Source organism: Lygodium microphyllum, chromosome 30, assembly GCF_053477565.2.
Source record: "Lygodium microphyllum isolate KBCC chromosome 30, Lygodium_microphyllum_v1.1.10, whole genome shotgun sequence".
Taxonomy (NCBI): domain Eukaryota; kingdom Viridiplantae; phylum Streptophyta; class Polypodiopsida; order Schizaeales; family Lygodiaceae; genus Lygodium; species Lygodium microphyllum.
Genome location: NC_141164.1, coordinates 28953962 through 29098140, shown reverse-complemented (window position 1 = coordinate 29098140; position 144179 = coordinate 28953962). Strand labels below are relative to the sequence as shown.

General features: G+C 38.8%; 1 protein-coding gene across 2 annotated transcripts; it reads right to left on the bottom strand.

Moving 5' to 3' along the window:
- Positions 1-31945: 31945 nt before the first annotated feature.
- LOC148009660 (RNA-binding (RRM/RBD/RNP motifs) family protein) lies at positions 31946-83910 on the bottom strand. Of its 2 annotated transcripts, none has more exons than XM_087672591.1 (19): positions 83684-83910; positions 69926-69986; positions 69666-69702; positions 69421-69551; positions 63765-63962; positions 63402-63483; positions 63179-63312; positions 62808-62947; positions 62649-62699; positions 62461-62543; positions 37141-37192; positions 36947-37052; positions 36328-36790; positions 35015-35243; positions 34303-34370; positions 34019-34187; positions 33829-33940; positions 33177-33733; positions 31946-33094 (listed from the first exon to the last, which is right to left on the bottom strand). In XM_087672591.1, the coding sequence occupies exons 1-19, from the start codon at positions 83828-83830 to the stop codon at positions 32876-32878; spliced, it is 3039 nt and encodes a 1012-aa protein (XP_087528717.1). In that variant the 5' UTR covers positions 83831-83910; the 3' UTR covers positions 31946-32875. The 2 variants fall into 2 exon arrangements, with proteins under 2 accessions (XP_087528717.1, XP_087528718.1); XM_087672592.1 differs by having other exon boundaries at positions 31946-33088.
- Between the last annotated feature and the right edge of the window lie 60269 nt (positions 83911-144179).

The following is a 144179-nucleotide window of genomic DNA, read 5'->3' as shown; positions in this document are numbered from 1 at the left end:
CATCACTATTATAATATATATAGTAGTATGATCAAGTCTATGTGGAAAAATAATCAGCAAATAATAAGCTCTCATAGCCATGAGTATTGGATTAAGAATTAGGATATGTAAAATCAACTAGTAGTGAATAGGCATACAATCGATACTAAAGTTTGTCATAAACTCAAGGGAGTCAGTAACTAATACATCCTATAGGCATAGATATCATGTATGTGGGAGATCTCAAGATCAAGTTCAAAGATCCATCAAACACACAATTGATTGAGCAAAGAGTAATGATGCTCAATACATAACCAAGATGCATATATACATCATTGAATCCTATTGACAAAGGTAAGTGTCGATGTTTAAAGCATGAAATCAAATCAGCCCACTAGGAGGTGTAACTGCATCTAGGAGTATCCAAGCGAGCATGTACATAAACCAAGAGTCCCACTGTCTCAATAAATCAAGCTCAACTACAGAAAAGGCCCAAATCTCTAATGTAATGTATCCAAATAAATGAAAATATCTCAAAGGCACATCCACTAAAGCACATCTAGAGTGTAAAAGAGCAATACAAGGCTCAATACATCAAGTATAGAACATGCGGGTGCCCAAAGGCAATGGTACTGCAATAATCAACTTCATATTTTTATCCACTATCTTGTACTTTGGCTTTAGCCCTATTTTTCCCACATGACTCTTTGGTTTAAAAAAACTATCAATTTAGCCTTAGTAGTGGTACACTCATTTTCAACAAGAAACTCACTCTCCTCTAACATCCATCTATCTTCATCCCCAAAGCATACCCTTGATAACATGTCTATAACTAGATTATCCCTTCTTGCAATGTGTTGTAATTTAGGGTTTAGTGATTTAATGTAAGTGATGGTTTAGGGTTAAGCAGTGTGGGATATCAAGCCAAAGATTAGATTTTAACTGCCATATGAGTCCCCATAATCAACTAGGTCCCATCTCATCATCAAGAGATATATCAAAGCCATGACCACATTTGAAAAAAGGGTCTTTTCATAAGCATAATTTGCTAATGAATCGACAAACTGGTTTCATTGTCATGGAACCAACCGAAGAGACACTCTTTCAAACTCGGTGATTAGATCTATAGTAGTGTGATAATATATACAAAGAATGGGATTGTGTATTGTATACATTCCATTTAGTTCATTCAATATCAATTAGGAATCCGCCTTTACTAATGATTGCTGAATACCACCTCTCTTAGCAATGTTCAATCCCATTCTCAAGGCTTTATATTCTACCATATTATTAGTAAATCCTACCCCAAGGCAGGTAGCTAATTTCATCATGACCATACACCGAGATACATAGGTGTCCAATCAAAGCTCAACATATTCAGAGGGTGAACCAAATGCTCCATCCCATCTTCTTCATTGAAACCTACAAGGATAATTGTCATGATACTTGAGCGGTGATGGCAGAAGACCTTAAATTTCCAAATAGAAGGGACCCATCTTCTTACTCAATCACCTCATACCCTTTTCTCCACCAGATAATCCTTCCCTGATCATATATTTGTTCGAGGCATGGATGCTCCAAATAGGGGATTAGCTGTCCTAGTTTGACTTCTCTTTAAATCAACACGACATAAACCTGTAAGGGCATTGGTCTCATTAGTATACTTATAAATAATAAGGCTTAATCTTGTTAAGATTAACCTTATTCTTAAATTCTACCCCTTGTAAATTTGGAAATAATGCGGTGGATTTATTTTTACCCATTCTAACTATTTTGTAGGGACCATCCCACTTAGGTTCTAATTTTCCAAGAAAAAGCTCCCTATGTGCATCATAGTGCAAGACTAGTTGTCCTTTTTTAAAGATATACTTCTTCACTTTCACATCACAAAGCTATTTCATATGACACTTGGCCACCTCTTGATGTAATAAACTCTGTATTTTAATCTTATTAAGATGTGCTAAGGTTGTAAAGCATTCAAAAAGTGCATGCCTTCATCCCCTGAAGAATGGTTGATCACGAATCTTATTGTAGGTAACTCGATCTTAAGGGGATAATACACACTCCTCTCCATAAATTAATATAAACAGGGTGTGGCTAGTAGCTCGTTTAAAGGTCATGTTATACATCATACAGCCACATATAATTAACAATATTTGATAGGATTTCCACAAGCTGCTTATTTGTGCTTTTAACTTGCCCATTCGTCTATGGATAGTAAGGTGTCATTTTATTATGCTTAATCTACCATGCCTCGATCAAGATTTTGATTACCTTATTTAGGAAATGAGTTCCACAATCTGCCAACACCAACTCTTTTGGTGGACCAAACCAAAAAATTATTTATTCAAGAACTAAACTAGTAGTCTCCTTTGCATCATCTTTCATTGTCGCTTGTGCAATGATATACCTCTCCTGTGTAGAGGATGATGGTTAATTGGGCCTACAATGTCAATGCCATACTTCTTGAATGGTAATAAAGACATAATAGGAGTCAGTGGACACTTCTAGTTCTCTTTACTATCATGTGTCTAGCATATATCGTATCTCTTTACATATGCAAATGCATCTTAGAGAATGGACAACCACCAATATCTGGCTCTTAAGGCTTTCTGTATAGTCAACCATCCAACAAAGTGTCAAAATCACGGATCTAGAGGATGGCAACTAGGGAGGTTAGAGGATGAAGACTAGATTCATAGTGACATGGACAATGAAGAGACCAACTGTTACACAAGTGAATTAGGTTCCAAGATGGAAGCTTGGATGCATAAACACAATCTTGTGTAAGAGACTAACTATGACAATGACACTAACTGAAAGTACAAAGCATCATGATATTGCATTTCTCATTATTGAAAGTGATAGTCAAGTACAATGCTTTATAGTAGTTGGATAGTAGTATTCTAACTCACTGTGCATATGGGATTTAGGACATCTCTTCCTGGAGTATACATCATTTGTAATATGTTTCAACACCCCCCCTCAAATGATGAGTTCCTACACTTGTTGGCTTTTTTCCCCCTACAAATGACACGGCCTGAGAGACTAGCTCATAGTCAGCCTAATCAATTGAAACTTTAAATCTTTGGCAAGGGTTTGTTTACGAAGCAATTCCACTAAGGGAAACAAAATCTACTATGGGAAAACACAATATCAACTATGGGAAAATATAAGATCCACTATGGGAGAATATAAGATCCACTATGGGAAAGATAATTTCTTCAAAACAATCTGTCAAAGTTGTTGATTTGCAGAAGCATCCTCTTCATTCATGAACTGATTTTAATGGTTACCATTTTGCAACTGTTGTGCTCTCTTCCTATGGAAACATTCACTAGCCATGTGCCCAGTCTTACCACAATAATGACATGTGACCCAATCCTTGTTGTTGATGTTGAATCCTTGTCCACATCCTTTTGCTCCACAAGTTCCCTTGGTGTACAAGATATTTTCCTTTGAGATGATTTCTTTTGCATCCTTGTTTTTAAGTTTACATTCTCCATCAAGTAGAGAATGCTCAATGTCTTTTGAGTGAGAGATTAGGAACATTACTTAGGGTAGACACAAGGTTCCCATTTGATTCTTGATTTACACTTGCTAGTAGCACTGCTATGGCTTCATCCTCATCTATGTTCTTCTTTAAAGTTGCAACTTGAGTTTTTAGGCTCTTAAACTTGTTAATGTGCATGGTCATAGAAGAACTATCCTTTACAACTAGCTTATAGAACTACATGAGTAATTTTACTTTTGAGTTTTTAGCTTGAGTTCCAAGGATCTTGTCAAGCTCATCCCATGCCTTTTTTGCATCTTTGATGCTAGAGATATGGTACAATACATCATCAAATAGTCCCTAGGAAATGATGCCTAGAGTTTTGTTGTTCACCTTTTTCCACTCTTTTGTCTTGGGCTGGACTTCTTCAACAAACCCGTCTTCATCATCTTCCTTCTTGCCATCTGCATCTCATGTACCATCCTCAAATGGATCCCAAAGGTCTTTCCTCATGAGATGGTACATTGTCTTTTCTTTCCAAGCGTGAAAGCCTTCACCATTGAATTTGGCTATTTGCTCAAGTTCAGACATTTTGAAGGAGGACTTACCACGAGTATACTTGGGAAGCGTCTATCCTTTTACAATGAGATTGATGCTTACAAAGGATTTAAAAGATTCGGCATTCCACATTAAAAATCTTCATGTTTTTCATTACAAGAACTAAAGTAAACCAGCAAATGAATTGTTCTTGGATGTGTCAAGAATGACAAGTGTCGAGAAGCACCAAATAAGTATCAAGAGATATTATCTTGATGTCATGCTTGATGATGCTTGATCTTCAAGTAGGTTGCTTAATCTTCAAGCATGTCTTTTTTATATTTAGATGGACTACTCCAAATCTTCTTCTTGAGAGTTAACTTTTTGGAAACTTCAGATCTAAGTGACAGAACCTTTAGTGTGCTGGAACCAGTGAGAAAATGAAGTGGGAAAGAGCTTTGAAGAGTACTTTGCTATGGAGTCTCTATTAGGGTTTGTAGGATAGAGTGGTTTTTTTTTGTTTTTATGCAATAGCTACAGTCGATCATTTACCACAATATTTATATGGGAGGTATCTTATGTATAGACCTTCAAAAGCCCTATATGCATAGGGTGAGTCGCAGCATGCAAGAGGAGAATTGATGGTACGAACAGCGACATGCTTGCGCAGACAGGACAGCGACAACAAATTTCAGCAATGTCAGGCTGTAGAGTAGCTAATGTTTTACTATGATGTGACAAGGAGTAGCGAAGGGAGTCAAGGGAGGGAACTCCAAAAGTATGATTAGAGAGATAAGGCTTGTAGAGAGATAAAAGAGCTCAAAGTGTTGCAAGTCTAGTCTCTGGCTATGGCTGCCAAACAGTGAGTGTGAATTTCAAGTGAGAAATTGAAGTCATGAGCTAACAATGAATTGACGAGAGGTAAGGAAGTGGAGGAGAAGAGTAGAGCTAAGCCATGCTTGGTTGAGCTCTGATACCATGTCAAAAACATGAATCTACAGCATGACAACTATGGAGGCTGGAAGATGAAGACTAAATTCATAGTGACATAAACCAACTGTTACACAAGTGAATTAGGTTCCAAGATGGAAGCTTGGACTCATAAACATAACTTTGTTTAAGAGATTACAATGATGATGACACTAGCTGAAAGTACAAAGCATCATGATATTGCATTACTCATCATTGAAAGTGATAATTAAGTACAATGCTTTATAGTAGTTGGATAGTAGTATTCTGCCTCACTGTGCATATGGGATTCAAGACATCTCTTCCTGGAGTATACATCATTTTTCATATCTTTAACCACAAAGTGCCCTCCACAAGCGGAGTCATGACACTTTTCCAAGATGAATGGAACATCATCAAGAATAATGCATTGACGATAAGCATAATCTACCCTTTGTCGATATAGAGTTCCCACAATCAAGATAAACTTTAAGACTTGCTATTTAATTTTCATTTTCTTAGCCTTAGACAAAGAGGCTCCAGTTTCTCGTGTGGATAGATAATGCATTATTATAGCATATATCAGGATGGAATGGAGGCTGTGTCTATTTTAACTAGACCCTCAATGTCACTAACTTCAACCAATACTTTTTTCAACTCCTCAAAGTCTACAAGACATTCTATGATGCCTTGCAATCTCGATAGCTTATTCTTAATCTCGTAATCAAATTCTTACAAAGTGATTAACAACTTTGCTAGGCGATCAAGTGGTTGCACCTTACTCAATAATAACCTCAACCCTTTCTGCCTTTGTATAAATATTAACTTCTTATACATAATATAGGCCTAAATTTCTTCATGGTAAAGAACAACTCGAGGCACAATTTTTCCATATATGTATACTTGATTTTGGACACACCCAATTTGCAACTAGAAAATGCAATCGAGTGATACCATTTTTTGTCCCATATCTTACATCATGGCTATCCAAAACACATAGAATGTCTCATCTCTTTTGGGTGCTTTCAAGACTGGCATTTTAGCCAATTTTCGCTTCACATCCTTGAAGAATATTTTGTATATATCACTCTAAACAAATGAATAGTTGAAGGATAATAAATTTGTCAATGGCAATGTCCTCTCAGCAAGTGCATTAATAAATTGTTGGTAATATCCAACTAACGATAGGAAACTATGCACTTCCTTTGGGTTTTGATGGACTCATAGTGACAATTACTTTAATATTTTTTGGATCGATCGCAATTGCAACAAATCTAAATACATGGACCAACAGTTTTGTGTAGGGCACTCCAAAGGCACATTTCCTTAGATCTAGAGCAATGCATATTTTCCTACATTGCTCAAAATATTTTTCTCAAAAGTATAGCTTGTCTATCCCTAGTGGTAGTTGTCCGCAAATCATCAATTTAAACTTTTAGCTCTTTGGGGAAATGTCATCGAAGGTTTTGTCGGCCGTGTGTTCCCAAGAACTCGATGCATAACATAATCTGAAGGCCATGATATGATACACAAAGGTTCCAAACACGGGTAGGAATGTTGTCTTTAACTTGTTTTTCTCTACAATGGCCATTTGCTTATAGCCAGCAAAACAATCTAGTTGATCTAAGATTTGATCCATAAATGGCAATGGATAATAATCCTTAACTATTTGTTTATTGAGCTCTCTAAAATCAATGCAAAGCTAGATTTCATTCTTCTTCTTCTTCTTGATAGCCACCAACGAATATCAATTCATGTGTTGTACGAGAAATATCAAACCAGCCTTACATAATTTTTGTAACTCTTCGAATAGCCCATCCCTTAACTCAAAAGGTATGTGCCTCGCTTTTTGTCTTACAAATTAACTTTCCTCTTTGAGGGGAATAGTATGCATGGATAAACTAGGGGGAATACCCCTGAATTCATCATAACTCCAAGCGAATATATTGTGGAATTCCTAGATTAAGGACATAGTTCTTCCTTTCTTTCAAGCTGAGTATAAACCCTAATTTAATCCATCACAAATCATTCAATGAACCAAGGTCTATCTCTATCACATCCACATATTTGATTCTATCTTGAGCTTCTATAGACTTGTTTAGAGTTACATTATAAACATCTTCCATAGTAGACTCCTCTCTTGATTCATCACTTGATGAAGTCTCACCACCAGAAGGCCCCTCCAACTCAACAAATTCCATTGAGAATATGGGTGTTCTCTCACTTTGAGGTGATTCTAGGTGAGTATCAATTATAATTATTCTAGCATCTCTACCAATGATCAAATGACCAATTGATATGTCGACTTGGCAATCAGATTGTAAGATCCATGGCCTTTCTAATAGCACTTGGTAGCTCGGCTACCCTGAAAACCTAACGACCCTAGAATCCAGGATATATTTGCCATTAGCAATGGTTACATAGACTTTAGAAATACAATCTTCCAATTGTCTCAAACTATAATCATCCATCCTTAAAATTGTTGAGACATCTCTTTGGATATCTAATCCCAACCTCTCCATCAATTTTAAGTTCATACTGTTAACAGAGAATCCTATATCAATAATGGCATGGTCCACTAATATACCATCAACATAAGTTGACACCCTTGGGCAATGTTTTCCAACAAGCTGACACACTTGGGCAATGTTTTCCAGTATGCTAAAACCAGTCATCACCAATATGGGCTATACCCAAGGGTTTGACAATATATCTAGTGCAAAGGATCTTATTAAACTCCTTGTGCACTCCTAGGGATAGTTTAATTAGCTACAAGAGGTTAATATCAGGCTTGACCTCATATCGAGAACTTGCTAGATGAAATTCCCGAAAGTTAGCACTAGCTCTCTTATCCCACCAAACCATTCACTCTCTTGGTCACTTTATAGGCTTAGGCACCTCGCTCTTAGCCATCACTTTCTTCTTCATCGGCTCCTTATTTAGGTCTACTTTGCCATCAACAACCTTTAAACGACCACCTTGTACACCAAGGCTAAGGATTTGCTTGCCCTTATCATCCTGTTTAGGGGTTGCTTTGGAAAGTTTTGCATTATATTTATCCCCCGCTTTGACCTTCTAACCTCTCATAATTGCATGTATATTAGAAGCATCAATGGCATTAACACACATTACTTCAATCAAACTTATGCCACTACCACTAGGCAGCTCTTCCACAATAGCTTTTTCTCTCTACAAAATTTGCTTCGATCCCTCATTTTGTTGAAGATTGTTTCCTTGTCCTCGCTAATTAATAGGACTTGGCTATCTATTTCCTTACTGAAGGGAACTAATCTTACTCCAACAAAAGGGTTGACTAAGTGGACAAACTTCTCGCATATGTCACATTTAACATTGGGACAGTTTTGAGGGAAATGTTGACCACCACACCATTTATAGCTAAAGCTTGATAGACCCACATCATGAGCTTCCTAGTGCCCATCACATTTTGTTGACGCTTTAGGAAATTGACATCCATAGCAACTTGTGGGATATTGTTCAGTAATCATGTCCTTAACTTCCTCAACAATATTTGATGCAAAGAATTCATAACCAATGGCATCTGGAGCCACCCCCACATTTGGCTTTACGATTTGTAAAGCTTTTGGTGACTGCAGAGACCATTGGTTGATGGTGGGACCTTGCCCATTGCTCATAGACATCATGGATCTTAGTTGGTGGGCAACATTCAACCCTAATATAGGTGCAAGTAATCAAGGAAACCATTGATTTGAAGTCCCTTGACTTTGACCCATGATATTATTGGGTGGTGTAGGTATTGAGTTATACCCTATTAGCACCACATTTGGCACCATCCCAGTCATTGAGAGGGCTTGCACTTTTGCCATATAGGTAGCTTGAACTCTTGACTTGACTCCCTCTACTGTTGTTACTTAAGTGCAATTGGATCATGAAATCTAACCCTCTTAGAATTGCAACTGAGCGACAAGGGGTGATTGAATAATATTACCCAAACACCAAAATACTTTGCATAGCTTTTGAGCATATGCTTTTACACTCTCATTGAATTCTTGGTGAGTCTCATTTAGAATACGCAACCAATATTAGCTCCCCTTTTTAAAGGAGAACTCTCTATGAAATTCACTGTAGAATGCTTGCATAGTGGCAATCAAATTTGTTGCAAGTCTGTAGTAGTACTAGTGGCTGCGTGTCCCTTCAAATTCATTCTGAAGAATATCAAATGATTTGTGTTCTTGTTGACTTAACCATTAAACATAAGTTTTGGGAAGTCTTTGATATGTAATTAGACATCTTCATTTAGACTTCCACTAAAGATAAGCAATAGATACCCTAAAATGAGTAGAATCATCATGGCCGTTGGATTTTGTATTGCATGAGGAAGTATAAGGGTGATTACGCCATCCCTACATATATAGAAATAGGCTTAGGAGAGATAACTACAGTCCTAAAAATGGCACCACTAGATGGTGGTCTTGATCCATCATTTTGATTGGTTTGAGAAAGAGTTGACCGCCCAACTTTAGGTGTTAAAGGTAGGCTTCCACTCATGCATGCGTTGGGACTACTCTTACAATGAGGAGCTATAAACCCCTAACTTTAAGGGATACTAGACTAGTACAATCGAAGGAGTATTTGCACAAAATTTCTACACATTTTCGTAGTCATTCTTCATGTTGATCTCATTGAATTTGAGATCTCTCTAGCCTACACTCATGTTCTTGCCTTAATAGCTCTTTCTCTGCTTCTAAGTGAAGAGTCATACACTCAAGAACTGAGTCTTGAACCCTTATAAGAATCCTACAGGTTCCTAGTAACCCACTATTTGTCAAGACGTAAAATGAGCTTGACATTGACTCTAACGGCTCTAGCTTAAACAAACCAAACAATCCCAGATGGTCTCACGGCCAAAAGCATTTGGGTGCTATAAATGATTCTTCTAATTGATGCGTTTGTAGATATAATTTTGGATTGTAGTCCAACTAATTATCCCCCCTCCCCCCAACTCCAAGCAAAGGAGTTTCCCACACATAGATCACTATCTCATCTCAAATAATATACATAAAAAGGGCACCCATTAGCCAATTGATATAGCCCCTACAGCTCTCCTACACCCCAGGAATTGGCCCCTATGGATGCACCATCTAAAAAATATGAAATATTGTAACATACTCCTCTCTTGATATTTATCATTCTAGGAGACTTTTGATAACCTCACATAATATTTTTCCCAATAATAAGCACACTAAACCACGACTAAGGATCCTCTTTCACTCCCCGTGGATCTATGGGTTTTTCATGCAATTGCTATGCATCTAGGAGGTTTATTCCGATACCATGCTTTTATGCTCTTCCCATTCAAGGTGGAATGCTTTAAAGTGCACAAACAAAAGAAAAACAGCATCATGTTTCATATGCACAATCGTTTCTTTTCATGCTTTTCATCATACGTATTACAGTAATGTAGAAGATAGCATTAAGAAAACCCATGTTATTATCTTCATTATACTTAAAAAATCATTATCCATCTATCATTCAATTCTCCTCAATTCTCCTCAACCTATATGCATATGAAATGAGAAAAACCACATAGGAATGCACCTTAACACATAATATAAGGCCACACTGAAGCAATCTTCATATCGAGGAACCCATGCAGACATTGCACAAATATATATTTATTATTCCACAACATCAAGATCCATCTATCATTCAATTCTCCTCAAAATCTTATTTTTCGTCTTTTTTTCTCAAATTTAGTCATATGAATGCCTTTTAAAAACCAATTATTATTATTATAAAAACAAACATTTATAAAATGTTTTTTTTATTTTTCCTTAGAAAAAACACTTTACATGCACATATGCCTTCCTTTTTTTGCATTTACAAATAAAACTAGACTTGCTATAAGATATTCCATAAAATTGTTTTATTTTTTATTATTTTAGAATCACTTTGGTGGCCCACTGATGCTCCACAATAGCCACTAACAACCACGTTCATGCTCCTTTACTCCATTGCTTGCATCATATCATGCTCCGATACCCCTTTCTCCTCTCACTCTCAACCCATATGAACACCCACTATGGCAAAAGAGAAAGGATGGAGAGAAATACTAAAATTTGATCTTTTCATAGAATGCATTATTTTGTATGCTTTCTATAACAATGTGAGGTGAAGAAAATCAGGAGATCATGGCCAAGAATGCTTCTTGTAGATCTAGTAGTTCCAAAATCCAAATTTCATGAGAAATGAGGGGGCCTTGAAAAAAATGGGTCCTTCCCCCCTCCCATCGTGATGAATTTTGAGCTTTAAGCTCTCTTAATCACTTCAGTCAACAATTATCCAATCCATCCCTTGCACATTCACACTATATCGACAAGTGGTTTCTTTAAAATCAGAGGGGCAAACAAGCTCAGATTCGAGATCAAAAGATACAACTGCAATCCTGGTGTCGTTTTCTAGTAGCTTGGTCTCCTAGACGCTATTTTGGACCTCTAGATCAAGTAGCTACTTTATAAATCTAAAGTTATGCCTCTTTAAACGGGATGTCTAACAAACTCCCATTGATGAACAGATGCTTTCAACGTGTGGCCATCTGCTTTTGCTTAGAAAACTTTAGTGCCTCTTTATTTTTAGTTCAAATGCTTCATTTTTTACTTCAATTTTGGCACCTAGTCACACCTCTCACATGCAAGTACACTTTCTCATCCTCATCAGTCTCATGAGCTCTGACTCTAGATTAGTGGAGGGTCCAACTGTCCATGTCTAGTCTAATGGAGTCTACCATGAGACATCATCAATTTTCAATCCTCTCATTGAAGTACCTTGCTTGTGCTCTACTATGAAGAGAGTGATAACCATATGGAAGATATTCTTCTTGAGACTTTTGATTCTTGAAGCTCTCAACCAATCACTAAAGGGGGACAAGCTTTAAAACATGTTGCAAATAAATCTACATTAAAAATATATCTTATTATCTATATGTAAATGTAATATAATGAAAATTTTCAGTAACATCATAATCAAGCACAATTAGATACATGTAGAAAATCAAATTTAGTAAGTCATAAATAGCCCATACTAGAACTCCATGGGACATATGTACCTCATTTATCTCGTCTCATATCTCTTTGAGATAGTCTATTAATGGTGACACCTCAACATCTTTGACTTTACATTTTCTTGAAATCAAGAGAATTAGTAGTAAATTATCTTTTTTTATATAAAGGAAAGGAGGAAAATTATATTTAATAAACAATATTGATCAAGTAGATTGTTTGGTAAGGCACATGGAAAATGGGTTAACACTATGCAAACTAACACCCATCTTGACGTGACATGGCTCTTTTTCAAATTCTGGTCATTTGGAGTTAATATGTTTAAAGGTAGGTTAGTCAATAGGAATATGCATGACTCCATCCTTGTTTGCATTCTTGGAGCCCCAATACATGAGTTTTGCTAACTATGGGCTCTTAAAAACATGTTGTATGCACTAATCCAAGGGAAAATGACAAAGAACCTTGTTAAGAATTTTGGACATATCATAGGACTCTCATATCAATCTCAATGCAATCAAGGTACAATCATTTAGACATGCATGTATGATTTTGTAGTTGAGCCCAATGTGCCCCATCATCTTTTTCACCTTGTCATTAGATGTGGGAAGGATGTTGTCTATGGGTAGAAACTTTTGAGAGAGTAGCCTACAATATATGGAGGCCAGGATAAGATAAAAGATACTATTTAATGGTAAGTAGTACATTCACATTGCAATTTAGTTCCTTCAATAGTGCTCAAACATATCAATTTCTCCAAGCGTAATGATTCTTGAGATTTAGGAGAAGCAAACTTGCACTTAATTGTGTTGCCTTATAGCTAGCATAAATCAATTTAACAACTTCAAGTCAAAGAAACCTCTCATGACTATCATCATTAATGCTTCTATCATCTATGGCTTGTTGAAGATCTCTCTCTCTCTCTCTCTCTCTCTCTCTCTCTCTCTCTCTCTCTCTCTCTCTCTCTCTCTCTCTCTCATGGTGCCCAAAAAAGTCTCATCCCAATGAATATATATAAATGGATAGTTGGATAAAATAGGAACATAAAATCCATGGCACATTGGCTATATCATGGGTGCTAAGAAGTGTCAACAATTTGAAGGACATAAACATAAACATGACATTAGCATAACATGAATACATGCTCCAAAGTGCCTTCACCCTTGAATATGAGAAGGTTCAATGCATGCTCTTTCTTCTCCCAACATTTTTTCTCAAGATGGTCAACCAATGCTCTTATATGAGGTACACTCCAACTTGACCTTGTACTTACATTGAGAAATAATATACCATTTTTCCTTGCAATGGCTACATTCTGAGAACCTAGATATGTCTTTGGTTATAGAGCCTCTTTTCTTGGAATTGGGTAAGATTTTAAACCTTCTTTGATATTTTTTTCCTGATCAAATCAAGAGTTGATGGCTCCTTAAAGAGTGAAACTTGGAAGGTTGCTCAACTTACTCTTGGAAGGTTCCTCAAAGTAGTACTTATGAGAATATGGGATTAGGTGTGCTTTTCATCAAGCCGAAATTATAACCATCTAAGCCCTCTAGAGAGGAAATTTATTTTGAATTGCTTTATGATAGACATGGAAAAGGTCTAGCATATTGATTAGTATTAGTCAATCTAAGCTGTCTAGTTTTGAAAATTATGTACCCTTGGGGTCGAAGATCATTTGCATAAAGCATGATCAACTCGCACTTGGTTCACAGAGAGTGGCAACTACTTCCGTGGTCATTAGGACTAGTACTCTAACACCCCATTCACTAAAAAAAAATTGATCCAAAGTTATACTAACATCCTAATCTAACAAGAAATGTATTAGACTTTGGAAATGTTAGAACTAATTAGGTCCCCAATCAGAAGGGTACATCCATTGCGAGCAATGTTATTAGACTCTACATGCATTGCGAGTGCACCCACCCATTTCCACCCAATGTTTCCCTATTTGACACATAACACAAGGTAAATTTGCATGTCCTTTAAGCAAATAATAGAAAAAAAAGTCAAACTGTCCTCTTGAAATGATTGTATTACTATTGCGTAAGTTTTTGTACATTACTCTCTCTTAAAATTGGATAATCCTTGACTAAGTTATTTTGGCCTTACACTGAGCTCATACACTTGTCTAAATTTTAAGTCTATTGACACTTGAGGTCTTAGGTTACAAAAGTTCCCATCTCCATCGTAGGTGAATGGACAGAATTATAAATAGAACCCCACTAGTCTCCGTGCTCTTATGGGAGGGATTAGTCCTGCTATGGTGGCCTTGGTATCACTTGGTTTTCAACCAATGTCCCAAGTAGCTTTTATGTATTTCACTAAGTTTGGTAGCATAGTAAAGGACCTTTGTAGGATGGGGATCCAATGTCATAATCTCAATCAGACCTGTGGTGGGTGGAATACATGGGCCTAAGGTAGGGTCCCTTCTTTATGTTAAAAATCCATATTCAATTTTTCATTCTTAGTAAAACAAACCTATCCAAACAATGATTATTGATCAATATTGGCTTTGTTAAACCACAAAGTCAATGAAAATAAGTACTAAATTACTTCTTCCCACCTTCTCCAATACACATCAAGTTCATTATATAATCATGATTCCATATATTGATAACTTCAAGATTTAAAAAGGAGGACCTTGAATTCCCTAATCAAGGTGAGGAAAATCATGTATTTTCTAAGCCTTAGATCTTGAAGCTGGAAGAGGTCCCTTGAACTTGAATGGGTTGTCACTATTAGATACTTATATATTTAAGCATATTACCTACAACATGCTCTATATAAGTCTTATGGTCTTTGGTCATTGATTTGACTCTTCTTTTTGGTTCATAGTTTAATTACCTGAACCTTTTTTCAATAGATTCTTTTGAAGTCCTAATTTTGTTGGCTCATATCATCTTGATAGTTGGTCCTAAAGTTTACAATGTAAATTTTGAAAAACTCCAACTTGGCTTTCCTTAACTAGTGAGCTTCATTTTGATTAAATCAACCTATCTCACTATGATTAGTTATTTTATGTAAATTAATCCACAATTTAAGATCATATCCTTTTTCAACTTAAGACTAAATATTTCATAATATTCTTACTAGGATTTAGTGCTCTTATCATCTTTATTAAATTTTGTAAGGCCTACCATTCTAGATCAGGAGTATCTATAGATGTATGATGACCCTTATGGTCCTAATGTTTGGTTCACATTTGAGCTAAGCTTAAGTACCTAAGTTAGTGGTCATGAGTAAGAGTCTAGGTTTTTGGTTTGATCTACATCTAGGTATGATTGAATAATCTACTTTTCAAGATCTCATATTCATTATTTGTTAGGATTTAGGTTTTTTATTATTACCTTTAGGAATTCACTCTATTAAATCCCTTGGCAATCCTTAAGGGTGATATAGTAGTATTCATCTTATGTCATTTAATGTTGATTTATCATTAAAAGAGACTTTTCCCAAGGTTTAGACTATGTTACTTGGCTTTATGATGAATTCTACATTATCTTATATGTGACTCCTAGTGAACTCAATTCTTTGTTTCTCTTTTATTCTACATATATCTAGAGTCAACATAGTGATGTTCACTTTCTAGTAGAGAAAGGGAGAGAATGAAGGGCAAAACCAACTTGGCTCTCTCTAGAAGATTTATCACCCCAAGCAATTGCATAAAGGTCATTCATGCATGATAACTTAGACATCTATCCACACATGTCACACCTCCCCATTTAGGAGAAAAAAGGGATGGATACATTTTTTCTTATGGACTTGGATCAATAATTGGACACCTCTCTTGGACACTTCCAATGCCTCATGTAAGAGAAGACCATTACATCATAGGGGCTGAAATGACTCAATTTTAGGACTAAAATGGCTTGCCATGATGGGGCAAAGCTAACAACATGATGCACACAAATGCATGGAAAAATGGGGTCACTAATTCCCACTTGTGTGCATTGCTTGTAGGCATAGCAAACATCTCAAGATTGGAAATGCACTAGGGCGTTATCCCAATGCACTCTTTCACTCAAGGTACAAAAAAATGGGCAGTGGAATGGGAGTTGTTTCTTATTCAATAATTGACATTGTGTTGTCCATGGCAGTGTGTGGTCATGCATCTCATTGCCATCAACTTTGTGATCTTCCAAAAGCATAACAAAATCATCATAAAACATATACTACTACATGTGAATTTCTCTCAATTTTTTACCTTAGAACATAACAAATAATTATTGGCATCATCACCATTATAACCATATTTGGCTACTCTAAAGTTGTCAATGAAAGTAAATAAATCTAACATGGAGAATCGTTGATACCACACTATTCTAAAGTTGTCAATGAAAGTAAATAAATCTACCATGGAGAATCGTTGATACCACACAAAATCCCTTTTTTGCATCATCTAAACCCCATATAGTCTCATCAAAGTCATTAATGACCAGCATGGAGTACCACCTATGATTTAAAGTGTGGCCAAACACCAGAATATCATCCAAACAAACATGAGTGGAAGGAACCAAGTGAGGACAGGCTCATACAACATAAGGTGGATCGATTTTATCACAAAGATTTTTCCTTGATAAGTTTGAATGATTAGTTGTTACTTGTGAGTGAAATTATCATCATAAATGAAACTTAAGAGTTTACTTTCTATGAATGAACTACTTTCAAATGCATGTGAAAGAAAGCCCTTAAAATTACCATTGAAAACTAACACCAACATTTGATCCGATGTGAGTAGCTTCAAGAAAGCTACTAAAGGATGTTTATCACATCATCTAATTATGTCCATAGAATCATCAATGAGTGCCTTTTGGTCATGCATAAGGACATCCATCTAGAGGAATAAATGAGAAAAGGGATGCATGAAAATATAGAATCATGGCTAAACAATTTGTACTAAGAGATAGTAATTGAGAGCCCTTCTTCAAATCAAAAGCATCATCAAAGTTTATATTCATGGTGTAATGATGTGGCTTAAAATTTTTGTGAGGTCCATCAAATAGTCTACAATATTAATGGCTATAGATAGTGCAACTATCATCATGTCTTCTACATCTTTCACTATCTCCCCCAACAAATTATGAGCTCAACTTGAAGCTCTGATTTCATGATAAAACTCTACTCGATTGTTGAATTGTGTGCCAAAGGACCCCACCATACATCATGAGCACATTATCAAGGGGATGAGCACCATTATTGTAACCTTGTTGGTGAGAAATCTAGAAGCTTGCCCGTTCCCTATTTAAATGCCAAAATATAAAAGCTTTAGGACAAACTCAAATTTATGGATCAGTGTATGAGCCTTAATACTACTTTGAATGCATGCCCTCTCTATAAGTCTAGTCTAATCAGATACGAGCTTTAATGGATATGTTTAGCAAGAGAAAAAAGGCTTTGTGTATTAGGAGTAACTTTATGAGAAGTGGGAGAGAAAGGCCTCTAACATGTATCTAATTGCAAAACCCAAAATGGTTGGAAGAATAAGAAAAAGGATATGCTAAACCCAATAAAGAGCTTTTAACTACCCCTACCCACCATCTCCACCGACGTGAGGAGTAGTTGCTATAGAGAAAGGGAGAGAGAATGAAACCCAAGAAAAACTTGCCTCCCTCTACAATACATTCTCTATTTATTACCCCAAGAAATTACATAAATGTCATATAGACATGATCATATAGGCATATCCACACATATGCCACAATGTAGTGGAATATTTATTTCACATATCATCACCATGAATAACGTTCAACTTGGATTTTTTCAATTCAAGTAAGGAACCTAGACATGGTTATTTTTGGATGGGGCAAGCAAGATGGTTCACGGTTGACAAAGGTTATACACGTTCCCTTACAACCATTTCTTTTGCATCAAATGTCACAAATTTGTCGAAGTTACTGAGTAGTTATTGACTATTTTATACGAATGTGGCAATGATGGTAGCACCTCCCAATGATATCACCTGATGTGGTAAGAGAGGGGCACTTGCAACAATAACAATAGTGTCTTTTGGATACCTAGCCACTAGAGGATAACCCTCACTAGCTAGAGGTTGTACACCAACAAGTTCTCTCTCTCTCTCTCTCTCTCTCTCTCTCTCTCTCTCTCTCTCTCTCTCTCTCTCTCTCTCTCTCTCTCTCTCTCTCTCTCTCTCTCTCTCTCTCTCTCTCTCTCTCTCTCTCTCTCTCTCTCTCTCTATATATATATATATATATATATATATATATATATATATATATATATATATATATATATATATATATATATATATATATATATATATATCTCTGTGTGTGTGTGTGTGTGTGTGTGTGTGTGTGTGTGTGTGTGTGTGTGTGTGTGTGTGTGTGTGTGTGTGTGTGTGTGTGTGTGTGTGTGTGTGTGTGTGTGTGTGTGTGTGTGTGTGTGTGTGTGTGTGTGTGTGTGTGTGTGTGTGTGTGTGTGTGTGTGTGTGTGTGTGTGTGTGTGTGTCTCAAAGTATGAATAAAAGTTAGATTTTTACCAAGAAGCCTAATCCACAACATGGTTTCTATCAGCTATTATTAATTGCTTCATTACATCAAAAGATTATCTTGCTAGTTGCTTCATTGTACCAAAAGATTATTTGGCTATGGCTATCTCCGAGAGTCTGTAGAAGGCAAGTTTCTTTGAAGAGGGCACCAAACATTGCTTCTTGTCATTCCATCTTTTGCCTTTCAATTTCAAGTTTGTAGAATTTCCTGAATTTTATGCTATCTTTATCATCTTCAACTTTCTTCTTCTTCTTCTTCTTTCATCCACTTCCAATGATTGTGCCCAATTTTGGTATTGTCGAGTGCAATGTGCACAACAACATCCATTTTGAAACTATATAAATGATTAACCATTTCTTTGTCGAAAATGGCTTTGTTCCTACCTATCCAAATATTCTAGAGGTAGACACAATCAATTCCAAACAACATGGGAAATTTTAATTCCAAACAATAGGGGGTACTCCATAAATTTTCATGCTCTCTGTGTGTGTGTGTGTGTGTGTGTGTGTGTGTGTGTGTGTGTGTGTGTGTGTGTGTGTGTGTGTGTGTGTGTGTGTGTGTGTGTGTGTGTGTGTGTGTGTGTGTGTGTGTGTGTGTGTGTGTGTGTGTGTGTGTGTGTGTGTGTGTGTGTGTGTGTGTGTGTGTGTGTGTGTGTGTGTGTGTGTGTGTGTGTGTGTGTGTGTGTGTGTGTGTGTGTGTGAATATATTTCTTCTCTTGGAATACAACATATAGTTTTCTCAAAATCCCATAAGATTCTATGTCATCATAGAGTGTTCATATGTGGACACTCTTATGTCTCTTTTTTTAAAGACATATTTAAATTTTCAAAATAAATTATTCCTCCATAACTTTAGAGCCAAATTAATAGAATCACAAATTTTTGAGCTAGTTTAAAGAGAGTTTAGGGAGTCTAATGCATTACACCAATGACATCATTTTCATCAACATTTACTTTAATACCCATTGGTTATGTCGTGATAATCCTTATTTTGGTTACATGGTAGATAAATGAGTCTTGCATGTTCTTTTTGAGATAATGAAATTTGACTTTGAGATCAATTCCTAAATTCATTGAACATACCCCAAATAACTTATCTAGGTCTTTGAGCTTATGCAATCAAGTAAATTATCATATCCAAGTGAAGAAAAAATGATTGAGAGGGCTTTTCTATCATTTTCAAGTCACCCTTTGGATCCTCTATCCTTTTCTTCCCTGCTTATTACCTTTTGAATGTTTTTATTTATGAGCATATACATTGCTTTTGTTTGCTAACTATGAAACCATTCCCTTGCAAATTCAACGATTGTGAACTCTTTAACGTTCATCATTTGGAGGGTATTATCACAAGTGTATGATTATGCTTGGCTAGTGCCTTACTCCTTACATGGATTTGGGGACACATCCTTTCCTTAAAATGAATCTTTATAACAATTAGTTTGCAATGACACAATTGATCTCCAAAGACTTCAAAAAGAAGCCATTATTTACAAAAGAGGCTTGCTTTTGAAACAAATAGCTAGTTCAATTTTTAATTCTCAACTCTCCCTTACACTCTTAGTATGAAGCTCATGCTCAATATGAAGGCTAATCTCATAAAAGAATAAGATAGCTAATAAATGAATAAGATAAGAATCAAACTCAAGAAGGTGCATTACTCACAATGGTAAAAATATTCCATAATGAAACTACACATTTGTATGTCAAATATGTTGTTGTTCATATCCTTTCTTGCAAACTAGTGTGGAAAGGTCCTAAGTGATTGAAAATGTTTCCCTTATTACTAAGTAGGGAGGAGTCTTATTCCTTCCCAAGGAATCACATGACCCATTTTGCAATTAAAATCAATAATTCCCTTCACTTTCTCTTATTTATATTACATGCAAGTTGGGTTTATTCTCCTTTCTCATCCTTTACTTTGGGGAGGTGTCTAGGGTAGGTGCTTCATGTGGGGAAGATTTTTCCTTTTTGTACCATCTATAATCAAGGTCATAACAACCATGAAGAAAATAGAAGTAGGGCTTTTGTCTACATATCCATGTGCCTTCTTTACAACAAATAATGGGTAGACTTAAGGAGGACTTGCAAGTACATGAATCCACTACATGCATCATACTTGATAATCAAGGTCATAACAACCATGAAGAAAATAGAAGTAGGGCTTTTGTCTACATATCCATGTGCCTTCTTTACAACAAATAATGGGTAGACTTAAGGAGGACTTGCAAGTACATGAATCCACTACATGCATCATACTTGAGGCAATTGTCTTGATCTTTAAATAGCACATGGATGACTTTATGTTGTCCACATGTTCTCAATTTTTTATTTCTCTCTCCTCTTACAGTCTAATTGTTAATCCTTTCATACTCCCATAGATGGATCTATAATTCATCTTAAAGGGTGTTATGAAGGAGTGTTAGTAGTGTGATGAGGTTAGTAAAAGAATGTGTGAAAGGCATATACAAGGGAGTAGGGGAGCTAAGGGTGGAGGAAGTGTATGGAGAAGTAGGGTAGGTGGGCTTTAGCTCAACAAAGAGGACAAGGTACCAAGACATTCAATTTTGGTTTTTGATTCTTTGTCTTTAAGTGCTTTCATATTCTTTACCTTATTATATAACTGAGCTTGACTAAGAGGACAACATATCAAGAGATACCAAATTCCTATTTGTGGCTCTTTGCATTGAAGTGTGTTTACATTCTTTTACCTCATGTATGGGGATATGAGTCAACAGGCAACAAAGTTAGTGTTGATCTCTTGAGTGATTTGTTCATCCTTAAGATCTAGTTCTTGTGAATGGAATCTTCTTGATGAAGATAGATGGTCCTTGAGGAGCTACTAATCATAGTCCTTTTTCCTTATTTACTTGAAAAATTTTCACTCTTGTGTAAATGTCCCAAAGGGTAGATTGTGCACGTAGAATTTGGAGATGGGTCTAATGGTAGTGTAAGCTCAAGCTTCCAAGGTATACGCTCACTTAGGGACCTAATCCATGAAGTTGATAGATGCAAGTTTTAATTCGATCATGTTTGTACATTATATATCTTTCATACTGGTACGTGCTTGTCTTCTCCTTATTTTTTATTCCTAATTTATTTGTTCTACATTGGTATTTTAGAGTCATTGATTAATTATCATAGTAGTAATACTTGATGGTGGGGTATGAAGTGCCTATGTAAAAAGAAGGGAGATAATTATAGGGATGTGAGGGAGATACATCTTAGACTGGGCTACCAAACCTCCTGTGTATGTCCTACCCTTACCATGCAATGCAATATGGGGGAGGGGAACTAGGGGAATGAGAGTAGTCCAAGGTGGGAAAAACCTACTTGGTGCACTTGAGGACACTTAGGTGTGGTACAATAAAATAGGAAACATAAGCCATGGGATTAACAAAGGTGAAGCAAGGTGACACTACTTGCTTCTTCTTCTTCTTCTTTCTTTTTAGTTTTTTTTTTTGTTATTTCTTCCTCTCTCTCTCTCTCTCTCTCTCTCTCTCTCTCTCTCTCTCTCTCTCTCTCTCTCTCTCTCTCTCTCTCTCTCTCTCTCTCTCTCTCTCTCTCTCTCTCTCTCTCTCTCTCTCTCTCTCTCTCTCTCTCTCTCTCTCTCTCTCAAGAATCCTAGAAGGATACACTTGATGTGACTAGCAAGAGGAAGAGAGGTTCAAATGGATAAGATAGTTCTTGGAAGGGTAGTTTGATTTGTCAAATGTTGAAGAAGTGATGAACATTGCTTTCCACTAAGAGTTGATGCTTTCCACCATTGAGAGTTGAACAAAATGGTGAGTAATCAATTTCTTGATTTCTAAAAGAATGTTTGATGCCCTATAGAGTCTAAGTGTAATTAATCCAAGAAATCATTTGATACTTTGATCATGAGGACTTTTAAGTACTGAAAATGTTGGGGATAGAGGCGCATATGCCTAGTTGCCCATGTATTAATTACATTGACAATACATGCATATCTACACACCTGCACATTGCACGTGGCAAGGCGCCTATCACTATCACTTCATTCTTTATCCTTTCAGTGACATTTGAATAAAGGGAAGCCTGGTCACACATTATGACTGTTGGAGTTCCCACATTTTGTGTGTCTCTCTCTGTTGCTCTTGCTCCTTCCACCATAGCTCTTGCTTTTGCTCCGTGCTTTTACTTGAGGGCTCACTCCCTTCAATTGGTATCAGAGCCATCGCACTAGCATTGAGGAGCCCAACTCGACATTGCTTCAATTTGTGGAGAAAACCTTTAGTTTCATAGTTTTAATGGTAGCCATGGCTCATCTAGGAGAGGTATGATTTGGTGCTCTTCTTCTTCACGGTGATAGGAGACTTATTGAGGCTTGCTCCAAGCCTTTCCCTGGCCCTAGCAATCATTGCATTGGGCTCCATTGAGGATAGTAGTAACTACAGCAAGAGGGGTTTTAGTTAGTGTGTTTGCACCAATTGTCCATGCCCCTCTTCATGCCTCCATCTATTACTTCTCATGCCTCCCGTTTGGTCACTACTACTTGGCAAACTCTTGTGCATTTGCCCTTTGGTACCCCAGCATTGGTCTTTTTTACTTGAGCACTCCATTGGAGTATTATCCTTTGGCTATTGATTGTGCAATAAGTTTACATGCTATAATAATAGGGCAGCCCCCTGTCTTTAATGTCCCATGATCAGTGACATGCATGTTTGATGCATGAATGGCTATGTATGATGCTATCATGTTCGGGGATGATATGCCTATGATTTGAGCTCACTTTGGAACTGATTTGAGCACTGTTCTTGTTCAATTTGACAGTGATTTGGTTGTTGTAATAACTAGGGTTGAAGCCTATTTTATCAATGAAAGTACATGCTTATTGCTTTAATTATTCCTAGTGATGTATCGATGCTTATGATTCATGTTACATGCTTGGTTATGCTTCCAAATTACACTTGAGATGAGATTGGAGCTTTAAATATTGACATTTTTTTACATTCACTATTATGTATGGCTATTTGATGCTCCAGTAAGAGCTTTGCAAGATACTTGGATTGGATGCTCCCAGATATATGCTACTTGGATCTTGGATATATGGATGCCTTCCGTTGAGCTTGAGGGTCTTATAGTGAGACTATGGGACTTGGTGATCTGTACATGCTCTTATCATGCTTCATGTACGTAGTTGATGCGTAGTGGATTAATCTGACAATTCTCTTGGGTTGACACCTATCTCTATCACAATGAAGTCCGTGATGTATGCATCTTGGTTGGTTATATATTGTTGTAGGTGAGATAGGCTATTGCCTATGGGATCCATAGGCTCGGAAGGTTATCCGCAACCATGATGTTGTTTTCCATGAGGAAAAAATGCATAAACAGTCTAAGCATGTCATTGAGGTACATTGGGTGATATTTTGGGAGGAGCCTCCTACTACTTTATAGCCAGCTAAACAGCCTGCATAGTAGTAGTTGATGCCCCAGTGGCCTAGGTCCCAGTGGCCTAGGATGTACAGGTCTCACAACCAATTTTGAGGCGATCTACTAGATATAGATGACAGTATGTGTGGTTTGAGCCATCTATGGATTATGTTATGGTGACATATGTCGATGAGCTTCTTACTTATGATGAGGCCATGCGCAGAGGTGATAGTCACTCTTGGGAGAGGGCCTTATAGTCAAAATATGACTCACTAAAAAAATCATACGTGGGATTTGATTCCTTTGCCTAGTGGCAAGCATGCTTTGCCATGCAAGTGGGTGTATAAGTTGAAAAGTACCCCTAGACGCCCCAAGAGGCGGGATACAAGGCCAGATTAGTTGCTAAGGGCTTCAAGCAGGAACATGATGTGGACTTTGATGAAGTATTTTCTCTTATTATGAAGATGATTACCCTACGCTTGGTAATGTCTTTGGTTTCTCAGCTTGACTTGGATCTTTATCATATGGATGTCAAGATGGTTTTTCTTCATGGAGACTTGAATTATGAGATTTACATGGAGCAGCCTAAGGGCTTTGCAGAACATGGCAAGGAATACCTAATGTGCATATTAAGGAAGAGCCTTTAGGGCTTTAAGTAGGCACTTAGGGAATGGTACCACAAGTTTGATGTCTTTATGCATTCACAAGGATATTCACACAATGATATGAATCCTTGTTTATACACAAAGAAGGCTCCTAATGGCAACCTTATGATTTTGCTCCTCTTTGTGGAGGATGATATATTGATTGTTAGGAGTGCTCATGATGAGTTGGATGCCTTGAAAGGTCGGTTCAAGAAGAGCTTTGAGATGAAGAACATGGGACATGCCTCACATATTCTTGGGATGTGCATTACATGTGATCGCTCTAAGGGGCTCCTTTTACTTGTCACATAGAAGGACAACATTCAAAAGGTCCTTGAGTTGTTTCATATGCAAGTTGTTAAGCCTATTGTGTGTTCTTTACCTTCTCATGTGAAGTTTAGTCAAGCCAATTGTCCACAATCTGATGAGCAAAAGACCCAGACGACCAAGATCCCTTATGCATCCATAGTGGGCAATTTGATGTATGCCATGATAGCCACTCATCCTGACATAACATTTGCAGTGGGAGTTGTGGCACACTATATGGCTACACTTGGCCAATGGCATTGGGATGCCATCAAGGGTATCATGAGGTACCTGAAGGGCATAGCAGCTATGTGCATCTATTATGGTGCCTAAGATACAGGAGTCATGGGATACACTGACTCTTAATTATGTAGGATATGTAGACAGTAGGAAGTCCACCTTTGGCTATGTCTTCACCTTTGCTAAAGGTGTTATTTCTTGGATGTCCAAGGCGTAGAAATGCATGGCCCTATCTAGTACAGAGGTAGAGTATGTTGTAGCCACTGAGGCTTGCAAGGAGGCTCTTTGGTTAGGCTGTTTGGTGGCAGACCTTGGCATTACTGAGATAAGGTCCCTACATTGCATTTGGATTCTATGAGTGTTATTCAACTACCAGTCTTCCATGCCTTTGCGAAGACAAAGCACATTAAGCTGAGTTACCACTTTATTCGAGAGGTCATTTGAGAACAAGTCCATTGAGCTTGTCAAGATCTCAACTGACCAAAATCCTACAGACATGCTCACTAAAAGTCTCTCAGCGGAGCGTTTTGCCTTCCTTAGGAAGTTGTTGGCCGTTGGATGAGATGACATCTTTCCTCATCATGTTGTACTTATGTACATTTGTACTTTTTCACTTTTTTCTTGTTCTCTCCTCACTAGGGGCACATTCACCTTTAAGTGAGAGGTTGTTGGGGATAAAGGCACATGTGCCTAGCTGCCCGTGTATATTAGTTACACTAATAGTACATGCACATCTTTACATTACAAGTGGTGAGTGTCCATCACTATCTATCACTTTAGTCTTTATTATTTCAATGAAATTTGAATAAACGGAAATCCAGTCACACATTGTGACTGTTGGAGTTTCCACATTGTGTGCGTCTCTCTCTCTCTCTCTCTCTCTCTCTCTCTTCCTTTTGCTCCTTCCACCATAGCTCTTACTTCCACTTCAAGGCTCACTCCCTTCCAAAAATACACATATATCTAATTTTTCCCCTTTTGGGGAATGTAAAAAGGTCCAATATAAGGATGGATTTAGTTTATGGTTTAGTTGTGGTTTTCCTACTTCTCCCCTTATGTTAAATGAAGGCTACTTCATTAGCTTTTAAATGGCAAATGTTAGTGAAACCTAGTACAAGATTATGAAGACCAAGATTATGTGGATAGCTCTATCTTACTCTTGGTTATTTTCCTCTTTACATGGTCCTCATGTATGAAGCTTTCTTTCAAAAGAATTTAAGAGGATTTTCAAACATTTTCCCATCCATCACATCTATATTCATTAAGAATTGCAAGATGGGGATGTGGCATGCAACCAAGATTGTATATTTAAAAGAAATATTAAATCCTAAAAGTAGAGAAACGGTAAAATATTTATTGGAAAAAAAAACTCAAATCCGTTAGTTTTCCATTAATGTAGGAATTGAAATTATCATTTTGATAACTATAGAAAAATGAGACTACTTGAAAATCTACAATACTTTCCATATCAATTGGTTAGCCCAAAAACTATAACGGATAAATTGCAACAATAGACAACTTTTGCTTAGATCTAAGACTAAGTTATGCCATACATATTATTCATGTACTAAAAATTTGAATGGCGCCAATTTTTCTTACTGGGAAAACCAAATCTATAATGTATTGATTCAAAAGAAATAGGTAGATCCAATCCAATGTAATGGTGTTAAGCCTCAAGGTAGAGATGCATTTGTTGGTACAAGTAGAAGAACAAGGCAAAAGGCAAAAAGCCTAATGAGGATGGTGGCAAAAAGGAAAAGAAGAGCAAGGCCAAAATAGGGATAATTAATGCATATAGCAGTGATGATGTAATGGATCTTATTTCATCTTTAGAATATATGACATGTTTCAACTTGACTAAGAGACTAATTAGGAATGGATAGCTTGATGAGTGTTGTTTAGAGGGTAACCTTTGGAGATTATGTATGGAAAATTTGTAAAAGGTCTCTTGTTGTTGTTTCCAAAGGGTATAAATCAAGTACATTGTAAACATAAAAGACCATGTTGCAGCTATCACAGAACAACCATCAGTTTTTTTATGGACACTTGTCAATTTTATTGAAATGAAAGCTTTGTGTTGTTTGAATATATAATTATATTCCATATTTGAACTTTTCTAACCTTGCTTTTGTGAGTATTATTATTTTGGTAAACAAACTTAAGTATCTCATAAGAGAGGTGATTGTACTAGAGCATCAAAGATTTGGTTCATAGTGATTTGTATGGGCCTATGCCTACAATCTCATTGGGTGGAGCTTTATATTCTTTCCACTTTCATGGATAATGCCACCAAGAAGGTTTGGGCTTACCCTTGTAGGAAGAGTGGCATGCTAGATACATCTCAAAAGTTTCCAATATTCGCATATAACTCGTCATGCCAAAATCAAAAGTGCTTAAGAATTGACAATGGTGCCAAACACATTTCTCATGCCTTTATAGACTTTTGTGCAAGCCGTGGTATCAAAAGAGAGCTAAGAGCTCATGAAAATCCTACTCAAATTGGTGTGGTTGAGAAGACCATTTAGAAAAGGGTCCATAATATGCTCTCTAAGGTTGGTCTCACTAATGGGTTTTGGATTGAAGTTGTAAAGACAACAATGCAATTTATCAATAGGTCTCCTAGTAAGCCATTTGATGGCAAAATATCAAACGAGTTATGGTCTAGAAAGGGGCCTAGTTATGGTCACTTGCATGTCTTTGGCTATGAAGCACTTATCCATGTCCCTAGGAACAAGCAAAGTAAGCTTGATCTCAAGTCCAAGAAGTGTATCTTACTTGGATGTGGAGAGTCGAGAGAAATGGGCTATCAGTTGATCCCATGTCCAAGAAATCCAAGATAAGCAAAGTAAGCTTGATCCCAAGTCCAAGAAGTGTATTTTTCTTGGATATGGGGAATCATGATAAATGGGTTGTCACTTATGGAACCTTGAGTCTAAGAGGTAGTATGCAAACATGATGTCCAATTTTAATGACTACTGGATGCATAGGCAGCTCGTTAAAACACTTGAGATCTAAAGCAAGATAGTGTTACAGGAGGATGGAGAGTCATCACATAAGTAGTGGAATGGCCGTAGGCTCCTATTGAGAAATTTTATAATGGTCTATGAGGGTTTCTAGACCGGCAAATAAAAACACTCTTTCTCTAGACTTATCATGGTCATAGGTTGTGGTGAGCCTTCTTGTTATACCGATGCTATGATTAAGGATGATAGTCATAAGTGGAAGAATGATATGTAGTCAAAGATGGATTATTTGGTGAAAGATGTTGCATGGAAGTTAGTTCCTTTGCTTCAGAGCAAACATGCACTACCATATAAGTGGGTCTACAAGTTGAAGATATCTCATCTAATAGTTTGCCTAAGTACAAGGAAAGATTGGTGGCCAAGGGATTCAAGCAAGAGAAAGGGATTGGCTTTGATGATATCTCCTCACCATAGTAGTCAAGATGACCACCCTTCATATAATACTTGCATTGGTTGCCAAGGAAGACATGGATCTTGTGTTTAGAGGGATGTAAAGATAGCTTTCTTGCATGGGGACTTGCATGAGGATATTTTCATGCAATAGCATAGTAGAAGTAAGGAAGAGTTGGTATTTAAGCTACATAAGAGCTTATATGATTTGAAATAGGCTCCTAGGGAATGGTATCATAAGTTCAATGTCTTTATGTGGTCTTAAGGAATTGGACTAACTCTATTACCTAGATACTAGGAAGGCTAGGGATGGTAGCCTTATGATTTTGATTCTCTATGTTGATAAGATAAGAATTGATGTTGGGAAGTCAAGCATGAATGTGGATACACTAAAGAAAAGACTACATGAAACCTTTGACATGAAGGCCTTAGGGAATGTTAATCATATTCTTGGCATGCACATTATGTAGGATAGAGAAAAAAGTATACTCAATTTATCTAAAAAGGAATACACTAGAAAGGTATTTGAGCATTTCAATATGGAGATTTGAATGGAAATTAGTGTTCCATTGCCTCCATATTTGAAACTTAGCTAAGAATACCACCCCAAGTTAAATTAACAAAAAGCTAAAATGGCCAATGTTCCTTATGCATCCACAATTGGTAACTTAATATACACCATGTTTGCTATATATCCCGACATTGCCTATGCAATGGAAGTGATTGGCAAGCATATCAAAAACCTTGGCGAGAATCAATGGAAGGTAGTCATGAGATACTTGAATGACACTAGAGCTATATACACATACTTTAGAATGAATGCTACATATATTCTTGTAAATGTAGATGGTAATTTTGCAAGGAGTTTACACTCTATGAGGTCTACTATAGGTTTTGGCTTTATTTTTACAAGTGGTGCACTCTCTTGGATCTCTCGATTATATCCCCTGTATAGCTTTATCTACCACTAAGAAGACTGAACTAAGTCCACGTTGCCCCTATCAAGTTAACTAAGCCATGTCATCATTAAAAAAGTGAGTCTCTCAAATCTTCCCAATGGTCTAAATGGAATTCAACAAGGAGATCATCTTGACCTAAATCTAGCACAATATCCATAGATGGTGCTCCATATGTATGTGTATCTTCTACCAATGAAAAAAAGCATTAAAAATGTTAAACATAGAAAAAGGTGTCACAATAGATCAACGAAATGTTAACGACATTTATGCGCCAATTGCAACTTAGGCTGTATGAAGGGATCCAAATTTACAGCCAAAAGACTTATATTGTAGTGTATTAGCCCAAAATTATTAAATACATTGTGAATGAGAGAGCCCCTTATACTTGAGCTTGAGTTTTAGCCCATGATAGTTTTTTTCATCTTTCTTATGCCATTTTTTTCAATCTTGTATCACAAGTTGCATATGAGAAACATAACTATGTCATGCAAACTCCAAGTCCTCTTAAAAATGTGATAAGATTGGACCAATAGCTACTCATCATATGTGTAAAGTTTTGATGTGAACATTGCATATTTCTAGATATCCATTGTATGCAATGTGGTAGTCATACTATTTCATTGTGTAATTCACCTTTAATAGGAACTACAAATAGTATCATGATGATATAGGAAAATTGTTGAAATTTTCATATACAACCATGTTATGATATCATGGATAGTTTTATTAGGGACCAATGTTTGAATAGCATGAGTCCCTCATTTGTGCATGTTGCATACTCAACATGACAACTTGTATCCTTTAATAGGCTTACATATGCAACTAGTTTAATTTATTTTCCTTTGTAATTATAAGATATATAAAATAGCATATTAGCACTAGCCACTAATAAGCATATTAGCGCTAGCCACTAATAAGCAAGCATTGATTAAAGTGAACTCATGCAATGAGTCAGAGCACAGTTCCACTCATATTACCAAATTGGGGTCTATGATAAGGACTCAAGCATACCATCAAGGACTCAAGCATATCATGCTAGACTCATACACAAAGGATTAAAACCTTAAAAGTGCAAACTAGAATCTTCAAAATGAACAAATACAATCAACATGGTTTATGTAATATGCACGCATTAACTAAAAGTTTAAAACACATTTTTTGCATGGAATTCTCAATGTGAAATTGGAATACACTTTCCACATTGCATTCAAAGAGAGCTTTCACAAGATATCTATCCTAGAATATCCTTAAATTTCATGTCTTCAAAACAATCTATCTTGACAATTTTGGTTAGATTTGATTATTTCTATGTTTGGCTACTTTCAACGAAAGACAAAAAGTCACAAAAAACATCAAGTTTTGAGGGGCTTACCATTCAAGCTTCTAAGCATTCTTCTACATGTTCTACTTTGAATAAAGTTTTAGTGCTACTATCTTTCGTACAAGAGCTAGAGACAAGCCCTAAGGTTACAACCATCTCAACCATCACCTCTACTTCATCATAAAATCTCTTGACTTTGGCTTTCTATGATTGTATTTCTTCAAGACACTAGACCTATAAATTCACTTTGAGCACTTTTCGAAGCTATTTCACTTTGTGATCATGAAAAGAGCACCATCAATTTGCTATTGAAAAGCTTGGCAAACAAAAATTTCACTCTTACTTTCTAATTTGCTAAAAGTCTAGCTTGGTTCAATATTACAATGAATACACACATTTGATACATGTGTCTTACATGTGTTGCACAATATCATTTGAGAGCACTCTCAAGTTGTTTTAACCAAACTCAACCCTAAGGAAATTGAGTTTTACATAAATAAAGACATGTAAAAAAGGGGAAGATGCCATCTATAACCTTCAATCCATCTCCATTTTTTTTGTGTTTACAAATATTATTGTCAATTACAAACCATACTTTCAACCTTTAATAATGTTATTCAATACATTGTCATGAAAAAAAGAACATATTTAAATTGCTAGGCATACTACACTGTACAAAGCTCTTTCATGCAGATTTTCAACAATCACACACACACACAATAACATCACCATGGCTTTTTTTGTAAAATCGTTAATTCCCTAATGTATAGCATACAAAGAGAATAGTCCTCAACATAAGGAGCATCCAAGACACGCTAAAAACAGTCATATACAACTGTGTAAGATACATGCATATCACCAATGTCATCGAGTTCACAAAGTAGATATTGTAGAGAAAATCTAGGCAAGCCTTACATATCAATGAGATTAGGCTCCAAGCAAAACATCTCTTCCTGGACTGCAAAGTGCGTAGATCCATGTTTGACACCTCGAGTATAGTCAAACTCCAAAGGTGGATTTTGGTTCTCCCATTGTACTCTTAAATTCACCAATGCATAGTTTATAGAACCAATAGTTGAATAGGCCAATAGTTGAATAGTTGAATAGGGGCCAATAGTTGAATAGGGGCCAATGATAACACAGTTTCTTAACCCTAATGGGGGTCAATTATAAAACACTCACCACCTATAACAAGACACAAATTTGGAGAAATGGTTACAAGAGTGCTACATGGCTTTTCAGTTTTTGCGGGAAACAGGGATTCATACACCATTTTATCATTGGCACACATATGTTTCTATTTTGGCTTGCATTAGTCATATATTAGAAGCCTTATTTTTTTACATGGGAATTTATGGAGCAAACATTATTGGGGGATTTTTGGATCGAGATGAACTGAGATCAATTTTTTCAATAGAGATAGACTTGATGCACATTCTTTCTGGTCTCAGACCTCCAAATTTTTTAAAAATAGTAAAGATCTATTCACAAGCTCTTAGCTGTTCAACAACTGGCCCCTTTACCCTAATGTCATACAAAGTGGATAATCCAACTGGAGAACTCAGGCAAATTTCTGTCACAGAGCCTAAATTGTTTCCCCACATCTCTCAGCAACATATAGCAACCAGAGTCTATTGACGAGAGTCTATTGGAGAGTTTATGGGCACCTTAGACAATTTGCTGAGGCCCTTCTCCAACCAAAAACACTTCAATACCATCTCCAAATAAATTCATACATGTATGTGTACAAACACACCCAATTTCACCGATCTGCACAGTCACAAGAGTGCATTTACCAAAAACCCAAATTGCACACCTGCACCTTGGGCCTGATGAGTGCCCGGATCATGAACGATGGCGTAGAATTTTTGTCCCGTCATTAACAAAGTCCCTCTACAAAAATTGAAATGAAAATACATAGAACAGGACGACAGCTACTTGGCTCTCTACTGAAAGGATGTTTCAAGTACACTAGCAGAGTAGTTAGTGTGAGAAATCCCCAAGCGAAGGATCTTAACTGCTTGTGGCATCCCTTAGTTGAGGCATGCACAGACTCATCTTGGAGGCAGTATATCGGTGTCATAGTTGAGTCGCGTGTTCCACTATTCAAACCACCTCTTCAAATCATTGGAAGCCCTCATTTTATGATCAGACCGTCCAGGAGAGGGACCAGCCATGAATCTGTTTCGATACTCAGCCACAAGTTTGTCTAACTTATCGACAATCTCAGGTTTTGAGTTTCTTTTTCTTTGTTTCTTTTCATGTAGCATCATCAGACTCTCAACTCCAAACTTCTTGCCTTTTGCAATGCCATCCTGCAGCTATGATGTTCAGTGGATTAGGGGAAAACAGCATTCCCTGAAATCAAGTGAAAAATCATGAATGATAGGTGAATGGACACACCTGGCTTGGATTATCTCCTTTATTCTTTGATCCTTCTTTATATTTGGCAGGATGAACTTTGGTCTTGTCCCTCTCATTATTTATTTTGACATGAGAGAACTTCCTCCCTCCTTTGGGAGAGATGATTGGTGTCCTGTAAGAGTTGCCAGCCTTGACAACCGAATTTGCCCTGCTAGGGGAGCTTACACGTGGTTCTATGCCACGACTTTTCTTAGGAGATACATTAGCAAGCTCGCCAACCTCAGAAACACTCTGTCTGCTTAATCTTTTTCGTTTTTTACCCCTTAATTTTCCAGATTTGACAGCCTTATCAGTATAGTTTTGTAGCATCTGGCTCTCATCTCCTCCTGACGATGGTCCTGCACTTTCATGGTCTCGTTTCTCATCCATATTTAGCCTCAGCTTTGCCTTCTTGAACCCTTCCACTTCTTTTCTGGTGCCATTTGCTTCAACTTGCGAGTTTTCTGCTCCACTCCAACGCTCCTGACGCTTTTTCATGGTCTGCAGATTTTCGATTGCAAAACCAACTATAGGGCGCCTGTCTCGACTAAATGTTTCTGAGAAAGCAAAAGCAATCAGAAATACATGTTTAAAATTGAGATGTAACTCATGCTAACCTATAAGTCAAGCAATACGAGTTCAGAAGAAAAACCAGGATTGTTGTTGAGCACTCTGAGAGCCACAAGTGCATGCTGATGTTCCGTAAACTCAACAAAAGCTGCCCCCCTTTGTTTTCCAGTCTTCTTATCTCTCAGAATTTTAACCTACAGAAAGTCATAGAGCTTTGTCAGGATAAGCCCAACTCCAAATAGACGTGGATTCAGAAAAACCCTTAAAAGCACCTGTTTAATGACAGGTTGTTGCTTCGTTGCCCTGGATTTCACAGCATTGATAAAGAGACTTCTAAGCTCTGGTTCAGTCATCGACTTTGGAACATTATACACAGCAAGCCTTGTTCTTGAAACATGAAAATTAGGACTTCTCAACTTGGTGGCCTTTTCATGTTCCAACCTGCCAAACAAAAACATAAGATGCTGTTGTCATGCAAGGCCTGTTGAAAAACTAGACCATTTTAAACATTAAGTTAATCGCGACTGTAAATCATACAAATAAAACACATACTCACTGTTTGCGCTTCTGCTTGTCTTCCTCAGACACACCAGCAGCAGCCGCAGTACCTTCTATTTTCCCCTCCTGTTAAGAAGTTTCCAACTCAGCATTGAGGATTACAGAGTTATTATGCACAATCCATCATTAACCTGGGTACACTGCATAATGACTGAAAAAACTGAAGACTGCTAAAGCTCCTAACAAAACAAGTGCATGATACAGACCAAGACAAAAGAGCATTGTCAGTAAACAAATGCATGGCATACAATTATCAATTCATAGAAACTGTATGCCAAAATACTAGGCATTGGGTCCTGAAAGATTGGCCAAAAAAAGTTCGCTCTATTTAACACCATAAGCTGCACAGAAATATTTCTGCAAAATGGCATCACTATTACAGGATCCTTTATAGCATGGGTAGAGACGACAACCCTTGCTTGATTTATTCAATGTATTACCCAGACTTAAAGCATGTCCACACATACCAAGTTTGAAGAGACTTAGGTATTGAAAAACTCATTACTATCTCACTGAAATTAGCAGACTTTTTCAATTACCTAACTCTCAACAATTGAAATATGTTTTACATTGGATTCGACAAAATCAAACTTTTAAGTCAACATTGGAGACATCAAACTAGACATGAATAGGACAGAAAATAAACTCTCAGATAAAATTTACCAAAAGTAAAAATTATCTAAACTGGCTTCAATAGTTGAGAGACATACCTTTGCAAGATATAAATTTCGTCGATCAAGCTTGTCATTTTCTAATTTATCACTCTTTAGTGCTTCAGCAGACTTCTTATCAACAGCCATAAGAACATCCAAATTCCTTCCTTCATAGATAATGCCACCTGTTACCTTGCCTTCACTGCTAGCACCTGAAGCTGCAACTACTGCTGCTTCTGCAGCTTCCTTTGTTGCAAACTTCAAGAATGCAGTTCCTCTTGGTCTCCTGACACCATCATAAACAGAATCAACCATGAAACTGAGCATATTGAACCTATGCTTAACAGATATACAACCATAAACAGACTTAAAATAACCCAAAACCACAAAGGCCCGGTCTAAAAGTGCAAATTTTTTTAGAGAACAACACAGACTGGATTCATGAACATGCATGATAATGTCTATTAAGAAGCAACAAATTTGGTGTCAGTTGTGTACTGGATTGTATAAGTCAGGTAGAGGAATTCACCCATGTATCACTAAGGCTTAACTAGCTATGTTTCATATCTATAAACCTTAGCTAGACTAAGCTTATATTAGATTTCCTGTGACCAGTAAGGGATACAATCTCATGATTCGACAAGGAAACAATACATCTCAAGCATCAGGTAGGAACCAAGAAATGCCATATCACCTTATTCTACATGCGTACTTATGAAAATGTGAAAAGGCAAATCAGAAAACAGAAATGTGCCTGAAATTTCACCAACAAAGAACAGAATTTCTCAAACAATTATAAAGCTAGTCAGAGCTACACCCTCTGTAAAACATTAATGTGTTTGCTTGCTGGAAATGCCAACAGAATGACCAATCGAAAGCCATCTCTGTGTCAACCATCACATGTGCCCTTGACTGACACTTTGCACAAAATAAAACAATGACCGCATTTGTTCTGGACAAAATCAATCTCTTTAACCACAAAAGCCAACATGCTGCAAGTTTGCCTTTCTACATAACTGAGTAGGTTCTACTGCCATAGCTATCAACTTAAGTGGCTCAAAAAAACAATTTTTTGCTTTTTAAAAAAAGAAGTAATCTCGATATTCTTTTGAAGATGACTGTGTACCACTTTTTTTGAAATGCAACTCCTTCCTTACAGAGATACTTTGTATATACACATTATAAAACTACAAGTCTGTAGGTAAGAACTTGTGCATATATCTGACACATTTTGGTTGACTGTGAGTTGAGTGGCTCAAAGGCACTTTTCTTTTGCAGTGCATATGCGCAAAAATAAATTTTAGACTCATCTAAAAGGGACATGGAAATGAAATTACTCCTCAGAATGAATGTGAAATAAAATTACTCACTGAGTTAGTGGATGGCGAACTAAATGTATTGATTTGACCTTTCCAAACTGCTGAAAATGCCTTTTCACAGCTTCAGCATCTGCCTCAAAAGGAAGGTTCTTAATGAACACAGTTTGTTCCAGCTCTCCTCCTGAACCTGCATCTGACTTCTTTCTCACACCTGCATTCTTCCTCTCAAGCTCAGGCTCTCTCCCTGTTTCTGTAGAAACAGAATTTTGCCCTGCTAAATGAAGCTCATCTTCGGGTTTCTTTGTGTTCTTGTCTGAATGGTCCTTTCCTGATGAAGAAGTAACCACCTTATTTAACACTTTCATGGTCATATCCAACTCCTCCTGGCTATCAGCTTCTTCAATAGTAGGACTATCTTTAAAATCCTTTTCATCAAATGAATCGTCATTGTCCCCTTCACTCGCTGTCTCTTCCTCCTCCTCTAAATCAGATGGCTCAGACATCTGCATAGCTTCTGAGGGGACATAAAAGGAAAGGATTGTATGAGAATGCCACCAAACATCAATTCATGATAACCTCCTCTCTCCCCAAGGACCATGGACAGCTCTGTACTCCAACCTCTTCCCCTCAAACATCCAAAAAAAAGAAAAAATATAAGAAGACTGCCTACCAGGTGCTTCCATTGATTTCACAGTATTGTAAAGCTTCTTTTCTACAGCCCAGTCTACAGCTATTGGCCTTTTTCCAACATGTTTCCCATTCACTGTGGTGATAGCCTGAATCTCCATCAAAAGCATAAGCATTCTCAGAATATATCAATTGTTCGTAAACATTCATGCAAAGCTGCCAGTCTAGCAGGGTTACCTTTTCTGCATGAGCCCTGCTGGTAAAGCTAGCAAATGCAAATCCCTTTGACCTGTCAGTGAGCAGAAAAGCAAGCAGCATAACCAAAACTTTCAGACTTCTATTACAATGCTCTTTACAGAGTAAGTGCATCTATTCAAATGACTCAAAATCAAAGAAGTACATGGGCCCAATAGCATAGCTAGAGCAAAAAGTTACACCAAACATATACTGCCTATTGAGGCAGTCTAAGCAATGGGGGAGGGAAGCCAATGTGTTGGTGGAGATGGCAGCAGCTCAGTTCAGCTTGGGAGAGTGTGTAGACAATAGAGGGAGAGAGTGTGTGTGGTAACTTCTTGACACTTGATTGATTGCAAAGTGCGTAACACAAAAGTACAAAGTACAACCTGACTTTAGGAGTGCATCCACACACAGATGTGTGTAATGTGCAGTAAGTGACCAAACTGTGTAACATAACTACACAAATAAAGAATAATGTGACTGGGGGAAAAAGCCTCTCTTACGAAGAGTAAAAAGTATAGGAGTGTCCTACATGCCAATCACCAACACTCCTATGTGAGCGTAGGCGTGAGTAAAACCCAACAAACCCACCTAGAGTGATAAGTGATCAACATACAAGGATCATCCACCAAAGGAGATCAAATTTAAGGCATTGCAAAATGCTTCAAATTTGTCGCAAGGAAGAGCCTTGGTAAAGATGTCTACCACATTGTTGTTGGTTGGACAGTAGACAAGGCTATTATCCCCTGCATGTGACCTCTCTCTGACAAAGTGATAATGTATCTCAATGTGTTCTATGCGTGCATGAAACACTAGGTTCCATGCCACTACAATGGCACTTTGATTGTCAGTAAACAAAGGAGTAGACTCTGTGATAAATACATCAAGATCAGCCAACAAATGTCTCAGCTATACACATTCAACTATAGTAGTGAAAGCTGGCTTGTATTCAGCTTCACAAGACAATGTGACAACAATGGATTGTTTCTTGCTAAGCTAAGAAATGCAAGAAGAGCCAAGAAATAAACAATTTCCATTTGTAGAGTGACGAGAATCAAAATCTCCAGCCCAATTGGAATCACTGTAAGCATGTAACTACAGCGCCCCCCCCCCCCCCCCGGCGGCATAAAGCAATCCAAGAGTCCTAGTGCCCTACAAGTAACGGAAAACATGCTTCACAACTTGCCAATGTGACATACGTGCCCATATCTACTCAAGGCTGAAACTGCAAACTAAATATCTAGCCTTGTGTTGTATAAATAAATGAGCAATCCAACTGCTCGAGCATATGCATGATTGTCAAACATATCATTGTCATCACGTAAAGACAGCATAAGTTCAGTTACCATCGGTGTGCTTACTGGCTTGCAATCCGGGAAGCCAAATCTCTCAAGGAGGTTACCACTATATCTGGATTGTGACAATCCAATGCCTCTAGTATCATGAATAAATTGAATGCCCAAATAAATTATAATACAAACGCACCCCAAATCTGACATATCAAAAGTTTAATGCAAATTTTTCTTAAATGCTGAAATTTGACCAGCATGTGTCCTTGTGAGTAGAAGATCATCCACATAAAGACAAATGACCGACAAGGATCCCCCTCTTTGCATACATAGAGAGTAGACTCTGATGGGCTGTTAACAAACCCTTGGCTAAGTAAGAAGGCATTAGTTTTGGCAAACCAAGCTTGTGGAGCTTGCTTTAAACCATAAAAAACCTTTTTCAGCTTATATCCCAAGTGTTCGGATCCTTTGACTACAAAACCCATGGGCTGCTGAACATACACTTCTTCCTGAAGTTCCCCATGTAAGAATGCAGTTTCAATGTCAAGTTGGTGCACAATCCAACCATAATCGGCAGCCAATGCAACCATACACCTAATAGTGGTCATATGGGATGTAGACGCAAATGTCTCCTCATAATCAATGCCTTTCTTTTGCGCATAGCCTTTTGCCACAAGCTTGGCCTTGTACTTATCAATGGATCCATCCGCTTTTCGTTTCAGCTTATAGACCCATTTAGTACCAATGGCTTTCTTTACAGCACACAATGTAACTAAATCCTGTGTTTGATTCTTTATGATAGAATCATATTCAACTTGCATTGCTGCCATCCAATGTACACTCTCTGTCAAAAAATAACACATATGCTCTCATGCCATGTCAAAATAAGCGACGGTGCAAAGAGATAGTAGGGTTTGCAGGGAGTAACACAAAGTGTGTACAGCAAACACTAAGAGAGAAGAGAAACTCGGAAACACAAGAAGAACACAGTGATGATGCATTGAATCATACTATGAGAAGAAAAGCTGATACAGCAAAGCCAAAGCTTAGAAGATAACTGCACTGAACAGATATGACACAGATCTAGAATAAAATAAGGCAGAGAACAGGTCAAGAAACAGGTGAAAAACAGTAAGTACAAAGTTCTGTAGATTGCAATTCTACACTTGAAATATTGAGTTATGGTCACAGAAAGTGTTTTTCTACTTGGGATGTTGTTCTGGATATGCTATATTGTTCTTATGCAGCTGAAATTTACTCAGAAAATATGAAAGCCAACTGTTCACACACTTTGTACTTTTGAACATTTAATTTTTCTTTTTGCAACTTTTCATCTTTTAATTGATAAAGAAATACCATGAAAGGAACACCGGACTTTGGGGCCAATCTGGTGTTGAGTGAGGGAGTGAGGTCTCTGTTTGTGTATGTATGTGAAAAGACCATGTATTAATTGAAGGAACTACCACTTTATGTGAGTCATAGACCGGTTACATCTTGTTTGAATCAGGCGACAACACCTGTGGGAAATCTGCACAATGAAGGGAGCGAAACACACTCCTCCAAGTAGTGGGCTATTGAAGTAATCACTGGAAGGTGAAGGACGCCTATTGAGAGAGTAAACCGCAGTCCTCTAATGCTTTTGGGAATGTGGAAGATTATCACCAGCTATCGAGGGAGCGAACCGCAATCCTCTGATACCGAGGATTAACCTGGGTAGCAGAATGCAAATCCAAAGTATTGGAGCTGTCAAACATGGGGAAAGCAGCTCAAATGCTAACACCAAGTGGATAATGATGACGCCAAATGATGGAGAATGAGCTGGGCTGCAAAAACGCAGGTTTTAGCAGCTCTGTGACGACGGACGGGTGATGCCAGGTGATAGAGGAGAAGCAAGGCTGCAAAAACGTAGGTCCCAGCAGCCCCTATGATAGACGAATGATGTCAGGTGATGGAGGAGGAGCAAGGCTGCAAAAACGCAGGTCCCAACAACCCCTGTGATAGAAGAGTGATGAAATCACTGACGCTAGATGATGTAGACTGTCGCTAGAGGCTAGGATGCTGACGCAAGCTAGAGATGATGACGTCAAGCAAGGAGGAGGTCTCCATGCTGAAAAACGCAGGTGAAGATGAAGCCTAAAGAATAAGGGTGTTGACGCCAAGCAGATGAAGGTGACGCCAAGTGAAAGATACTCTAAACCCAAGGCCTTATGCTGAAACAAGGCACGTGAAGCAAAAGAGGAAGGGTGAAGGTAGCCACAAGCCACAAACCGCAATGTCCTCCTGAAGGGGTGTGAGAGCAATGGAAGGGGTTGGTCACAGAAGGGAAGTGTTGGTGGTGACCAAAGAAGGTAGTGAAGAATGGCTAAAGAGAGTGGTGTGGGGTAGTGAAGAATGAATAAAGTGACTATCTATTTATAGGCATAAGCTGTCTAGGGTGGCGCACCACAATGTGGGCACCTACTAAAAAAGTGACCAAAATGTGAACACCAACCCTTTTTGGGGATGTCAGTGCGAAACCCTAAATGAAGTGTATAAACTAAAGTGGTTTCTCAACACTCTGATGTGCATCCTCAAAAGAATCACGCTCATCATCATCAAGTGTGTTTGCTACCATAACAAACTCCATAGCATTAGCATGATCATGCAAGCGTGTTTGTCTTCGAGTACAACCAACAAGAGGAGCATCCAAATGACTATCTTGTAGAGTCTGCAAGTACCATCTAGGTATATGCCTAGCCTCCTGATTATGTACATCCTCTTGATGAACATCCAGTTTAATATCTTGCTGAATATTCAAATCAGCCATAGGCTGAATTTCTACATTATTTAATGGAGCAGCTAGCTCAACATTTTGTTCATTTAATGAAGCTCTAGCTATATCATCAAAAGAAATAGGCAGCAGCCCTTCAAATACATCTTTTGCAGCCTAATATGTGTCAAAATCAGCAAGAGATAATTTTGATTATCCAAAAATCACACCTCTACGGACAAAAACTTTCTTGGAAACATGATCGTACAATCTATACCCTTTGCTTTCACTACTGTACCCCGCAAATATGTACTTGACAGCCTTATTGTCCAACTTTTTTCTCAATACTTTGGAAATATGAGCATATGCAAGACACCCAAAAGTACAGAAGTGACCAGTTGAAGGTTTACGGCTGTTCCAAGCCTTAAAAGGCATTATATTTTTCAATGCCTTAGCAGGGCACCTATTCAAAACATGCCAAGCACACATAACTACTTCCATCCAAAATCCATGTGGCAATTTTTTAGCTTTCAACATACATCTGGCCATGTGGCAATTTTTTAGCTTTCAGCATACATCTGGCCATCTCCATGAGTGACCAATTCTTCCTTTCTACAACCCCATTCTACTATAGAGTATATGCAGTAGTATATTGATGTGCAATGCCTTGCTGCTTCAAAAAATTATTCAACAAGGAAGACATATGTCCCTCCCTCCCCACCTGTCTGAACAAAGAGTTTTAATCTAACAACCAAACTGATTTTCCACAAAAATGCATCATACACTTCCAACTTTTTCACCAATGAATAAACCCAACAAAAACATGTAAAGTCATCAATGAAGGTGGCGAAGTAATAACATCCACCCAATGACTTTGTCTGCATGGGTCCCCATACATCTAAATGCACAATCTGCAACCTGGCCATAGCTTTAAAAGAAACATCATGAGAAAAAGAAAACCAATGCATTTTTCCCATAATGCATCCCTCACAAATGTACTCAGGAGGTCTCTCCTCCGACATCTAAGTACGCTGCATAAGCATCAAACTGCCATAGTTCACATGTCCCATACGAGCATGCTATAACTCTGCCTATGACATAGCAGGAGTAATAGTAGATGCCAAATAAGCTGACTGATCAACCAAATGAGCATCTAACTCATAAAGTTCATGACATAATGTGCTAGTGAGTACCAAATTGAAGAATTCCTTATCCTTGACCATGCATTTATCATCATTAAAAGTGACTTGTATTCCACATTTTGCTAAAAAAGAAATGGATAGCAAATTCTTCTTTATCCCTAGCACATATAAAGCATCCTACAAATGAAGAGTAGAGCCATCAATGGGTAAGACAATCTCTTCAACACCTCTAGCAGGATAAGATGCATTGTTAGCACATTGCGCCGATTTGCCAACAAGAGCTGCAACAACAGAGATAAACAAATCTGTGTAGGATATAATGTGCTTAGAAGTACCACTGTCAAAGAACCAAGTGCTAGCATCCTCTGTAGAGCTCAATGCTCTATTTGCCCAAGAAGAATCGTAATTGCAAGTATAAAAACAATAGTCGCAATCAATGACGAACGATGCAGACTGTGTAGCATTAGTAGTAGAAGGTACATCTGAAACTGACATCCCAGACTCTTTTTTCTCCTTGGCAATGTATTTCTTGCATTTTGTGATATAATGACCTAGCTTTTTACAGTAATGGCACTTACTCTTCTTCACTTGTATGCTCCCTTGCTTCTTGTTATTCTATGAAGTTCCTGAACTTCCAAAACTCTACAGAGCATTCCTGGACTAATTACGCTTGTCCTTCTGTCTTGCCATAAAAGCCTGTTCAAAAGCTACAGCATCCACCCCACTATTCTTCCTTGTTTGCTCTTATTCCAATTGCCCTTGTCCTTTTGTCTTGCCATGAAAGCCTATTCAGAAGCTACAACATCCACCCCACTATTCTTCCTTGTTTGCTCTTCTTCCAGCAATAAGCTAACCAACTGAAGAAAAGTGAGTGGCTGCGTAGAAATTCACATTGTAAGATTCAATACCGTATGAAAGGCCAAATAAGAAGGTCGCAAATAGTTCAAAGTCGTAGAAATCATCTGAGCATCAAAATAATACTCATCTACATTCATCAACTGCTCACGCAAGTCCTAAATTTTATTAAGGTAATCTTCCATAGTATCACCCTCTTCCATCTTCACATTTTCAAGCTCCTTCTTCAAAAAAAAAAAACGAGTACAATTTTTTCCACCAAACATATGCTCAAGTGTAAGCCATGCTACTTGTGAAGTACCAACAGACCGGATATGCGGGATTATAAACCGCCGAACTCCCAATGCAATAAGTCCTTGGGCATCCCTAGTATCCCAAGCTTTTTGTGTAGCTATTCTTTGGGTGGTGGCTGAACGTGAGCTTGCCTTTGACCATGACCATGACCTCCTTGTGGAGGAGCCATATCACCAAGATGGACTTCTTCCCCACTAACATAATCCCAAAGATTTTTTGCAACAAGCACATTCTTCATCATGAAGAACCACGAGAATAGTTGTTACCATCCAATCTATCCTATTTTGATACATAAGAGAAGACATTACTATGTCCTTGATTTGCCATGATAAATGTCACTCTTCCAAATGCACATTAGTGATAACAAAAGCTGGCTTGACTTGGAAATCTGAATTTCTATAGATTACAACAAATGCCAAGCTGTAATCAACTAAATCGTGTCACACTTAACTAGTATTGTCTCAAAGTGCTGAAATTTTTCAGATTTCAATGAGCAACACACTGCCCAATACAATAAGAGTGCTTAGCAGCACTAAAAACATAAAAGCCCAAAAATTTGACCGTCCAATGTGCAAGATTTCAATCAATTTCAGACTGAAACTTCAGTACATATACCAATGTCTTCCAAAAATACAAATGCCCCAAATTTATTGACCCAAATGCCTGCAAATTCTGCAATTTGTGCACTAAGGCACTTGTTGAGGCAGAAATTTACCTTTCCCTGGAAAAGCCCTTTGGTTTGGCTTTGATATTCTGAATAAAGTAATAAAGTATACCTGTGGCAGCTGAGGACGAGTCGGAAAAACATTGACATGGCAGTCAGAGCCGTCAGAGCAGCTGGCAGAGCTGTCGCAGGACTGGCAGAGTTGCCCACCAGCAAGTGGAGCTGTTATTGGTGGAGGGTGGCTGCTGCAGGCAGGCAGAGCTGCTGGAGGTGGATGCCGGGTCTGGCAGGTTGGTGGGCAGCAGACTACAGGGCGGCGGCCTGCGGTGCTGCAAGCGGGACTGCTGCCTGGTGTCGCCAAGCGTAGGGCAGTGTAGCTACTTGGGGAGCACAGGGCAGTGTAGCTACTTGGGGAGCTTGCAGCTGGCAGGCGGCATAGTCTGGCTGAGCTGGTGAACAGGGCGTTGGAGGAGCTGAGGCAGCTGCCAAGTGGCTGAGGTTGCCATGGCTCTAATACAACTTCTTGGTGGAGATGGCAGCAACTCAGCTCAGCTTGGGAGAGTGTGTAGACAGTAGAGAGAGTCGGTGTGTGGTCACTGCTCGACACTTGATTGATTGCAAAGTGTGTAACACAAAAGTATAAAGTACAAAGGTGTCATTTTGCAGGGGTGAGTGTGCAATGGAGTGTGAGATCAAGGCGTTAGCTGAAGAGCAAAGCTGAGCTGAGAGTTAGAGAGAGTGAACGCAAAGATAGGTGTACCGTTTGTGATGATACACAAAGAATAAAAGAATGTATTTATATGTTAGGGTACATTAAGGTTGTGTTTACACCCGTAAGTCTATTTACACGAAGATGAAGGGACTTTACACCTAACAACCTCCCACTTAAAGGCCCGAAGTGGTACCTTTAAGCTAACCAACTCCCACTAAACGAATGCAATGCTCATGCTGAACCTTTGCAAGAGACTTAGTGAGAACATCTGCAAGGTTATCTTGGGTTTTGACCTTAGTCCGTGTGACAAGGCCATCATCCAAGACCTGTCAAATAAAGTGATACCGAACATTCTATGTGTTTAGTGCATGCATGGAACATGCCATTCTTAGCCAGACACACTGCACTCTGGCTATCACAGCCAAGCACTGAAGTACTGAAGAAAGACCAAAATCCTTGACCAAACGGCCAAGCCAAATAGCTTCGTTAGAAGCTTCGATGGCGGAAATATATTCAGCTTCTATAGTACTCAATGCCACAATTTTCTGCAATCTTGAACACCAAGAGATAGCCCCACCAGCCAAAGTAAAAACATACCCCCTGGTAGATTTCCTAGTGTCAAGATCTCCTATCATGTCCGAATCACAAAATCCTTGCAACTCTAGTGTACCCTTTCCATAGCATATACACTTTTCTTGTATACCTTTCAAGTATTGGAAGATAAATTTCACTACTTCCCAATGTGGCTTTCCAGGGTTAGACATGAATCTGCTAACAACTCTCACTACATGAACAATGTCAGGGCGAGTTGCAACCATGGCATACATCAAAGATCCACAAGCTAATGCATAAGGTATACCCTTCATGACACTAGCAGCGGCATCATCCTTAGAGCAATCAGATTTGCTAAGCTTTGTATGTGGCGATAAAGGCACACCAAGAGGCTTAGCATCAGCCATATTAAACTTGTCAAGTACTTTGCTGATGTACTTGTCCTAGGAGAGAAACAATAAACGTTGCCCTCTGTCTCTTTTAATGCGCATGCCCAAAATGTGTTCAGCTGCCCCCAAATCTTTCATAGAGAAGGTTGAACTCAGCTATCTTTTAAGAGCATTCAAAGTACTCTTATGCTGTCTTGCAATCAACATGTCATCCACATATAAAACCAGCACAATAAGGCTGCCATCATCAGCCTTTTTAGTGTATAAGCAGTGATCTGCATGATTGCATTTAAATCGATGGTTAAGCATAAAGGTATCAAGTTTTTTGTACCATTGTCTAGGGGCTTCTTTCAGTCCATATAAGTTGTGTTTCACCTTACAAACCAAATGCTCTTTTCCTGGAATAGCAAATCCTTTTGGCTACTTCATGTACAGATCTTCATCCAAGTCACCATGAAGAAAAGCAGTCTTCACATCCATCTGATCCAACTCTAAATCCAAGGATGCAGTGAGAGCAAACAAAACACGGAGCGTAGTCATCTTCACCATTGGTGAAAAGACCTCTTGGAAGTCTATGCCTTCCTTTTGTGTATAGCCCTTAGCAACAGGCCATGCCTTGAACTTGGGCTTCCCATCAATACATTTCACTTTGTAAACCCATTTATTAGGAATAGCTTTCCTATCCTTGGGCAAAGGTATAAGCTCCCATGTGTTATTGGCATATAGAGACTTCATCTCTTCCGACATAGCAAGCTCCCACTTTCTCTTGTTTTCACATGACTAAGCCTCTTTAAATATCAGAGGCTCACTCTCATCAGTAATGCAATCCAAAGATGGTTGAAACCTCTATGGCTACCTTCTAACACGTATAGACCTTCTTACCCAATAATTTGTATTATCAGGTAGTGGGCCTACATCCTGAGGAATGTGCACACCATCACCAAGTGGCTGATTTTCAGCATTTTCTTGCTGCTGTAATCTGTTTTCAGCATGTTCTTCTTGCTGTCCTATTTCATCCTATGCAACTATTTGTTGTCCATGATCTTTTGGCTGTAGCACAATAGGTTGTTGCTCATTTTCAGCATCAAAAGGGACAGAATTTTCAGCTAATGGCTGCTGAATGGCTAGCTCTTCATGCTGAAATTTGACCTTCTTTTTGTCAAGATCACCATGTGTAGCATTTTTCAGCAACTTTGCCTCATTAAATACTACATCTCGACTGCGTACTATCTTTCTACCCTGAGGAAGCCAAAATCTATAGCCCATCTCTCCCTCATCTCCATATCCCATGAAGATGCCCTTGATGGATTTCATGTCTAGTTTGATCCTTTGTTCTACGCATACATGCACAAAGACATCACAGCCAAAGACATGCAAATGGTCAGATGAAGCAGGTTTGCCAAACCAAACCTCTTCAGGAATGCCATTTTCCAATGCGAGATTGGGAGAGCAATTGCATACATGCACTGCAGTTTTAAGAGCCTCTCCCCAAAACTGCCACGAGAGATTAGCTGTGGACAGCATGCATCTGACTCACTCACAAAGTGTGCGGTTAAATCTTTCAGTCACACCATTGGATGCAGGATAATAAGGGGCTGTCAACTCCCTCTTAATGCCATGCATCTCACAAAACTTGTTAAATTATTTTGAGACATACTCACCCCCATTATTTGTTCTTATGGCTTTCAACTTAGGCCCTTTTTGTGTGGTAACAAAAGCATGCAACTTTTTAAAAGAATCCAACACTTCCTTTTTGCTCTTAAGTACATACACCCATGACTTTCTATTGAAATCATCAATGAAAGTAACAAAGTACCGTACACCCCCATACGAATTAACATGCATAGTGCACACATCAGAGTGTACTAAGTCAAGAGCATTAGACTTCTTAACAACACCCGAGTAATAAGGAGACTTCACTTGTCTTCCATATAAGCAATCATTACAAAATTCGAGACCAGAGCCTTTTACATCAAATCTCCCTAAAGAGGAGAGAACCTAAAGGCCTTTCTGGCTCATATGACCAATTCTTTTGTGCCAAATCTCTATCTGTGAATGGACTTAAGCCACAGCCAAGAACTTGCCAGGTAATGCTTTACAATGCAAGTTATATAAAGTCCCCCTTTTGCTACCTTTAACAATTAGCATAGAGCCCTTATGGACCTTCCAAGATCCACCACCAAAGGTAGTAAAATACCCTTTAGCATCAAGCTACCCAACTGATAGTAGACTCTTCTTTATGCTAGGTACAAATCTAACATCCTGCAAAATCAGCTCTTGGCCATTTTCAAGAGCCAAGTGAATGGTGCCAACACCCTCTACCCAAGTAAACCTTGCCTAGACAACCTGCAGTGTATTCAGAAAATGACTCCAAAGAGGGAGTAACATGAAAAGAGGCACCGTTGTCCACTATCCATGATTGTGACAGCTCGTCATGGGCTGAAAGTAAGGCATCAATTACCTCCTTTTGGTGATGTGTATATCACCTATTGCTGCCATAATATCTGCATCATTATATGAGGCTACAACAAGTATCTCTTCATTGTCAAGAAGCTCTTCAATGACCACACTAGATGCAACATTCGCCTTTGCAACTTCTTTTGAGGAAGAGCTGTCATCATCTTTCTTATCATCCTTCTTTTTCTTACCCTGCTGTTTCTTTCTTTCTTGCTCTTTCTTGAAGTACCGGCAATCGAGCTTTTTATGCCCTTTACGCCCATACTGATAGCATGTGACATCTTGTTGCTTGCCCTTGCTTTTGCTTCTGCTTTTACCTTTACTGGCTGCATTACCCCTCTTTTCAAACCTGCCTCTCACATGGTAAGCTGAGCCATTGCTTTCACCACTAGACTTTCTTCTAATTTCTTCATTAAGGATTGAACCTCTTACACCATCAAAAGTCAAAGTAAGATTGTTGCTAAGTGACACAACCAAAGATTCCCAGCTGTCAGGCAAAGTCATCAATAAGAAAATAGCTTTCAATTTATCATCGAAAGCCGCCAAACCAGAGTCTTGCAACTGACTCAAAACCCTTGTGAAAACACTCAAATGCTCAGATGCTGGCTTAGACTCATCCAACTCTTGTGAATCAAGTGCATCAATTTGAAGGGGTGAGTGCGCAATGGAGTGCGAGATCAAGGCATTAGCTGAAGAGCTAAACTCAGCTGAGAGCTAGAGAGAGTGGACGCAGAGATAGGTATACCGTTTGTGATGGTACACAAAGAATAAAAGAATGTATTTATACGTTAGGGTACATTAAGGGTGTGTTCACACCCGTAAGTCTATTTACACGGAGACGAAGGGACTTTACACCCAACACATTTGTCTTAAGTTTTTCTCATGAACATAAATAATGATCAACAACAGTCTTCAGCATAAGTATCGAGCCGGACAGTTGGATTGAGGCACATGGGCAAGCATTTTCATGTCTGATCAAGGCTGATCATGGATTTTCAATGTTGGTTGTGACCTGACTAGACGTCTGTCCAGGCATGCTCTAAGAATTTAGAGCATAGGAGAGTGCAGGATTGCATTCAGGGCCAGAGTGGCGCATGGATTCACAATCGGACCTCGGTATCTTTTATCCTGTACACATCCCCAGCTTTCACAATATTAAAGAATGGGTGGTCACAATGTACAAGGGCAGGCCCAGAGGCCTTTTACCCCAACAACCTCCCACTAAAAGCCAATGTGGCTGGGGAGTGAAAACAAAGAAAAGAAAAGAAAAAAAGACAAGGTGAGGAATCATGACATCTCACCCAACGCCCAATCGGAAAGCGAGTTGTGCCCGTTGCGATATTTGTCTTGGTACATCATTTTACTGCAGGTTATTTCCTTGAGCTCTATGATTCACGGGGCCTAGCTGTTTACTCCCTTGTTGGAGGGAACTAATCTTACTCACACAGGTAGCAACTAGACCCAATGCATGAATGCCACATGATAGTCAAATGATGTTGGTCACACATGTGAAGGTCCAAAACATAACAGTACAGTTTACTTTTAAATCTTTACTTTTCACATTCACTTCATGCCTTCAAAGTCTAGAACTCTTCAAGTATCCCCAATTTCAACTATCTCCAGCTTCAAGTATCTCGAAGTATCTCTATCTTTAAGAAAACTCCACCTCTACAAGGCATTTGCCTACCACTCTCAAAAACAGATTTTTTTGCCATTGTATATCGATGTTTGTGTGTCAAACAAGGTCAGACCCTGTGGTGCACATAAAGCCATTCCTGAAGCTTTGGATGCCCTCCCAGCGCACCATTGGGTTCAACCATTTTCATGCAATGGCTTATTGCTACTTGTATAAAGTAATATGATATATTCCATCTTTTTAGCTTGTCTTCATTGCTTCCAATTTGAGATGGTCTGAGCTTGCTCCTACAAAAAACTTAACTTGTTATGCAGCCTTGTGCCCTTGGTCAATTAAGTATTATGCATGGCTGCCATTTGGTATAAGTTCTTTATCTATTTTCTCACCATCGGTTTGATATTCTTTAAGAGCTTTCCAGCTCTGCAGCTATTTCCTAGATACATGTAATGGCCACAATGAGACAAATATAAGGTTCCCAAATCCTAGTGTATTCAGCACCTCAAGAGACAAGGACAACTGAAAGAAAGACACAGCAGGCTGAGAACTCTGGAAAAGGCAGGGTTGGTGCTTTCACCCATGCTAAAAGCATACCCACTCATGAAATAGGAGCCTAAGTGTAGAGCACAACTGCAAGCATATCCCCTCAGGCACAACAAGATCAGGAGCCTCAAGCAGGCAATTTTTAGAAAGGAAAACAAGATGCTTTTGCCCATGCAAAAGCCAAGTCCTAGAAGGTGGCAAGGTTTGTAATACATGATCAAAATGTCACTTTCATCTTTCGGTTTTCTTATCTCTTCTAATTCATGGGAATGGAAGTACGATTGCACAAATTTGGCTATCTCGGATCCTAAAAGAGTTAGCATTAAACTCAACCAGTAGCCCCAAGCTGCAGATCTTGCTCACAAACAGGAGGTGGAAGCCAAGACCAGGCACCTTCATGTACATCTAGAATGATTTGAATCTCGCCAATGCCATGAACAAGAAGTAAAGAACTATCACCGATGAAGACATTTATCAAACACAAGTACTCAATCCCTTCCTTTGATGGAGTCATGTAGCAAGAGGCACCATTTCTCCAGCCACCATCAACGCCACATCCTTGGAGAATGATGGCTCCAACACTTCCAAATGTACAAACACTTAAGAAGAAGGAGCAGCTGCTGCTCCTGAAGACACAAAATCCTTCTTGGATGTCTCCTTCTTGTCCTTATTCAGACAATTCTTTTTTAAGTGGCCTATCTTGCCACACTTGTGGCAATTGGAATCCTTGTCCTTCTTGGATTGGTTGTCCTCCTCCTCCTCCTTGCCTTTCTTCTTTGTGTTTGCATTTTGGCCCATCAAAGCCTCCGAATTCCTCTTAGATGGAAAATGTAGCTTGAAACGGTCCTCTTGATCCAACACCATGGGCGCCAACTCTTCCCATGTGATAGTATCAACCCTTGAAGAGGTGACTAAAGAAGAGTAAAATCCATCATACCAAGAAGATAGCTGTGCAAATAGATTGATGCCAGGAGGCATATTTCACGGTGGATTCCGTGAGATTTTTCGGCGGATTCCGTAAAATTATTTATTTGCCGTGGCTCATACACAAGGAGAATTCCTTGTGCGAGAAGTTGATGGGGACGCCTATCCTTTTCGGGCATCAAATTCATTTAATGTCGTGAGTGATTCCACAACGAGTGATTTTGTAAAATACATATTAAATTAGTGGATGTTTACGAGTTTAGAGTGCGCACTCGAATTAAATTAAGGTTAGGACAGAGTTCTAACCTATTTAATTATTTTGTAGCTGAAGATTGCTAAGTATTCACTTTTGTTGGGTTTTATTTAATTATTTTCTAACAATTGTGAATACTTCAGTTGATGTGTAGAGCAGGCGGCAGTGGCATTGGGTAGTACCGAGCGATGGAGTGAATCCAAATGCTTAGAAAAATTACTATTTTTAATGGGTGTGTGCCTTATCACTAAAGGCGTGGTGCCAATATTTATTTAAGCGCGCTTATTTATTAAACCGCTTGACAAAATATTTATTATTTTGCATGCACATAGACGCTTTGTTAAATATTTCATTATTTGATATTTGTATTTGGGCACACACCCGACTTTTGAACACCCAAACGCTTTACTTTATATTTAGTCAAACGTAAATGCAAACACAAAAGCAAAAATATACTATTTGTAAAGTGGGCTATTTTTTAGCTTGAAGATAAATAAATCTATAAATACATGCCTTGTGAAGTCCTCACGGAAGGCATGGGGGAAAATTGTACCCAATTTGTCTCTTTTGTCTCATATCATGCAAATTTCCTTTTGCTTTGTACTTGAAATTATGAAGGTTTGTAGAGTTTTTTGTTCTTGGGGACCTTCAGACGTTCACTACGCACACTTCGAGCATTCGATCTGCGCACCAGTGGTATCAGAGCGGAGCTGAGATCAAGAGCTTCCAATCGTCTGCCATCTCGCGCGAAGATGAAGCTCCTGGAATGAATAGGCTCTACAGGTCGTCTTGTGACGAATTGACAACATAGGCGTGTTCCTGGCAATGAAGAACCACCATCTGTGCGCTCAAATCATAAAGGACCTCTCGCAGCAAGCAAAGGACCACTCAGGAAGTCTCTTTTACAAGTCGTTTTTCACAGAGGAGACATAGAGATTTTTTTTAAAAAAACAATTTATGTTAATGGTAATGCTCAATTTTATTTTGAAGCTTAGAGAGCTTAAGCTCTAACTCATCACACCAGTACTTCGGCAAGTACTCGCTGACGGCGATTCCATCAAACATATACCGTCGTCCTACACAAATTCAGTCAGTTACTTAAGCTTTTTAAAGCTTAAGCTATTAGTTATTTAAAACTAACTTAAGCTTAAAGCTTAATTACCAACACTTTACATAGAAGATGTTCATATTGCAGAACTCTTGGACCGGTTCTAAAGCTTCAATAAGCCCTTGTTCCCACCTACAACTTGGCTAAACGAATTTACAGCAAGAAGGCTGTTACGCACAATCTATGCAGAAGACTATTTTGCTTGGAAGAAGACCGTTTTCAATTGTCATACCCAAGAAAAGCAGGATCATAAAAGCAAAAGCATATTATGAGCTCGCCAAAGAACTTCTTGGAGCAATATCTTCAATGATCTCTTGACATCCGGATTACAAGAATAACTAGTTTGTTTGTAAAAGAATGTTCGCACTGCAAAATAAACAAAGCAAGTTTGTGGTGGCCTTATTCACACGTGACTAGAGGACGAGTGACAAAATCTCAATCAAATCCAAGATGTCGAATCATAACATGGACAATTTTATGGGCGAAGGCGATTTACCAGAGCCGACTATGGAACAAAAATTGGATCTACTCATGATACAGCTTCAATAAGAGCAAAGGAAACGTCAAAACTTGCAAGCACAATTAGCTGCACATCAACAATCCGTTGTCGAGCAAGACGGAGCGCAACCTGAAGATGTCATTCGACGTACTATTGATGTGGCGCTCGATGCACAAGTTCTTAGAAAAGAGACTAAGATAAGTAAAAGAAATTTTAAATTCCTCACTTTTAATAGGCAACGTGATGGCAAAATTGTTCTTGCTTTCATTAGTCAATTTGACGACTATTTCCATGAAGAGCAATATGTTGAAAAATATAAACTTAAATGCGTCACTAATCATTTAGCAGACAGAGCATCAATATGGTAGACTGTTGTCTATAAGAGTGTTGATTGTCCCTCTACTTGAGAAGCATTTCAAAAGAAATTTTTGCAAAATTTATTTCCGTCTCAATTCCATGAGAAAGTCATCAAACAATGGAATCTCCTGCAGCAAAGAGATCGTGAATCCATCCTGCAATACAGTGAGCATTTCTGGAGTCCCTTACTTCAACTTCGAATGCTTGAAGGTGTTCTTGAGAAAGGTGATCCACAAGCGTAAGTACATCTCCGGTTTACTTGGTCACTTCTATGCGGAAGTGAATATGTTCAAACCAAAAACTTTGGAGGATGCAATTTCTTTAGCGCATGATACGAAGAATAAAATTCGTGGATAAGAAAAGTGACCGTAACAATTTTCGGTTAATGGTAACTTTAGTACAAAGCAATTCAATCCTAATTTCCAAAAATTCAATCAAAATCGCTTTGTTCCTTCTTCTTTCCATAAATTCTGAACTCGACCTCTTGCTTTATCATCAACTGCTAATTCAAACCTTAAGTCTTCTCTCAAGTCAAATCTCAATATACCCAAACTTTCAGCCCTTACCAATAATGTCTCCAAAGCAAAGCTTATGATTTGCTACAAGTATTATCAGTCTGGATCCTTAGCAGCGAACTGTCAGTCCAAGAAGCAAGGTGTTCAAATTAATTACTTGGGAGCAACTAATGACAAAGACCATGAAGATATGTCAGACTTCACTGAAGATTGTTATGATATCGACGATGCTTCAAATACTTTACCAAGTATGTCAAATCCTCATTCAATATTAACAATGAAATGTTTTGTGCATGGTCAAAAAAAGATTGTTTTGTATAATAATGAAAACACACATGATTTTATTTTCGAAAAGTTGGTAAAAGAATTAAATTTATATATTGTTCCAACTCATTATCGCATAAAGGCTGCATTCTTAGACACTAGATACAATGGTACACAAGAAGTGCATGATTTAGATATTAAAATTGATAATTATGTTGAGCATAGAAATCTCTTGGTTATGCCTTTGCAAGCTAGTGATATTATTTTAAGAATGCCTTGACGTCACAAATATAACCCTGACATAGATTATTCCTCACATTCCATGAAAATTCATATTAACGAAAACCAAATCACATCACACGAATTGCACACCCTTGATAATTTTTCACTGCTTAGTCACACACAGACTAAACGTGCATTGAAAAAATGTAGTAAATCATATTTACTATGGGTGAATGAAATTGAAGCTAAGGAAAATAATATGCATCCTAAGCATGCACAATTTCTTTCACAGTTTAAAGATTGTTTTGATGCTGATTTACCACCTAGTTTACCATCTACAAATCCTGAAGACCATAAAATAGATTTAATCCCAAGTTCTCAACCACCATGTAAAGCACCTTACAACACAATCAGATTGAACAAAAAAAAAATCTAAACACAAGTTAAAAAACTGTTGAATCGAGGACTTATTAGGCCCAGTAGTTTTCCTTTTGGTGCACCTGTCCTATTAGTTAAGAAGAAAAATAATACCTATAGGATAGGATATGCATTAATTATCCTACCCTAAACAAAATCACTGTTAAGAATAGATATAAGATTTCTAGGGTAGACGAGCTCATGGATAAACTACAAGGGGCTACTGTTTTTAGTAAGATAGATCTCAAGTCTGTATATCATCAAGTACGCATAAAAACACTTGACATTTTTAAGACTGCATTTAGAACTCAATTTGATCATTATGAATTTTTTATTATGCCTTTCGGTTTGACCAATGCACCAGCTACATTCAATTGTATGATGAATCATATATTTTTGAAGTATCAGAATTATGTGATTGTTTTCTTTAATGATATTTTGATTTTCAGTAAGGATAAGAATGAACATTGTGAACATCTATCTTTAGTTTTCAAATTGTTCAAAGAGAATCAACTATATGCTAACCTTGACAAAAGTAAATTTTTTCAAAACCCACATTGAATACTTAGATCACATTATTTTTTCTTATGGTATTTTGCGTTGATCCTATGAAGATAGAGGCAATGTACATAAATTACGTTTTTCCTTAGGCATTGTCGGCTTTTATAGAAAACTTGTGAGAATTTTTTCATTGTTAAAGAAATTCGTCAAAGGCATACACATTTCTTTAACAATTGCCTCTGACAACCAACAAAAGTCTTTTGATTTGTTAAAACATGCTTTAACGCATACACCAGTCTTACAATTACCTGATCTTAGTCGATCATTCTTCCTAGTAGTCACTGATACTAGCGGATCAAGAATAGGAGCTGTCCTCATGCAAAATTCACATCCCATAGCCTATTCTAGTTACAAACTTAAACATTCTAAGTTTAAGTATTCCACCTATGATAAAGAATTATTAGTTGTAGTTCAAGCCTTACGTCAATGGAAATACTATCTGATGGGATCCGAATTTATAATTAAAACTGACCAGCAAAGTATTAAACATCTCCTTAGTCAACCACAAATTTCTAGCCGCCATATTAAATGGATTGCTTCCATTCAAAGTTTTCATCCACTTATCCAATATCAGCTAAGAAGAGAAAATGTTGTTGCCGATACATTGAGCAAAAGACCAAGTATCCATAATATTTCCGTTCTATCTTTTAATTCTCCTACCTCTTTGAAAAATACCTATGACCATGACCCCAGTTTTCAAGCTAATTGGAACAAATTAGTTGCTAATAACTAGATTTCAATTGATTCTTTGTCTTATTCCGATGGATTTATATTTTATAAGAAAAAATTTTGTATCACTGTTCAATTTAAATCATTTGTGTTGCACGAAATTCATTGTCCTCCATATTAAGGTTATAGAGGTATTATTTCCACTTTAAGAACATTAGTTGAAAATTTTTACTAGTCACAAATGAAATCTGATGTTTCTAACTTTGTTTCTGAGTGTTTAATTTGCCAAAGAATCAAGCGACACCATGGTAAGCAATATGGTTTGTTAATGTTTTTATCAATTCCTGACTGTCCATGGGAACATATTTCAATAGATTTTATAACTGATTTGCTTAATATACGAGCTAATCATGATATAATTTGGACTATAGTAGATCGATTTAGTAAATAAGCATATTTTCTACCATGTAAAAAAACATTAACTACATCTCAAGCTGCACAATTGTTTTTAAAGACTGTTTTCACTAATCATGATTTGCCAAAAGTTATTATTTCTAATCGTCATTCTAGATTTTGTAATAATTTTTAGACTACTTTGTTTGCTAATTTGGGTACTAAGATTGATTTCTCATCTGCATTCCATCATGAACCCAATGGGCAAACAAAAGCTACTAATATTACAATTCTAGATCTTTTGCATGCATACATAATTTCAAAACTACAAACATGGGACACACTTACATCTACTTTAATTTGCATACAATAATACACTATACACAACTACTCATAAAGCACATTTTGAAATCATTTAAGGATATAGATTGCCTACACATGTCATATCATTGTCGAATAAAGTTAAAGTTGTTGATGATATTGCCAATATATATACTACTATTTTTTCTCAAGTTAAAGATATGATTGCAAAAGCCCAACAATCATACACTAAACAAACTAATAAAAAAAGAAAAGCCATGAGTTTCAATGTTAGTGATTATATTTCGTCACACATTGAAAAGAGAAGATTGAAAAGTGTTGAGAAACACCCTATTGTTAAGTTAGCACTTAGATTTTATGGATCTTTCAAAATAATTCACAAGATAAATGACAATGCATTTAAATTAGAACTACCCAAACATTGAAAGATCCATAATACTTTTCATATCAGTTTGTTACGACCTTTTAGAGGCCAATTACCTGTCCATCCTGTCTATGAAAATCCTCCTTTGTTAGAAAAAGAAACTGAAATCCTTGAACCTGAAACTATTCTAAACACTAACTTTATGACCACTAGAACTGGCCGTACATATTCTAGGTATTTGGTTAAGTTTAAAAATTATCTTGTTGAAGAGGCCCAATGGATGCATACCCACGACCTAAGTGCTTACCCCTCACTATTGGCTCCACATTGAGCAAATAGCAATTTAGGACAATTATTATCCCACCCCAAGGGTATAATGCCAGGAGGCATATTTTACGGTGGATTCCATGGCCATGGTGGATTCCATGAGGTTTTTTTGTGGATTCCGTAAAACTATTTATTTGTCGGGGCTCGTACAAAAGAAGGATTCCTTGTGCAAAAAGTTGACGGAGACGCCTGTCCTTTCGACCATCAGATTAATTTAATGTATACGTGGATGATTCCACAACGGATGATTCCATAAAATACATATTAAATTAATGGACGTTTACGAGTTTAGAGTGCGCACTCGAATTAAATTAAGGTTAGGACAGAGTTACAACCTATTTAATTATTTTGTAGCTGAAGATTGTTAGATATTCACTTTTATTGGGTTTTATTTAATTATTTTCTAACAATTGTGAATGCTTCAATTGATGTGTAAAGTAGGCGGCGGTGGCGTTAGGTAGCATCGAGCAATGGTGTGAATCCAAATGTCTAAAAAAATTACTATTTTTGATAGGTGCACGTCTTATTACTAAAGGCGTGGCGCCAATATTTATTTAAGCGCGCTTATTTATTAAAGCGCTAGACAAAACATTTATTATTTTGTATGCACATAGTCGCTCGGTTAAATATTTCATTATTTGATATTTATATTTGGACACAACCCAACTTTTGGACGCCCAAACGCTTTACTTTATATTTGGGCAAACACTAACGCAAAAGCAAAAAGCATGCTATTTGTAAAGTGGGCTATTTTTTAGCTTAAAGATAAATAAATTTATAAATACATGCCTTGTGAAGCGCTCACAGAATGCATGGGAAAAGATTATATCCAATTTGTCTCTTTTGTCTCATATCATGCAAATTTCCTTTTGCTTTGTACTTGAAATTATGAAGGTTTGTAGAGTTCTTTGTTCTTGGGGACCTTCCGGCATTCACTACGCACACATCGAGCATTCGATCTATGCACCATAGATTGTCAAACATATCTTTAGAGGAGATCACCTTTTCTATCTGGAGAATCTATTGTTGTAGCTATTGCAACTTGTTGCTGTGAACTCTCAAGAAATACAAAGGAATAGATACATCAATTCATTCTAATGTGCTTGGGCCTTCTTCAAATTTGCTTTCTCCAATAGAAAGAGAGTTGGGATCCATGACCATTGGAAGGTTGATCTTCTCATTCACCAGCTCCACAAGATCATACAACTCCATAATGGCTCCTATCATCACCTTCCAAATGCTAAAGTTGTGCCATCTAGCTTTTGATCTTGACGAAGCACAAGTAGAATGGGAACCATAAGGTCCATCAAGGCCTAGAAATCCATGTCCAAATCAATAGACAGCCTTCTCCTACCTTTAGGATGCCGCACTTCATGGATAGCCCCCCTTTGACTCCAAAAACACAATGAACTAGGACTTTCTCTAATCGATCATTGGGTCTTCTTCACCATTGGAGGTGATGAAAATGCAAAATTGGCCTTGGATTGCTGAATATGCAGCCTTCTCGGCACTTCTTCTGCCAGAGCCTCATGAAATCAGGCCTGCAAGCCTCCTCTTGTCAAAGCGTCCAATCAGGAAATGTAGCACTTCTCCCTCTGTTGGTAGCACTCTACATCCAGCTCCATTAGAAGCCTGATGTGCAGCCCTCCTGCTTGCAAGTGTATGTCGAAATGCTACTCCTTTTGTGAGTAGCAACTCCTTCAGGTCTGTCCACCTTTGCAGCAGCCTCCTGCTGCTCTGATACCCTGTCAGAATGCAATGACGTGGAAGTGGATGCATGGGCTGAGACAAAGGTTGAAACATTACACCAAAACTTTGAAGAAGATGAATGTTGAATAATGAGGGCAGAATATGTACAAGAGAGTGTGTTAGAGTATCCCTCTCAAAGAACCTCACAAGACCACTTGATCTCTCATTGATTGAATCACAAACAGACTGAGTAGACTGACCACATGAAAGCAAGCTATATACAGCATGAACATGATGAGGTCGGACTTGTAAACTGGCTAGATCTGCAATAGACATAAAATGATCATAAATGCTGTGAACTGGCTGGGCAAGCTGCACACCTGTCCGATCGCCATAAATGCTGCCCAATTACAGTATTGCTATCCGCCTGTGCATGAATGCTGCCCATCTGGCATGAACAGGAGCTGATACTCTTTTAACACTCTCCCCTCTGCCCAACAAAAACTGACTGTAGGAAGGAATGTGGGGATACTCAAGGCGATTTGAATCGGCGCCTTGCGGAGGAGGAGATTGAGAATGAAAGCAAACACAGCAACGAAAGATAACAATGAGCACGTGTACACGAGAGACAATAGGAGAGCAAGATTTTTGCCATAGATGTTCAATGGAGGATAGTGAGTGTAGAAGGTGTGAGAGCTCAATAGTTGTGATGACTTGGAGGATAGCATTGCTTGTCTATTATAGTGTTGGAGGTTAGCTAGTCATAGACACATGTGGCAAGTCCAACTTGACTCACCACCCACACAATCAAAACAACTCATTGACCATCATCCAACTACATGACATATGGTAGTCCATAAATTCTAAGGGATATTTCCTATATTTTAGGGTTGGGGCTCCTACCATGAGCCGACGATAGGGGCCCTTCATGACTCCTCGCTTGTATGTAAGATGCCTTAGGTGCACTAAGTTCTAAACCATTAACACTTTCCTATCAATGGCCAAGCCCATGTAGGCCATCTCAATAAGGCTAGACCTTGCTGGTCATCTAAATTGGGAAGGCTCTAGTTTGCCATGAGACAATCCTACATGCACACTAGGAGAGGACCTTTGAACTGTGCTAGCCCCCGTAACTATAAGGTGGTTTTACACTAATGCCCATTGCATTGAAGACTTTGTTTGCTGAAGTTAGAGCTACCAAATGTTGGAAGCCAACAAACGTTTGTTCTGCATGCCTCCCAATGGTGATGACATCCCCCCAAAGTTCGGACACAAGTCTATCATGAAAAAGTCATTTAGCTTGTATAAGCATAAGTTCTTGGCGAATCATGACCACCTTCATGCATGTCGCTTGCACTTGCAGCACAAGCTCTTGATATGAAGCCTTCGTGATTGAGAAACTTTGTACTAATGTTGTGAAGAACACAAAAAAGACGAAAATAGAATCCTTTAACTCTGATCTCTTCTTCACCCAATTGGCATACCCGTATGGAAAAGGGCAAACCTATCGAGCATTATGGTTGATTGCACTGAATGTGGGAAATAAATGATTTCATACCCGATGGAAAAGGGCAAATCTATTGACCATTATGGGATTACAAAATCAGGGTCCCATACATAAAAAGCATGCCGCTTTTGAAAAAGTCCCTCTCATGCAAGAACAAAGAAGTTTGAAAGCTGAAATGGAAGTTTCAAGGTTTGTAACTCTTTGGACAATGCATATCTTCTTGTTTACTTTTTTAAATTAAACTAGGTTCACATATGATATGTTGGTAGGTGTCAAGGTTACCTTGGAAAGACGTCTCGTGACAAGATGGTTCATGGCTTACTAGAGGTTGGGGTGAAACAAACACATTGTGTATCCTACTTCAAAGGGAAGTTGCAAGGAGACTCCATCCCAACAAGGTGTCTCAAAGGGCCAAGAGTACATTGAAGTTGGCACACATGGATCTGTCTGGGCTCATATGCGACAAGAGTCCCTCAAGGGAAGTGGGTATTTTATGCTCATTGTTGATGATTTTAGCAAGATGACATGGGCCTTCTTTTTGCTATTGCAGTCCAAGGCATTCTCTCTATTTTGAGACTAGGTCGTCTTCGAAGAAGCCCAATCTAGCAAAAGTTGAAGACAATCAAAGGCTAAGGTTGACTCAAAGTTGGCATAGGCAATGATCTTCGATGAATGGCTTGATTCTGTGCTAATCAAGGAATAGATCCAGAGTTTGCCAACACCAACACTTCGTCAAAGAACTGGGTACTGGATGCAAGAATCAGATGATGGTAAAGATGGCAAAGACCATGTTGAGCATCATCACATGCCCCAAGTTCTATGGGAGGAAGCCATAGTAGTGGCCGTTCACATCCTTAACAAATCCTCTACTTTAACAATTCCAGGCAAGATGCCTTTTGAGGTGTACTTACTACTTCGACACTAAACCTACTATCTCTTATTTCAGGGCCTTTGACAGCATCTGTTCATGGCCTACAACTCCTAGTCAATGGGATACATGTTGTATGATCTAGAGCCTTGAGATGTCTACACCATAGGGACATGCGCTTTGTGGAGTTTCTAGCTTTAGAGGGGTTATAGAGCACCTATAATGTTACAAGGAAACACTAAGAGCTGCAACCATTCATGTATTATCTTAATGCACGTATGGGGTTCAATGGACACGACTAGTTATGCACACATGTATATTTTTGTGACACATGCTTGGACTACTAATTATGGATTTTAAGCCAATTAATGTGTGGCTAGAGCTTAGTGTCACTAAATTGGTGATGGATAGGATAGAGTTGCCACAACATATCCTTCTATAGGAAATTTTTGGGCATTTGTTCTACTAAAATAAATAATGTTTTTTTCATGAATAAATCTTTTGGGGACTAGTTTAATGGAATCAAACATTAATGCATGATAACTTTGTGTTAGTGTATGCCTTTAATTTTAATAGTTCAATACCAACCATTTTGTTAACCCCTTATATTTTTCGTGTTTGCTTTATATTATTATAAGTACAACCCTTTTTTTATTGCAAAAGTAATTGGACTCACCTAAGACACAGGTTTAAATTAGAGAACTCAAGTAGCACCAAAAGTTAACAGCCATATTTTGGCACTTGATGGATGTAACTATTTGAGTAAGAAAAATAAAAACTTACTGCCCATCGTCTTTCCGAGGAATTGTGATCTCCCATACAAAACCCACATTTGTAAACAGTCCCCTTATTTCCTCCTCTGTGATCTACAAAATGGACAAGTATTAAAGGAATTTTGATTCTCACATATACAAGAGAGTTGTTATTTTCCATGTTTAAGAAATATCCTGAAGCATAGTACAATGATATACTTTGAAAGGAAGATTACGGATGATGACTCTCCATTTTCTTGGTTTTGAGCCCTGCATAAAATATGTAAGGCATTATGCAAGCAGCAGATGATGAGCATGTTGTTTTTAATTCTAGAATTCCACGTTTGGCTGGCCATATAAAAGAACATAGAGCCTAACCTCACCACCTAGCTGTCGTGCCCATAAATCATGACCTAAAATTACTTTTTGGTGAAGCAAAGCAACTGCAAGCATAGCATCTTTAACAGATGTATACACAACTGCCGCAGCACCCAACGTGCAGCCATCTTTTTCTAAACCTGAAATGCATCATTTGGTAAGTTCTAAACAATGGTAGTTGCCTTATGACTTTCCACTCAATGAAACTGTCTAGTCAAAAGCTCCTATGGTGGAGGCATGTAGTCAACCAGTTTTACACCAACATACAGTCTGTAAAGAAGCCTAACCATAAACCACACTATCCATGCCAGCCCATTGGCAATGAGCATGCAGTCCTAGTTAAGCTCAAAATCATTTGAGAAAGATTGAACCTCTTCCTTTCAACTCCTCAAGTGACAAAGATGATTGTACTGATTCAATCACACCAACTTTCTTTGCCAAATCAATTGCCTCCTCACGCATCTCAGGGGTCACCAAACCACCTAAAACAACTGTCCTTGCAACCCTGTCAAAACACCAAGCTGGGTGAATCAACACACCTGAATTCCTACACAGCCACATCAAATAAGAATCTGTTGATTTCCTCAAAGTTACCGCTGCTTCTCTGAGCTTTTGTGTTCCACCACAACAGTGGGTTTATCACCTTTCCTTTTGTCCTCCAAAGAATGGAACTCACCTACAAGAAAAAAGTCGCACTATATCAAAAATTATTTCCACACTAACTGATTTTAAAAACCTAAAACAACACACTCCAGCTTGAAGAATGAAACCATCTTTCATTCTTTTTCTGCCTGTACTTTGCAGGATTCAAGCTTGTGTCCATGAGATGTAAACCCAAGTCAATCCAAAAAAATTTCCCTGGAGGGAAAAAAAATCTGAAAGGTTTGGCCACCTAACAACTTGAAAAGGCTGCATGATGAACTTGCACTTAATATTCAGCAAAGCAAGAGTCCCAACCATGTTCAATATCTTTTTCACCATCTGCTGCTGTTTCTGCATCTATGTGTTTGCGCTTTTTCTTCTTTTGAGCTTCAACTACAAGTTTTGCATCTACAGATTTACGCTTTTTTGGTTTCTCCTCAACAGACACATCTGCATTAGTGGATGCAACCTTTGCTGCAGAAGAGTCTTGCGCGTCTACATTCATATCACCATCTGTAGAAGCATTTGTGGAAGCATTCAAGAGAAACTTTCAGGAGATTCCAATGCAATAATACAATCAAATGATGTATTCAATAAACTAAACTCAAATGTTTGAAGTAATAAACAAAAACAGCCAACACCATAATATGATATGTGGGACTGTTTAAACACCGGCGGGGCATGATATAAAGGTATCATCTTTTCATAGGCCTAAATTTTTCCTTAGTCACAAATTTCAGCTTTTGCACCAATCGAATTGCAAAGGATGTTAACTCACAAGTCACATGAAACTGAAGGGAGTTGACAGAGTCACCAGATATACAAATAAAGACGACAAGAACCATTCGTTACCATAAACTACAAAATTTTACCAGAATCATCACTAGACCGTTTCTGCTCCACATTTGAGCAACACAAAATGCAAGAACATAGTTATTTCTATGCATTTCCGTACGGCAAATGCATACAGCTATGGAAGAATGAAATAAGTATGGTTCACTGCCCCATACATGGCCCTAAAATTTTTCGTACTTTCAACTACTTAAACATGCAAAAATATTTTCTTAACCTTTCTTCACAAATGCACAGGCAGCACAAAATTGACCAAACTTTGAGATGGCAAGTTGATGCAGGTTTGTGGCTGTTTGCGGCAGTTTTTGCTTCATTCATGGCAGTTTTGAACCATATAGGAAAACTTCTAAGTTCCAACTTTAAACTACATAGGGATTGCAAACAAATGCGCTAAACCCTTCTTCACAAGTGCGCAGGCAGCACAAACTTGAACGAACTTTGAGATGACTGGTTGATGCAGGTCTATAGTGCACCTGTGACATGGCAGCATTTTCCTAAGGTTGAATACATATTACAAAGTGCACACAATCAAAAAAAGTTAAAACTCTAATGATTAAACTTTAGTATCAAAGAGTCAAGAGCCATAATTTATAAATAGTAAGCAATGAGTACTCAATAAACTATCAAAAAGATACATCACATGTGTCATGATCACATTGCGAACTAGATTGTAGAGTCTAATGACTAGTCTCTAGTACATCAAAGAGTGGAAATGCCCAATATTTGATCATTCAGGCCTTGGAGTCTTCAATGTCTGGCACGCTTCCCAAGGCACTTGGTAAACCCTAATTTCTGCTGTGAATTAGGGTTTACAATAGAGAAAACTGAAACTCCTCAACTTCCAAGGGTCCAAATGCTAAGATCTTCGAAGCAAGCCTATGAAATGGTCCGAAAATGAGAGAGAATGCTGAGAGAGAAGATTCAGAGTTTTGTCGCAAGAAATGACTGAAAAATCAGTCAAACGCAGCTGTTGTCTGCACCTGGAAACCCAAAATCTACTGATGCCTTCAACCAGGGGCTGTTGCCCAGCTCCAAGGATCTCGTGCAGCTTTCGGCTGCTCCAAATCTACAAATGCCTGCTGATAATGGCTGAAACTCAACTCACAATGGCTGCTCTAGCTCCTCACGACCTGTTTCTGACAAGAATAAATTATCCTCTATCTCTCTACCTTCATTTTTTTCTCTCCCAACCTTCCCCATGTTTTTTCTAGCCTCCCTTTAGAAAATTTAACACGTGGCAACCTTTCCAAATGAATTTCCAGCATTATCCACGTTATTATATTAATTTTTCAGTCTAAATTTACTAAAAATTAATATAGTAATTATTTCGGTGCCCAAAAAAATAGTCGACCTTAAAAATCAGCTCTCTGTGTATCAGAAAACATTAGGAATGTTTGGTACAGAGGATGCACTAGAGGATAGGACAAATATTGGGGCTGCTTTATGGTGAGAGGACTACGGGGCAGAAGCTCCAGAGTTGCACAATTTGGCTATTCGTATTCTTAGCCAAACAATTAGCTCTTCTTGTTTAGAGCAACTATGGAGCTCATTCAATCACATTCACTCAAAGAAGAGAAATCATCTTGGTACAATGAAGACGAATGACCTAATTTATGTGAGCTCCAATCTTTGCTTACTAGCTCGTACATCAATTGCAAAGGCTGATTCTTTTATACGTTGGGAAAAAGATGATGATGATGATGATGATGATGATGATGGTGATGGGCAAGATGTTGTTCAATAGGATGAGCATTCAAGCACAATGGAGCCATCTTCCATGAATCAGAGCACTTAGCAGCTAGCCTTTTGGAACTCTAGAGTATTGACTTGGAAATTGGAGCTCTTGTAACTTGGATCTTTAGACTTTAAAGTTTAGTGCATATTTTGTGTCTTTGCAATGCACACTTGTTGGACTTATGTAACATTGTTGATTACAATGTTGAATCGTGAATGCGACAATCCATTGCTGATTACAATGTTTTGAATCTTTATTAGATTGTACCATTTGGAGCTCATTGTTACTAGATAGAACTCTATGTTTACATATAGCCATAGTTAGTTTCCTTTCTTATTTTGCTTTGTGCTACATATTTTGCCTAGACAGTTGTACCATCATACACATGATTGTAACTCATGGTCTCATAGGTCATTTTGGCCTTTTGTAAACGTTAATATATCATCTCATCTCTCTTTTTTTTTTCGTAATATCATTTCCTCTCTCTCTCTCTCTCTCTCTCTCTCTCTCTCTCTCTCTCTCTCTCTCTCTCTCTATATATATATATATATATATATATATATATATATATACATACATACATACATACATACATATATGTCATTCCCTTCGTTCCCGTTCCATAACTTTGGGCATTTCTCCCGTTCCGAGGGGTCCCATTCCCCGTTCCAAGTAACTATGCCTGCAAGGCATCATAGTCAACACAACATCGCGCACTGTTGTTCAACTATTCTATATGCCCAACAGATGCTGAAAATTACCAGCCAGCATAACATAGCATAAGACTCAAAGAATCTCAAAAACGTTGCTAAATAATCATGCCATGGATCCATTAATCATGAGCTCAAAACCACAGTATAGCACAATGACCGTATGCTGAAAACCAGCATTCAATAATCAACCCTTGATGGATAATCAACCCCTAATGATCATTAACTAATGCAAATGTACAATTTCAGAGCTGCACATAATAGACCATAACATATGCATACCAAACATATTGCGTAGGATACTAAATAGTGATCTCCTGGCAAACATACTGTCAATTACAGTATCCTGAATGTATGTTGAATACATCTGAGATCCACTATATCTAGAGTTATCCATCATTGAGGAGCTAAGGTCCTAACTCCCTCACGAGCATCACGTAATACTTTGGACCCCTGCTCTGCTCAACCTGACTGAGCCCCATCTAAAGTTAGCTCTAACTAGAAAACATCAAGGTAAAGCTACAACAACTGAGTACAGTCTACCAAGTCATCCTCCTCCATCCATTTGGCATGGCATCCATTGGTGAATAATTTTGAAACTTCACCCAAGTACTGTTTGAAAACCTTACCCTTTATATTCCGCTCTTTGTGTGCTAAAATCTGCTCTAGTACTAGTATCTCATCGATCTCTTCAAACTCAAGCTAAATTTCAATAAATACGTCCTCTAACACATCACCATGAAAAGACCTAAGCAAGCTCACACAAAAGGCATTGTGTATCTGCCAGCGTGGAGATAATTTCAGCCTATAACATGCATCACTAATCCTCTCCAACACTTGAACTAGGGCATAGTATCGCATACTCAACTTTGGATATAATCCCTCTTTGCCCTTTATCTTTTTTAGCCGTGTGCAGCAACAACAAATAATCGCCCTCTACAAAGCGCAAAGCACACCTATGACGATTAGTTGCTCTCTTTTGCTTATCCTATGGATACTTTCTTACCACCCTCTACCACCTCAAAAGGAGCCTTACCAATGGAACTATGCACCATGTTGTTATATGCAAACTCAACCAATGGCACATATTGTTTCCACTATACTTTGTGGTCTAATACATAGCACTTCAAAAGATCTAAAACTATGGAGTTAGCCTCCTCGGACTAACCATCAGTTTCTAGAGTTAGCCTCCTCAGACTAACCATTAGTTTGAGAATTTCAGCATTGTGCCATATTCTCAAACGATCCTTTCCAAAACAAACTTGTCATCCATAGATCACGATCACTAATGATCAACTCTAACATACCATGGTACTTAAACACATGCTACATAAAAAGACATGCCATATGATCAGCCTTTATCTTTTTTCTCACTAGAATGAAGTGGCCCTACTGAACCTCAGAAGTTTTCTCACTCAGAGCCTTAAAAGTGTTGCTCTCAGCAAGGAACAAGCAATCTTCCAAGAGCTCAAGGAGATCCACAGCTCAAAACCCATTCCGTACCCTCTTGACAATAGCAACCAATGTGCTAAAACTATGAGAATCCCACCCCTCGCCCCCCCCCCCCCAAAAAAAAAAAGGGAAGGGAAAGGGAAAAATTAAAATCAAGCAACCCAAAAAGAAAAAGAAAAAACCAACAACTCTGACTAATCAACTGCCAAAGCTTTACTCTATGAATGCCAATTCAAAAATGGTAAAAGGCCCCGTAAGAGATCCCATCCTTCACTAGACCTAATGGGATGGTTAAGTGAAGAGCTTGCCAAGGAGAAAAAACTTCAGCCTGCATATTCCAACTTGCTCATATATAAGGTTCAATAATATCACAGAGGAATCTGATGATGATGATGATGATGACCACCACCACCACCACAGCAACAATAATGCAATAACAATAGTAATGAATTTCAGGGCTCTAGGCAGGTTTGTTATGGGATTTACCAAAGTATTTAAAAATGCATCAAGTTTAAAAGGTGCACAAATAAGTATTTGAAAAGCATCAACCACTTTCAGTGTGTTGTTACAATAGTAATGACCTCGTTCTTCCATAAACATGAACCATACTTGCTCAACCTCACAGAATCACAGAAAAACCAATCAACTTAATCACATTCAGAGTAAAACAACAATTACACAAATGGACACTACAAAACTTCAACCTCGCAGAATCACAGAAAAACCAATCAACTTAATCACATTCAGAGTAAAACAACAATTACACAAATGGACACTACAAAACTTCAACATTAGTGTTCCATTCTAAACAAGTTGGCAAAAGAACTAGGCAAAAACTTCAGATAGATAATGACTGAAAATGGTCATGCTTGTATCTTGTCAGTTTTACAATATTGTAACGTTCAGAATCTGTAAATCTTTAGAAGTACTGGATTATATTCAAATCATTCCCTCTTTATATTTCGCTCTAGTGATTTTGACAGCATTTTCTTTCTTGGAAAGAAAGACAACATTCATGCTTCAAGAGCAAAAATCTTCAATTAAGGTTTACAAGAACAAATTGACATGAGAATTTCAACATTGTTTATTTCTCAGATTTTCATGATTTTCAAAACATTCATGCTTTTTGGTAAATAGGAACTGAAGCTTCTCAAAGCCCAGTATGTTTGAACCATGACTCCAGACTTAAAACAAAAAGGTATAAGAGCACCAAGGAGCATGCCTTTCTTTTTCTTTGAGCGCCTCTGTTCCAAAGGTGCACGACGTTTTGCAAGCTCAACCTTAATTTTCCTGCCATGGAGATCAGTACCATTTTTTGCCTCTACTGCACGGACAGCATCCTCTACAACAGCACTACCACAAGTGAACTGTAAGGCTTCTGTTTCTTGAGTATCTATCTGCAATTGAAAGATTAAATAGTGGATCATAAGGTTCAACACCCATTCTAAATTAGGATAAGAGACTTACAATTGGACAAATCCAAATCCTCGATGCTGCTCTGAACCTGCAGAAAAATTGTGTTGTACTGCTTATCAACAACCAATTAAGCTAGCTTTCATCCAGAAACCTCCTAGAGAATCTCAGTTAGTTTATTTCAGAAAATTTATTTTGGAACTAACTTTTTCATTCCAGCATGGCAGATGTACCATATTAAGATCATGGTAGCTTATTGCACATACAAGAGCATCACAACTACTTTTAGTATTCAAACCAAGATGTGTCCTCACCTTTTTCCTTTACTATGAAACTGCGCCGAACTGGTCCGATTTCACCAAACACCTCCTGTAGCTGCATGTTTCAAAAAGACTTTTACCATTCCCATAAACGAACAACTTGAGCCAAGAATATCCCAAGCAACAAATTTGATTGCAAGCGACACTATGCAAGGGACTGAGATGCTAGGTTCCCAAAGGGCAATAACTGATGAGATCTCTTAAAGTAAAGCAGTTAAAAGTCTTCCAAGTCGATCTCAAGTAAATGAGATAACCCTTCGAAGTAAAGCTTATGAAAAAACTACTATTTTCACATACCTAAATAACAATTTCAATCAACTTTTTGGCACATTCAATTTCTCTAGGTTCTAAGTCCTTGAAATTTTGCTACATGTGTAGGAAAATTTTTCCAGACAACTTCTACAACTTAGTAGTCTGAGAACCTTGTAGGAAACTCATTTCCTACCCAGATGATCCCAATTCTAAAACTCATGGCTACAATGTTTTGTTCACATCCTTCCATGAGTAATGTGGGAGATTACAGAATAATCTCTCTCACTGCAAGCAGACTCATGAAGCTGGCTTTACATGTAAAATCACCCCAATGATGCGGATTTACTGTTTTGACACCAGACTGACCAATCTGTCAGGATCACGATGATTTAGGCAAAGCTAAAGCAATGACCTATAGTCAGCTATAATACCAATCAAAGGAGGACAGAAGTCAGACTTAGAGAAGGGCGGAAAGAGAATGACAAATTGAATTCTCAAATATGGTCAAGTGCAAAGTGGAGTTCATGGAGAACATGGGGCCAGGGCACACCTATTGCCAAAAGAGTGAAGGAAATACATATTATGAGCAGAGCCCTCTGTAAACAGCAGCAAAAACTGGGAAATCCGGATTCTGAAGAGCTTTGGATGGAAAGCAGGAAAGCCTAGGATGCCAGATATAGCATCCTTTTGAAAGACCACGCCTACAAAAACTGCATGTTCCTGCCATCCGACCTAGTCTAAGCAGAGTGAGTGGTCCAACCCGCCACATGGAAGTTAAATTTTAACACCATCATGCCTGGCTGTCCATGATATCCGGTCAAACATTGTGCTCTGCTTTCCAACTTCTGAGTTCCAGCTTTTAGCTTTTGAAGCAAATTCAAGCTCCCTCGAAAAAATCAGATTTTCACAACACTTTTTAGCTTCTCTCTAAAAGCAGGTCCCATGTCTGAATATGCCAATAGATGTAACTTTTGAGTCTATGCAACCTGCATATTTGACATGAAGCAAAAACTAGTACCTGAGTGAAAAACTTAGATCTACAAACCCCAAACAAATCATCTAACACCCATGATTGGAAGAGGAATTACTTTGAAACACGCCTCTTCGAGGGATGTAATTGAAATTTGAAATATCTTTCCTTGAAATAGACTTTGTCAGTGTCTAGACTTTGTAACTACCAGGAAACTATGAAAGGATGAAAGGATATTTTCAAGGAGTGGGAAATGGAAGGGCCCATCAATGTCTATATCTGACATAGGAGGAATATTCAAAGACCATTCCAATCAATGAGAAAAGTAAAAAGATATCAATGTCTTTATCTAGCATGAGTGACCATGTAGTTGGTCTTGGACTAAAAAGTTCCAGGCATGGAAGGCCTTCAAACTAATTGGTGCCTTGATAACTCATGAAGAGAATCATAGCCAAGATAGCCTAGGCTATAACAACAAAAGGCAATCATCATCAAAAGGTGATCTAGTCATAGCCAAACCATGTAAGCCATGGAGCCGTAAGCCCTCAGTTGTAGGCCAATTGCAATATTAAACAGAGGCCATTAGGTTGTACCTTGCCTCAAGCTATCACAAGACCGGTCTTGGCATCCAATACCTCAACTATTAGGATACCAGAATTAGAGTTCATTTTAATTGAAAATCTTTGTGAAGTTTAATTAAGTCATTAAGTTCATTTCTCATTCTAATGACAACTAATGTGTGGGACAGACAACATAGGCCAAAGACGGGCTGAATCTGCTCTGAAACTATGCAAAAAAAGGTTGCCCTGATGAAAATGTAGGTATTCAGCACTTGGGGGGTTGTGAACAACTGCTGGAAATGGTCAGCTAGCTGGTTGATGGTGCCACCCAACAAAAAGGTCACTTGGTGAGGACGGCTGGTTTGAAGAGCTGTATTTTTCAGTGTGACTATGGGTGGATCTTTCACTTTGACATCGATACCAGCTACCTGTGGTGATCATGAGGCCCTTAGGTGCTACAGGAGGCATGGGAGTGGCTCGAGAGGCACTCCTAGTGCGGCACATGAGGATACACCTATCAGTACCTCCTGTGTAGAGTTTAGAGAGTATGATGAGGAGGGCAATGTACTTGGTGAAGGTGATTTTGTTGAGGGTAATGACTCCTCAAGTGCCAACGAGGATGCTTCTAGCTACAATGTTGAGAGTGAAATGGGTACTGAGACTCTAGAGCCTATGTCATATGAGATTGATCATCTTTGTCACGTCTTATTTCAACTCTCTTTTGCACTTAATTTTGAGTAAAGTCTCTAATTGTATGTTTTAAGTCCAAACATTAAGTATAGACTTTAAATTATATGTTCAAAAAATTTCATCGAATGTAGATCCGAGATTTATTAGTCCTATAAGTATTGGATGGTACTAATCGGACACCATCGGACATGACAACCTTGCCCTAACTCTTGGCATGGTGACCATTGCACTAACATTGAAGGATCTCTCTACTCAACTAAATATAGTCCAAAACTGATCCAAACTTGACATTTAGCAAATTTCCATTTTCACTGAGGCATCCACATGCAAAAAGTGAGCTCCCTGGCCCTTTGGCCCTGCTCCCATTAAAATAACATCAAAAGCTACCCGACCTAAATTTTAAATTCCCAACCTCATTGAGCTTGATAGTGTTGAAACTTTCACAAACCTTAGTTTAAGACATTAAATCATTTAAATCTCTACCCCCCACTAGCACCTATCCATCACAACTTCTACCAATGTCCCCCACTACTAAAATTGGGATTGTCGGTCATCATGACACACATTTAACTTAATCTCACATGTGCACAACTTAAGTGTTCAAAGAGCATTCAATTAAAAATCTGCATCCTTGTGATTTGACATTTCGAAAGGATTGCAAAAAATGAGCAACATTCTAAAAGGAGTGCACAAAGGGTAACAACTCTATCGACTAGTCGTCATTGTCATTCGGCCTAAGTTCAAGCTCCAACCAAGTGGCCCTGACGCTAACAACACCAACCTCCTTTCTAGCTCGCTAGTACAAGTGATGTAGATCATCTCTCACCCACCCCGCCCCCCTTGGCCGTGCCAAAGGAGTATGAGAGGGCGGTGGTAGGCCAATTCAATCTCATCTATATAGTACATATAGGTACAAAGGACCCAAAGCAAGGTTTTCTCTTACGCATCAACTAAAGTCCTGCACAGAGAAATCCTAGAGATGGGATGAACTTCCAAGTGCATGTAGACCTATTCAACACAAAAAGCAAGATTGGCTTCTAGTCGAAGGTCACATGCATGACACTTTGGTGATTTGGATAAAGGAAAGCACTCCATGGTTACATGTGCTACTACAAAGGCATTGTTGACAAGATGGTCGTGTGCTACTATAGAAACGTTGTTGACACAAAGAGGTACTATGATTCCTTTCTATTTTTAGGAGTTGGTACGATCGCCATCAACATCAAGTTCTTTCCGAGGCACCTTGGCGATGGCTTAAGCAACCACTGCTTGGGTATCCATGGTCCTATCCGAGCAACATTGTTGTAGGTACTATGATAAGTCATTATCATTGCACCTTGTATTTTACCAAATCACCCATGATCTAAGAGATGGTGTTAGCGGATATTGTTAGTTCATGAGTGAGTTTATGCATGTTCCATTGGCTGGGCATATTTTACCAAAGTGTGATGTGGTCACCTGGTTTTTAGGTGCCACTTTGTGGCCACCTAGCTATTTTTTTGCTAGCCAACTTGATTTTTGTTGGCCCCAAACGTTGACTAACTTGTTCATACTTTTGGCCTATAAATAGATAAGCGCTCCTTCCTCAAGACATTTCAGCATATACACGTGCAAGTCCTATTGAAGAGAGAGAACCACTACCAGTGCCCACATTGTCAATGACTCATTGTTGTTCTATATTGTCGCGTCTTAGTATATGGAATCCATTTCTTGAGCATCTCTTCTTTGAGTTCTTTTGCAATCTTTTTTCTTCGCAATGTTCCTCTTATTTTATGTGAGTGCAGTCGATTACAACAAATTCTCACATTTCCATCGCAACACCCACTTCTAACAGGAGAAGACTGTGAGGATCAATTTTGGGACAATACACAGCAGTTGATGCACATTCTGGAGCAATTGACAGCTTCCAAACTTGATTTTGGAGGATTAAACAGCCAAAAAAAAAACTAATTTCAGCAAGCTAACCTGATCTACAGCACTTTTTGCGGCTGGAAACAGAGGATGACTGCTGTACAAGATTTTCTTTCACCAAAAAGAGGAAAATTTTCTTTAATCTGCAGCTCATCTCTTCTCCCCCACCAAATCTGAATTTTCTCAGCCCTAATTTGCTCTACAGACTCAGTTTCAGCAAAAAAATTCCAGCTGTCTTGGGATGCATGCATGAAGGAATCAAACGTGCATGAAGCCCTACTAGTGTAAATCAGAAAAATTACAGCAGATTTGAAGACATTCAACCTGCTACAGCAAAGGGGATCTGCATGTGAAGGTTGAAGTCCCAATTTGACTCCCTCAGTTTGCAAAATCAAGGGGCAAGTTGGGGATAATTGCTGCTGGTCATTATCTCAGGGGTTGGAAATCATAATTCCTTCTTTTTTTCGTAATTGGAAATCATAATTCTCTCTCCTATTCATTCTCCCTCCTCTAGGTCAGATGGAAGTTGAATCTAGCAATGGAAATTGGAGATTAGAGCCTCGGATCCAGTAAGGTTTAGGGTTTGCATGGCTATATCAAGATGTGTGCATACATCTCTCACTGATTGACGAAGGCTGCTGATACGAATTTGGCCAATGGACAGAGATGTGTGAGATTCTAAAGGCCAACAAGAGGGCTGATTTGCATGCAATTGGAGAGTATTCAATTTGGGCTTCCATGATTGTGGAATCAATGGGCAAATTGGATTTCATGATTTCTGGTTATAAAGAACAGTAAGATATCCAAATGTTGTCAAAAAATTAGCTCAGGCAAATCCTAACATCTTCCTAGGGTTTTGAGTCAAATCTCAGTTGTACAACAAGATTTGGGAATTAATGTGAAACAAAATACCGCAAGGGGCACCAATGTTTATGGGGCTAATCGAGTGTTGGATCGTGTCAATTTCTTGATGGCAATCTAGCCCAAAGTGGTAATGTGCAGAATTTTCAGGTTATCTTTTATTTTATGAATTTATTGCTTGCTATAAATTGTTGTTAATCAATAATATTCAAGGTTCCACAACCCTTTTAAAAAGAAAGGCCGGTTGCTGTTAGCAAAATGTACATGTATAAGTCTATATTTGTGTGCATTTTTTATTTTATGCCAAAGACTTTAGTGGCTAGTCGACTAGTAATCTAGTGACAAATTTTTGTTAGCCTCCCTGTCAACCTGTCATCTCCTGGTTGTGTGATCCATCACAGTCTGATGGAGACAAAGGAGCTCTGACTGACTTTTGTGTGCATTTCTTCCCCCAAGCACATTTTACTGTGCATTTCCTAGGTTTGTCAGCCTTGCCAATCAATTTCCAGCCCCTCCGGTTTGTGACTGCTCCAGGACTGCCACGTCAGCATTTTCACAGTTTTTTAATACAATCAATCAAGGGCAATTGGCTACTTTTGGAGGTTTTCAGCTATTTATAGCTGACACACTTGGTTGGGCAGATCATTCACTCTTTGGTGCTCAGTTAGGTGGCTGCAGTCTTCTCTGTCTCCATCATGAACAACAAGCTGCACACTCTCCATCTCCATCACCGTCACCGTCACCATTTCTATCAGCGTCACATGTGTTGTCATCATTACTCAGCCTGATCCAATGCTCTCACTGATACCTTGGGATGCATACAAGGACTAATGAGCCCTGATTGTATTCAACTCTTCTTTGTTCAGTGCAGATCATTCTTCTCTCCACATCTTCTCTTCTTCTCTCCTCTTCTGGTGTTCATGATTCTCTTTTGTTGTGCACTCACACATGGTATCTTCACCTACATGAGGACACAAGAATTTCCAATTAAAGAGGAGACCACATTGTTGCTGAAAACTCAATTTTCAGCCTACTGTTTGCTGCTGTAAACACAAATTTTTTGTGTTTTATAGGTGACAGTCAATAAAGGCGGAACATCCACAACTCTTCTTTTGCAAGTGTTGTCACAAGGACATGAAATTTTGAGATGCTCTAATCTTGCCGATAACATTTGATTAAGATATTAATCAAATGTCCAAGGTTGTTTAGCACGTGATGCACATGGTGGTTATTTCATGGTAACAAGCCAAGGACCCCGAGGATGCAGTGGATGTCAAAGGCAAAAGTTGAGATAAGTTATACTAATTGGGTTTTGGTGGCCAGTTGGTGTCACTTTTGACCCCGGGATAGTTGTTTGGCCAATAAGTGTCTGTGATGACACTAGGGACCAGTATTAGTTAATTAATTAATGCCAGTCTAAGGGTCAACAGAGGTTGGGGACCACTCCAGGTTGCAAATAGCCTAGCCAATTTAATTATGGATGGGCATATTTAATTTTGGGCAGGATCAAAATTAATTTTGAAATTTTATTAAATGGCTAGATAATGATGAAAAATGAGTTTCAAAGACTACCACTTGGCAAAAATGCCATGCAAGACTCAAAAACGTTTTTGGGGGCCCGAGAGAGAGAGAGACAAAGACTGAGATTCAATTCATTTAGCCTGCGAGAGAGAGGAATGAGATGTTGCTGGTCTGATCTACAACCATTGGAAGACCATCTAAGGCAGCGAAGAGCAAAAGAAGACCAAATTGGAAGCAAGCGACAACAATTCTAGCCCTTCCAAGAGTTAGCGACAACAATTTAGGGACTCCTAAGCAACTAGCGAAAGCATTAAATGCTATCTAGTACATGCAACAATCGAATCCATCTCTGTCACACTCATCGTCATTGTCACTATCACAAGTGCTATATACATTATACAACCTGATATGGTGTCGTCACTAACACTTTGGGCTATGTGCAGAGCCTAATTATTCCTCGTTGTATTCAACTTTCTTCTTTGTGCAGTGTTGATCGTTCTTCTCTTCTTGCCTTCTCTTCTTCTCTCCTTGTTCGTGATTCTCTCCCGTTGTGCACTCCCACAATTTTGGCTAGCCAACCAAACATTACTATGGGCATACTTTTGTTAGCAGATATGTCAGCTCATGTGTGAGTCTGAACTGCAGAGGCTTGGACACATTATTTAGGTTATTTAGGCATTTTGTATTGTGTCATTTTATGGTCATATTGGGCACTTATTGCTGGCCGACCAGCATTAAATGCTGGCCAACCTCACATATTTTATGGCATTATTTGTGCCTATTTATTCTGGGCTCCTCCTCCTCAGTTGGTTAGTTCACCACTTGGAGTTCCCGTGGAGAGAGGAGCCGGTGCCGGTGCCCACGCAGCCAGTGACTCACTGTTGTATGCGACAGTCTCGTGTCTGATATATGGATTCCATTTCCCAAGCGTACATCTGAGTTCTCATCTAGATTGTGTTCTTTCTTTTCCTATCTCTTTTGTCTTGTGTTTCAGCAATTTATTACAGCTTATGTTTACGCTTCCATTGCTGCGCCACTTCTAACATGGTATCAAATTTCAGGATTTGTGCTCCTGCTGTGTTTTCTTGCTGATTTTAGGACTATTTTCACCCTTGCTAATCAGGTGATTGCTGCTCCATACAGGTGACCTGTTTTACCTACGTTTTTTGCAGATTTGCCATCGCCTGCTGTCTACAGCCCCTCTGTTGCCTGCGTTTTCAGTTTTCAGGCTGCTGCAACAGTTTTCTAGCCTGTTTGTGACAATATTCAGCCTGTGTTTTGCTGTTCCTAACTCCTCCCTAGCTAGGCGACTATACCTTCAAGCCGTTTTTGCTGTTTTTGGCAGTTTTTGACTGATTTGTTGATTTTTTGCAGCAGCTTTTGTTTTCTTTTGGTCAGATTTTAGATTATACTGTATGTGAACTCTTGTTTTTTGCAGTTTGTGCTCGTGTTTTGGCTGTGTTCCCTCTCCAAATACCTTCTTTTCTCTACTCCTCTTCTAAATCCTCTACAGATGGCTCCTATATGCTCATCCACTGATGATACATTACATGGAGATTCTAGTGAGACTCTTGCAGCTTCAAAGAGAGGTTTGAAGATGAAGAAGTCGAAGGCCCCGTGTTATCAATGTGGCAAGAAGGGCCACTTGCGGAAGGACTGCAAAAGAGTTAACGGCTTTCAGGAAGAAAAAGGAGCAGAAGGCGAAGCGGGATATGGATTCCTCTGACGAGTCATCATATGCCTCAGATTCCGACTCAGATCCTCCGGCCAAGGCGAAGTCCAAGGCCGGAAGGGATCCTCTTCTTCGGATCATGGGAAGGGCTTGGTGGCCCCTTCCTCAGCTGCTTTCTAGTGGTGGTGGTGAGGTCATCCCTCACAAACTCTCCAGTGCCAAAGAGGGAGTGTGAGAGGGTGGTGAGATGGGGCAGCCCCACCTCTATCTATATTTCTATACACATGCATAGGATCTAAAGAGGAACGTCCCTGGCACATTGACCGAAGTCTAGCAGGTACAAATCCTGGAGCTAGGATTGACATCCAGGTTCATGATGGGCTGGTTCTTTGACAGAAAGTGGGTGGCTTTTGTTTGGAGCTCACATGAGGGGACACTTTGGCGATTTGGCCAAAGAAATCCATGGTCATTTATGCACTGCGGCATTGGTGACAAGATGGTCACATGTGCTACATCAGAGGTATCGTTGACAAACATTGAGAGCTACTATGATCTTCTCTATTTTCCGAAGCCGGTACAATCGACATCGACATCAGGTTCTCTCCGAGGCACCTTGGTGGTGGCTTAATCACCCACTGCTTGGGTATCCATGGTTCTACTTGGTGGTTCTATGTTATATGGTTTATGATTCATTCTCATTGTACCATTGTATTGTATTAGATCACCCATGATCTGAGAGAGGGTGTTAGTAGATATGTCAACTCATGTGTGAGTCTGAATTGCAGAGGCTTGGGCACATTATTTAGGTTATTTAGGCATTTTTTATTGTGTCATTTTATGGTCATATTGGGCATTTATTGCTGGCCGACCTGACATATTTTATGGCATTATTTGTGCATACTTATTATAGGCTCCTCCTCCTCAGTTGGTTAGTTCACCCCTTGGAGTTCCCGTGAAGAGAGGAGTCGGGTGCTAGTGCCCACACAGCCAGTGACTCACTGTTGTATGCGATAGTCTTGTGTCTGATATATGGATTCCATTTCCCGAGCATACATCTAAGTTCTCATCTGTATTGTGTTCTTTCTTTTCCTTTCTCTTTTGTCTTATTTTTCAGCAATTTATTATAGCTTATGTTTACACTTCCATTGCTGCACCACTTCTGACAACTTTCTCTCCATTTATAGGCAAGCTCACTTCTCAATCATCCAGATACTTCAGCATGACTATTTCCATCTAGAGAGAGAGAGACCGATGTAGACTAGTAATGACTTGGTTCCCGAGCCTTTGCATTGTTCTTGTGCCTTGATATAAGGATTCCATTTTCCAAGTATATTCTCTTTGAGTTCTTATAATCTCCCAATGTTGCTTTATGTTCATTGTATTCTTGTAGTCTATTACAACAATTTTTCTTTGCTTCCATGCTACACGCTTTCTAGCAATTGCACCACCGACACGTGTCCATCCTACCCTTGCTCCCTACTTCTGAGAGCTCGATCAGACCAATTTTTCTCTATGATTGTGCAAAGTTGAGAGCATCCTCTGTTGAGCTAAAATATGCATTACTTGCTAATTAGCCTCTTAAACAGCCCCAAAACACACTAAAAATGCTCTTTTAGAGTAAAACCCTAAAACGAGGAGTGGTTCGAGAGAGTTCAGTGGAAACCCTAAAACGGGGAGCGGTTCGATAAAGTTTAGTGGAAACCCTAATTTTTGGGGCACCCTTCCACATCTATAAATAGACAAGCTGCCCCCATTCAGCAATAATCCTTGTTTTGCAGGTTACACCAGCCCACACACCCTCTGCTAATTCAATGGAAACCCTAAAACGGGGAGCGGTTCGAGAAAGTTTAGTGGAAACCCTAATTTTTGGGGCGCCCTTCCACATCTATAAATAGATAGGCTGCCCCCATTCAGCAATAATCCTTGTTTTGCAGGTTACACCAGCCCACACACCCTCTACTGCTGTTGGCGCCCAGTTTCCAGCCTGCGGCCTGCCTCCATCTACTGTCCAGCCACCATCGACTGCAGCCACATCATCTTCAGCCTATCCATTCCTATAGGCAACAGCTCTTAGCTACTAGCGACTGCTCCAAACTGTCCCAGGCTGCTGTTCAACCTGCTGTCCATCATCTCCAGGGTCAGCCAGCCTACGTTTTCAGCATTGCAAGCCCTGACACTCTCAGACACTGTTTCAGCTTGCTGTTTACAGCAGACTGTGCACAGTTTCCAGCCCCCGATCGGTGGCATACTGCTGCGTTTACCAATTTCCAACCTCCAGACTGCTGCATTTTGGTGACCAGCCTGCTGCCATTCACTATTCAGCACTCCTACACTCCGACTAGTGGTCACAGACTTGGGATCCGTCTTCGGTGGACATCACACTCCGACATTGCTCTACCCTTGAGCACACTGTACACTCTTACATTCATTTACAGCATTCATTCACTTCAAAGTTGTGTTCTCTCTCTCTCCCTTCTTCTGTTTGTGTTTGAGTTTTGAGTTTTGCGTTTAGGGTTTGAGTTTTGAGTTTTGCGTTTAGGGTTTGAGTTTTGAGTTTTGCGTTTAGAGTTTGAGTTTTGCCCTCTGTGTCTGTGTCTGTGTCTCTGTGTTTCTATCGTGGTCGTACACTCTGTGTGTCCTCAGTGCAAACCCTAGCAGTCTTCTTAACATGGTATCAGAGTCGGTGATCTTATAAAGAGTATCCTGCGGATATTGTTGACAGCTAGTCTTTGTGCGAGGCACACAATACGACTCGTAACCGAATCACAATGTCCCAAACACCTTTTTCTCCAATTCCTATGATGTCTTATCAGGCTTCTTCATCATTGGAGACCCTAAGACGGCATTATGGACTCGATGAGGAGGACAACACTCCACCTTCACCAGATTTCACTAACATGACAGAGGAGGACTTTGAGAAGTACTATCGCAACAAGTACGGTGATGTTTACACCCCTCCTACCAATTTGGCTACCACATTCGGACCGGTTGGTGAGGCTGGCCACCTCTCCGATCATGGAGGACATTCAGTATTCGAAACGTCTGGCGATCCATCTTCATCATCTCCGCCAGGTCCAATGTCAGGTTTGTACAATTCTTTTGTGTTGTATGAATCAAAGCCCTCGCCTGTTTCTTCTTTTGAGGTACAGGATCCGGATGGCTTTGCGTATGTGAACTTCAATAGAGGGGGCTCACGAAGCAGACAAAATTCAAGTACATCTACAACTTCTGTTTCATTTGAGCATATTACACACACTTCTCACTTCCCTCCCATCCCACCCTCTTCTATATCACACCTTGATCATCTCTCATCATCTTTCCAAAATCTTGGATTATACTCCACATCTGCATCACACACCCTAGGGGTTGGATCTACCATCTCCACTCCTAGCACCTTTTCCTTCTCCACCCCATTCTCTACCTCTTTGCACCATGGTACTTCGTTAGGGGGAATGCCACCCTTTAACACAGTGCCTCTCACCTTTCAGCAAATGAGCACACCCATAACTCCTGGGTCGACTGTGATGGGCATCCCCCTCACTATCCCCAGCTTCACATCTCCCATGACCACTCATACACAGGGGTTTCCATCCTCAGCTTTTGGTGCGTCTTTACACTCTCCTTGGATTACTCCTACGCAAGGATTCCCATCTTCTACTCCCCATGTTCCCATCCCACCTCCTTGGGTTCCTCATGTGGCTACCATGCCCATGCCTAGTCAGCCCATCCCTACCTATGGATCCACCTTGCATACTACCCGCATGCCTGGTGGGCACTCTGGGACCCATTCCCAAGTGTACTCCACTCCCCCATCCTACGCCCACTACACTTTTTCACACTATCCATCTCCGAGCACTACCACTCCTATTGCAACGGCCAAGAATGCCTTCACGGACAAGACACGTTTTAACGGGTCAAATTTCACTACTTGGTCGAATTTCATGCAACAAGTGCTTGAGTCTCAAGGTCTTTGGGACCTCGTCATTGGTCTAGAGCCTATGCCGAACCCTCGACTAGCTCACCCTAACTACATCCGTCAATGGAGAGTCTACAATGCTACAGCAAATGTTGAGCTGATACAGGGATTGCTTCCTGAGTTTCACTTTCAATTGCAGCACTTCCCGCTCGCATCAGAGCGTTGGAGTTACCTTCTCGACCGCCATGTGGATCATGATCGTACTCGGCGCATCAATCTCGACTTTGAGCTTCAAGAGTTCTCTCTTAAGGAAAGGGATGATCTGAAAGTCAAGCTAATTGACTATAGGCTGATACTTGCCGAGTTCGCCACTATTGGCTCTCCAAAGTCAAATGACGATCAGGTTGCATTCTTCTTGAATAAGTTGCCCGCAAAATACTTCAATTTCATTGAACACATCATCTCCCAACCTCGATTGCCAACCTTCTATGAGTTTGAGTGCCAGTTCTTGCGTTACGCAAGGCTGCATGATCAAGTCCACAAGAAATCCTCATCACAACCTTATTCAGAGAAGAGGAGGTTAGTTGCCTCTTCTTCGGGAGGGAAAACCACCAATGGCAAGAACTCGCTAGATACGAAGACAAGCCAATCAAAGGGCGACTCCTCTTCCTCAGATGGAACCAAAGAATCAAGACTTATCTGGCAGCAACTCCCTAAGAAAAACCGGTTTTGCACACTGCCAGAGAGCAGGCCATGTGGATGAGGAGTGTCGCTCCAAGGCTCAAGGTCTTCCACCTAAAAAGCCTCAGCAGACCGCTGCGACTCCACAGTCCAGTGACTAGGACCTTGAACCAAGAGTGCCATGAATATTTGCCTAAGGGCCTATCATGATTACAAAGGCGATGGGCCACTCCTGTGGGTCTTTGGGTTTTTTTTTTTAAACCTAGGAAGGGGGGTGGATGGGTGGGTTTGTTTTTTGCTTGTTCCTTTTTTCTTTTTTTTTAAATGTTTGAATTGTCTCACTAGTTCAAGCCGAAGTGAAGCCATATCCAATCTTATTGATCACTTCATTGTCGAGTGCATTAGAGTCTCTAGTAGCACCTGGGTAATTATATACATTTCAATGTTACTATCAGAGCCCACACGAATCCTCCAGCATGTAAAGAATGTAAGAAAAAAACGAAATACCATTGAACTGTCTGGAAGCAAAAAAGCTAGGCCTCTAGAAAACAGTGACTGCAGGATTATTCTTGTCTGATTCAACAATCTTGCGGAATGGGGAAGGAAAAAAGTGACTGAAGGATTGTTCTGGTTCTTCTTGTCAGATTCTACAATTTGCATGGCCTTTTCGCTATCCTAGCGCGAGTAAACATGTCCGTTTTTCGATGAAGAGCCTTACCTGGGAATCGGTAAGGCTATACGGTAAGTTTCGGATGAAAAGCGTGCGAGCCGTTGTGTTTCCTTTATCGCCGTGTTCGTCTGGTGCGCGCTTAGCGGCCGTGCTACCGCCATCGCCATGGTCATCCGTAACGAGCTTAGCTGCCATGCTGTGTAAGAAGAAAGTTTGAGAGAGAGAGAGAGAGAGAGAGAGGAGCAGTGGGGGGCGGGCGGGCGGGCGATCGAGCTGAGGGGACAGGGACGTATCTTCCTAGTGTAAATAGAGAGGCTGTAGTAAGAGACTAGGGTAACAGGTTGGTGATTATAGAAGCTTTTCGTTATTATATTTTTCTCTACAAATTTTCTGGTTTTTCCCCTTGTCTTTCTTTTATAACAAAAATGAAATTAATCTTTTTTTTTCTTTTTCTACAATAGCACATGGGAGCTTTCTTTTTTAACCCCAACATCAAAGCTTTTACTCTCCAACAAGGAGCCTAGCATTTAACACAAAAGCTTTTTGCTTTTTTTTTAAAAGTGAATAGATATTCTCAATATGCCTTTGGGGATGTGGGGAGCAAGATTCGAATTTACACACCCCTTGAGCCCCAACCCCACACCCAAACCACTTCGCTACAACCTCATTGGAGAAAACTTTTTGCTTTTGCTAATGCCTTTCATTGTGAATGTTAATTACTATGCCACATACTTTTAAATTGAGGCTCTAGAGTCTTTAAAAGCATTCGTGCATTATCTTCGTTGAGATAATCCTCTTCCTCATATTTACATAATAGTCAAGGTGAAGGCCTCCTTGTAGATGTTTGTATTTATACATATATGTACCTTTCACCCATGTGTCTCCTTTAATGTTTGCTTATTGGGAATTTATATACATGTCGCTTGAGCATGAAAGAACAAAAATATCACACACTAAGTTTTCCACACCATAACATGATATATGTTTGTCTAAAGGATCACAGCTTTAATCATATATAACAACTCAATTACTTAGCCTTAGACATCATTATGCTCAATTTTCATACCATAACATCAATGTATTATGTTATATTTCCTCAATGCCAACGTCAATTGACATCTATCAATTAGCATCATGTTCGTCGAACAGCTCCAATTACATCATGATCATCAACATGCTATCAATGTCATGCATCGAGTGTGTCATGTATCAATTGCTTCAATTAACATTCACACTACAATATATGAGGGGTATAAAGTGAAATCTCTAATGGAAATAGTTGTGAAATGGTTTTAAAATGTCAAGCATCAGAATGTCTATTAGTATGTTTGCCATCAAAACATATACACTTGTATATGTGCCAAAAAGACCATTGAAATGTGCATCGATGTGATTGTCAAAATATATCAACATATATAATAATGCAAATATTGACACATTCACTAATGAGTGTAGACAAGTTTTATCAATCAACATACCAATGAGTATAGAAAAAACTAGTAAGACACATGTAGTCATGCTTTTATTAAATTTTGATCATTCATGTTACAATCTTATGCTTGAAGACAGGCAACTTGCATAAAATTTACTTATTTCATATGTGCAATAGCTGCAAAGTACTTACCACCAAATCAAGTGCAAATTTCTAAATATATTTCTTAGTAGAGGCTATCCTTATCCTCTTTATAAATAGTACCTAGCAAAGAGAAAAAAACTAAGTAACAAAGTTGTTGAAATCCTAAAAGGTAATATCTAAAACACTATAATGGAATATTTACATTAATAATTAAGTAGAAGAGTGATATAAGCATAGAATCATGCTACTTAAATAACATGGTGAAGAGCTAGCAAAGTCCCATCATTTTTCATACTAAAAGAGGAAAGTGTCATTCTCCCATACAAAAAAGATATGTGTAGTCATGTTATCATGTTCATTGAAAGAGTAAGTGCTAAAAGCATATCTTTAGAAAACATCTATACTACATTATTATTTGAGCTACACGTTCGAAAAAGTGTCGAACCACCACAGTGCTCTCAAACCTAGCTCCCAAACCAAACCAAAGTGACCATTTATGTCACATGATTGGGGGCAGAAGGAAAGGTAAGGGACCATTTATGTCACATAATTGGGGGCAGAAGGAAACGTGGTCTCCTTCCACCACCTTCTCTTCTCTTCTCTTCTCCTCTCACTCTCACACTCACTCTCATGGGACAGAAGGAGGCAGGCCAGCAGGCAGCAGGAGCAAGCAACAGGTCAGTCCTCTCTTTCTCTCTCTCTCTCTTTGGGCATTTTTGTGTTCTCTCTCTCTCTCTCTTTCTCTCTCCACTGCTGGTCATGTCCTCTCCATTGCCCGTCATATCTCTCTCTCTCTCCACTGCTGGTCAGTCCTTAGTGGTTAGTGAGCTCCACGCTTCTTCGTAGAAGTATTACTTCTCTCTATCAGAGAGAGAGAGAGAGTATATCTCGTGGGGTAACTTCCTGGTCGCTTGATCTTATACTGTCTCTCTCTCTCTAACGGTCAGTTGAGAGAGAGAGAGAGAACGCGTGTTCTCTCTCTCTCTCTCTCTCTCTCTCTCTCTCTCTCTCTCTCTCTCTCTCTCTCTCTCTCTCTCTCTCTCTCTCTCTCTCTCTCAGGTTGTAAATGTGTTTTGATGTATTTATTGGTTTAAATAGTAAGTTAGTTTGTTAAATAGCTTGTTAGTTAGTTTGGTTAGATTTGTGGTGTTAGTTTTGGTTGTTTACTTAGTTGTTTTATTTACTTATTTAGTTTATTTAGTTTATTTTTGTGTGTTATATATGGATTTGGTTGTTTAGTTTAGTTAGTTTATTCAGTTAGTTGATTAGATAAGTTAGTTTAAATTATTTTTGTGTGTTATATATGGATTTAGTTATTTAGGTAGTAGTTACTTTAGATTGTGTGTTAGTTACTTTAGATATAGTTTAGGGTTAGTTTGTTTTATTTAGTTTATTTAGTTATTTAGTTACTTATTTAGTTTAGTTAGTTTATTTAGTTAGTTGATTAGATAAGTTAGTTTATTTAGTTATTTAGTTTAGTTAGTTAATTTGATTATTTGTGGTTATTTAGTTTAGTTAGTTTATTAAGTTAAATAGTAAGTTAGTAGTTACTTTAGATTGTGTGTTAGTTACTTTAGATATAGTTTAGGGTTAGTTTGGTTAGATATGTTAGCTTATTAGATTAGTTAGTTTAAGTTATTTTTGCTTATTGTCTATCGAATAGTTTAGTTAGTTGGTTTGGTTTTTTGTTTTGGTTTGAGAGAGAGAGAGAGAGAGAGAGAGAGAGAGAGAGAGAGAGAGAGAGAGAGAGAGAGAGATTAGTTTAGTTAGTTATTTAGTTATTTTATTTAGTTTGTTTTTTTGTTTTAGTTTATATATGTGTTATGGGTTAGTTAGTTAGTAGGTTTTACCTTAGATTAGTTGCTTAGTTAGTTTATTTAGTTATTTTATATAGTTATTTGGTTAGTTTTGGTTGTTTAGTTAGTTTATTTGATTAGTTATTTAGTTAGTTAGTTGATTAGATAAGTTAAATAGTAAGTTAGTAGTTACTTTAGATATAGTTTAGGGTTAGTTTGCTTTTTTGTTTTAGTTTATATATGTGTTAGTTACTTGAGAGAGAGAGAGAGAGAGAGAGAGAGAGAGAGAGAGAGAGAGAGAGAGAGAGAGAGAGAGAGTTTGTTTAATTTATTGGTATTTTGGTTTATTTTGTGCAGTTTGCTTGTGAGGTTTGGTATTTCAGGTCGGTGATCTCTCCCTCTCTCTCTCTCTCTCTCTCTCTCTCTCTCTCTCTCTCTCTCTCTCTCTCTCAGGTTGTAAATTTGTTTTGATGTATTTATTGGTTTAAATAGTAAGTTAGTTAGTTAAATAGGTTGTTAGTTAGTTTGGTTAGATTTGTGGTTAGTTAGTTATTTAGTTTATTTTATTTAGTTAGTTTATTTAGTTATTTAGTTAGTTATTTAGTTTAGTTAGTTTTTTCTGTTAGTTGATTAGATAAGTTAGTTTAAATTATTTTTGTGTGTTATATATGGATTTAGTTATTTAGTTAGTAGTTACTTTACATTGTGTATTAGTTACTTTAGATATAGTTTAGGGTTGGTTTGTTTTTTTGTTTTAGTTTATATATGTGTTATGGGTTAGTTAGTTAGTAGGTTTTACCTTAAGTTAGTTGCTTAGTTACTTTAGAAGATTGTGTGTTAGTTTAGGGTTAGTTTGTTTTTTTGTTTTAGTGTATATATGTGTTATGGGTTGCTTAGTTACTTTAGATTGTGTCTCTCTCATTCTCTCTCTTAGGTTTTATATTTGTTTTGATGTATTTATGTATTTATTGGTTTAAATAGTAAGTTAGTTAGTTAAATAGGTTGTTAGTTTTGTTGGTTTACTTTAGTTGGTTTAGTTTGGTAGTTATAGTTTAGGGTTAGTAAGGTAGTAGTTACTTTGGATATAGTTTAGAGAGAGAGAGAGAGAGAGAGAGAGAGAGAGAGAGAGAGAGAGAGAGAGAGTTTAGTTTTGGTTGTTTGTGGTTAGTTAGTTTATTTAGTTATTTAGTTAGTTTTGGTTGTTTAGTTGGTTTGTTTAATTAGTTATTTAGTTAGTTTCGGTTATTTTATTTTGTTAGTTAGTTTATTTAGTTAGTTGATTAGATAAGTTAAATAGTAAGTTAGTAGTTACTTTAGATTATGTGTTAGTTACTTTAGATATAGTTTAGCGTTAGTAAGGTAGGGTTAGTAAAAGAGAGAGAGAGAGAGAGAGAGAGAGAGAGAGAGAGAGAGATTAGTTTAGTTAGTTTGTGGTAAGTTAGTTTATTTAGTTATTTAATTAGTTAATTTGGATAGTTAGTAGTTAGTAGTTACTTTAGATTGTGTGTTAGTTACTTTAGATATAGTTTAGGGTTAGTTTGGTTAGATTCGTTAGCTTATTAGATTAGTTAGTTTAAAATACTTTTGTTTATTATCTATCGAATAGTTTAGTTAGATTGATTGGTTATTTGTGTTAATTACTTTAGATATAGTCTAGGGTTAGTTTGTTTTACTTCAGTGATCTCTCTCTCTCTCTCTCTCTCTCTCTCTCTCTCTCTCTCTCTCAGGTTGTAAATTTGTTTTGATGTATTTATTGGTTTAAATAGTAAGTTAGTTAAATATAGTAAGTGAGTTAAATAGGTTTTACCTTAGATTAGTTGCTTACCTTACTTGGTTTTGTTAGTTTAGTTGGTAGGTTACTTTAGTTTAGAGGTTGGTTAGTTAGTAGTTACTTTAGATTATGTGTTAGTTACTTTAGATATAGTTTAGGGTTAGTAAGGTAGGGTTAGTAAGAGAGAGAGAGAGAGAGATTAGTTTGGTTAGTTTTGGTTGTTTATTTAGTTTAGTTAGTTATTTAGTTATTTAGCTATTTAGTTAGTTAATTTGGATAGTTAGTAGTTAGTAGTTACTTTAGATTGTGTGTTAGTTACTTTAGATATAGTTTAGGGTTAATTTGGTTAGATCCGTTAGCTTATTAGATTAGTTAGTTTAAATTATTTTTGTTTATTATCTATCGAATAGCTTAGTTAGATTGATTGGTTATTTGTGTTAGTTACTTTAAATATAGTTTAGGGTTAGTTTGTTTTACTTCGGTTCTCTCTCTCTCTCTCTCTGTGGTTGTAAATTTGTTTTGATGTATTTATTGGTTTAAATAGTAAGCTAGTTAAATATAGTAAGTGAGTTAAATAGGTTTTACCTTAGATTAGTTGCTTACCTTACTTGGTTTTGTTAGTTTAGTTGGTAGGTTACTTTAGTTTAGAGGTTGGTTAGTTAGTGCATTAGTTGGTTGGTTAGGTGTATAGAGAGGGAGAGGGAGAAGTAGAGAGAGAGGGTTAGTTGAACTTTGGCAGTATTAGACATGGGAGTTTTTGCTGTTTTTAAATTTCGAGAATATTTTATATATCCCTCAAGGCTAACGCGTGCTTTTTGTCCAGTATGGAGGCTTCTACAGCAAACAAGAAAATGTCTGTAGAAGATATTATCCAGTGCACTTCTAACGTGCAAATGAATGCACACAAAATAAAGGAGGCCATGAGGAAAAAGGCCATTCATCGTGCACTTAAGCATGTTGCACGGCATGATAATTCCGTTGGTTCCTTAAGGTTTATTCGTCGGTTGGATGGGATTGAAAAGCAAGTGAAGTCACTATTTCGGCGTCAAAAAGCTTCGATTTCAATTCCTGAGAACATTGGTGACCGTCTACAGAGGATTGAGAGAATGTTGGACGAGAAATATGAAGGGCACCTTGCTGATGCAGTAATGATACAGGGCGAGTTAGAATAGATCAAGGGTTATATAGGTGACATTTATGAACATATCCAGAAAAATTGGTGGCCGCGTGTTGGATCTTCGAACGATCAAAAGAGAAGTTGAAAGATATTCTTGATAGTGCAGGTCGTATAGAGGATGGAGTATGTGAGCTGATTGCGCACAAGAACGAGAGCTTAGTTGCACCGGAGAACATTGCTCTTGATGTGCAACTTACTTCTTTGAAAGTTTATCTGAATAGATTTTCAGCAATGTTAACGCAGATGAATCGCCGTGCAAGCTCATCTTCTGGCATTGGAGATCATTGCCCTTGATATGCACTAGAGAACGTCGCATCTTTGAATAGTCGTTCACAATAGGTTTTTGGCAATGTTAACCAATGCTTCTTTGTCGTGGTTTGCTTGGTATATGCAAATCCTACAAGACTTCTTAAATGAATTGTTTGATGAAAATCTTCATTTTGAAACACATCGTATGTGTCTTGCAAATTATAAAACTACTTTTAAACCATTTTAATAGTCCCTCTTTCTCTCTGTTTCTCTATGTTTCTCTCTCGATTACTAAGCAATTTTGCTAATGTACTTTTGTAACTTAGATTGGATTAGATACATAGAATGATTGCAGCTTTGATATGCTGGGACGTTTTGTATAGTTTGCCTCCCTCCCTCCTCTCTCTCTCTCTCTCTCTCTCTCTCTCTCTCTCTCTCTCATACTTAGGTGGCTTATGTGCTCTTTCATGCATTTAGGGTTTGTGGTTGCGAATGTGAGTTGGTGAGCTATTGTGTGTCCTATGGGATTGACACCAATAAGTGTTTCAAGATTGGGGACACCTTTCTATATAGGAGATGTTCTTTTCTCTCAAGATTGTGCTGATGTACGTGAATGAAGATCGACATGACATGGCCTTTAGGCAATGCGTGGTTGGTACTTGGTGAGCGTCATGTGTGCATGATAGCACTCATGTGTAGTGTACATATATTCTTTCATGCATTTAGGGTTTGTGGTTGCGAATGTGAGTTGGTAAGTTATTGTGTGTCCTATGGGATTGACACCAATAAGTATTTCGAGATTGGGGACATCTTCCTGTATAGGACATGTTCTTTTCTCTCAAGATAGTGCATATGTACATGAATGAAGATCCATTGGTAGGGCCTTTAGGCAATGCGTGGTTGGAACTTGGTGAGTGCCATGTGTGCATGATAGCACTCATGTGTAGCGTACATATATTCTTTCACGCATTTAGGGTTTGTGGTTGCGAATGTGAGTTGGTAAGTTATTGTGTGTCATGTGGGATTGGCACCAATAAGTATTTCGAGACTAGGGATACCTTCATGTATAGGATATGTTCTTTACTCTCAAGAAGATTGTGCAGATGTACATGAATGAAGATCCATTCGCAGGGCCTTTAGGCAATGCATGGCTGGTACTTGGTGAGTGCCATGTGTGCATGATAGCACTCATGCATAGTGTACATATATTGTTTCGTGCATTTAGGTTTTGTGGTTGTGAATGTGTCTATCACTTATGTCTTGACGTTTGGTGTGCAAATAGCTCTGAGATTTATTTGTTGTGCAACTCTTATGTTCTCTTTAAAGTTTGGTGTAGCCATGGAACAAAGCGAAGCCATAGGAGACATTCCCGACGTAGTGCTTTCGACTCCATTGAATGTGTAGTGGATTCAGTTGAATGAAACAAAACGGCAACGACATCATCTCTTCGACGCTTGCTAGTTTGGAGCTATTCGCATGGGTATGGAAGAGAGTTTTGTTAATTGTGATTGCATCAAAGTGCTACTATTTATAATCTTGGAGACGATTTTTTATATGTTTCATTGCAGCCAATGTATGGGCTCTAATAGAATGAATGTGCGAAAAATGAAAGAGGTGGCAAGGGGACAAGAGATGCATGTTGCTAAATGTACAAGAGCTACAAAGATTCGAAGAAACACAAGGGCTACTTCGGGTGCTTCAGACCTTAAAAAACTTGAGGCCAAGATGAATGAGTTGATGGAAATGCAGATGAGTTTATGTACGCGTGTTGACAGTGCGCTTGCCATGTACTCAATGGAGTTACATAAACAGGCTAAAGGTCTGTATGGTGTTGTGTGCGAGACAAAGCACACACAGGGTGTTCTCCAACAAGTGTCGACTGATCTGGGTGGTGAAGTAAGGGCACTTTCAGCAAATATTTCTGAGACAAGCAGATTAATGAATCTGCTGGTGAACGATATGTGGGCTTCGGTTTGGGGGCTTGGAGATGACCACGAACATGTGATCTGCCAGAGGGGTTGTCGGTTGCTGTTCTTGCAGTTTCAAATGAATGTTAGTAGGTTCAATGCTTTGTTGCAACAATTGAGCCGTCAGATGAATGGTTGCATCTAAGGAGACTATGTGTATGTGTTGCAGAAGGATCTCTTTGTATAATGCAAGAATTGCTTAGGTTGGAACTTATAGGTTCAGATTGTCTTGCGTGTTTTAAAGTGCATGGGCTAGCACTTTTTATGATAATATTTGCTTCTTTTTTGTAAAGCCTACGTGGAAAGTGCTAAGATGTGTAACACTTTTGATATAACAAAGCGTATTTGAGTAAAATGTATTGAGTGTGTATGACGTGATGTCTCTTTCTTGATATTTACATGGAGTAGATTTGATAGTCCAATGATGGTTGGTATATTTAGATTTGATATATTGTGTACATCGAATGTACGCAATACATTTAGTTTAGAAATCAAACCATGCCTTTGATAACGTGTATTGATAGTCGTTTCTGCGGTTGCATGTTTACTTTATTTTGTTAATTAATTAAAATGGATTAATTGTGCATGTGTTTATTACCAAGGTTACTTCTATCTTAGCAACCAGGCTCTCTCTCTCTCTCTCTCTCTCTCTCTCTCTCTCTCTCTCTCTCTCTCTCTCTCTCTCTCTCTCTCTCTCTCTCTCTCTCTAATGGGCGAGCGCAGCGTCTTTGTAGACAGATACATTGACTGGGTTGTAGTGGTTTTGTGGCTTGATATTTAATCTTAATATTTAGATATTTAAATATTAAATGTGTCTATACGTTGATAATAGGTTTTGTGGCCAACTGATCAATATGGGGTGTTCGCATCGAGCAACTGGCATAGACTAGTGTTGCGTGTTCGTAGGGACATGCTTACTTCCATAAGATATGAGTGACGACAGGTTGCTAGACTCAGGGCTTGGAAAGGGATTTTAGATCGTGGTAGATCCATTCAAAGAGACATTGAAAACCTGATGTTCCATGAGGAGATTCTAAGTGGTCATCGTGAACTAGGCCAACCACAGTTTGGTATAGATGTGGCTAATGTTTTGCCATCACCGGATAAAACCATTAGGGGATTTCAAGCCTTGCGACAGTTTGGTGTGGATTTGACGAATGCTTTGCCATCAGTGGGTGGTTGCAATGGTCTTAATCATGTGACTTTTGAGTCACATGTTAATAATGTTTCAATGTCTAAGTGCCAACATGGGGGAAATCTTAGTGGAGTGGTTTGCAAGAGTGTGTCTCATCGTGTTGAATTTGTAAATGGGGATAATGAGCCAGTTGAACAGCATGTTGGTTTAGATTTTGGAAATCACCACAATGTAGAAAATTCCGTGGCTACTGAGTCATGTGTTCATAATATTGCTGTTTTTTTATCTCCAGAGTGGTGGATTGTGCTCCATATTAAATGCTTTGCCTGCAACAGATGTTCACCTAGCAATGTCAATACCACTATTTCAAGAGCCGGACGTGCATTCCATGGGGAGTCTTTGTGTGATGTGTGAAAGGTGTTCAGCTAAGTTGTGGAGATGCGAGACTCGGGTTCAAGGGTCGATTTTGTTTGGAAGACACTGTTGTCGAAATGGAAAAGTAATGTTGCCACCATTGCAACATCCACCACAGCCATTGCATGATTTGTTGCATGGTATGCACCCTCAGAGTAGGATATTTAAAAACAACATACGAGCATACAACAGCGCTCTTGCATTTGTATCACTCGGAGCTAATGTTGACAAGGTACTTGTTATCGGGAATGGTTACCACTTTAGAGTGCATGGCTCTGTTTATCACCGTATAGGTGCTTTGCTTCCTGATGTGCAGCGTCAAGAAAGGCCAAGATTTGCACAACTCTATGTTTATGATACTGAGCATGAGTTGCTTAATAGGCTGGGGGTTATGCATGATTTATTACCAAACTTACTAGGGGAGCTTCAATGTATGATGCATCGACACAACATATATGCACGTGCTTTTAGGTCAGTGGGTTTGCAATTGCAAAATAATCCTGCGCAGTAACTAAGAATGAGTATTTTTGGTATTCAAAGAACCAGTAAACAATACTCTGCTCCTGCAGCAACTGAGGTTGCAGCTATCATGCCAGGGCAGGGTGACGAGGATACTCTTGATCATCAGGATATTCATGTTTACACTCGGGGTGGTCAATGTGTTGCTATTTCAAACTTGCATAGGGCATATATGCCAATGCTATATGTCCTCCTTTTTCCTATGGGAGATGATGGTTGGCATGTAAAGGTTCCCTACAGTAATGTTAGTGTTCCTGTTAACATATATGAATTGTCCGATAAAAATTGTGTTACCCAGATGCAGTTTTATGCATTTCGTCTTCAAGTACACGAAGATACTGAGGTGTGCATATTGAGTGCTGGTCCACTATTACAACAATTTATTGTTGATGCTTATTGTAGTATAGAGCAGTGCAAGTTAACTTGGTATCGCCAGAATCAATCAGTGTTATGATCGGAGGCCTACAAAGGCTTAGCAGACATGGTGGGGGCAAACGATAATGGGACAATGCTGATTGTTGGTGCCTCTGTTGGCAAGAGGATAGTTTTACCGTCGTCATTCATAGGTGGACCAAGGCACATGTATCAATTATATCAGGATGCCATGGCTATAGTGCGATGTAAGGGAAAACCTGATCTTTTTATAACAATGACATGCAATCCAAAGTGGTTGGAGATAACTAATGCTTTATTGCATGGGCAAAGTGCTTATGACCCTCCGGATTTGATTGCTCGCGTGTTTCATAAAAAGTATGCTGATTTAATGTATACGTTGTTGCGGAAGGATCTCTTTGGAAAGGTTGCAAGCTATGTTATTGTGATTGAATTCCAAAAGAGGGGGACTACCACATTCTCATACTTTGCTAATTTTAGAGTCGTCTTTCAAACCTTCTGAAGCATGTCACTACGATAGACTGGTTTGTGCTGAGTTACCCAATAGAGTTAAGTTTCCAGTCTTATTTGAGACAATTTCAAAGTGCAACATTCATGGCCCTTGCGGAGGATTGAACCCCAAGAGTCCCTGTATGGACAAGGGTAGATGTACTAAAGATTACCCGTGAAAATTAGTAGGCATAACGGTTGATAGTTCTAGCTATCCCATTTATCGAAGACGAGATGATGGAAACTCTGTGATCATAAATGGTAATGTTATTGATAATCGATGGATTGTTCCATATAATCCATTCTTGAGTAAAAAATACAATGCACACATAAATGTGGAGGTGTGCTTGACAATTGCGGCTGTGAAGTATTTGTATAAGTATATGTACAAGGGGCATGATCGTGCAATCGTCAAATTTTCTGTTGGGGTTGATTCAGTCCGGAATGGTGGTGATGCTCACGAGGTGGACGAGATACAAAGTTATTTGGATGCATGATATGTTTCTGCCTCTGAGGCGTGTTGGTGGATCTATGATTATGCATTGTACGATGAAAAGCCTGATATACAACATTTGCAGGTACACTTACCTGGTGAGAACTATGTGGTGTTTCGGGATACAGATAGTGTACCACATGTTGTGCGGAATGAAGACCTCCAGAAAACTACTCTTACTGAATGGTTTGTGTGCAACCGCATTCATCCAGAGGCTAGGACTATTCGCTATCAAGACTTTCCAGTATATTGGGTGTGGAATACATGACATAAGATGTGGACTAGAAGGAAGCGTGGGAATACATGTGGTCGGATGTATTTTGTGGCGCCTACCTGTGGTGAGCTCTACTATTTGCGGATGCTGTTAAGAGAGTGTCAGGGATGTACTTCTTTTGAAGATTTGCATACTATTGATAGCGTGATTTGTGATACTTTTAGGGATGCTTGCATTGCAAACTGGTGCTCAACTCCGAACTTTATTTGTTGCAATTTTGGTCTTTTGTGAGCCAGCTCGGCCTGGCCATCTATGGGAAATATTTTTGGTGCCAATGGTAGAGGATATCATGTATAGATTGCAGCTACAGCATGTGCATGCCTCTCTTGGTGTTCTGCAGCATGAGGTATCTAACATGGCTTTGTTGCATCTGCAAGACCTTTTACGTCATGTAGGACAAAGACTTTGTGATTTTGATGGGTTGCCTGAACCTCATCAACCAAAATCACAACTGCATGCTAACCCTCTTTTGCAAGATGAATATGCATACAACATATCAGAACAACATAGGGTTTCTGAATCCATGGAGGGAATGTTGAATGAAGGACAAAGAATTGCCTTTGGTGCAGTCATGGATACTGTTGATACAGATATTACGGATGTATTCTTTTTGGATGGTCCTGGTGGGTCTTGGAAGACTTTCCTATACAAATGTTTACTTGTGAAGGTGCCCAGTGGTGGTCACATAGCGTTGGCAACATCATCATGTGGCATTGCTGCCTTGCTTTTGCCAGGTGGTCGTACAACTCACTCGCGGTTTAAAATCCCAGTAGAATTAAATAATCGATCCACTTGCAATATTCCTCTTCAAAGTGACCTTGCTCGGTTATTGAGACAAACAAGCCTTATTTTGTGGGATGAGGCTCCTATGACCCATCGATATGCCTTCGAAGCGGTTGATAGAACTCTAAGAGATGTTATGAGCTGTGATAAGCCATTTGGTGGAAAAGTTGTTTTGTTTAGGGGGGATTTTAGACAGGCCTTACCTGTTGTGGTAAAGGGAACACATGAGGATATTGTTAATGCTGCATTGTGTTACTCCGATTTGTGGCATTACGTAAGGGTGCTAAGGCTATCTGGCAATATGTGAGTGTCGACAACTGGTAGTGTGGTGGACAATGGGTTCATCTGTTGGATTCAAGGAATAGGGGATGGAGTGGGTGTTATCGAAAGTTGTGATAAGTTGTGTGTCCCACCTGGCATGATATTAAAAGGGCACTCTATCGAAACATTGATTGATAGTGTCTACAGTGACGTGTCCAATGTGGGTGACTACACATCATATTTTAGTCAGCGAGCTATACTTGCCTCGCGGAATACAGAGGTGGCTACTTTGAATGATCGTGCATTGCAACTAATGCCAGGGGAGGTCAGGCAGTATTATAGTGCAGATTCAATTGCAGAGACCGATGACTCATTTTTGTACTCTGTTGAGTATTTAAATATATTGGACCTTGGAGGTGGATTTCCTCCTCATTTATTGCTGCTGAAGATAAATGCACCTATTATTTTTCTTAGAAACTTAAATCTAGGAAGGAATATGTGTAACGGTACGCGATTGATATGTAGAGCTTTCAATAGGAAAGTGATAGATGCTCAGATAATAACAGGGGCAAATGTGGGCGAATGAGTTTTTATTCTCCGGATTACTTTTGTTTCGAATGCTACACATTTGCCATTTATTATGAAGCGGAGACAGTTTCCCATCTAGTTGGCATTTGCTATGACAATCAACAAGTCACAAGGGCAGACTTTGTTCATTGTTGGGCTTTATCTAAAGGTACCAGTATTTACACATGGTCAGCTGTATGTTGCATTTTCAAGGGTAAAATCTTCTCATGGTGTGAAAGTGCTATTGGGTGAAGAGGATGGGGATATGACCACAAACATTGTATACAAGGATGTTCTCCGAAAGGTGTAGTAATGTGCATTACTTTCTTTGCGAAAATGTAGTTATTGACGACCATGTAGGGACATTGGTTTTGCATATATGTGAATTACTCTCTGTTGCTTTCTTTGTGGAGATACAGTTATTGATGACCATGTAGAGACGTTGGTTTTGCATATGTGTGAATTGCTCTCTATGCCCTGTTTGGTTGGCATATACTCTTGGAAGTATAATTTTTTCATATTTCGCTATTCATTTAACTTTTGCAGATGCCTATCCTAGAGTGGCACTATTACCCAGCTTCTGACTATCAAAAGGAGCTGCAATGCACATTACTCACTATAGCTCCTGATGATATCATAAGAAGGACACTTGTAAGGGTCATCGAGTGTTTATATGATGATGTTAATATCGACATCAAGCTCCTAGTTTTTATTGAAGTTGTACATTGTGGATACACGTAATGTTTTCGGGTGCATATGTACGAGGTTGACCATAAGAAGAGATTTCAACGCTCCCATACTGATAAGATACCAAGGCATTGGTTCAAGTATGGATTCAAAGATTTGGGTTGTTTTGTGATGCTACATCAACGTTTGTTAGTACCTATGGAGTGGTTCACAAATGTTCGACCAGGTATTATTATTGTTGGGATGGAATGATCTTTGTTAGTTGTTCCATGTACTTATATTGTAATTTTTGTTCTAATGCAGGTGGTAAAGAGAGAGGTAGGGCCGTTGCATCGCCCATACGATTACCAATGGAAACTGTGGGATCGTTCCCTCCTTCACCTTCACATATTTTTCTCAAGGAGGAGGATTTTGTTAATGATTCCTCGAAGAAAAGGAAGATTTCTTTCCATTAGGCGTCTTTGAGACATTGTCTTTTTTTGTAGGCATCAGCCATTTGCCTATGGTACTTGGAAACACGTCGGTGCCTTATGCTTGGCCTTTGTGGCTTCATTTTGACTAGGTCTCTTATAGAAATTCTTTTTGTGGTGCTTGGTCTTTGTCTCAATTATGACCCGCTTTAGTGTAATATTGTTGTTCCATGTACTTATATTGTTGCATTGCCCATGCGATTACCAATGGAAACTATGGAATCATTCTCGGCTTTGCCTTCTCATGTTTTTCTCAACGAGGAAGATTTTGTTAATGATTACTCAAAAAGCTTTGTTTCTATTAGGCATTTTCAAGACATTGTCTTTTTTTGTTGGCATCGGCCATTTGCCTATGGTGCTTAAAAACACTTGTGTACCTTATACTTGGCCTTTGTGGCTTCCTTTTTAGTATTACGTTGTTGTTTCTAATTATCGCGTGTGCAATCATATGATTGCTTACATTGATGTCGAGAGGAATGTTTGTAAGTATGGTGCATGGAAGAGATTGTTTTTATGTCTGGCATTTTGTATTACATTGGTTTTAAACTACTTTTAGTTTTAAGTTTGGTGTGTGTGTGTGAGACAGAGAGAGGGTGCTTGGAGAGAATTGTGGAGAGAGAGAGAGAGAGAGAGAGAGAGAGAGAGAGAGAGAGAGAGAGAGAGAGAGTGATTGAGTGAGTGAGTGTGGATACAGAGGGGGGAGGTGTAAATGGGATCAGAGATAGAGGGGTTGTGAGTAGAGGAGATTAAAGCATGTGATGTTTTTGTGATAGCATTACCCATTGTGCGATAGGGAAGTGAAGCTACCGTGCGATAGCACTGTAGCTTCACTTCCCTCGCACCCCGCTTCGCGGCAACGAAGCTGCCGCGAAGCGGAATAGCGTTCCTTGCGCGCGAAGCGTGCCAGGAACGCTAGTAAGGTTTCTATTGAGATATGGCTAAGGTTATGAACATTGTATTCACCATTTGCTACTCACTACATGTGACTATAACAATGAACCAACATGTCATTCAACATGCACAAGGAATGAAAACCACATTAACATCACAAAGATTAGACCTAGTTAAAAGCAATGTTCCAAGTGGAAAAGCACTCTTTGAACTCTTGAACATAAAGAAACACTCTTTGACTTGACATGAAAATTATCATCAGGCAAAGGTAAGAAAATTTCAAGGGATCTTCTAATTTACAAGATTTTTTTAATATCTTCTATTCTTTTTGCTTTCAATGTTATGTATCCCACCCTCCCATGGTAACTCCTATTTTCACGTAGTGTTTTCAAGTACATGCCACTGAGACTTTGAGCCACTGTGGGAGAACAATATCAATTTTGGTTTATAGGGAGGTAGTCCAAAAAATGTAATGTATAAGTATAGGAATGAATCTTGATTAATACTCATTATTGAGGCTAATTGAACCCTCCTCTCAAGATCTTTATTGTGTTTGGCCTTTGCCACATAAAACAAAGTATGATAGCCCAAAACCAAGTATGGTAGCACATGGATATGGCCACATCTTCTTTTATTCAGTGTGTTACATTTCATAGCTTATGGATATATCAATTCATGTTTTCTTTTATGGATGGTCAATTTGTGGAGTAAAAAGTGTAACCTTTCATGGCACGAGCTTATAAAAACATGAATTTTGTTGTATGGACCCATGGAAAGCATCACAGCATAGTGTTGGTTGTAGCACTAGTGTGGACCCATGCAAAGGATGAGTATGTAGCATGTGCATGCACGCACACACACACACATTTTGGTTGTATGTAGGGGAGAGAGAGAGAGAGAGAGAGAGAGAGAGAGAGAGAGAGAGAGAGAGAGAGAGAGAGAGAGAGAGAGAGAGAGAGAGAGAGAGAGAGAGAGAGAGAGAGAGAGAGAGAGAGAGAGAGAGAGAGAGAGAGAGAGAGAGAGAGAGAGAGAGAGAGAGAGAGAGAGAGAGAGAGAGAGAGAGAGAGAGAGAGAGAGAGAGAGAGAGAGAGTGTGTGTGTGTGTGTGCTGCGTGCGTGCACATATGCACATGTGTTCACTACTTCTGAAATGTGAAGAAACCTAGCAACCTAATGCTTTTCAATACCTCATAAATATTTTGTTATTTAATATACCTTAATATGGTATAATATCATGGCTATGCAACTTATTCACACATGCATCTCTGGCCCAACATGGGACATTCATCAACCCTTGACATGTCACACAACACATCTAGGCTATATCACACAAAACTGAGGCCATCAAACCCACTCCTACCAAAAGGTGTTACATTTGCCAAGGACATGCTAGCTACTACAATGGGACCACAAGGAGGAGCATTGTAGCGGACCCTCCAATCCTACTAGTCTATGGAGTCCAAGACCTCTTGAACTAAAATGCTCACAATGCCAATCTTGGCCCAAAGCATCTCAATTTCAAAAATATGGTATGCAAGTTTTTTTCTTAATCCCTTCATGCACATTTTCTGAGACTATGAGAAACTCCTTTGTAACTTAGTGAGAGTGCCCAAGCTGCCCCATTAAAGGAATATATATATATATATATATAATGGCACCATAGGAGGATTAAAAACATTATTTCCCACCACAAGACTCCATGCCACCCATTAGGCACCACATTGCAAGATCACTTGCCCAATAAGTTACAATACAATTCCTCCTTTAAGACGATATGAGAATCACTAGGCTGACTCACTTCCTAGGTTTCATTCATCACATTTACATTTCTAGCACTTACCAACATGGAGCACTATTTTTTAGTCTCACAATCCATTTTGGCATTCATCACACACACACACACACACACACACACACACACACACACACACACACACACACACACACACACACACACACACACACACACACACACACACACACACACACACACACACACACACACACACACACACACACACACACACACACACACACACACACACACACACACATTTACATATAAGTATGTAAATGTGTGTGTGTGTGTGTGTGTGTGTGTGTGTGTGTGTGTGTGTGTGTGTGTGTGTGTGTGTGTGTGTGTGTGTAAATGTGTGTGTGTGTGTGTGTGTGTATACATACATATAGCCTAGTTACTTGTTGACTTGAGTTCAAATCTCACTAAATATTATCTTCTACTTCATATAAAATAATATCCTTAAATTGTGATCCCATGTATTGAACTAGTCACCAAACAACCAATACTTATACATACATACATACATACATACATACATACATATATACTTGATCTCTCATCTCACGGATTGCTGACTTTGATGGTGTTATATCTAGGAAATTTAAAATCTTGAAACTGAAACATTTTCTTAAATGTGGTATGGATTCAAAATACTATAACATACTCATAAGCTCCTCATAAGAACACTATGGATACCAATTAAGAGCTCTAGGTACATGTTCTGATAGTTACTTATAAGATAGCACTACATATTCATGTCCGAAAGATGTCATCTCCAAATGTGTGTGCATGTATGCAGACAACAATTTGCATTACATAGTTGCTTGCTTCCTATTAGAATACTTTGTCTTGTCCAGACTTAACATTTTATTAGAATACAGTTAGTACATACTTGCATGCCCATATATTCATATATTTTGAGACATTAAGAGCATTACATGCACATTAAGATGCATATACATACACATGACACATGTACAAATATTGAGAATGATTCTATATGCCCTACTTGTTGACATAGTAAGATGCACATAGTTCAATACTTACATATACATACTTATGCACATATTTTGAGATACTTGTTGAAATAGTAAGGCGTACATAGTTCAATACTTACATACATGTACTTAGGCACACATGTTGAGATATGAGTAGTAGTACTTGCATATCAAGTTGTATATACCTACACAACTTGTGTATAACATTGTTGAGAATGACTCTACATACCCCCACTTGTTAAAACAATAATGTGTACGTTGTTAGACATTTGCATACACACACTTAGACAAAAATATTTTACCTTAACAATATTTATTAGTCTTCTATATGATTGTGGTGGGAGGGTCCATATTTTATCTTACATTTGGCTAGAACCCCTTAGGACAAGGATGCAACCATGTTGGCAACGCACTAACATATAAATAGGAGGTCATTGGGTTGAGGCCTAATAGACTTGCCCATGAGATGTTTTGTGACAAATTTGTTGGTCTATTTGGATGCATATGCACCTAAATACTTATTCACATGCATAAAGAGAGAGAGAGAGAGAGAGAGAGAGAGAGAGAGAGAGAGAGAGAGAGAGAGAGAGAGAGAGAGAGAGAGAGAGAGAGAGAGAGAGAGAGAGAGAGAGAGAGAGAGAGAGAGAGAGAGAGAGAGAGAGAGAGAGAGAGAGAGAGAGAGAGAGAGAGCCCCAAATGTCAAAGGCAAAGCAAAGAGCTCTCATCTTTCTCCTTCTCCTCTAGGATTAGTACTAGTGGATCATTAAAATGTTATTAGTGGTCCACCTCACAAGCTTACCATCGATAAGATTTGCCTCAATACCTTGGCCTTGGATATTGAAGTCATTGAAGTTTAGCCCAATACGCCAATGTGTCCTAAGGGTCTTGAGGTCATGCACTTATCATTACATAGTAAGGGACCAGCATTTGTTTCATGGGCATGTATCGAAAATCCCCCAATGAGCCCATATCCATTAAGTCCCATGTTAATATAATGGCCTCTATCTTTGTCACCATTGACATGGCTACCTATTTGTCTTCAAGTAATAATTACTAGAAGAAGAAGAAGAAGAAGAAGAAGAAGAAGAAGAAGAAGAAGAAGAAGCAGTGGCAGTACAAATCCCACAAATTATAGACATTATTTTTAGATGATATAAAGCTTTTTTAAAAAAGCAAACCCATGAGATTATGTGACCAGTAAATTTTTGCATTATTGGAGGTAATTAATATCAAAAAATAAATAAAATCTTCTAGTAAAAAGGGATTATAAGCTAGATGTAAAAAAATGTAGTGGGCATGTTGTGCATGTATGCTATTATATTAGACATGGAGTACTCATTTCACTATTAATAATCTTACAAACTAACTAAACCACTTGAACCATTTCACAATATGTTGAACATGTGAGTAAAAAATATGTACAAGTTGAACATTGAATGTATAATACATGAAAAAATATGTAGAATCTCAATATGAAACATGTAATCAATGTTGCACATGCATTGCCAGTGCAACCAAGGCTCACTCTCATTGTGTAGGCATAGGCTAAGTATAAGCCAAGGCTAGGCTTAGGCATAGGTGTAAACTAGGCTAGGTAAGCATAAGATAGGCATATGCTTAGGTGTAGGCTAGGCTTGATAAGCACATAATAGACATACCTTAGGTGTAGACTAAGTATAGGCTACACATAGGCCATTCTTTGTTATGCTTAGGCTATGACAAGCTAGGCTAGGGGTAGCTAGGCTTCGCTAAGCCTAGCATAAGAGTAGGTGTAGGCTAAGTGTCAGCTAAGCTAAGTATACAAATAGGCTAGGTTAGGATAAGTGTATTATTACAAGGGGTTGGTGTTTTGTGATGGGTATGGTATTTGAGTTTTAAAACATACCCTAATATTCTTGGATAAGGAGGGACTTGGGAGTTATGATTTTGGGGCAAGTGTAAAGATTTAAGGACAAGCAAGGGTTTTGTGGGATACTAGGGTTATTATTTTAGGATGGGCTCTTAGCTTTTAGGGGGCAAGGGGCAAGTGGATTCCGGAGGCAACAAGAGATAGGATTACGAGGGGCTTCTCTCTATCTCCAAAAACACTTTCTTTCATTTCTCTTTTCTTTTGTTTATTTGTTTCATTTCTTCTCTTCCACACGCACACAAAATCTCTCTCTCTCTCGTTGATCTTTTTAGGCATGCGATTATTTTTGTTCTAATAAAATATTAGTTCTCAAAGTACCAACATATTTCTTACATGATACAATTAATTTTGAATTTTATACAAATTATTATTTTTGCACGTGATATGTGATAGACTTCTTTGATGACAATAGCCTATGGTGTTTTCCTCATGACATTACTTATGTAAACTCAAAAACACTCATTTGTAGCTACCCCCAATTACAAGGAAGCTTCTCATGTTGATCTAAATGGGGTGCTTCTATATAGGTAGCTAAAGCAAAAGAGAGTCATTTGCCAATCCTACTCGTGGAACTAGGCAAATATTGGGTCATCCTATAACTGTGGCTCCCCAAGTTCCTTAGAGATCTACATTATTTTTTTGAGACACTACTATTTGAAGATTAATCAGGAATGACAACTTGAGGGAGCTACTTCATCTTGTAAAGAGTGAGTCAAGGAAAGTGCATGCGAACCAACATTTTTGTTTGATATAAATAATGCATACTTGACTACACATGGTTTTTAAAATATTCCAATTGAAAGCATATTATATGTGAGATTCAAGGGTGATATGCTTTATAACAGTGATGACGATTCATTGGTCCTAATAAGACACGTGCTACTAATTTTAAGGTTGAGTTGAATTCAACTCTTGTCGTGTCAAATTTGGGCCTATTGTATCATTATTTGGGCATTGAGTTCAAGCAAGGTGATGGAGGTATTGATTTTTGTCAAAGAAAACATATTGAGACAACATTGTAGAGATTTGACCTTGAGGAGCACAATTCTATTGCTATTTCTACGGGGACAAATTTGAAGTTAAGCCTTCATGATATTTGAGATTGCTTTGATATCTTTCTCTATTAAAATGCTATTGAATGCTTGATTTATGTAGTGTTACGAAGCTTGAACTTCATTTTGCAATCCCATAGATGGGCAAGTTTATGCATAGCTTAGGCACCAAAGCATTGGTAAGCAGTGAAGCTTATCTGTGGCACCTTGGATTATTTCATCCCAAGGAGGGATCATTACCACGAGATTTATATGCTTGTTTGGATTCTAACTGGGCAGGTTCTCATGTATCCACAAGTGGTTTTTGCTTTGTGCTTTGTATCTCATGCATGTTGGGTGTAAAGGTGATTGTGCCTAGATGCATGTATATTAGTTACACTAATAGTACATGCATTGTGTATTAGTTACCCGTACACCTATACACTGTAGGTGGTGGGTGTCCATCACTATCACTTCATTCTCTATTCTTTCAGTGACATTTGAATAAAGCGAAGGTCGGTCACACATTATGATGCCACTCCCAACAAGGAACAACCTTATCACCAACTACAACAACCCTATCACCAGCCAATCAAGCCAACAAAGTGCCACAAATGACCTTCATTTGCACCACCACGAAAACTCCTCTAAGGCAAACCAGAGTAGTCCCTTTCACCCACGTCTTCAGTGCATGCCAAAGCCTGCTACCTATGATGGAGAGTGTCATGGGACTAGCACTTGTCTAGGAGCGAGTAATGGTGGAAATTTTGGAAAATCTAAAGCAGAAGACTCAAAAGTGAAACAAAAGATGAAGGTGCACTAGGAGTTCCCACATCTTACATCTCTCAAGGTAGCCACATAATATGCATAAAAAGTCTGATATGACACACATAGGTGAGCCTTTGGCTATTGTTCATTCGGATGTATGTGGTCCCATGCCCTACAAGTTGTTAGGTGGTGTGAAGTATTTCGTTACCTTTATTGTTGACTATACACATAAGGTTTGGGCATATCCTATTAAGCAAAAATCAAAAGTCTTGGCTACATTTCATCATTGGCTTGCTTTGGTTGGGAACCAATCTAGGTATAGGCTGAAATACCTAAGGTCAGATAAGGGGGGTGAGTATGTCTCTAAAGCCTTTGAGCAATTTTGTGATGAGAGAGGTATTAAGCATTAGTTGATCACGTTGTACACCCCACCTTGAAATGGTATAGGTGAGGACATGAATAGGACAATCCAAAAGTGAGTTTGTAGTATGCTTAGCCAGCTAGGCTTACCACAACATTTTTGGGCTGAGACACTTACTACTGCCATACACTTGATTAATTGATCCCCATGTATTTCTCTTGACTATCAGATTGCAGAGAAGGTATGGTTTAGAAAACCTCCCTCATATGCTTATTTGTGTATTTTTCTGCCATATTTCCAAGGACAAGCACAATAAAGTGGATCTTAAGTCTAGAAAATGCATCTTTCTTGGTTATGGAGATACAGGTGAGATGGGCTATCACCTACACGATTCGCAAGCTTGGAAGGTTATCTGCAGCCATGATGTTTTCCATAAGAAGAAAATGCATAAGCAGTCTGAGCATGTCATTGAGGTACACAAAGTGATATTTTAGGAGGAGCCTCCTGCTACTAGTTTTGAGGTGGTTTACTAGAGATAGACGGCAACCTACACGGTTTGAGTCTTCTATGGATGATGTTATGGTGATAGATGCTAATGAGCCTCTTATCTATGATGAGGCCATGTGTAGAGGTGATAATCACTCTTGGGAGAGGGCCATGCAGTCAAATTATGATTCATTGTAGAAAAATCACACATGGGATTTGGTTCCTTTTCCTAGTGGAAAGTATGCTTTGCCATGCATGTGGATGTACAAGTTGAAAAGTACCCCTGGATGCCCCAAGCCGGCGGCATAAAAGACTAGATTGGTTGCTAATTGTTTCAAGTAGGAGCATGGCATGGACTTTGATGAAGACTTCTCTCTTAAGTGAAGATGACTACCCTATGCTTGGTACCAACTTTGGTTGCTCAACTTGACTTGGATCTTTATCAAATGGATATCAAGACTACTTTTCTTCATGGGGACTTGCATGATGAGATTTATATGGAGTAGCCTAAGGCTTTGTAGAACTTGACAAGAACCACCTAGTGTGCAAATTGAGAAAGAGTCTTTATGGCCTTAAGCAAGTACCTAAGGAATGGTACCACAAGTTTGATGCTTTTATGCATTCATAAGCATATTCCCATAGTAGTGATATGGGTTCGTGTTTATACAAGAAGAAGGCTCGTTATGGAAACCTTATGATTTTGATCCCCAATGTGGATGATATGCTGATTGCTGGGAGCACTCAAGATAAGCTAGGTGCCTTGAAAGGTCAGCTCAAGAAGAGCTTTGAGATGAAGGACATGGGATATGCCTCACATATTCTTGGGATGCACGTTACACGTGATCACCCTAAGGGGCTTCTTTACTTGTCACAAAAGGAGTATATTTGAAAGGTCCTTGAGCAGTTCCATCTTCAGGATGTTAAACCTATTAGCTGTCCTTTACATTCTCATGTGAAGGTTAGTTAGGCCGATTTTTTGATGAGTAGAAGGCCAAGATGGCCAATATCCCTTATGCATCCATAGTAGGTAGTTTAATGTATGCCATGATAGCCACTCACCCTGACATAGCATTTGTAGTGGAAGTTGTGGCACGCTATATGGCTAGACCTAGCTGATGGCATTGGGATCCCGTCAAGGGTATCATGAGATATTTGAAGGGTAAAACAACTAGGTGCATCTATTATGGTGGCTAGGATATAGGACTCATAGGGTACATTGACTCTTATTAGACAGTAGGAAGTCCACATTCTCTGACTATGTCTTCACCTTTGCTGGTAGTGCTGTTTCTTGGATGTCCAAGGTGCAAAAATGCATGGCCCTATATACTATAGAGGCAGAGTATGTTGCAGCCACTAAGGCTTGCAAGAAGGCTCTCTAGTAGGCCATTTGGTGGCAAACAGTGGCATTATTGATGAGGTCCCTATGCTATATTTTTATTCTACGAGTGCTATTCAATTGGCCAAGAATCTAGTCTTCCATCGAAGAAGAAGCACATTGAGGTGTGGTATCGCTTTATTCAAGAGGTTGTTGAGGACAAGTCTATTAAGCTTGTTAAGATCTCAACTAACCAAAATCTTGTAGATCTACTCACTAAAAGTCTCTCAACAGAGCCTTTTGCTTTCCTTAGGAAGTTGATGGGCATTGGATGAGATGACGTCTTTCCTCATCATGTTGTACTTATGTACATTTGTACTTTGTCACTTTTTTCTTGTCTCTCCTCACTAAGGGCACATTTGTCTTTAAGTGGGAGGCTATTGGGGGTAAAGGTGCCTATGCCTAGCCATCAGTGTATTAGTTACGCTACAGTATTTGCACTATGTATTACTTACACGCACACCTGTATGCTGCAAGTAACTGGTGCCCATCACTATCACTTCATTCTTTATTCTTTTAGTGAAATTTGAATAAAGGGAAGGCCGCTCACACATTGTGATGGATGAAGTTTCCACATCTTGTGTCTCTCACTCTCTTGCTCTTGCTCCTTCCACCATAGCTCTTACTTCTGCTCCATGCTTCCACTTCAACGCTCATTTCCTTCAATGCATATCATGGTTGTGAGTAAGAAATAACCCACTATGACCACTTCTAGTTGTGAAGTTGAGTATAGGGTATCCTTCAAAGCTATGATTGAATGTGTTTGGCTTAGATGCCTTTTGGTTGATTTGGGTGTTGGACAATCATTTGCCACTACCATCTCCATGAACAATCAAAGTGCATTGCTAGTTCCATGGAATCTAGTGTTCCATGTATGTACTAAGCACATTCAAGTGCATCATCATCATGTTAGAGAGAGACTCACAGTAAGAGAGATCAACTTGACCTAGGTGCCAATGTAGGACAACCTTTTAGATCTTTTGACAAAGCCTTTGGCTTGTGAGAAGTTCAAAGCTTTTTGCAAAGCTTTGGGCTTACTCTCCTTTGTGGATTAATTGTAATCCTTTGGGCTTGGAACTTCCCTATACATGAGTGCTAGCTCTTGTTTATTACATCACTTGTGGGGGGGATTTATTACCATGTTTAAATGGGGCATTTTTTTCGCTCGCTAGGAGTTGATGTCCCCTCGGCCTTGTGCCTATTCACTTTTTGGGTCATACTTAGCCTTATAGATATTCTCTATTGATATTACTTGATGCACTTCGTGTTGTGCTCTCTCAAGCTTCTTCTCCAAGTTGTGTGTATAAAATTTTGCAATCCTAAATCCAACGAAAGGTAATAAAGTTTGATAATGAGATAAAAGATTGATGGGATGCCTACTAAGTATAAGGACTTTTAGACATATCAATGGGATCAAGTGGATTTTCCTTATCGATGGTATGCTTTACATGTGGGATGGAAACCATTGGTTGAAGGGATGGATGCAATAATTAAGCATGCATATAGGTCACCTTAATATTTTTGTTCTATAGGATAACCATAAATATAAATTTTCATTGGCTATAACCTCATTTCTAGGCTTGTTAAGGTAACAAGTGTAGTAGAGGGAAAGATCTTGTTAGAAATAGCTCTCAAAAATAGGTGACGTAATGAAAAGACATTTTCCAATGCTTGGATTAATTTTTCATGCCACATGAACACTTGTAGCAATCAACACATACTACTTTGTTATTATAGGTTGGCACAAAGAGGCATTGTTATCACACCATTCCTAAGTCTTGTATACAAATCCAAAATGCTAAGTAGGTTGACAATGCAACAATCTTTGATAAATTAAATGAGAATGCAAAGGGTGTGGCTACAAGTATACAAGCACAATGCATTAGTCATACTTACAAGGTATCAGTCCCTATTGATAGCCCTTACACACATCATGTGGAAGGTTTTCAACTTCAATCTGGTCTAAACATGCATTTTATATCTTGCTTAGTACAATTAATGTGAGTGAGCTAATTTATATATAAGACCAATAACATGATTTATTTGATTAGCCACTCACTTTCACTCAAAATGTATATATGATACATAGAATTGTGACCATAGTAGTTTCTATTAAAGTATAGGTCTATCACGTGGTTGGAATGGGGCTATAAGGCCAAAGGTGGATTGAACAAGGAGAGGATAAATAGGCTCACATCATCAAGGTTAAATAAGGAGGATTGATTCATGATGTTAAATACCATGGAGAGTTCTCACAAGAAAACTAGAGTCATGTTGGGTATGCTAGAATATAAGTTTATCTCTTTATTTAAAAATGGTTTTTGCATTTATAGGTAGTTACCTTAATATTTTCCCGTGAAGCCAGCACTGGGACGTGAGGTGTACAAGAAATCTTCTTAGACTACCCTAAGGGAGAGTATTTATCACATGAAACAACTTTTTAATGGAATATTCAAAAACAAAAGAAATGCATGGTTCATATGTGTAATGCCCTATAGTAAGTTTTCACAATTGTGATTTTCAAATTATATATGGTGTTTGTCTTGCTCATGCCTCCTCGAAACTAATCAAGGTCATGCATGGCCACATCAACTTGAAGCTAGTGTCACAGATCATTGCCTCTAGATAGTATAGTACCCCTCAAGTGACATCCTCCACAGCTCTTGAGGCTTCTTATTGAGATAAGACCTTCAATCTCCTTGGAATTAGCATGCCTCCTCAAAGATTATGGTATCCTACTACTCTACTCATTTTCTTCCTATGTTGGAAACTATTTTGATGATAATTTAGATAATCTAAATGGGTAAACTCCACCTAATCCTTGGCTATTGAATAACATTAAAATCAAACACGATGGCAAAGTCAAATATGTGTGATTCTTGTTGTCTTTTTAGGATTCTCTTCCTATTCCTCAAGTGGTGCTAGAAGGTTTATGAGGATTGGGACTTATATCACCTTTTGCGTTTGGATCTGAAGGACTTTGACATGGTTACACTACATTAGATAGTTGCATGGCTCATCTTAAGATGAATTGCAAGTTGGTAAGGTTCCTTTGGCCTCACACAAAGGTGTTCAAACATACACGTTTTCAAGGTTGTGGAGGTAGCAAGTTTGAAGCTTAATGTATATTGGTGCTCATGGTAAGTCTTCACCTACTAGTGCTTTGATCTTTGTTGACACATGATGAATACATGATTTGCTAGAACTATGGATTGCTTGTCATCTAATCATAGTTCTCTTGGACACTTGTGGCTATTCTTGTCTCCTCATGTAGGCCTTGGAACTCTTTATCCTTCCTTTCCATGGTTGAATCTAGCTCATGTTTATCACTGTAATCAGTTGGTGGTGTCATTATCTTTGGTGGATCCAAGGATAGAGTGAAGCCTTCTTTTGAAGGATGGGGCTAGATACTTGATGTTAATGATATTTGTAAGGACGTACTCATCGATAACCCCATCTCTTTGAGCTCCTAGTTGCCTTAACTAGCTATGTCAAAGGTTCTCCATCAATCCTTGCTTGCTTGCTTATATGTGGATGTCTTGATTTTGTGACTAAAGTTGTGATGTGGAGCAAGAGTTAGGTAGTGCAAGTTGTGCCATCAACTCCTCTATGCCATTATTAGTGGATGGTATGGTGGTTGAGAGGATTGTGCTTAGGAAGAGCTTCTATTGCATGGAGATAATGTGCTTGCAAAATGCAGTTTGCTCCTTAATTATAATGCTCTTTATAATGCACTTGCTAGATCTATGGCCATCTTCCTAACAAACTCCTTTTTTGCTCCATGCATTCTCATTGCTTCCTCTCCTACACTTTTGGTTTCTCTTGTCAAGGCAAAATTTATGGTGGTTTGTAAACCTATGAAGGTTGTATTTAATTGTTCTTGTGCATAATGACTTTCATGTAGCTCCCTGGTTAGAGTGGTTGTCTTTGCTTTCTCCTAATCCATTTGGATGGTGAGTTCTACCATTGAGGCTCTACGCTCATTGTACCCGATTTTTTCATCACTTCCAATTCCATCACCTTTTCTCTCATCTTTCTACTTGTTTTGTCCTATTCCTCTAGTTGGGTTTGTGCTTTTAAGTGTCTTTGGGTTGAGTCTTGTATGGTGAGAAGCCTTTTCGTCATCCACTTGTATATGAATTTCTTGCTTCTCTTTGATAGCTTTGGCCTTATCTTGTTTGAGTTTTTGACATAGGTTCTCAAGTTTTGACACACTCCTTTAGGTGCACATTATTTTATTAGGTCATTCTTGAGAATTATCAATTGATTCCATGAGCCGTTTGGGAGTTTATTGTCATTCCTCCATTGCTTTTGTTTTCTTCATTTTGTCATATCAAGTTGTATTTCCTACATAGTGGCTAGCAACTTTTGTAGGTCACTATAAGCAATGGGTATGACATTTCCTTTGGTAACTTCTCCTTCACCTTGGGGAAACTCTCTCCTTGTCTAGCCTTAGCCAATTCTATTTCCACTTGTGCCACAAATTCCTTTTGTTTCCTTATGTCCTATTAAAAGGACATTTGCATGGCCAATGGTACCTTTGTATTTTTTGATAGAAGCAACTTCTTTGGCCTCATACTTTCTCCCAGATTCTTCTAATGTGGTGTGAAATTTAGTCTTTTCTATGCCATTTCTAAAGCTAGACATTTTCTTACTTTTCTTGTGGTCCATAGTTTTATTCTCACCAAGTTGGTTTGCTTTTCCCTTTGCCTTTTCTTGGATGATTTTTCATATTTTCATCCTCCCCTAATTTGCCTTCCTCTCTTTCCTCATGCTTGGCTTTCTCTCACTCATGGTGATCTCCTTCTTATTCTTCTTGTTCTTTTCCTTGTTCTAGTTCTTCTTCTTGATTGGAAAAAATGGTCAGTTCTTTTGAAGGTGGTTCTAATCAAAATTCCCCTTGATTCGTTATGGGGCATCCAACTTCTTGTTTGCTTTCCTAATCATGGGCTAGATCTGTTGGGGGTGAAGCACCTCCGCCTAGCCGCCCGTGTATTACTACACTGACAGTCACCATCACTTCACACTGTAGGTGGCAGGCACCCATCACCGTTACTTTATTCTTTATTCTTTTAGTGACAGTTTGAATAAAGGAAGGCCCGGTCACACATTGTGACTGTTGGAGTTCCCATTTTTTGTCTCTCTCTTTCTTGCTCTTGCTCTCCCACCATAGCTCTCGAGTGCAAGCTTCGATCCTTCTCACCTTTCAACTGGTATTAGAGCATGGCTTCCTGACTCTTGAGCTTGGCTCATGGCATTCTCAGCTTCCCATTGACTCCCCACTCGCATTGGGTCTTCTTCTCGGCAGCCATAACTCATTCTCTTGAGCTCCCGTCACTCCCTGGCTTCCCGAGCTTCTTCCCGGCCTATTGAGGCACCTTCAAGGCATTGACATTGAGGTATTGCTTCATTATTTCAGAGTTTTACTTCAGTCCACAAGTCTAGGTAAATAGGGTTTTCACAGGTTGTGGGCAGCTATAGCTCACACCTCTTGGAGCTTCCTTCACCTGGATCTTACTTCCAGCCTATCAAGGCTTGCTGAGGCTTAGTGTAGGCCTTCTTTGGTCCCCATTTGTGCCCCCTTTGGGCCCCATTATTGATATGTGGGACAGCATACCCCTGCAGCCAGCTCACTTTTTTTTGTGCCTGTTTCAAAATCTAGCCCAAAAATCACTCTTTTTGTTATATCTTGGGCATTCAGAACCCGATTCAGACAAGGTAAGAGTCTAAGTTGGGGTTTTGGCATGCTCCGGATGCGATGGTGATGTCGCAAGATAAGAGTCTAAGTTGGGGTTTTGGCATGCTCCGGACGCGATGGCGATGTCGGAATTGCCAAATTCTGATGACAGAATATTCTGCAACATATTTCAGATTTGAGACAGCATGTATTTGTATGCCTATGGCTTATGTGATGCTTCTACTGATGTCTATTGATACCGGATCACTTGTGGATGTTATGCCTCTTATGTGAGACGCATTTGGAGCGGATTTAGCTCAACCATTGACTGTTTTGAACAATCTTAGATTGTCCAAAACAGAGCAGCCACCTGTTACTTCAATTTTATGCTTACAGATCTTGGCATTTGTTTGATGCCCAATAATCCCCGGTTGGTGCCTATACATACGGAAATGTATGCCTATGGTTTGCCTATGGATTTGAGCTTGGATTGAGCATTGATTTGCTCAATTTATAGAGGTTATATGCTACTAGAAACTTCAGGGTTGAAGCTATTTATGCTACAATTGGGTTATGCCTATTGGTCACGGGGTGCTCCTGGCTACTCGGTATGATGTCATGATGTATTTGGACTATGCCACATGTCTTGTTTATGCTCCAAAATGATTTTGAGATGAGATTAGAGCTTGATTTGGGTTTGAATGTCACTTCTTTGCAGCTGGCATTTCATCTATGATGACATGGTTTATGCCTAGGCTACCCATTACGGGTTATGATGTCTTGGTGAATGCTTTATGCTTTGGCTGTGGATGGCAGTTGTTTGAGCTCGTCTCGACATTCATTTGAGTATTTCCTTGAGCAGTTGGACATTGACTTGGATTTTTCAGTTACGACTTGACTTTTTTCATTACGACCTTGGATGCTATTGAGACATTGTCTTGGTTACCTGTCTTTGGTACTTTGACTTGGTTTGCTTGAGTTGTTGAGCTCGTTTATCTGCCTTTTGAGCCAGTGGGAGCATCTTGTATGCTTGACCGACATTGAGCAAGAGGTTTATGCTATTTTGAGCATTTTGCAGATACTTGAGACTTTGGGATCTCTTACACTTAAATATTGCATGGTTCATGCACTGATATCTTGGAGTTGCTTTTGACTTGAGCTTGGGCTTTGCACTTTTGTGAGCATACACCTATTGGTGTCAGGTCTTGCCAGTGTTATGTATACTTTGCCCTATTGTCCAGGGGGTATGCCTACTCACAGACAAATGCTTTGGTGACATGTTTGGGTGTTTGCTCAGGGTCTTGATGACTGTTTGGTGCTGATTTATGCCCATTTATGGGCTGGTCATGTCTTGGCTATCATTTCTTGACTTGGTGCAGTGATTTGATCAGCAATTGCCTGTCACAGTACCCTGCTGTCATTTATTATAGTAAGCATGTAACTCCAGATTGACATGGATTTTTCATGCGGAAATATTCTGAAATGATGTACTTTCACTAGTACTTGGTGGGCATAAGCTTTGATTACACTTCTCTTGCCATTTTTCTCTCAATTTTGGTGATTTTTTGGTCATTTTCTGCAGTAAACAGCAAGTAGTTTTAAACTGTCTGTAGTCTTCTAGCCTGCATTATGGCAAGTTTGTCCATTGATCATGCTATTTTCAACATCACTAAGCTTGATGGTACGAATTACTCTTATTGGAGGAGCCAGATTTGGCAGGTGTTGGTGCAGAAATCGCAGATCAAACCTTTGAGGTTGAGCGGGCAGTCGCCCTACAACTATGCCAGATGAGGAATGGCTTGAGCTTGATGAGTTATGCAAGTCCACTATTGTATTATCTCTCACAGAACATGTTTATTACAATGTATTTGAGGAAGAACAGAGTGCATGGCAGTTGTGGGATAAAATCAAGAATCTCTATGACAAGAAAAGTCCAGTGAGTCAGATGTATTGGCTGAAGCAGCTTATGGATCTGCGCATGAAGGAGAATGTGACTATGTCTGCTCACTTGAGCTAGTTCCATGCTATACTCAAGAACTTGACTTCGCAGGACATCACTTTTGCAGAGGATGTCACTCCTCTTTTCTTGCTTGGTACTCTTAATGATTCATGGGATGTATTCCACACTGCATTATGTGCCTCTACTGCTACCTTGAAATTATCTGATGTTGAGAGTGCTCTTCTGCAGGAAGAGGTTAATCGTAAGAATTTGGATGCCTCTCGTGTGTCGCATGCTATGACAGTTAGAGGCAAGAATGATGGATATGGAAAGCATGGCAGTGGCAGTGGCAGTGGCCGTGGACGGGATTCTCAGAAATCTCGGTCTAAGTCTCATGGGAAGTCACGTAGTAAATCCCATGGTGGCAAGAATGCAGATGTTACTTGTCACCATTGTGGGAAAAAGGGCCATATTAGGCCACAATGCCATGAACTGTGCAATGAAAGGCACAAAGATAAGGGGAAAGACAAAGTGCAGGATAAGTCTTCTGATCGTAGCATAGTGCCTACAAAGTCCAGTGTTAAAATTGAAGAGATCAATGTTATGCAGCTTGAGGATGTTGATGATGATGATTATATCCTTGCAGCTTCTTCTAGTGCTTCACAGATGACAGAGATACACTCTATGTATGCATAGTGTTGGCTCTTGGACTCAGGTGCATCCTTTCATGTGACACCTTGCCAAGAGTGGCTTCATTCATACCGTACTATTTCGGGTTTTGTGCGCTTGGGTGATGACAGCTCTCTTGATATTGTGAGCATTGGTGATGTTAGGCTGCAGTTTCCTTCTGGCAGCAGTTTTATTATGCAGGATATACATCATGTACATGCTTTGACACACAATCTTATGTTAGCTGGACAACTTGATGATACAGATTATCATGTATCTTTTGGAGACTCTGCATGGAAGATCACTCGTGGCAGACTTGTGATTGCGAGAGGTGCCAAGGCTGGCAGCCTCTATCCCTTGATTGTATTTGCTTCTTCCCTTGATCATGTTTTGTCTGTGGGTTCTATCCCACATGTATCTCTTTGGCATGCCCGTTTGGGCCATATGTCTTTAAAGGGAATGAAATTGCTTTCTGGTTTGCAGTACTTACCCTCCCTTGATTGTGCATGTTTTGATTCATGTGAGCATTGTCTTTATGGCAGGCAGACTAGGTCTACGCATAAGAAGTCTGGTAGGCTACGCATGAGTGAGCCCTTGGAATTGGTACATTCGAATATCTGTGGAACCATGCCTTGTCAGACTATGGGTGGTGCTAAGTATTTTGTTACGTTCATAGATGATTTTTCACGGAAAGTTTGGGCTTATCCCATTAAGCTGAAATCCAATGTCTTGGCTGTGTTTCTTCAGAGATGGCTTGCATTGCTTGAGAACCAGTCTAGGTATAGGCTAAAATGCCTAAGGATAGATAATGGGGGTGAGTATGTCTCACGTGCTTTTGAGCAGTTATGTGATGAGAGGGGTATTAAGCGTCAGTTGACCGCCCCCTACACCCCCCCAGAATGGTTTGGCTGAGAGGATGAATAAAACCATCCAGGAGCATGCACGCAGTATGCTTAGCCATGCAGGCCTACCACAGAGCTTTTGGGTTGAGGTAGTTAGTACAGCTGTACATATCATAAACAAATCACCTTCTAGTGGTTTGGATTTCCAGGTTGCAGAGGAGGTATGGACTAGAAAAACTCCCTCTTATGCGCATCTTCGTATCTTTGGATGTGAGGCATTTTGCCATGTGCCCATGAACAAGAGAAGTAAGCTGGATCCTAAGAGTGTCAAATGCATTTTCCTTGGTTATGGGGATGTAGGTGAGATGGGTTATCGTCTCTGGGATCCGCAGGCGTGAAAAGTCATCTGCAATCATGATGTAGTCTTCCATGAAGACAAGATGCATCGGCAGCTTGAGAGAGTTGTTGAGATCCACATGGTCATATTTCAAGAGGAGCCAAGAGCTCCCGCACAGCCTGTTGGATAGCCTACAGCTGTAGCAGATGCTCATGGTCAAGGTGTTGGACAGGCAGCAGAGCCTGCCATGAGACAGTCTACTAGAGACAGATGTCCACTTGATAGATTTCAGCCCTCGATGCATTATGTCTTGGTTACAGATGCAGAAGGGCCTTTCACTTATGATGAGGCTATGCGTAGGGGTGATAGTCACTCCTAGGAGAGGGCTATGCAGTCTGAGATAGACTCCTTGCATAAGAACGAGACTTGGGATTTGGTTTCCTTGCCTGAGGGCAAGAAGGCTTTGCCTTGCAAGTGGGTATACAAGTTGAAAAGTACCCCTGGATACCCCAAGCCGGCATACAAGGCTAGACTGGTAGCAAAGGGTTTTAAGAAGGAGCATGGTGTGGACTTTGATGGTGTGGACAAGTCATTTCGATTTTGCCTCAATAGTCCCTTAGTGGTTAATTTTTCCATCAATCCGCTAAGGATTTTATTTGCACAATCATATAGCTTGATTGTGGAAACATGATATGAAAAATAGGAGTTGTGATGTGTAGGTCCTTATCTCTAATGGTATTGATCAATAAGCTACCATGCGTGATTTTTGGCTTTTCCCATTTGATTGAGATAGTCATGGCCTTCCTAGCTTGATGGCATTTTTTCCTTTGCTACTTAGTTCCCAATGCCTTCTCTATTAGACCAAAGTGAAAGCATGATATCTTAAGTCATAATTCCACTATCGGTCCAAATCATGACAACACTTGCCTTGATCTAGACTAGAACTATCACGATCATTGTAATTCTAGATGAAGTCTAGATAAGGAATGCCAATAGATCCCCCACACATCACGCATATGCAAATTTAAGCCACATTGCTCCACTAGTCTCTTTGTGAAGGCATTGCTCTCAATCATTTGATTGATGTTGAACATGGGCATGAACTTGAGGTCTCCAAAGCACCAAGCTTGAGGCTTTAGCCCGAATTGTTGTTGTTGCTATAATGTGAGGACAATATTATTCTTTAATTTGATGTCTAATATTTTCACAATGAGTGATCTAACAAACTTGAAAGAATTTTTGATACCAATGCCGTTAGGGCAAGAAACGTTTCAAAAATGGTACTTGTAAGAAAATGATTAAGTTGCTAATTAGTTGAGGTTTTAAAAGGATGAACCCTCCAAATTTGGCCATTCAGTTGTGATTAATGAGACAATATATTATTCATTTAAGAGGTTGGCCATTAAATGCCTAAGGATGTTAACTCATGTCAAGGGTCACTTTTCGACCATTATTCTTTCTTTTTGAATGGTTAAATATTCTACTATCATGTTTCCCACCAAAATCACTCTTCTTTTTTCATCTACATTCATTTGAACCATCGTTCTCTCCTCTTCTCTTTGTTTCTTAGTTCTTAAAGCAGATTTTACTTTGTCGTAAAATTTCTCACCAACATCATGTCCAATTCATACCAACAGTCTGCATTGGTCTCCCTTCACCTCCTTTCACAAAATCTTAAGAAGGTGATTAGCAATCAAAAGAGTCTCTACACAGAGGACTAATACCACTTACTTGCCGATTGAGCTATAGAGATATGGTTCTCCATAGACTTGAAATGAGATCAACTTGTTAGTTTTCAGCAAACCCAACTAGGTTGGGACATCCAAGCTGCATCTTTACTTCGTCCCCTAAGACATCCATTCTGTAAGATTTTGTTTCAACCAAATCCAAGCTTTTTCTACCATCTCTTCAATTTGATTCATAAGAAAATGGTTAAAAGAGTCCTATGGCGTTGATACAAATTGGTAGGGATAGATATACTAAGGATGAACCTCAAACTAATAGAATAGAAAGTGAAAAATTTCACATTGATCTTGGCACTTGAAAATAGAATATCTTCATTATACAGTGTTGTAATATCAACTTTTAGCAAGCACTAATGCTTAAGACAAGGATAATATATTATAATTAGAAGAAATGAAGTACTTTGATTTTTGGGAGACAAAAACATTTACCTAGTAATAGATTAAAAAATGTTTATTATTCAATTTTTAGTCTATTAAAATATAAAAATATTAACCTAGTAATAGATAAAAGTATTAGTGATATAATGTATAATATCAACTTTAGGACTAAGAGGATTTTAAGAGTGCAGGATGCTTTAGAGAATATGAAGGATACAACTTTTTACTTGATATTAGCTCTCTTGGGAGTCTTTTTCTCATCATACCCTCAAACCCTTAATTGTGATTCTTAATAGCACTATTAGGTTTCAATATCATTGATTGCGATTCTTAATATCACTATCAGGTTTCAATACCTAAATGGTGGCTTGATGTCATGGGATGATACTACTCATGCTATCATATCTTGGCAAATCTCTTAAGATCTCTTCCCTTGATTTGTAGGAAGAAATAAAAAGGACTTAACTCTATTTCTTTCTCTTGGAACTCTAATTCTAATGTATATTGATTTAATAATTGAAAACATCACCACATTATTAATGCCTTATCCTTGTATATCTTTTTTCAAATGTAATATATCTCACATTTCAAAAAAAAAAAGACCATCAAAATAATCCTTATGATTATAGATCTCCTTTACTTTATAGCATTCATGATCTTATTTATTTTTTAAAAATATTTTAAAGAGTATTATATGATGTTATACAAAGTCCTCTACATGAAATTACATGAACTTTTGACAAGTCAATGGAATTAGATAAATAAATTATTAGTGGAGTGATTTATATAATAATATAAATTTTTGATAAATCAATGGAGTTGAATAAATAAGTCATTAGTAGTCAAATTTTTACATTAAACCCATGATAATAGATATAATTATTCAATATCTCTTCAATCTTTTTCTATAGCTCAAAAGGATATAATATATTATTTAGCAAAAATAAACTATATTTCATAAATATTCAAAAAGATACTCTCTCTGAAATAAAAATATTTTAGTAAATTGATAAAATGATTAGTAAATAAAGTATTAAAAATATATATTATCTAAACAATATATAACTATTCAATATCTCTTATATATTTTTAAAGCTCCTGTAAAGAAGATAGAATTTCTATAGAAAATATATACTAATGCAATATCTATTCAAAAAGATAGTATCTTTTGCATCCAAATCATGTAATGATAGGTAGAAAAAAAGCAAAGGAATAGCTCAAAAATTTTTAAGCTTTAGGATAATGGTCACATGTGACTATGTGATAATGTTATGATCTTTATTTTTAGTAAGACTTTACACCTATCAAAAAATTTTTAATTTTTTTTCATAAAAATATTAGGCTCTAAAAAAAGGTAAAAAAATTTTGAGCTCATTTGCTATTTTAAAACTATTTTTAAGCAAGAAAGGAGAAGGGGATCCTCCTTATGCTGGAGGGGAAAAGGGAAGCTAAGTGTGAATGGTCTTGAGGGGAAGGGAAAACCCTAATCCCAAAAGAAAACACAAAGAAATCACAAAAAAATAGGCCATCATGATATGGTGCGAATAGGGGGGTTGGGTCATCACGCAATCCCCCTATTCGCGCCATATCATGATGGCCTATGTTTTGGTATTTTATTGTGCTTTTTTGGGGGTTAGGGTTTCTCCTTCCCCTTAAGACCATTCACATTCATCTCCCCTTATCCTCTCCAACATAAGGAGGATTCACATGCATACACTCTCAACACCCCTTCCCTCCCCTGCCCCTTCAATGACAAGTGGCATTGGATTACAAAGCATGCCATGATGCTCCCTTTTAATCCACAATATCTACCTTTACAAATCAAGCTACAATAGGATGTAATATATATTAAAAAAGAAAGTCTATTTTGGATCCAAATTATGTAATGATAGGTAGAAAAAAAAGCAAAGGAATAGTCCAAAAAATTTTAAGCCTTAGGATAATGGTCACATGTGACTTTGTGATAATGTTATGATCTTTATTTTTAGTTAGACCTTAATCTTATAAAAAAATATAATTTTTAAAATAAAAGTATTAGGATTTGAAAATTTTTAGAAAAATTTAAATAATTTTTTGAGCTCGTTTGCTATTTTTAAACTATTTTTAAACAAAAAGACATAAAAATGACAAAAAAACACAAAGAAAATCCAAAAATAGCTTACCATGATATGTCGTGAATAGACTTTTTTTTGGCTAAAAAATAAATTTAAAATAGCAAATGAGCTCAAAAAAATCTAAAAAAATTTTCATGTTTTTTTTCGGAGCATAATACTTTTATGAACATTTTTAAGTTTTTTTTTTTGATAAGTGTAAGGTCTCACAAAAAATAAGGCATTACAAAACAATGCGAATAGATGGGTTGTGCTTTGTGTGTTGCGTGTTTGCTCCTCCACGATACAAAGGAGGAGGACCCCTATGGAGATTTTGTTGTGCCACTCTCACGCCATATCAGCTCATCCACGATATGAAGCAAAAAGGATCGTGCCGAGATTACGCTTTTTGCTGCGCTCGCGTTGTATTAGCTGCTCCACGATACGACATGAGTAGGACCGTGCGAAGATTTGGCTTTGTTGCTCTCGCATTGTATCAACTTATCTTCTGCGTATCGTATCGACGATACCAATGAATAGTTTTTTATTACTCTTTGTGTCATTTTCTCTCAGGCAACAGTGATGGCAAGGACAAAGCAGACAACTACCAAGGTTCCAATCTCCCCTAGAGTACGTGATCAGCCAACAAATCAATATAGACCCTCTTCTGCTCAAGGAAGTGAGTTTTCCAAGCCAAGGAGAAAGAGAAGATCTAGGTTTAACTATATGTAGAAGTGTTTTAGTAAGATAAGGAAGGGCCAGAGAGCTTTACAACATGTCATTCCAAAGAGAGAACTTTTATCAAAGTTGTTAAGGATATTTTTGATAGATTATGAAGAGTGTTGTGACTAAAATTGGTATGCAAAAGAAATGGCAGCTTGCAATGATTCTTTGTCCTTAGGAGGTAGTTGAAGACTTTGTTATTGACTTTATGAATGATGCTTACATTATTGCTACTCATGCTTATAGGATCATTTGATGAACAAAGATTTTAGTATGGTCAATAGGAAAATAAGGTACATGTTTGACAAGGTATTGAGGCCCTTGCCCACTATTGATAAAAAAATCCTTTGAGATCCTTAACATTCACCCAAAATTATCTAGGAAAGCGAAAGGGCCAAAGATCGAGGATGTGATACATCTATATCCAACAAGCACTACATCCTAGCAAGAGTTTGTCCAAGAAGAAAAAACACAAGAGGCCATAGAAACCGAGGATGATGTTTGCAAGAGAAAAATTGATGTGCTTGGCCCTCTTAATTATAAGAGAATGGGTAAGGTGTATGGAAAAATGGTTATCAATGTTTCTTACACTTCTACTATCTTAGCATATTTCTTGAGGACAAGTCCATGCTAGTTGTTAAAAATGATATTCAATTGTCAGATTCTGTAGTTTATTGTTGCATAAGGTAAGGCATTTTGACTTTTAAAAATTTTAGTATATAGAATGATTGGGCTGTTGATTGCAAATAACACTCCTTTATTTTTGCTATTAGCTTTAGGGCATTGATTGCATCTCTCAGCCAAGAAATCTCTAAAATTATATGTATTGTTGATCCACTATTATCAATGGAATTGTTTTCGAGATTTGGTTCAAACATAGCAATGTCGTTCAAAGCTTTTGATTCCATCACAAACTACCATATTTTTTTCCCTTACATAGGATATACTCATTAAAAAAATGATCCTCATGAACTCTCTAAGTTGTATCCATGGCCAAGCAAGAATGTGCGTTGAATGAAATACTGCTTGCTTTTTGGTTAATTGTTTATTTTATTTGATTGTCTATTTTAGTTACATGTTTCCATTTGCAGTGCTGGTAGGCTCTTGACTACCTTCTTGGACACCACATACGAGGATATTGCCGATCCTAAAAAACCATATAACTTTCTCCAATAAGAAGTACCATTGCAAATTTATACACATACTTGTGGATGGAGAGTGATTTCAAATGTCTGCATGACAATAGATTCAAATATACTCAATATAGATGGGGTGAATGTAAGTCTCCTCAAGGCAAGGGACGTACTAATTAATCGGTCTTGGCATAGGAGGGAAAGGAATGTAAGAGAGTGACTTGAATCTTCTCTCAACATGTTGGAGATTGCATCTAAATCAATCGGTATGGTCTTCCAACTTTCCTTTTCTATACAAACTTTGTCCTTTCCTTTTCCTGAGAAGAGTACTATGTTGCCCTAGTTCAATATTGCATTTTGCATCTCCAAGGGGTGGGAGATAAAGGGAGGAAGGATCGTGAGGGGGCTTGGTGAGTGGTAGGTGGTAAGTGGTGAGATGGGTGTAGTGTGAGATCTAGGGGAGGATGTTACAATCAAGTGAGAGTCAAAGGATCATGAGGCAAGGTAAGTGGTAAGGTTAGGTACAAGGCGGACCCACATATATAGAGGGTGGTGAGAGGTGAGGGAGTGATGGGTGAGGAGAGGTGTATGGGGTGGTGAGAGTGGTAGTTAGGTACAATGATGGAGGAAAAAGGGTGTCAGTGTGAGAAGGTGTGCACTCATGGTGATGTGGGATGGTGTGGTGACATGGTGCTTGGATGATGGTGGCTAAATGGTGAGGGTGGTACAATGGTAGATTAGGTCATGTGGGGTTCAAGGTGAGGGAGCTTGTGGTGGCAATGATTACCTAGTGCATGATGGTGAGATGGGTGGTCCAAAGTCTTGTGAGGTCTCCCAAGCAACGGTTCAATCATGAGGTGCACAATGAGTAGTGTCATGTGAATGTAGTGCAATGAGCAATGGTTTGAATGGAACAAGAAGATTTCTTGCCTACTTATTATTGCACTATCCCATCACCTTTTAGATGCTCTCAAGCTTCTTGAGTCCATGAAGCTCAAATTGACCTATGTGGGCAAATGAGATATTGATGATCTTTCAAGCACATCTTGCTTGCACAAGACTAGTAAGCTAATATATTTTTTATTTATTTATTAGTTTTTCTTTTCTCTACTCAATTCTCCTACTCTGCTATAGTCTCTCTCTCTAAATCCACTCTAATCAACTTCAAATTCTCTAATAACTAATCCCTCATTGATCAAGTTCCCACCTATGCTTTGGAGTAAGTAAGGTGCAAAAAATAGGAGATCTATTCCTCACCATTCCATCCCATTCATGCACTCAAACCTCGTATTCTTCCACATGATGAGAATACAATTCTATCCTTGGTTTTGGAAACAAAACCAAATATTGGCCTCTATCACAGCTCAATGGTAGAACATTGGATAAAGACAGGATCCAACTTGCTCGTGGCTCAACTATCCCTCACCTGCTTAGCTCATATTGTTGCTCTAAACCAAATAGTTATCTTCTCTCAATCCCATGAAGTTAAAGAATCTAAACAACTCAATAATGGATGTAGTGAGCATTAATGTGGTTCTCTTCACTCAATGCCATCTAATCTACCAAATAATTTTCTGATAAGCTCCACAATTTGAGTGTGGCTCCTCTCGATCCATGGCTACTTCCTTCTTCAATCTGTCTACCATCACCGCTCCAATGCCAAGAAGAAGAAGAAGAAGAAGAAGAAGAAGAAGAAGAAGAAGAAGAAGAAGAAGAAGAAGAGGACGGATAATAGAATATCTCACAAACAAGTCTTTAACTCTCAATCTCTCACTCTCTCTTCGTCATTATCAACCATGCCAACACCTACAATGTTAGGAATAATTGCAACTCTTCTTGAGAAAGGGGATGTAAGTATAATAACATAGGAGGCTAAGGTAAAGATACAAGGGCATTAGGGCCAAAAACTCTTCAAAAAATGCACTTTTGTTGATCATGGGATTAAGAAAAGGGCCAAAAAGAGTTTTCCAAGTGTGCAAGAATATGGTATTCTTGTCTCCTCTTTTTTGGAGATAGTAGAGTCCACTTCATGATTCTCTCCTCCTTTTTAGCTGAAATCTCCTAAGTGTGACATGTTTTGGTAGTCCTGAAGGCCTTATTTACTTATAAAATCTAACAATGGGCATAATAAAGATTATGTGAAGTTAATGATGACTTTTTTGAAAGTCAAGAACTTTTTGGCACCCAATGTATTTTCAATAGTCTTCTTAATATTCCTTTTTAGTTCATTCACCTTTCTCGATGACCTGCTTTCTCTGCTTTTTAGTTCATTCACCTTTCTCGGTGAGCTTCTTTCTCTGTGAATTTAATTTAAGTATGGCATCCAGAAGGCGCCCTTCTCGTTTAGTAAACTCCTGCACCGTCATAGCCAGGGAGCTGACGAAAATTGGGAGCCAAAGATCTTTAGCATAAACGATTGTGTTGCCATGCTGCCCTCTTGGAAGGACTGTCACAAGGTGAAAAGAAGAAAATGAGAGGATATAAAACATCACTGAAAAGGACATATCATTTCTTTCAAAATTATGCCTAAAGGTGGTTTATCAAAGTGCAACATATTTACATGGCCAAGGATATGCACTTGGCTCCAAACGTGCGTGTTTCGCAACAACAAACACGTTGTAAGTCTTGAGTTGATAACATATGTAATTATTTTTTCATTTAAGCAAGTACTAATAATGAATTCTTGGTTGTATATATATCTATGTCAACAAGTACTGAATGGCAACCTATGGAAAGCTTAAGTGGAACCTTCCATGAGATTCATAAGGTGTTCGTAGACATTATCTATGTTGATCAGACTATGGATTCTTTTTCTAAGGGAAGGATTTTTATATATTATGGATGTTCAGTGGCTTTGTGGAGGGAAGTCGGAATCAAGTAGTGTGATTGCCCTATCCAAAATCAACTCAATACATTAAGCTACCTATGGTATGTTCTACTAGAGGAGGACATGTGGTGTGAAGAATATGCCTGAAGACGAGGTTGTCATTGTTATTGCTGGATCAAATTAGAGCCATGCAACCAAGGATACATGATGCCATTATTGCAAGAAACCATCTTAAATGGGAGTTGTTCATCCAAACCATGGACCCTACTGATGTTACAAACACAAATTTGACATGTTGGATGTTACCAAGATGTGGCCTTAAGAACTATTTACACTTCAATTGCTAGCTCATAGGTTCTTGACAAGGTTCTTGACAAGAACATTGGCATCAATAGTTGATAGACCCACAATTCCTACATTAGATAAGGAGATGAAGACGCTAATGATAAGTATGTTTAACAATTAGTTGCAAGTGTTGAGGCTATAGTAAATGTAGTTATTTGAAAGGGGGTAGCTTGTGCAAGTCAATAGCTTTGGTAGCATCCATATGGGGCATTCATGACAGCCAATGTACTTGCACATGCTCCAAACTTGTTTTGTTACAGAATTTCATGTGCAAGTGCATATAGCAGAAAAATCCTTTTGAGCCATACAAGCACATTAAAATTTGTATCTAGACATTGTTGCTCTCTTGGTGTTGTCTCATGACATTTGAGGCAAGTATGACTTTGGACTCTAGACATATAGCTATGAAAGATGGGTTTCATCTTTTATAGCTAATGGTCTCCCTCTCTTTGCCTAATCTTGTCGGCAAGATAGTGTGGGGGTCCTTTGAAGACAAAAAAAATGATGATGGTGTCCCTCTCTATCAACTTGATGATGGTCTCTCTCTCTCTCTCTCTCTCTCTCTCTCTCTCTCTCTCTCTCCCCTTAATGCAACACTCCCTAGCCCAAAGTAATGATGTATTTTCTCATGGTCTCCCTCTCCTTGCCTATCACCCCCTTGAACTTCATAACAACTCCAAGTCTAGGTGTTGGCCATCGTAAGGTTCTTACCACTACCTTTAGCTTCCATGCATAATGTGCCATGAGTTGGCCTAATATACCACTCCCATCACTCCATGTGAACCACCTTGACCTCAATCAACATCCTCCTCTTGAGTGGATAAGAGAAGACCCAACACCAAATAGTCGATTCATTGTGAAAGACTCATTCCCATTAGCCACAATAAGATCTCTATGGTCAAGTTGAATTTTGTAGGCTTAAAATATCCCTAAATCATAAAAATAATATGCTTGATTCAAACATGGAAATAATTGTTATATTTGCTATACTTGAATTGCAAAACAAAGGGAAGTTTAAGGTGAGAGCTTGAGGCCAGTTTGCTGATCTTCAAAGAATTGATTCTACAATAGCACGAATGGAAATGGACAAGGTTGCATCAAATATTATCCAACTATCATGTTGGATTGGTAGCATTCTTTGATGGAAATCAATGAGAGTAAAGAAGAAGAAGGAGTGTCCTTTAACTATCAATCCACATCAAAATGTTTGCCATTACTATGGCCACAACAAGTAACCTTGACCCCATGGGTTTAGAGCTCACTCCACCTAAACTACCCATCTCCTTTGTGCACACTTGGCAAAGGACATGAGGAGACTCAAAGGCAGTGCTTATGGGATTGCTCACAAGATCAAGAGGTCTGGAGGAGAGCCCTTAGGATGGTGTTTCATGGCTATGTGGGGGATAGTTGCATGGGTCACCAACAGAGGCCTAACTTGTGGGTATGAGGATGCACATGGGTGTTTGGCTTATCTCATCTTGGATTAGCTTGTGAGTAGGACTTTCATGCTAGAATTCTCACAGACAGTATGCACTCAAGAGCATTGCCATAGATGGGAGCTCATAGCTAGCATTATTGCTTGGTACATAGGGATAGCTAGATGTAGCCATGTTATTAATTTTTTTGGACATATCTACTATAGATACTTTCACTAGGATTTGGAAAGAGACTATGCATACTCTTTGTGGGAGATGGGAGAGAATGCAAAGCAGCTTGGAGACTATGAAGAGGAGAGATGCTTTTCTTAGGACATAGGATTTTGGCACCCTTTTCCTCTTCTAGACCCATATGGTTTAGCATTATAGACCTTTCGACTAGCTATTCACTCAAGCTTTGTAATAGACTTCCATGTGTTATATAATTCTTGATATGGAAGTCCCTTACAAGGTTGCTTTGTAGTCTTGGTGTTTTTGCCTTGGGATACTTTGTTTTGAGGTGTGTTAAAACAGGATTTTTACTTTTCTTTGAAAAGAAAAAGGGTGATTTTTTTGAACCTCAATTTTGATTGACTTGGTTGCATATATCAAATGAAGGCTTGTGATAGTAGAAATCCAAACAACCCCAAACTAAAGGGTTGTGCTATCAACAATGTAAGCCCGATTCATTGGTAGGATAGTATGAACATTTAGCTCACCCAAAATTCTACAACATATCAAAAGCTACACCATCCATGTATCCCATCCTAGGTGAAGGCATGTCCACTAGGCTCACAATCGATACTCTCCATCCCTATTAGCCTCCTTCTATGTCTACTTCCCACCAACCCAAGCTGCCCTAGGAGTCATCCTTCCATTTGAACTTGTATCTCCTGCACCTATGATTAGGAGTAGCCATCTGACCTAGCACTTGCTAAGGGATTGTGAGCATGATGTCCTTCTTGCACATTAACTGTTACGCTGCTATGGTGACAATGTAGAAGAGTAAAGGCACCACAAGCAGGTGGAGTTTGATGAGAAGTGGAAGTGGTAAAGGCATGCAACAAAAACCAACAAAGTCTAAGGCTTTTAACCTCCCCTCCCATTTATGCCTATATAGGCCATTAGAAGCACTTGATTGTAGGTCATTCTTCTTATCCTATCAAATACATAAGTCTAATAGTCATGGAAGAATACAAGTAGATATTGGTAAGAGATATCAATCAAGACCCACGTCATGTGAGTTGCACACACTCAATGGTAGATATAAAGCTACATTGTACTCATGTCCATTGTTAGAAATCACCATAATAGGTTGCCTTTTACTTTTACCAAGATATGCATGAACCATCAAGGCAAAATAAGAACATAATATTGGACATGTAATGCCATAAGAACCTACCTAGACACCACAAATAAAAGATTCATCCCACAACTTCGATAATACTTGGAATCTAGACTATGCATAAGGTTACTAAGGTGTGATACTATAAGCCATGCATCTAGCCTGAGAATGCATGCACTAGATCTCTTGGATTTCAAACACTAAGACATAAACTAGGTTCTAAAGAAGTAGCCATGAGCTTACATACACTAAATACAAACCATTTTAGTATATTCTAGATGACAAGATCTCAAGAGAATGATACGATGCTCGGAGATGTACCTCCCTCCATACATTATAGTTTATGCTATTACAAAAGAGTGTTTAGTCCAAGTATAGCCACCAATGCTATTCCTTTGCTCCAAAGTTGCTTACAAACCCTACAGGTTGTGACACATAAACATCCTCATGCAAATCCCCATTCAAGAATACTGTCTTAATGTCCAATTGATGTACTTTCCAACCATAGCAATCACACATCTCACCGTAGTCATATGGGATGTAGAAGCAAAAGTGTCTTTGTAATCTATGTCCTTCGTCTGTGCATAGCCTTTTGCTACCAACTGTGCTTTGTACTTGTCAATTGTACCATTAGCCTTGCATTTGAGTTTAAAAACCCATTTTGTGCCAGTGGCCTTCTTGCCAGGTGGTAAATCCACAAGATCTTATGTAGAGTTAGTGGCAATAGAGTCTAACTCATCTTGCATGGCCTGTGTCACTAGGTGGTGACACTTTTTGCAGTTGCTTTCCTTATTTACTTATATAAATATTTTTTTTTCTTTAGTTGTTGTTGCTTTTTACCCCCAATTAAGCCGGGATCTTTTGCATGGTCAAAAGAGATAGCCATTGGGACAAATTGGACTAATGGTTTGTTTGAGCCTTAGGACCGGTTCCATATTGAATGGGCACTGAAGAATAGAATGCCAATGGTTTGGGACTGTGTGCTTAGCCACTGGAGATGGTTAAAGACAATGAGCCTAGCCAAGACACAAGATGCACATGTGAGAATGTTCACAGAATAAAAGTCACCGTATAACTAAGCCACATTACACATTTTTGATGTGGTTGCAATGATAAAGGTTGCTCAGAACAACTTGAGGAATGCAAGGGTCACCATCCCTAAAATTTAGGGAGTTACTATTTTTGGACCCTAGAATTTGTTCGCGTCATTATCTTTGTTTTTGCACAAGGATTAATCCTCTAGTTTGTGCCAAGGTCAAATTTTGCACTGATCATGGAGAATTTTAAACCGGAAGGTTTAAACGGGAAAATTGTTACATGTATGCCATGTGGCACAAATTCCCAAAAGAGAGAGAGAGTATTTAAAAAAAAAAGTAATAGGCATGAGGGGGAGATCTGAGAATGAAGTTTTGAGGAGTTTAGGACAGATTGCTGCAAGTACATCAGCTATGGAGAGTACTTCTTTGTCTTTGACTCATGTACGAAGGTAGAGCTTGCTCCCTTTGGTCAACTCTCTTTCTATTCTCAAAGGAAATGCTCTGCATGATGGACTGATTCCATCGAAGCTACAATTATGTGTTTTCTTTGTAGTTCTATTGATTGCAAGAGCCTCACTGTCCAGGTTCAAGAGCAGCTGTTGGCTTCTCCAATGCAAGAACTAAAGAAAGTGATTACCATGCCACACATGAACAAGGTTTTTCAGCTCTAATTTAGTGCTGTTTGTGGGACTTTTTTATTGCCGGAATGATGTCAGGGTAAAAGGGATGTTGTTCTAGATATGCTGGACAGTAAGAAGAGTAAATACAGAGTTTTGCAAATTGCAATTCTGCACATGAAATATTGAGTTATGGTCATAGAAAACGCTTTCCTAAAAGGGATGTTGTTCTAGCCATGCTATACTGTCCTTATGCAACTGGGATTTACTCAGAAAAGATGAAAACCAACTATTCATAGGTTATGTATTTTGGAACATTTCATTTTTGTAACTTTCCATCTTTTAATTGATAAAGAAATACTGAGAGGGGTGCCGGTCTTCGAGGCCAATCTGGTGTTGAGCGAGGGAGTGAGGTCTTTGTTTGTGTGTGTGTGTGTGAAAAGACCAGGTATTAATTGAAGGAACTACCGCTTTATGTGAGTCATAGACTGGTTTCAGCTTGCATCCAATGTACATCTTGCTGAGCTTTGTTTTCCATGCAATTTGGACACCTAGTACTTGGAAAAATTTGGGGGTTTTGCTGAAATTGCTCTATTTTGGCAAAATTGGCCTGTTCTATGCATGTCAAAGACAGTGCAGATGCATGGTTGATGCTTTGAGCACAAAAATTTTGGGGCTTTTGACCATGCCTATCAAATTTTGTGCCCGTGGGTGCATGTACAACAGAAATTGCAGCTAAAATTTGGGACTTCTCATGCAATGCGATGTATTTCTCCTTGAAACAGCTGTAATCAGTTGTGGAGTTTCACAACACAAGGTTTAGTGCTTCTGAAAATTTATCTGCAGATCTGAAATTTCTACTTCTACGTGGTTATTTATTGCTGGTTGGTACTTGTTTGTATCTTGATCACTTGTGTGATAGTTTGGGCCTGCATTTGTTGAATTTTTTGGTCACATTTGGGCTGAAAATCATGGCTGGTAGTAGTGACAGCAGTAATCTCATGCACATTAAGAAGCTTGAAGGAGCACATAACTTTGTAGTTTGGCAAAAACAGTGCTACATTATCCGATTGTAGAAGAAGCAGACAAAGCCGATTAAGACCAAAGGGGAAAAGCCTGTAGATATGGAACAGGAAGATTGGGATGAGTTAAATGAGCTTGCACACTCAACCATCGAGCTATCGATTTTTGATGCCTTGCTGTTTAACATTGAAGGTTTGGATTCTGCATATGCTATTTGGACTCGATTGGAAGAACTGTATGCACAGAAGAGTGCCGCAAGGCAAGCATATTGGCTAAAAAAGCTTATGGATTTGCGTATGAAAGAGCATATAGCAATGTCTACTCACTTGAGTGAGTTTAACTCCATTTTCAGCCACTTGGTTGCCTTGAAGTTCTTGATTGATGAAGAATTTAAGTCTACGTTCTTGCTTTGCACTCTGCCAGAGAGTTGGGATACATTCAGGATTGCTATGAGCAATTCTAATGCGATGCTTTTGTATGCTAATGTAGAAAGTGCTCTACTCATGGAAGAAATGAATTGGCAGAACAATGCATCCAGTAAGTTTTCTAGTGCTTTGCATACTAGAGGCAGATCACAGCACAAACGCAAATCTGGTATCAAGGTATGCAGTAAATCACGTGGCAAGGATGTTGAATGCCATCATTGTGGCAAGAAGGGCCACTTTAAACGTGATTGCTACAAATGGAAGAAAGAAAAAGAAAAGGGCAAAAAGACAAATGATAGCAAGGAAGAGAAGAAAGAGAGTCACCCTAAGAAGAGCAATGTCAAAATTGAAGAGGTGAATGTATCACTCATGACAGTGACAGTGGGAATGACGTACTCTTGGTTTCTTCACACTTTAGTACACATGCTTTAATTGCAAATACGGATGATGACATGCATACTTGGATTCTAGATTCAGGTGCTTCTTTTCATGTCACCCCTCATTGTGAGTGGTTTTCTAACTATACAGAGAGTCGACATGGTGTTGTTCATCTTGGGGAAAACTATGCATGAGACATTGCAAGTATTGGCAGTGTGCAGTTGCAGTTTCAGCATGGTTCTGTCTTCACACTTTAGCATGTACGACATGTACCTTAGCTCAAGAAGAGCTTGATTAGCACAAGGCAGCTAGATGACAATGGATTACATACCACCTTTGGTGATGGGAAATGGAAGATCTGTAAGGGATCTAGAGTGATTGCCAGAGGTTGTAAAAGCGATACCTTGTATCCTCTCTATGTATCTAGTGTGAGTGATCATGTTGTTGCTGTGACTAAGCAACAAAGTGTTTCTTTGTGGCATGGCTAGTTGGGACACATAAGTCAAACTAGAATGAAAGTGCTTTCTTGTTTGGGCTACTTGCCTTGTCTTTTCTATGTTGATTTTGAGCATTGTGATCATTGTGTTTATGGTAAACATGCACAGACGCCTCATAAGATGTCTCTTTCGCTGAAATCTTCTCCTTAGAGTTAGTACATTCCGATGTATGTTAGATGCTAGGATTATCTTTAGAGGGAAATAAATATTTTATCACCTTTGTCGATGATGCTACACTGAAGGTATGGGTTTACCCTATTCGTAGCAAGGATGGAAGTGCTTGACAAGTTTAAAAAGTTCTTGGCATTGGTTGAAAATTGGATTGATAAGACACTCAAGTGTCTTCGCTCTAACAATGGTGGGGAATATGTGTCTAAGGCCTTTCAGGCATTTTGTGACAGCAAAGGGATAAAGAGGGAGCTCACTGCCCCTCATAATCCACCCCAAAATGGAGTTGCAGAGCGTATGAATCGGACCATACAGGATAAGGTCCGTACGATACTGTCTCATGCTACATTACCCCATGGTTTTTGGGCAGAGGCTGTTATGACAGCTGTACACTTGATTAATCGATCACCAAACAGGTCTTTGGGAGGGGAGTTCCCCAAGAAGCATAGTCGAGCAAGCCACCTTCATATGCACACTCAAAAGTGCTTGGCTATGAAGCATTTGTGCACATTCGTAAAGAAAAATGTAGCAAACTTGAGCCAAAGTCCTGTAAATACATTTTCCTAGGATATGGTGACGAGGGTGAAATGGGATATAGATGATGGGATCCCGGGAAAAGAAAAGTAGTACGCAGCAATGATGTTATCTTCTGGGAAGATCGCATGCATAAACAACTAGAAAAGACTGGGGAGGTCCATAAGGTTGTATTCCAGGAAGAAATACCTTTTGGACAGCAAAATGTGCCGGCTGTATAGTAGCAAATACCTACTGTAAATGAACCTGCAAATGCAAAAAAAAAAGCTAGAAATGATCAGCCAGCTATTGCTAATGATAATGAGCCACTATATGTGTAGGAACAACCAAGACAACAAGCTGCTAATGCTGATTTGCAGGCTGAAATGCCAGGACAACAAGTTGAAAATGCTCAAGAGCCAGCAAACAATGATCATTGGGTTAAGAGATAGTCTAGGGCTACTAGACAACCTGATAGATTCATTCCCGGTGCAAAAAATGTGGTTGACTATGTTATGTTGACAAATTGTGGTGAACCGTCTTGCTTCAAGGAAGCAATGGACAGGCAGGATAGTAAGAAATGTTATAAAGCCATGTTGTCTGAAATAGAATCTCTTGAGAAAAATGGTATAAAGCCATGTTGTTTGAAATGGTATAAAGCCATGTTGTCTGAAATGGAATGTCTTGAGAAAAATGGCACTTGGGACTTGGTGCAGTTGCCTAATGGGCAGAAAACACTTCCATGCAAATGGGTTTACAAGATGAAGGTCACTCTAGTTCCTCACCAAAGTACAAAGCAAGATTTGCTGCGAAGGGGTACAAGCAGGAACATGGAGTTGACTTTGATGAGATCTTCTCTCTTGTAGTCAAGATGACTACATTAAGAACCATTTTGGGCTTGGTTGCAACTGAAGATATGGAGCTCATACAGATGGATGTAAAGACTACATTCTTACATGGTGATCTACATGAAGACATATATATGTAGCAGCCTGAAGGTTTCTGGCAAAAGGGAAAGAAAAGATGGTATGTAGACTCAAAAGGAGTTCGTATGGGCTGAAACAAGCACCAAAAGAATGGTATCATAAGTTTGATACATTTATGCAGTCTCAAGGTTTTCATAGAAGTCAAGTGGATCACTGCTTGTCCACCAAGAAGGTAGCAGATGGCAGCCTAATTATCTTGGTTCTGTATGTAGATCTGATTGTTGGCAAGGATACTCATGCCTTGGACTCACTGAAGCAAAGTCTTCATGGTAGCTTTGACATGAAGGACCTTGGTGATGCAAATCACATTCTTGGCATGCGAATACTCAAAGATAGGTCAAAAGGATTACTCTATCTATCTCAGCAAGAGTATATCTCCAAGGTTTTGTAGTGTTGCAATATGGAGGGGGGGAAAATAATTGGGGTTCCATTTCCTCCATATGTGAAACTTAGTGCAGAGGACAGCCCTACATCTGATGATGAGAAGGTTGAAATGGCCAAGATACCATATGCTTGAACTGTTGGCAGTTTGATATATGCCATGGTTGCTACACGTCCTGACATTGCCTTTGTAGTGGGAGTGGTTAGTAGATACATGGAAAACCTTGGTAAAAAGAATTGGGAAGCAGTGAAAAGTATTATGAGATACCTCAAAGGCACAAAGGATTTGTGCATCTGCTTTGGAAAGCAGAAGGCATGTGTCGTTGGCTTTTCGGATGCAGGCTATGTTGGTCATGCATATTGCAGAAAGTCCACTTCTGGGTATGTGTTTATGTTTATAGGAGGAGCAGTCTCTTGGATCTCCAAGCTACAAAAGTATGTTGCATTGTCTACTATAGAGGTAGAGTATATGGCTGCCATTGAGACATGCAAGGAGGCTTTATGACTTTCACGTCTGGTGGGAGAGCTTGGCATTATAGGGTTACCTATTTTCCATTGTGATAGTCAAAGTGCTATCATGCTAGCACGAAATCCCGTCTTTCATGCAAAGACGAAGCACATACAGGTGAAGTATCATTTCATTAGAGATGTACTTGACAACAAGAGCATTAAGCTTGTCAAAGTGCATACAGATGATAATCTTGCAGACCTTCTCACGAAGAAGGGTCTTCCAACAGAGCAGTTTGCTCATTGCCGACAGATGATGGGAGTTGGATAGATATATATATTTCAGCTTTGTACATACCTAGACTTAGCTAATTCTTTTCTTCTCTTAAGACACATTGCCTTTAGGTGGGAGGTTGTTGGGAATAAAGGGCCCTCGTGCCTTTTATATGTGCTCACGTGTGGACACACCCTTAGCACACTTGTACTTTCATATATATATCTATCTGAAAATCGAAAGAGGTACACTTGTCATTATACCACCCACAAGTTGTGTTCACTCTCCTCACTACTCTGCGCGCACACACACACACACACACACACACACACACACACACACACACACACACACACAGAGTCTCTCTCTCTCTCTCTCTCTCTATGTGCTACTAGCAAGCATTGTGTGTGTTGATCCTCGTGCCTTTGAGCTCAACAGGTTATTGATTGATTGCTTCTTGTGGGACTTCCCATCTAGGGCCTTTTACTCTTTTGAGCCATTAATTAGCAATGTGCAAAAGCAATATAGCATTCACCATGCCTCCCTTTGCAAAGGGCTATATATCTAACGCACAAACACAAATAATAGTGTATGACAACACATAAACTCACACAAAACACAATTAGGGTTAGGGTAACTCAAAGTCAATGAACACACTGAAAAAAACTGTAAATGAATACAGAATATACAATGCTCATGTAGCAAACAAACCATGCAGGGAATGAATAATGAGCCTCAAACTCTCATGTCTTGAGGATTAAGGAAGAGATAAAGAACTCAAGAGTGCGTTTGATGGATCTTGAAATGTAGCTAGGTAGCCTCCAAGATATCAGACATCAATAAACACAGCAAAAATGATGCTGACGGACAAGTAGAGGAGAGAGAAAACCAACAAACACAATTGTTGATGATGACATAGCAGATTGATGGTAAAAGAATGTAGGTTTGATGACATGGGCAGATTGACATCAGAGAAAATGTAGGTATGACGACGTGGCAATCCATATAGGAGTAATAGATCATAAACGCAACAGTTCACCACAACTGATCAACAAACAAAACAGAAATCGATGTAGACTCCGCAATGGAGGCTGGAAATAGGTCTCGAGTGGATGGAGACAATGTCGCGCAACCTTGGTTGAGATGTTCTCCGGGAATGGGGTGTGGGTAGCAAAGCTAAATCACTTGAAACTTGTAAAAATGAGATTGAGATTGAATGGAGTTCAGCATGCCTCATGTTGCTTTGGAAAGTGACATTCGTGAGGATGACGTTATGGATGTTTTATTGCATTTTCCTTCAGAAAAGTCTTGGTTGGGATGGCCTCACTAATGAATTCTTTGAGACCTATTTTACTAGCTTGGTGAAACCCCTAACAGCCATGTGTCAAAAGGTTTGGAAAATGGTGTTTATGCATGCATCATGGAAGGATGGAGTCATTGAAACATTGAAGACCTATTTCCTTGATGGGATTGATGTATAAAAGTGTTGACTAATTGTCATGAGAACATGTATTTTTGAAACCTCACTTAACATGTGGATTAATTTTTAATCACATGATTAAGTAATTGTTGCACGTGTGAGGTGCAACTGGGGTTGAAGTAAATTTTCGAGCTCGAGACTCGAAGAAATCATGGGATATCAAAGGTAAAAGTTGCTATAAGTTATACCGCATAGGTACTTAGTGGTATCTGGTGCCAGTTGTTGGCCTAGATCATTCATTTTGGCCATAAGTGTCAGTTGGTACCATTAAACGCCACTAGAGAAGTGGCGTTTAATGGTATCTAATGCTAATCTGATGGTCAAAGATGGTGCAGAGATATTCAGCAATGGAAGTTGCTTAGCCAATTTAATTATTGGCCAATCAGATTATTTTCAAGGCATCGAAATAATTATTAGATAAAATTTCAGTATTTAAAGGCTAAAAATTAATATTTAATAATGAAAAATACTGGAAAAACCATTTGGGAAGGCTACCACTTGTCCAAAATGCCCATGCAAGACTGAAAACGTATTTAGAGGCTGGAGAGAGGCATTTTTATCAATTCAGCTTGCAAGAGAGAGGGAGGAGAGGCTGCTGGTCTGATTTGCAGCCATTGGAGGACCTTTTGAGGTTGCCAAGGGCAGAAGAAGACCAATCAACAGCAAGAGACAACATCTATAGGTTGTTGAGACAGGGCAGTAGCAGAAAATGACTGATTTTCTTCAGTTCTTTGCATCTACAAGCTGTGGTGGCAGGGCAGTAGCTATATTTGACTGATTTTTAGTCATTCTTCGAGACAAAACTCTGAATTTTCTCTCTCTATAGCTTTCCCTCTCATCTCCCAACCATTTCACAGCTTTGCTCCAAAGATCTCAACATTTGGACCCTTGGAGGCTGAGAAATTTCAGATTTCTCTGTTGTAAACCCTAATCTACAGTAGAAATTAGGGTTTAGTAGCCTTAGGAAGCATGCCAAAAATTGGAAGCTCCAAGACTTGGATTCTACAAGACTACAACTGTTTTAGTCTATTCAAGTGGAGGGACCATCAAATAATTGAATTTGGGGCATTTTCCATCTCCATCAAAGTGAGTGAAGGCCAATTGATTGCCCGAATCAAGGGGCAAATCAGATTAGAGACTTGCTGGTGATTCATCACAGCAAGGGTAATTGGATTACCGAAAGGGATTGGGAGAATCCCATTGTAAATCAAATTCTTCTTCAATAAAGCTAAAGAAATATCGAAAGGGGTGCCAATTTTGGGGCCAATCAGGTGTGCATTGTCCAAGATCAGTAGGCAAATTTGTATTTTCAGATTTGCACTAATTGTTTGCTACTGTAATTAAGTTGTAATCAAGGATTTACCACCCATCCACGGAAGGAAGGTTGGTTTCACTAACCACCTTCACAAGTAGCTCTCGAAACTTGTGCACCCTCGTGGTGGCATAGTCTCAAAATATTGATACGTGCTTCTCAACATCCTCCTTTTTGGTAAATCATTTGGTTTGTTCTTGGTGGCTTGTTGTTCAAAAGGTTTGTTGGCATTCAACAAAGGATTGGTTGGCGGCTAATTCCTTTCAACTGGAACTATTGGCTATGTTATCGTAACTTTCTAGGGATGGTCCCATAAAAATTTTAAAAATAGGCTAATGAGTATCAATGTTTGCCTTACATTGGGGATGCCAAGAAGCAAAAGACATGCTTTGTTTACCTCGAGAGGTTGGTTGAGAAGGTGTTGCCATTCCAAAGCACTAGTAGTAGAGAAAGAAGATTTGTATCCTCCACCTCTACATTGAAACTCCTATTTTACACTAGAAACCTTATCCTTGAAGAGCTCTTCTTGCAAAGTATTATACGTGGATAATGTATAGGTAGGCTTAAACTTCACAATCTTTGTCATCATTTCCTTAAAGAAAGGAGATCATGCAACATTGAAAGGAATCCCACAAGAATTTTAAAAACAAGGTAAGTGCCTTGTTTACCTCGAGAGGCTGGTTAAGAAGGTTTTGCCATTCCATGTATATTGAAAGCACTGCTGGTAGAAAAAGAGGATTCATTTTCTCCACCTCTACATTGAGACTCCTATGTTGCACTCCAAAACCTCATCCTTGAACAACTTTTCTTGCAAAGCATTATATGTGGATAATGTATAGGTAGGCTTAAACTCAACAATCTTTGTCATCATTTCCTTAAAGAAAGGAGATCATGCAACATTGAAAGGAATCCCACTAAAATTAGAAAACAAGCTAAAAAGTGCTTTGTTTACCGCAAGAGGCTGGTTGAGAAGGTGTTGCCATTCCATGTATATTGAAAGCAATCCTAGTAGAGAAAGAAGATTCGTTTCCTCCATCTCTACATTGAAACTCCTATTTTAAATTGATCATAATTCATGTTAAAATAGATGAATAATGCAGCCAGAGCAAAATGGAGTTGCAAAACCTTGCAAAATGATCAATTGAATGTATAGACAAGTGCAAGCATTGCTACACCATAACACTAGTAAATATAATCAATTGTGAAGCCTTTTGCCATGACGAACATACGTCCATTGATTGCAAGGATTCCACAAATAGCTAGTGATGACCTTCATTGAGGTTAATGTGGTAAGGATAGACATCGTGCTCTAATAACATGATGGAAACAAAGACACACAAAGTTAATGGACGAAGGAAAATGAACACAAGAGAATAGCATAGAGGAACAAGGCTCGCAAGTGATGAAAAACAAGTGCAAAATATTGAAATATATACACATTTGATTGCCTACATATAGGCACAGATGAAAGGCTAAGCTTGTAGTAAGGGAAAACATTGATGGCCTGTGTAAAGGTCAAATTAGACTCAACCTAGACATTATGATACCTAGAAATTGGGTGTCTACCCCTAGCAAATGCATAGTAGGCTTCACCATTCATAAGTTGACGGTAGTCTTTCAAAGGTTGGCCTCTTCAACCACAATAATTTCATATAGGGAGTCCTCTTTTGCATGCGGAATCAATGCTGCTGCAACGATAACCTCAATGCTGCTTCTTGTTGTGTCCCAAGGTTACAACCTTTGTGGAGAAACAAAGGCACAAGGCCCCTTTCACTTTAAAGAGACTGAAATTAATCTGCTTTTGAAGCATTACATTAAAAGAAGAAATCATTAGTATCTTCTTTTGAACATTTATGGTGGTCTTAAAACCTTTAAATCATTCGAGAATGCCTTTGCATGATATGTATAGCATACCCACTAACATCCAAAATCTTACTAGCCTTCTTAAGTTGACCCACCAAATCAATAACCTACTACACTTTCTATAAGGTTAGGCTTCCAAGCTTAAACTAGACAAGCTTGGAAGCCTAACCTCAATGCTATAGTTGTTGTGTCCCAAGGTTGCAACCCTTGGGGACAAACAAAGGCACAAAGCCCCTGTCACTTTAAAGGGGTTGAAATTGCTATATGCTTTTGAAGCATAACATTCAAAGCAGAAAACATTAGTATCTTCTTTTGAACATTTATGGTGGTCCTAAAACCTTTAAATCATTCAAGAATGCCTTTGTATGAACATGAGCAAGAGTAGAGAGTGAGAATCAGAGAGAGAGATGCACAATGTTCTTGGGTACAATCTTTTTGTGTGTGTATCTCTTTAGGTTTTAGATAGATATATATGAAAGTACAAATGTGCCAAGGGTGTGTTCACACCCATGCACATATAAAAGGCACAATGGTCCTTTATTCCCAACAACCTCCCACTTAAAGGCAATGTGCCTTAAGAGGAGAAAGAATCAACTAAGTCTAAGTATGTACAAAGATGAAATACATATATCTATCCAACTCCCGTCATCTGTCTCCAATGAGAAAACCTCTTTGTTGGAAGACCCTTCGTGAGAAAATCTGTAGGATTATCGTCTGTATGCACTTTGACAAGCTCAATGGTCTTATTGTCAAGTACATCTCTAGTGAAGTGATACATCATCTGTATGTGCTTTGTCTTTGCATGAAAGATGGGATTCCGTGCTAGCATGATAGCACTCTAACTATCACAATGGAGAATAGGTAACTCTTTAATGACAAGCTCTCCCACCAAACGTGAAAGCCATAAAGCCTCCTTGCATGTCTCAATGGCAGCCACATACTTTGCTCTGCCTTTGTAGCAGACAATGCAATACACTTTTGTAGCTTGAAGATCCAAGATATTGCTCCTCCTGTGAAGGTAAGCACATACCCAGAAGTGGACTTTCTGCAGTCTGCATCCGTAAAGCCAATGACAAATGCCTTCTGCTTTCCAAAGCAGATGCACAAATCCTTTGTGCCTTTGAGGTATTTCATAATACTTTCACTGCTTCCCAATGCTTTTTACTAGGGTTTGCCATGTATCTACTAACCACTCTCACTGCAAAGGCAATGTCAGGACATGTAGCAACCATAGTATATATAAAATTGTCAATAGCTAAAGCATATGATATCTTGGCCATTTCAGCCTTCTCATTATCAGATGTAGGGCTGTCCTCTATACCGAGTTTCACATATGGAGGCAATGGAACCCCAATTGTTTTCTCCCCTCCCATATTGAAACGCTGCAAAACCTTGGAGATATACTCTTGCTGAGATAGATAGAGTAATCCTTTTGACCTATCTCTGAGTATTCACATGCCAAGAATGTGATTTGCATCACCGAGATCCTTCAGGTCAAAGCTCCCATGAAGACTTTGCCTCAATGAGTCCAAGGCATGAGTATCCTTGCCAGCAATCAACATGTCATCAACATACAGAACCAAGATAATCAGGCTACCATCTGCTACCTTCTTGGTGTACAAGCAGTGATCAACTTGACTTCTATGAAAACCTTGACATTGCATAAATGTATCAAACTTATGATACCATTCTCTTGGTGCTTGTTTCAGCCCATACAAACTCCTTTTGAGTTTACATACCATCTTCTCTTTCCCTTTTGCCACAAATCCTTCAGACTACTGCATATATATATCTTCATGCATATCACCATGTAAGAATGCAGTCTTTACATCCATTTGTATGAGCTCCATATCTTCACCTACAACCAAGCCCAAAATGGTTCTCAATGTAGTCATCTTGACTACAGGAGAGAAGATCTCATCAAAGTCAACTCCATGTTCCTGCTTGTACCCCTTCGCAACCAATCTTGCTTTGTACTTTGGCGAGGAACCAGAAGTGACATTCATCTTGTAAACCCATTTGCACGGAAGGGTTTTTTGACTGTACCAAGTCCCAAGTGCCATTTTTCTCAAGAGATTCCATCTTTGACAACATGGCTTTATACCATTTCTTGTTGTCCTATCTGTCCATTGCTTCCTTGAAGCAAGTCGGTTCACCATAGTTTGCCAACATGACATAATTAGCCACATTGTTTGCATTAGGAATGAATCTATCAAGTTGTCTAGTAGCCTTAGATGATCTCCTAACCCAATGATCATTGTTTACTGGCTCTTGAGCTTGCAAATTTCCATTTTCAGCTTGCTGTCCTGGCATTTCAGTCTGCAAATCAGCATTAACAGCTTGCTGTCCTGGCTGTTCTTGTCATCTAGTGGCTCATCATTATGGAAAATGGCTGGCTGTTCATTTCCAGCATTATTTTTTGCATTTGCAGGTTCATTTACAGAAGGCATTTTCTGTTGTACAGTGGGCACATTTTGCTATCCAAAAGGTATTTCTTCCCAGAATACAACCTATGGACCTCCTCAGACTTTTCGGGCTGTTTATGCATGCAATCTTTTCGGAAGATAACATCATTACTAGGTACTATTTTCATTTTCTTGGGATCCCATAATCTATACCCCATTTCACCCTCATCACCATATCCTAGGAAAATGCATTTATAGGACTTTGGCTCAACTTTGCTATGTTCTTCTTTATGAATGTGCACGAAAGCCTCGCAACCAAACACTTTGAAGTGAGCATATGAAGATGGCTTGCCCGACCATGCTTCCTAAGGGATTCACCCCCCAAAAGACCTGTTCAATGACCGATTAATCAAGTGAATAGCTGTCATAATAGCCTCTACCCAAAAGCCAGGGGGCAATGCAGCATGAGACAGCATAGTACGGATTTTATCCTATATGGTTCGATTCATACGCTCTACAACTCCATTTTGGGGTGGATTATGAGGGATAGTGAGCTCCCTCTTTATCCCTTTACTATCACAAAATTCTTGAAAGGCCTTGGACACATATTTCCCACCATTGTCAGAGCGAAGACAC

What these genes read in the sequence shown, in the direction of transcription:
- LOC148009660 (XM_087672591.1), bottom strand. Translation starts at nt 83,830, where the DNA reads ATGGCAGCTAAGCTCGTTACGGATGACCATGGCGATGGCGGTAGCACG. An exon ending in GGATTTGGATTTGTCCAATT is followed by an intron (nt 69,552 to 69,665) that starts GTAAGTCTCTTA and finishes CACTTGTGGTAG; the next exon opens with TGCTGTTGTAGAGGATGCTG. An exon ending in CACGACAGCTAGGTGGTGAG is followed by an intron (nt 62,700 to 62,807) that starts GTTAGGCTCTAT and finishes TATTTTATGCAG; the next exon opens with GGCTCAAAACCAAGAAAATG.